The sequence below is a fragment of the Suncus etruscus genome, chromosome 1 (assembly GCF_024139225.1).
Source record: "Suncus etruscus isolate mSunEtr1 chromosome 1, mSunEtr1.pri.cur, whole genome shotgun sequence".
NCBI classification, from domain to species: Eukaryota; Metazoa; Chordata; class Mammalia; order Eulipotyphla; family Soricidae; genus Suncus; species Suncus etruscus.
In genome coordinates, this window is record NC_064848.1 from 207,600,982 (window position 1) to 207,737,150 (window position 136,169).

Below are 136,169 nucleotides of genomic sequence, written 5' to 3' on the forward strand. Positions count from 1 at the left end.
GGTGGTCTTGGGGAGCCTCTGGGGTGCTGGGATTGAACCAGGGTGGACTGTGTGCAAGACAAAACACCCTCCCTGGGGCCGGGTAGGTGGCGCTGGAGGTAAGGTGTCTGCCTTGCAAGCGCTAGCCAAGGAAGGACCGCGGTTCGATCCCCCGGCGTCCCATATGGTCCCCCCCAGCCAGGGGCGATTTCTGAGCACATAGCCAGGAGTAACCCCTGAGCGTCAAACGGGTGTGGCCCAAAAACCAAAAAAAAAAAAAAAAAAAAAAAAAAAAAAACCCTCCCTGCTGTGCCATCACTCGGCCTGCTGGGCTCCTTTGCTCCAGGCCACACCCAGTGGTGCTGAGTTGACAGACAGGCCAGGTCCAGCCTCCCTATGGCACCCAGAAGACACCTTGGCCCCTCTTCTACGGTGTGGGGAGGAGGCCCTGAGAGCTGAGACGGTGCTGAGTTGTGCTGACCCCAAGGAGGGACCCTCAGGGGTGCCTCCAGGCTCAGCCTCAGCACAGTGCTGCTGACGGAGGGTTCCAGTACCTGGTGGGGCTCCGACCCTGCACTGCACCTTCCCAGAGCTGCCAAGGGTCACCCCACAGGGAATGCCCAACCCTTCCCCGGAGGGAGGGGGCAAGGTAGGGACTCAGCCCCTCATAAACAAGCCTCGCCAGTGTCTCGCCTTCTGCCTTGGGATGGGGTCAGTGGTGCGGTAGAGGAGGCAGGTGAGTGATGGAACCAGGACCAGAGTGGCAGGGCAGCGGGGAGGGTGCTTGCCTTGAACAAAGCTGAGCCGGGTTTGATGCCCTGCCCTGCTAGGAATAACCCCTGTGGCCCAAAACTAACCAGACCAAACCCCAAACCATGAAATAACAAAATAGTATCTTTGGAGGTATCAGATGTCAAAAGGTGTGGGTTCTTTTTCTTGATTGATTTGTTTTTGACGGCTTACTCCTGGGACTGCACTCAGAGATCAATCACATTAGGTGGTGCTTGTGCTTGGAGGACCATATGGGGTGAAGAGGATAGAAACTGGATCAGCCTGCTGTGTTCCTCAAAGACTCTATTTTGGGGAGGCCACACCCAGCGGCACTCAGGGATTATCCTTGGCTCTGCGTTCAGGAATTCCTCCTGGCAGGCTCTGGGGACCCTATGGGATGCTGGGATCAAACATGGGTCAGTAATGTGCAAAGCAAACACCCTCCTGCGGTGGCATGTTCTCGGAAGATACCATTTTGGGGCTTCAGTCATAGCTGTACGACCTTCCCCTTAACCAGGCTCCAGAGCAGGCTGGAATCCAGTAGGAGGAAGGGCTGAGACCACTGAGTGCCAGGACGCACGGTCGGGTCGGGTCGGGTCGGGTCGGGGTGAGCTGGTCCACAGGAGTCCCCAGCCCTGCTGCGCCCCCTGCCGGCGGCTGCCTGTCAGTACGGCTCAGGGCAGGAGCAGAGGCCTGTGCCCGCCCATGCGCTTGCCCACCCCACCCACGCTCCGCTCCGGTGCCTGAAATCACGCTGGGGATCTGGTCCTGCCAAGACGGAGCGTCAAGAGTCAGCAGCAAAGGGCAGGGTGAAAAACAAAAAACAACCCAAAGAGATTAGTAGAAACAAAACAAAGTGAGCCGGAGCAATAGCACAGCGGTAAGGCGTTTGCCTTGCACGCGGCCAACAGATGGGGTTTTGAATGGGGGTTTGAATCCCAGCCTCCCATAGGGTCCCCAGAGCCTGCCAGGAGCGATTGCTGGGCGCAGAGCCAGGAATAACCCCTAAGCGCCGCCGGGTGTGGCCCCAAAACAAAACAAAACGAGAACCCAAGAATAACAAATACAGCTCCGGGAGGCAAGAAACGGGAAGCAGTTCCCCATTTCTGTCCGTCTGAGAAGGGGATGCCCCAGGGCTGCACAGTGCCCATGAGGATGTACTCTGAGCTGGAGGTGGAAGGGACAGCGGGAGGGTGAAGTGGTGGCTTCCTAAGTGGCCCGGAGGAGGGGTCTGCACACACCCGCAGTGTGGGTGTCAGGTGTCAAGTGTCAAGCGAGGCCTTGTTGAGCATGTCTGGGCAGGCCCCACTCAGCAGGCTTCCTTTTGGGGCCACACCCGGCCTGGTTCAATCCCAGGGGTCAGAGCCTGTGGCTGCAGGGTGTGCACCTCCTGCCCAGGCTGGCTGGAAGGACCCCAAAGGCCCAGACCTGCAGCTGCAGCTCAGGGCAGACTCCCTTTTCCCTCTCTGGCGGGGGTCATGGGCGGCTCTGAGCACCCTAGCTCTGCAGGAGGTGGGGAGTGCAGCCACCCTCGCCTCTCAGGACTCCACTTCTGCAGCCGACACCCCAGTTAGGCCTCCAAGCCCCGTCCCGGACCTGTAGGCCCTGCTGCCATCACCTGGAGAGACTCCTCACACATGTACTCACATGCATCTACTCACACACATATGTATACTCACATGCGCATAACCTTCCACACACATGGTCTCAGGTACACACACGAAACATACCCACATGTACTCCCCTACATGTGCACAAGAACCACATACATGCACTCTATGTGCATTTCCCACACGGACCCTTCCACAAATGCACGCATGTACATTCACAGTCGCTCTACATGTACGTGTACTCAAGTACTCCCCATGCACACGCATGTACCTTCACAGTGCACAGGCATGCATTCTCACATGCACACACTCGTGTACCCTCACGTGTGCACTCCGTGTCCTTGCAGTGTGCACGTTACCCTCACATGTACGCAGTCCTGTACACTCGACACCACATGCTCATACAACACCTTTCACACTCATGAAATACACACTTACATGTGCACCCACAACTCTCCAGAGTGTAGTGACATGGGCTCACGGAGAAGACAGGCCTGGCACTCCCCCCACTCCCGGTGGGGGGCATCTGAAATGGGGGGCCGCAAGGGGACACGACAGAGTCGGGGGAGTGGGCGGAGCTGTGTGAGTTTATTGTCCCGTGACACCAGTGGGGCCCAAGTTTCCTGCTGCTCCCGGTGCGGAGCCTGAGCAGAGCGGACACTTCGGGGCCCAGAGCCTCCAAAGGGGAGGCATGGGTTGAGGCCCAGACCCAGAGGGGCCCAGGAGCTGGCTGGGGCCCGGCTGGGTGCTCAGTCTTTCCGCTGAGAATAGGAGTCACCACGAGGCCTGAGGGGCCTGCTTGGGGCACCAATCCGTGTCGGGGTACAGGCGGCAGTGGACAGACTGGAACCTGGGGGGCACTGGGGTCAGCACCGGGGTCAGCCGGCTCCTCCCCACCCCCGCCCCGTCCCCTTACCTGGTGGGGTCCTGCTGCAGGCTGAAAGGACCTGACACGCTCACCACGTTCTGGGGGTTCTCGGGGCCCCCGTAGCTCAAGGTTACCTGCAGGGCAGAGGGGGCCTCCTGAGGACGGGGCACTTGGACCCCCAGGGCCGCCCCCACAGGGCAGGGCCTCACCTGGTGCAGCACCGAGTCGGGGTGCAGCAGCCGCAGGTTCTCCAGGTGTGAGTGGAAGAGGCGGCTGGGCCGCAGGCGCGCACCGAGCAGCCCCTCCACGATGTAGCCCACAGCGCAGTCGTCGGGCAGCCGCACCCGCTCGGCCGTGCTGATGAAGCCCCCCAGGCTGCGGGCACCGGCCACGCCAGAGCCCGGTCAGTGCCCAGGTCAGACTCCACACCCTGCCCCCCCCAGCTCCTGCTGCCCAGCACCCGCTCACCTGGCCCAGGGGCTCATCTTGAGCGCCAGGCCCCGGCTGAGGCAGAAGCCGGCGCCGCCTGTGGCGAACCAGAACTTGGCCGTGGTGACCTGGAGAACCGCAGGGGAGAGGAGGGGCCCCTTAGACCCAGCCGGAGAAGCAGCGTAGTGACCGGCCCTGCCCAGAGCATCTTCCCGGGACTCACGGAACTGCTGCCCGGGACCCTCTCGGTGGCCTCGATGGGGTGGTCGAGGCTGGGCCGGCCGAGGTAGACGTCCTGGCTGGGGGGGAAGGCGGCCAGCAGCTGGAGCAGCGCCGCGGGGTTCACGTAGTTGTCATCGTCCACATGGCAGAACCACCTGGGGGGCGGGGGGCCGTTGGGCGGCGGGCAGCACCGGGGCCGGGTGAGGCTGGCGGGCAGTGGGGGGGGGGTCCGTAAGGCCATACTTGCGCCCCGACTCCATGAACGTGTCGTACTCCACAGCCATCTTGCAGCACAGGGCCTGGCGGGAGCGGGCAGCCGAGCAGTTGGTGTTGACCACGTGGCTGCCTGCGGGGCGAAGGGGGCCGCCAGGAGCCCTGGTCTGCACGCGCGGCGCAGTGCCGAGGCGGGCCGGAGCGAGGGGTGCCGGGACGGGGAGGGGACTGGCTTCCTTCCCTCCCTCCCTCCCTCCGTCCTCTCCGGGCCCCTCGCGGGCGCAGGCGGCCCAGCCCGGCCCGGCACTCACCCCCCTGGCCCCGGAGCCCCGGGTCGTCGCCGTCGGTGAAGATGAAGGTCTGCGGGAGACACGGCCGTGAGGCAGAGGCCGGGGTGCGGGGCGGGGGCGAAAGCTCCGACGGAGGGCCGGGCGGGCGGGCGTGCGGGGCCGGGGACGGGGCGCGGGGCGCGGGGCGCGAGGCACCTGCGGGCGGGCGCGGGAGATCCAGGTGCGCAGCAGCAGCCCGAGGCGCGGCCCGTGGTTCCTGCGGGTGGTCTTGACGGCGATGAAGACGTCGTCGGGGCGCAGGCCGGGGCCGCCGGGCCGCGCGGGGGTCGGGCCGGGCGCCCGGGGCAGCGGCAGCAGCAGCAGCGCCGCCAGGGCCGCGGCCAGCGCCACGCAGCCCCGGCACAGCGCGGCCCGCGCGCGGCCCATCGGCCCGGACAGCGACGGCTCCGCGGCCCCTTTAAGGCGCCCGGCCCGCCCCGGACGCGCGGCGCCCGCTGCCCCGGAAGCGATCGGCCGCCCGGCGGGCTGGCCAAGATGCCGCTGCCGGTTCAGGTGTTCAACCTGCAGGTAACGACCCGCGGCCCCAAGCCCCAAGCCCGCGCCCCGCGGCCCGGCGGCGCCTCCCCGGCCCCCGGCCCCGGCGCTCGGCTCCCCGGCCCGGCCCGGCCCCGGCGCGGCGCCCTCGGCCCTGCCCGCCCGGCCCGGCCCGGCCCGCCGCGGCTCAACGCTCTCCCGGCCCCGCAGCCAGCGAGCGCTGTCAGGGGCGGCGCGGAGGGTCAGGCGGGCTCGGCCTGCTCGCTGCTCTACGAGGTCCTTCGGGCGCGGGGCCCCGGAGCGGCGAGCGGGCGCGGGACGGGCCGCCCCGCCTGGACGCCGCCGCTCGCCGCCCGCCGGACCTGAGCGCTCGCTCGGAGGCGGCGGGGCTCGGGCGCTGCGGGCCGCCGGCCCGGCGGGGGCTGCCACGGTGCCGTGCGTTGCAGGGGACGGTGGAGCCCATGCAGATCGACGTGGACCCGCAGGAGGACCCGCAGAACGCGCCCGATGTCAGCTACGTGGTGGAGAACCCGACGCTGGTAGGCAGAGGGGCGCGGGCGAGGCCCCCCCACGTCCCCCTCCCCCGGGAAGGCTCCCACCGACCCGACCCGGCCCGGCCCGCCCCGCCCCGCAGGACCTGGAGCAGTACGCGGCCAGCTACAGCGGCCTGATGCGCATCGAGCGGCTGCACTTCATCGCCGACCACTGCCCGCCGCTGCGCGTGGAGGCGCTGAAGATGGCCCTGACGTTCGTGCAGCGCACCTTCAACGTGGACATGTACGAGGAAATCCACCGCAAGCTCGCCGAGGCCAGCAGGTGCGGCCCGCGGTGCCCGCGCCCGGTTGTGTGCGTGTCTGGGAGGGCTGCCCTCGCGACTCCTGGCCACCCCTCTCCGATCTCCTCTCCGCAGGGAGCTGCCACACGCGCCAGATGCCGTCCCTGAGGGTGGGGTGGAGCCGCCACCCCTGGACACGGCGTGGGCCGAGGCCACGCGCAAGAAGGCGCTGCTGAAGCTGGAGAAGCTGGACACAGACCTGAAGAACTACAAGGGCAACTCCATCAAGGAGAGCATCCGGCGGGGCCACGACGACCTGGGCGACCACTACCTGGACTGCGGCGACCTCAGCAACGCGCTCAAGTGCTACTCCCGAGCCCGTGACTACTGCACCAGCGCCAAGCACGTCATCAACATGTGCCTCAACGTCATCAAGGTGCGCGGGGTGGGGCTGCCTCAGGCAGGTTCGGGGTCCCTCGGGGCCCAGCTGAGCCTCCTGCTCCCTCAGGTCAGTGTGTACCTGCAGAACTGGTCCCATGTCCTGAGCTACGTCAGCAAGGCCGAGTCCACCCCGGAGATCGCCGAGGTATGTGGAGCCCCCAGAACCCTCCTTAGCCCCCCTTAGGTCACTGCATAGGGCCAGCTCACAGGTGCCACCTTGTTCTGCAGCAGCGAGGGGAGCGTGACAGCCAGACCCAGGCCATCCTCACCAAGCTCAAGTGTGCGGCAGGTGAGTGTGACCCATTCAGTGGAGTGTTCGTGTGGGGGATCAGGTGAGGCCTCGGCAGCTGCTACCCCCACTCACCCCTCTCGTCTCCTCCGCCCAGGGCTGGCTGAGCTGGCCGCTCGCAAATACAAGCAGGCTGCCAAGTGCTTCCTGCTGGCCTCCTTCGACCACTGTGACTTCCCTGAGGTGAGCTGTGCAGGGGGGTGCTGAGGGCTTTACCACAAAGGTCCCAACGACCACTGACTGGCTCTCTGTCCTCGCCCCCGTCCAGCTCTTGTCTCCCAGCAACGTGGCTGTGTATGGCGGCCTGTGTGCTCTGGCCACTTTCGACCGGCAGGAGCTACAACGCAACGTCATCTCCAGCAGGTGGGCTGGATTGGGGCTGACGGGCTGACAGGCTGCACCTTTGTGGGCAGCCACCTGGCCCTGACTACCTTGCCCTGCCCACCACAGCTCCTTCAAGCTCTTCTTGGAGCTGGAGCCTCAGGTCCGGGACATCATTTTCAAGTTCTATGAGTCCAAATATGCATCGTGCCTGAAGATGCTGGACGAGATGAAGGTGAGGCCGGGCCTGGTAAGCTAGGGCTGTGCAGGGTTCCTGAGTGGCCGTGACTGGCCCCTGACCCTCCCTGTTTGCAGGATAACCTGCTCCTGGACATGTATCTGGCGCCACACGTCAGGACCCTGTACACCCAGATCCGCAACCGGGCCCTCATCCAGGTGAGCGAATGGTGCCCAGCACAGTGGTGGTGGTGGTGGTGGTAGTGGGGTCCAGCCCGCTCAGCCCAGCCCAGGCCGCAGCGCCACCATGTTTGCCACACAGTATTTCAGCCCCTATGTGTCAGCCGATATGCGCAAGATGGCCACGGCCTTCAACACCACGGTGGCAGCGCTGGAGGACGAGCTGACACAGCTCATCCTGGAGGGGCTCATCAACGCACGCATCGACTCGCACAGCAAGGTGGGGCTGGCCGGGGCCAAGGAGGAACTCAGGGGACATGGGGGTGGGGTGGGGGGACAGTGGCAGGGGCTGAGTGCTGGGTGGCCTCCTCAGATTCTGTACGCCCGCGATGTGGATCAGCGCAGCACCACCTTCGAGAAGTCGCTGCTGATGGGCAAAGAGTTCCAGCGCCGTGCCAAGGCCATGATCCTGCGTGCCGCTGTGCTGCGGAACCAGGTGCATGTCAAGGTGAGGCCGCCAGGGGCAGGGCTGGCAGGTGCAGGTGGTGCCTGTGGGGCCCGGGGCTGACCAACACTTCTGTCCCCACAGTCCCCCCCCAGAGAAGGCAGTCAGGGGGAGATGACCCCGGCCAACAGCCAGTCCCGGATGAGCACCAACATGTGAGCTGAAGACCTGGGCGGTGCCCCCTGTCGTCCCCCAACTCTGCCCCCAAGGCCTGGCGCCCAACCCCCCTTCTGTGTGTCCATTAAAGGGCAGCCTGACAATTTGTGTCTGTCCTGCTCCTTTGCTCAGAGGCTGGGCTTGTTGGGGGGGGGGGGGGCTCAGCTGCAAAGTCTAGCCCAGCACACGCATCTTTCAAACCATTTATTGTTCTTCCACACACACATACAGTGGGGCGGGGCAGTCGGGGTCGTTGGTTACTCCCGCGGAGCAGCAGTTTCCCTGAGTGAAAAGGCTTCAGCCGAGTCCAGGCGGCTGTGGGCTGTGTCAGCCTCAGACCAAAGCACCGCCCGCCATGGCCAAACTGCCTGGCTTGCCCATTTCTGCAGGCGGAGGTTCCTGCCAGGCCAAAGACTTCTCCAGTTTGGTTTTGAAAAGCAACCCGTGACCTGGTGAGAGCAGAGGGGGAAGTGTGGCTGAGATGCTGCTGCCCAAAAGCGGGGACTGGCAGGGGCCCCCATGTGGCACCCACCTGGGCAGTCGGCTGTTTCCCTGAAGGCGCGTTTCTTGCAGCAGGCCCGGCACAGCTCAAACACACACTTGCTGCCCTGTGGAACAGTGGGCCAGGGTGGTGGTGATGCACTTGGTTGGGGGCCCCCACCCAAAGCCAACCCTCGTCCTGTCACCCACCTTGGGGTTTCCGCACTGCTCGCACTTGGCATATTTTGCTGGGAAAAGAGCAGGTGGGCATGAGGGGAGTCAAGGGCCTCATGTGGTCCCCCACCCAGAACTTCTGGCCATGGGGAGCAGCTCACGCTTCAGTGAGGGGTCGAAGGTCTTGTGGGGGTTCCGCAGACGCTTCTTCTGCTTGTTCTTGGAAAGCACTTCTGGGCCGCCTTCCTCTTCCTCCTCTAGAGCCCGCTTGCTCCGGGCGCCCCTGCTTGGCTGGCTCCCCTCCTTGGGCCTGGGAGAGGGACAAGGCAACTTAGCCGGGCTGCCCACGCTCTTCCCTGGCACAGGGCAGGGCGGGCCCCAAGCAAGCAGGTACTCACTCAGGCCGGAAGTAGGGCTGGCAGATCCAGTGGGACAGGGAGACGTCACCTGCAGGCCTGTCCCCCATGTCCTGTCTGGACATATCCTCCTGCAGGACCCCAGGACGGTCATCCCAAGTGCAGGTCGCACTGCGGCCCCACCCCACCCTGCCCCTTGGCACCTGCCTGGCAGCGCAGCCTCAGCTCGCGGCTCACGGCGGCCACCCCGTCCAGGCTCTTGGCTTTGGCCAGCTCCTCCCGCAGCTGCCGGTGCACCTGCAGCCTGAGCAGTGCCCTCAGAGCCCGTCACAGGGTAGGGTGTCCGCCCCACGCCCTCCCTAGCCCCGCACCCACACTCACGTGTGGTGCCACAGCTTGAAGAGATGGGCGCGCACATAGGACAGTGGGCAGGGGTGCTGACGCACCAGCTCCAGATACTCCTCCGCCAGCTCCCACACGGCCGGGCTCCGGCCTTCGAACAGCGCGGGGTTGTGCAGGTTCCCCTCTGTGGGGGCCGTGCTGAGCGCCAGGTCCGGAACGTCCCGTCCCACAGCCCTCGCAGCCCCCTCGCCCCACTCACCAGCACTCATGACGCCCTGCACGCCCGTGTCCTGCAGGCAGCGTTCCACGTCCCGCAAGCTCTGGATGTTCCCATTGGCAAACACGGGGATGGCCACGGCCTTCCTGCCGCGGGGGACACGGACGCGTGCTGGGCATGCCGGCCCGGCCCGCCACCCAAACTCCTTCCTGGGAAGCCACTGGCCCGACCCGGACGTCCTGACCGCTCACCTCACGGCCTTGATGTGCTCCCAGGAGGCCGTGCCCGTCAGGGGCCCCTTCTGCTCCTTGGTGCGCCCGTGCACGGTCAGCAGCTGGGACACAGGGGACGGTCAGCCTTGGGGCGCACAGCACACCTGGCCGGCAGGGGGCAGCGCTCGCTCACCTGGCAGCCGGCCTTCTCCAGCATCTGCGCGTAGCGCACCGTCTTGTCGATCTCCGGGAAGACTCGGATCTTGCAGGTGACGGGGACGGAGAGCTTCTCGTGCGCCAGCAGGACTGCGGGGACGGGACGGGACGGGGCGACGGTGGCGCGGGCTGTCCCTCCGGCGGGCGTGCCGCGCCGCGCCGCGCCGCGCCGCCCTGGGCCTCCGGAAACTCACCCATGCGCTGGAGCAGGTCCCAGTCCTCCTGCAGGAAGGCGCCGTAGTGGCCTGCGGGCGGGGACACGGGCAGCGCGGGCGGGTTGGTCCGGAGGGGCCAGGCCGGCCCGGGGCCCCCCGCCCCGCCGCCCCGCGCGCGCGCGCACCCCTCTTGGCGATCATCTGCGGGCAGCCCAGGTTCAGGTCGATGGCGTCGCAGTGGTCCTGGGCCAGCAGCGCCGCCTGCACGAACACGTCCGGGTCGTTGGCGCAGAACTGCGGCGGGAGGGGAGGGAGGCGAGGGAGGCGAGATGAGCCGCGGGGAGCGGAGGGGAGGCGAGGCGAGGCGAGGCGAGGCGAGAGGAGCCGCGGGGAGCGGAGGGGAGGCGAGGGAGGCGAGAGGAGCCGCGGGGAGCGGAGGGGAGGCGAGGCGAGGCGAGGGAGGCGAGAGGAGCCGCGGGGAGCGGAGGGGAGGCGAGGCGAGGCGAGGCGAGGCGAGGCGAGGCGAGGCGAGGCGAGGCGAGGCGAGGCGAGGCGAGGCGAGGCGAGGCGAGATGAGCCGCGGGCCGCGAGCGGGGCCGGGCGGGCGGGCGGGCCGGGGCGGCGGCGGCGGCGCACCTGCACGATGAGCGGCCGGTCCTCGGGGCTCACGGCGCCGTAGAGGTTGTCGCGGCGGTAGTTGGCGTCGCGCACGAAGACCTGCGCGTGCAGCATGGGCGTGTAGCAGAGGTGCGCGCCGTGGCGCCGGCTCAGCAGCCGCCAGGCCAGCTCGCTCTGGTCCACCATGGGCGCCACCACGTGCCGCGCGCCCCGCAGCGTCCGGCGCCAGAACTCGAAGCCCTGCAGCTTGGCCATGGCCGCGGCCCGCGCTCCGGCGGCCGACGCCCCGCGACGCTCGGCGGCCCAGGCCGTGGCCGGGCCCGCGCCCCGCTCGGCGCCGGCGGCGGAAGGTGCAGCGCCGGGCGCTCCGGCCGGGCCTCGGTGCGGCGCGGAAACGCGTCCCCGGGAAACCGCCGCCGGCCGCCGAGAGGCCCGCGGGCGCCGAGGGCCGGGCCGGCGGGAGTCGCCCCCGAGCGTCGCTGCCGCGCGGCCCCCGTCACCCGGCTCGGCTCGGGCCCGGCACGCGCGGGGGTGTCCGGCGGCGCCCGGTGGCGCGGAGCCCGCGCAGCCCCGTGTGCGCCCGGGCCCGAGCCGCCCAGGCCGGGCGGCAGGAAGGACCGTGGGCGGCGTCTTCGGCCCCGGGGCCCGGCGCGAACGCGGCCGATGGGGGCGAACCCGGGCGGGCGTCGCGGCCCTCGGCGCTTCCCGGGTTTCTGCTCCCCACGCAGTCGGCTGCCCTTCCCTGGGTGGAGCCTCAGTTTCTCCGTCGGCGCCGAGCTCCAGGCTGCCCTTCCCCGAGTCGGGGGTTTCCCTTCGCCGCAGACACGGCCGGTCCGTTCGGGCCAGGCCCCCGTGGCCGCTGGCAGGGACGGAGGGGACATTGCGGACCGACTCCCAGAGCCCTGCAGCTGGGCAGGCCCCCAGCCAGAAGTAAAGGAGAAACGAGACCAAAGGGGCCGCGAAGGTTCTGAGAGGTTCTGAAAGCACGCGGGGACTGGAGACGCCAGTTCAGAGGTCCAGGACCGGGGCGACAGCGCGGCCGGGAGGGCTTGCCGACCCGGTTCGATCCCCGGCCTTCAAGCCAGAAAACAAACAAAACCGACACAGGGAGCACCCTGGGAGCCAGGCAAAAGGCTCTAGCAGAGGATGCAGAGCGGAGATTCCCCGAGGCTGCTGACCCTCCACAGGAGCTTTCCCTCCACAGGGAGTCCAGACAAGGCTTTGAGCTCTCAGTCGCTGAGAGCTCTCCTGAGGGCAAGAAGGAAACGAAACGGGGCATGGATGCTCAGGGCTGGGCTGGCAGAGGAGGCCCGTGGGTGCGCAGGGAGAGGGAGAGGGCGGCGGATGCGATGGGCGGGCAGGAGGGGAGTGGATGAGCGGCAGAGGCCCGGCCGGGCTGGTCGCCCGCCCCAGGAGAACCGAGCAGCGATTCTTCTCGTGGGAAACGGGCTGGGCCGGGCGGGCGAGGTTAGCGTGGGCCCAGCTGATTCTGGGCCCTTGCCCAGTGCTGGCACCGGCCACCGGGAGTGGCCCAAAAGTGAAGAATTGAGAAGAGAAGAAAGAAAAGCGAACAGTCACGAGACTGAAGGGCAAAGGCTGTTTCAGTCCCGGGAGGGAAAAAGAACAGTCAGAGGTGGCGGAGCTACTGCCCCACGCTGAGGTCTCAGGTACAGGACGTGACTTTGGAGGCGAGGAGGGAGGTCTGCACGGGAATAAATAGAAACTGGGGAACTGCAGCGGAAACTGTTGTTTTTCGTGGCCAGAGTAGGGGATTGGGACTCCCCAAGCCCCGGGAGTTCACTGAACTCATTTAAAAGGAAGGTGATCCAAAATGGGACTAGAATAGGGATCCTTAAAGCATTTCATGCAAAGGCAGAAGGCGGGAATGGAGCCCATGAGGGGCAAGTTCCTGCTGATCTGAGTGGTCCCAGTGCAGAGGCTGTGACAGAGACAGAAGCCTTCTGTGGAAAAACAAAACTACCAAGAAATCACAAAACAAGCAAAATAGACAAAATGCAGGTACAAATCTAGAATGGACAATCGCATTAAAACACTCCACAGGAAGGCAAGGAATCTGAGAGGTTTTATTCTATTTTAATTTAAAAAATTATTTTTGGTTTTTAGGCCACATCCAGCAGCACTCAGGGGTTACTCCTGGCAGGCTCAGGCTGGGGACCATATATGATGCTGGGGATTGAACCCGGGTCTATCCTGGGTTATCTGCTTTTAAAAACACTCAGGGACTAGACATTCCTAAGCCAAGGGTAAATGAATGCTGGGTACAGCTCCCCAAATTATTTATCTTTGTATTTGTATATAATGCAATTGTTAGATAGACAATAGTTGTTGTCAACAACCTGTTCAGGGGCTGACTTGCAACAAATAGTTTGTATATAATTCACACCCAAACTTATCACCTTGTCCGGGCATTAAACTCTTTCTCCTGGGGCTAGAGCATTATTAGTACAGTTCCTCCCTTGTGTGAGGAGACCTGGGTTTATTCCCCGGAATTTTGCTACTCATCCTCAGCACTCCAAGGAGTAATTCCTGAGTTCGGAGCCAGGAGTGATCCCTGAGCACTGCCTGATGGGGCCCAGAAACAAAACAGAATTTCCCTCCTCCATCTGTGGCTTTTCCTCTGCAGTTTTGTTTTTTTTTTTTTGGTGGTGGGGGGGGGGGTGTCACACCAAGTGCAGTGCTGGTCAGGTGTGGCTACTTCTGACTGTGCTCAGGAATCACTCCTGGCAGTGCTCGTGGAGATTTATGGAAGCTGGGGATTGACCCCAGGTTGCCCAGGTTGAAGGCAAGAGCCCCACCCCATGGGACACTCCAGCCCATCCATCTCCTTGCTTTGTGGGAGCCACACTGGCTGTATTTGAGGGTTCGATGTGAGTCTCAACAAGACGTGTTCTCCTGCCCTGCTCTTGTGACGGGGAAGCACAGCCACGAACACATGGTGCATGTCCAAGTTGTGCCTGTGAGGATGCACACGTGCAAATGCAGTATGTAGTCCTGTAGTGCGTTTTATGCAGCTGAGAATGTCTTGGGCATGTGCCTGTTCTGCATGTGAACATGCAAGCATGGTCGTGTTTGTGTGCAAGCCCTTTGGAGTGCTGAGCCTGTAGTGTGGGATCTGTATCGAAGCTATGTCCCCCACTTTTTCTTGCTCCCCCAGACATGGCCTCTTCCTCTCTAACTTCCCTCCATCTAGCTTGCTTTGCTTTCCTTTGTGACTGTGCTGTAGCTGGCTCATGTATCATCTGTCCCCAGCTCAACCCTACATGTGTCCCTGCACAAATCCCACTGGCCCCTCACCCCTTTGCAGAGCCAGGTAAAAGCCAGAAGCCAGATTCTCCTCATGGGTGCTTATGGGCTTGGTCTGTTTGGTGCCAGGACTGCAACTGGGTCTGTGGGCTCTGCTGGCGTATCACTGTGCTCTGGGACATTCACTGTAAGGGTTTTCCTTAGAGCTGGTCAACTGTCTACTCAGAGCGGTCTCTGTACCCACTGAGGTGGCCTTCTGTGGCATCTGGCAACATTTTTTTTGGGGGGGGGAGAAACACCTGGCTGTGCTGAGGGATCACTCCTGCCTCGGCACACAGGGATCAAGTTTAGGGGATGCTGAGGTGATCAAACCCTCTCTTGTGAGCCATTTATAAGGCAAACATCCTCCCTGCTGTGCCATGTCTGGGGCCCCAGAAGAGGCTACACGGGGGGTGCCTGTGTTGAGAAGCCTGCAATGCACTTCCCCCCAGTGCTCAGGGTCCAGCAGGTGAGGCCACAAGCATGGCAAGGCCCGAGCTCCGTCCAGCCCCACCCTGCAGTGCTTTCCTGGAGGGGAACCCCACCCGCTGCTGAGTCCGTGCTCGGTGGCTACAGCTCTGGTGCCTGCCCAGCAGAAGTGCACCGAGGGCAGAGCAGAGAGCCTGACTGCGGTTGTGAGGCACAGGCCCCTCTGCTTGAGCAGTTGTGGGCGTGAGACCAAATGGGGCCCAGACACAAATACACGTGCAGTCTGAGCAGCGATCAGAGTCTTGTTTCGTGAAAAATGATACAGAAACGGAGTGGGGGGGCCACGCCGCACCCTCTGCCTGCCCTCCCGGGGGGCCCGGCGGGCCTGGCCGAGAGGGGCTCTGGCTGTCACAGGGCGGTGAGGACCCGGCGTCTCCCTGACGACGCAATAAATAGGAGGGTTCCAGCGGGAGCTGCGGCCGACGCTTCACAGACCCACAGGTCTCCGGTCGGCCGGGTTTGAGGGCTCTGCCTAAACCAGGGCAAGGGGCGCCACTAGCCCTCCCGGACACTGACGCGCGGCTCGGCCAGGGAGCTGTGGATGATGCTGAGGATGGACTCGAGGCCGCTGCCCTCCAGCAGCGTGCGGTGGTCGCCCTCGATGACGTGAACCGAAACTTTGCCGTCGCACACCTGCGACAGGTTGTAGTCGGCGCCCAAGTGGTCCCCATAGGCGCCGCCCATTTTGGCGCGCAGCAGCGTCACGTTGCCGTGGTAGGTGACGCGGGGCGAGTACTGCTCAGCCGCCCGCAGCTTGTGGTAGAAGGAGATGGCGGCAAAGCTTAGCTCCTGGCGGTCCAGGGCCGGGTGTGTCCGGGTGATCAGGTCCACGGCGGCCACCACGCGGGCCTCCAGGTCAGCGAGAGGCAGCAGCAGCTCCAGCACCTGCGGGCCGGGCACTGTGAGCCTGAGGAGGCCCCAGCCCGCCCGCCCTGCCGCCCACCCAGCCCTGTGCTTACCTTGCTGTGCTCCGCGTCAGTGAACTGTTGCACGAAGAAGCACAGCGCCTCTGCCTCTGCCTCTGCCTCACGGCCGGAGGTCATCCGCGCCCGGTGGCCCTGTGAGGACAGACAGAGCAGTAGAGCCCACCAGGGTCCCAGAGCCAGGCCCCCCCTCCCCCCTCACGCCTGTCCCCACAGCGGTCGCATACCTGGGTGTAGGCCAGCACGTAGGCGTGTGAACCGTCAAACAGGAAGAGACTGTTGTGCGCAGGCACAGGGCCCTGCTGTGCTTGCAGCTGTGAGCACATCTCGAAGGCCACACAGGCGCCATAGGAGTAGCCAGCGATGCGGTACGGGCCCTCGGGCTGTACCTGGCGGATGCAGTCGATGTAGTAGGCGGCCAGGCTCTGGATGCTGTCCAGGGGGGCGGCTGTGTGTGTGGAGACGATAGGTGCAGGCATGAGAAAGGCGGCCTGAGATGTGGCCCCCCACACCTGGCCGCCCACCCGGCCGGCCCCCCACACGCACCCCGGGTGCACTGCAGGCCGTAGGTGGGGACACTGAGCCTGGCAGCCAGGTTGTGGAAGACGGTGGTGGAGCCTTCGATGGGATGTACCAAGAAGAGGGGCCGCTCCGAGCTCTGCACAGAGTTGAGGCGCGTCAGGGTGGGGCCCTCGGGGTTCACCAGCAACGTGCTAAGGTTCAGCGCGGCATCCAGCTGCGTCGGGCCCTCCTTGGGCGTGGGCGCCGCCGCTGGCTCTGCGGCAGAGAGCGGGCAGGTGAGTGTGTGGCCGGCTCCCGGGAAGGGTGGGGGAGTCTGCGCCCTGGCCGACCAGCCCTGTGCACACCTTGCTGGCCGCCGGCTTGGGTCAGTTCCTGCAGCTTGCGAAGTGTGAGCTGCCGGACATCCCGCATGGATAACACCAGGTCGTGCTCCCGCTCCAGCGTTTGCCGCACCTCCACGCCCATGAGCGAGTCCAGGCCCAGGTCGGCCAGAGAGCTGTCGGGGTTCACGGCGCTCAGGTCACGGATGCCTGCAGTGGCAGAGGAGGAGGGAGGAAGGCAGTGGCTCCAGCGGGTGGCGGGGGAAGCCCCTGAAACAGACCACCCCCCGCTGCAGCCCCACACACATACCCAGGATGTGGGCCACAACTTTCACCAGATCGCGCTTTCCCTCGCCTTCACCCTGGGCGACAGTATTCTTCTCAGCCAGCACGAAGCTGCTAAGCACGGCGTGAGGCTGCTGCAGGAACGTGTCCAGCACCTCCAGGCAGGACACAATGCGCTGTGGCAGGGTCCCACCGATGACCGTGTCGTTGGTGCCCATGGCCTCCAGCACGATGCCCACGTCCCCGATGGCTCCCCATTGCACGGCCATGCCTGTGAGCAGGTCAGCATGTGAGACTGAGCAGGGGAGGGGAGGGGAGGGCAGGGCAGGAGAGGGGAGGGCAGGCTGAGTGCAGGCGTACCTGGGAGGCCGTCGTGGCGTCGCTTCTCACAGACGCGCTCCATGGTGGAGTTGGCAAAGCCGTAGTTGGTCTGGCCGGCGTTCCCGCGCCCACAGCTCACGGAGGAGAAGGCCACAAAGTAGTCGAGCTCTGGACAAGCCTCGCGGGTGACTCTGGAGATGGAGATGGAGACGTAGACGGTCACACGCCTGGAGCCAGCAGCCCAGGGGCGTCGGTTTCCACAGCGCCCCTTACCTGTCCAGATTGACGGTGCCACTATACTTGGGCTGGTTCACATCCTGGAAGAGCTCAGGGGTCTGATTCTCCAGCATGGCATCGCGCAGCACCTGGGACCACAGGGGATGATGGGTAAGACAGGCAGACACTTAGGCTCTGCCTGGGTACGTGGGGGGCCCTGAGGGAGGACCCCGGTATTCACCATGGCCAGATTGAAGACTCCACCCACAGGTCCAAGCTTGGTGGCCTCGGCGATGAGGGCACGGGCCCCGACCAGGGAGCTGATGTCACGGGTAGACACAAGCACTTGGACGCCCATACACTGCCACTCATGCACCTTCTTGGCCTGGTAACCTGCGGGGGGTGCAGGGGAAAGGAGGTGAAGGCAGGGTGGGAGGAGAGACAAGGTGCGGGACAGGCAAAATGGGGTGAAGGCCGAGAACGGAGGACGGGGGGCATGGGACACATGTGGCTCAACGCCACCTAGCCCTTACCCGTGCGGATCCCAGAACGGGACGTCAGAACCAGCTTCTGGGCCCCTCGCAACACTAGCCACTGGGCCAGCTCCAGGCCGAAGCCACCCAGGCCCCCGGCTATCACGTAGCTCTTGTGTGCGGGGCAGAAGGTCTTGGACATGGCGGTCAGCAGAGCCTGGCTAGTTCCATTCTGGGCCTTGGCATCCTCACGCACCTGCATTGGGGCAGAGTGCAATCCAGTCCGTTCAGGGCCCAGTCGTAGGGGTCCCAGGGGCCGGGCCGTAGGCTGGGGTGTGTGGGCTGGGCTGTGGGCGGGGCCGCACCTGCACCACCACTTTGCCGATGTGCTTGCCCTGGGCCATGTAGCGGAAGGCGTCCTCCACCTGGTCCTTGGGGAACACGGTGCATTTGAGGGGCTGTACCACGCCGGACTGGATCCCAGTTCGCAGCAGGGCTGCCACCTCCTGCCAGACGTCGTTGGCCTCGTCGAAGAGCGCGTCGAGCAGGATGCCATGAAAGGTGACGTTCTTCAGAAATACGGCCATACCTGCGCGGCGTGGCGAGGCAAGGGGCTCACTCAGTTACTAGGCACCCACAACCTCCCCTCCCCACAGCCCCACCGCCATTGGGCCCCGCCTCACCTAGCGGGTTGTTGTTGGACAGGTCAAACTTGCCAATCTCCAGGAAGCGACCATGCTGTGCCAGACACCGCACACTGGCCTGCAGCTTCTCCTCCGCCAGCGAGTTCAGCACCAAGTCCACACCTGCACCAACAGGCCACATGGTCACTGAGGGGCCCGAGTGGGGGTGTGGACAGGGACGCGTGTAGGTGTTGGAAGGGGGACACACGCGGGGGCGGAGGGAAGGGACACGCACCCTTGCCGGCAGTGTGCCTCAGCACGTGCTGCTCGAAGCTCGTGTCCCGGGAGTTGGCAAAGCTGCTGGCCGAAAGCTGGGGGAAGCGTTTCTGTAGATACGCCCGCTTCTCGGCAGACCCTGTGGGGAGTAGGTGTTGGTGGGTGAGTGGGTGGGCATGAGGGAAGGCAGACGTGTGAGTCCCCAGCCAGCAGACTCACCCACGGTGGTAAAAACACGACAGCCCAGGCTGAGGGCAATGGTGATGGCAGCCTGGCCCACCCCGCCGGAGCCCGAATGGATCAGCACCGACTCCCCGGGTTGGATGCGACCACGCACCACCAGTGCGTAGTAGGCAGTGGAATAGACCACGGGCACCGACGCTGCCTCTTCTAGGGTCCTGTGGGCACGGAGGGGGGGGGGGGTCACATGGGACGGGATGGGCTGGAGGGCACCGCAGTTGTGGGTGCTCCCACCTGCCCACACACTCACCAGCTGGGGGGCACGTCCCACAAGAAGTCCCGGGTCAGCTGGACGGAGGTGGCCAGGCCTTCAGCGGCCACCAGCCCCATCACACGTTTACCGCTGGCGTCCCGGCCCGAGAACTCCATGCCCAGCATACAGTCCCGCATGGCCCACTTCCCTGCAGGGAGAGCAGGTGAGCGGGGCCTGTGGGACGGCACCGGGCTGGGATGGGGAAGACCACATGTCTGCTGGCCGCATACCTGGGATGGCGTCAGGTGACAGCTTGCCCGTGGCCAGCATGATGTCCCGGAAGTTGAGGGAGGCATAGTAAATGGTGCAGAGCTCAGTGCCAGGGCTGGTGGCTGGCGTGTAGTGCAGCGGGGAGCAGACCCAGCGCATGGATGACAGATCTCCTCGCGTGAGGACGTTGACGAAGGCGTGTTCTGTCGGCTGCTCAGGTCGCTCTGCGGGATGGGGAAGATGGGCCATGGCTTGGGGTCCCTGTTGCCCACTGGGGCCCCACCCCGGCACAGCCCTGTGGTGCTCACCCTGCTCCAATGGGAAGTGGCGGAAGGCACCCCAGACCCCGTCCCGGAAGACATTCATCACCAGGTCCCCCTGTAGCACCGGCTGCAGCTCCATAGAGCTCGGCTCCAGCTGAGGCGCGGGGGACGCGCTGCTGAGGTTGGACACGAGGACACACCTGCAGAAGGGACGGACGGCAGGAAGTGAGGGAGTGTGGGGAACAAGGACGGGGGTGGGGCAGGGCAGGGATGGGGTCAGCAGGCCTCACCGGATACGGTGCCCGCCGGGCTCTTTGCGCAGACAGTTCACCAGGCCCACGACTCCCGACGTACCACAGCTCCCAGCCGTGAGCCACACGGGCTGGGCGGAGTCAGTGGCCAGGATGTCCTGAGGGGGGTGTGGGCAAGTTAGTTGGGCCCGCGGGACGGGCAGAGGAGCAGGGGTGGGGGCAGAGACCGACCTTGAGTGAGTCCACCCAGCGGAAACTGCTATCGTCCACGGGTAGGAGCACGGGGCTGTCTGTCGGGGCCAGGCGGCGGCAGAGGAAGAGGGCAGCGCCGTAGAAGGAAGTTTTTCGGGCGACCAGGTGGAGGGATGCCCCCACCAGCAGCTTCTCCCACTCTTCCTGTGGGCGGGTGAGGGGGTCATCACAGTGACAATCCCCCAGCCCAGCACCCTACATCCCGCTGCCACCCCCAGGCCATACCTGGCTCAGGAGGTGCTGGCTGCCTGGCTGGGGCTCAGGACAGGTGAGGAAGGCCACAGTGTCGCTCAGCGGGTGTCCGCGGAGCAGAGTGTGTAGCAGCAGGAAGCCGCCGTCCTTGAGTGCGGCTGCCATGTGCCCCAGGGCCGCAGCTGGCTCGCCCAGGCTAGACACAGCACAGTTGCACACCACGAGGTCGGCGGGGCCCAGGCTACTGGGTGCGGGGCTCATGGGGTCCCACTGGGCCTGGGCCACCCCGTGCTGTGAGACTGGGGCCTGGGCCTGCCGGTCAGTTGCTGTGTAGTCCAGCTGCAACATGGGCTGTGTGCCCAGCAGCTGCGGGATGCGGGAGTAGAGGCGACCCTCGTTGGCCAGCACCTGTGTCATGGGGCAGGGCCAGCAGGAGGTCAGAGATCAGGATGTCCCCCCATCCCACGGCCACCCCCGCAGCTCTCCATACGCACCTCCACCACCTTCATCTTCTGGCCACTTGTGTTCTCCAGGGCTGTATCCACACAGGCCTTGAAAGCCGGGCCATCCAGCAGGCCGCTGAGCAGGGGGTCGGAGGCCAGCAGGGCCCCCTCCCGTGCCAGCAGCTGGCTCAGCTCCAGCTGCAGGTTCCCGTTAAGCTGTAACTGGCAGGCAGCTGCCAGGAGCTGTGCCAGGCCCTGCTGAGGGGGGTCCCGTGGAACCTGGGCACCGTCCAGTCCCGGCACCAGCATCTTCAAGCCCTGCTGGGCAACCTTGGTCTGCAGCTGCCGCGCCAGCCCTGCAGGAGAGGATGAATGATGAGATGAGGCACTGAAGAGTTCTGGGATACGGGAGCACGAGAAGGCAGTGCAGGGTTTTGGAACACAGGAGTATGATAAGTGGACACAGGATGGGCAGTGTGGGGTTTCGGGGCACGCTCACCCCGACAGCGCTGCAGCTCCTCCTGCAGGCTGATGTTGGTGGCCAGGCAGTTGTCCTCCATGTGCGGTGTGAACAGGTACTTCTCCAGGACGGGCGCCAGAGCCTGCTCTTGCTTCCGCGGGGCAACCGAGGCATGCATGTGCATGATAAGGGCTCCACCCGCCATCGTAGTGTCCAGGCGGTTGTCGACCAGTACGTCGGCCACTGTGGGGACCGTGGGTGAGACAGGAGGCCTAGGGCATGGGGCTGTGGGAGCCCCAGGTCCCCGGGGAGCCCGTACCTTGTGTGCCGTCCTGCAGGGTGCGCAACCTCTGGCGGTGGATGCCGGGGTGGATGCGGATGGTCGTGACTCGGGTTGGCACACGCAGGCCTGGCTGGGAACTGCTCAGGATGGACGCCTGCAGCATGGTGTCCAGGAAGGTCACCCAGTTGTCCTTCCACAGCAGCTGGCCGGCTGACCCTGTGAGGAAGGCGTGGAGGGCCACAGTCAGCCATGTCCTGCATGTCCTGGCGGGCCGAGCACAGGGACCTGGGGGTGTGGAGTGGGGGGACGGCACCTTCCAAGTTGGCCTTGAGGACGCCCTGGAAGTGGGGGCCGTAGTCATAACCGCGCAGGCGCAGCTCCTTGTACACGTCACCCTGGGTCAGGCAGGAGCCAGTGGAGGATTCTGCAGGGGGCTGGTCCCCCAGACAGTCAAAGAGCTTGAGGTCGGGGTCCTCCCAATGGAAAACTTTTCCTGGGGGGGAGAAAGGGCCTCAGTGAGGCGGGCACAGGTGGAGACCCCAGCACTGGCACTGGCCCTGGCCGGCCCTGCCGCTCACCACTGACGATGAGGGTCCCCCCGTCAGACACCTCGAAGTTGTGAGAAGCCTCCAGCAGCCGCACCTCCAGGGCCACAGCCCCTGTGGATTGGGGACAAAGATCACACACAGTCAAGGTTGGGGCTCTCAGAGGTCACGTCCTCCGCCATCCCCATCCCCACCGGATGCCAAGACCTCACCAGTCTTGGGCAGGATGGTGGCCTGGTGCAGGTAGACGTCCTCAAACACCACCGGTGTCTGCTCCATGTCCTGGCCCAGACTGCGTGCCAATGTCCGCCACACCAGACACAGGTAGCCGGTGGCCGGGAAGAGGACGCGGCCGTCGATGCAGTGGTCCACCAGGTAGTGGTCGGGGGAATCGGGGCTGGCGTCTGCAGGGACATGCCTGAGCCAGGTGCCCCGAGGCCCCGCCCCCGCGCAATGCTGCTCCCAGACCTGGGGCCCTGCCACAGCCACTCACCGATGTTGTAGATGGCGGCTGAAGAGGAGCCGGAGCCGCTGGGAAAGTGCTCAGCGGCCGGCACGTCCCAGGTCTGGCTATGGTCCCACTGAATGTGTGGGGAGATGAGGGGTGTGCCCCGCGGGGCGGGAAACTCCACGGGCGGGAACAGCTGGTCAGGGTTGATGGTGATGCTGCGGAGAGGCAGACAGAGGAGGATGAGAGCGGCCCTGGGCGGGGCACCGCTACCCTGCCCTACCATCCCATCACTGTCCCCCACACCCGAGGCCCGGCCGGCACCCACCCTGCCAAGTGCAGCTTGGCCACGTTGCTGAGGAAAAACTCGAGGTTGTCCTTGTGGTCCTTCTTCATCAGGGGGATGACGGTGCAGCCTGTCTTCAGGCCCCGCTTCAGGACGGCCTGGGGATGCACACAGCTGGTCCCGCAGCCACCCAGACCCTCGCCATCCCGTGCCACTCGCCCCCAGTGCCTCCCGGCCCATGGGGGACACCCCAAGCCCAGCAGGCCTCACCTGCAGAAGGGCATGCGGTGCGATCTCCAACACCACGGCATTGGCCGGCACGTGCCGCAGAGCCTCCTGGAAGAGCACGGGGCTCACCAGGTTGTTGACATTGTACTCGGCCGACGAGGTGCGCGCCAGCTCGCCCTGCCACTGTGCCTCGGGGATGGAGGTGCTGAGCCAGCGGGCAGAGCGGGGCCGTGGGTGCTGCATGACCTGCGGGAAGGTGGGCAGGTCAGGGGTCAGGGTTCAGGGTGACGGGCTGAGTGCCCGGCCCCACCTGGCCCAAGGCCCACCTTTTTGAGCGCCTGCAGCAGCGTGGGAGCAATGGACTCCATGTAGGGCGAATGGAAAGCCATCCCTCCTGTGCGCACTTCCTTGGCAAACACACCCTCCTGCTTCAGCTGCTCCACGAAGCCAGACACGGCTGCCTGTGGGCATACGGGGGACTGGCTTAGGGCCACTCAGGCCTCCCCTCACCCTGCCCCCCACCCTGGTTGCTGTGTCTGTCCCCCCTACTGCACCTGCGGCCCTGAGATGGTCACGGTGTCCTCAGAGTTGTGGCAAGCGGGCACCACGCCGGCAGGACAGCGCTTTTTGCACTCAGCCCAGGACAAGCCTGTGGGCAAGAGGGGCTTAGGGCACATGGCAGGGCCCCTAATGACAGGCCCTAATGACAGCCGCCAACAGGGCGCGCTTTGATCTGAGCTGGAGGCGGCAGAAGGGCCAGTCTGGCCCACAGCTCAGTCCCACGGGCGGGGGAATGTCCTGCAGCTCCCATACGCCTGGCCCATCCCCTCTCTCCAGGAAGACCCCACACCCACCCGCCCCTGCTTACCCACAGCGGCCATGGCGCCTGGCGGGATGCGCGCCTCCTTAATGCACTGGCCCCTCCAATAGGCGGCCAGAACAGCCTCCTCCTGGGTCATGCAGCCGTCAGCATAGCCACAGGCCACCTCCCCCAGCGAGTGGCCCACGATGCCGTTGGGGGTCAGGCCCATGGCAGTGAGCAGGTCGATGAGGGCGATCTGGGGGACACACAGGTGGTCAGGCCAGCAGGGTGAGTTGGGGATGAGGGGCTGCCCACCCCCACCCAGGCCACACCCGCTACTGCACCTGGATGGCTGTGAGGCACACGAAGGCAGGGACAATGTCATCAAAGGTGCTCTCGTCCGAGTTCAGTAGCAGCTCCGATACCTTCAGCCCGTGGGGCTTCACCGCCACGTCCGAGCGCAGGATGGAGGCCCGGAAGAGGTCCAGCCGCATGAGGCTGCGGCCCATCCCGCACCACTGGGCGCCCATGCCTGTCAGGAGAGGGCGCGGTTCCTCAGCTGCGGGTGCTTGGCCACAGCCACCACAGCAGTGAACCCAGGGAGGATGGAACCCAAGACTCACCAGAGCAGATGAACCAGAGCGGACGGTCGCCAGAGGCCACCTGCTGAACTTCACTGCTGCCTGCCTGGCCACCCAGCATGGCCCAGCCCCGGAAAGGCATAGCAGTGATGGGTGCAGGGGCGATAGCGTTGAGCATGCTCACGAAAGCCAGGTCCTGGGCATGCTGCTGGCCCTGGGCGAGCAGGCCCTGCACAGCCTCCGTGGTGCGCCCACTGGCTAGCACCAGCCGGGGCAGGGCGACATGAGGGGCTTGGGTCGGGCGGGGCCGCGTGTTGGGCTGAAGGATGACGTGGACGTTGGAGCCGCCAAAGCCAAAGGAGTTGATACCCACGTTGCCCCCGCGGATGGGCCGGGGCTGGTCCACCACCTGCAGTCGCCCATCCTGCAGGGCAGGGATGTTGGGGTTGGGGCTATGGAAGTGCAGGTTGGGAGGCCATACACCGTGCTCCAAGGACAGCAGCACCTGTGGGGGAACGACTGGTGTCAGGGGGCACGAGCACCACGTGGACCTCGTGGACCGCACCCCTAGCCCCTGGAGCCGGACCCACCTTAACCAGCGCCGCGAGACCTGAGGCCGGTTCGGGGTGGCCCATGTTGGATTTGGTGGAGCCGATGAGCAGGGGCTCCTTGCGGGTGGCACACAGTGCTCGGACAATGCCATTCAGCTCCTGGGGGTCACCAACCTGCGGAGAGCAAGGGCAGGAGGTCAGGGGTCACAGGACAGAGTTAAGGGTCGGGGGAGGAGCAGTGGGCCCAGGGGAGTCACCTTGGTGCCTGTGCCGTGCGCCTCAATGTACTCTAGGGACTCAGGGGCCACCCCGGCTGGCGCATACAGGGACTTCATGAGCTCTTCCTGTACCTCTCCAGAGGGGAACGTCACACCTGCGGGGAAGCAGCCTCAGCACCCGCACCCCAGTTCTCACCCCACCCCACTCCCACCCCTACCCTGGTGTCCAGCAACCCCACCTTGTTCCTTGTTCCCATCCGTGTTGGTGCCAGCGTTGAGGATGGTGGCGTACACCCTCGGGGCCAGGGACTTCTTGGTCAGCAGCACTGCCACCACAGCCTCGGCACGACAGTAACCATTCCCTGAGGGAGAATTGTGAAAGGCCTCAGCCTTAGCCTCAGTCCCGGCCCAGTCCAGCCCAGCCTTGCCACCCTCGGATCTCCTCCTGGCTCTCCGGACCCTCACCCTCGGAGTCGAAAGCTTTGCAGGCGCCATCAGGGCTGAGCATGCCCAGCTTCATGAACTGTACGGACGTGTTGGGCTTCAGCAGCACGTTGATGCCCCCCACGATGGCCGCGGGGCACTCGCCACTGCGGATGGCGTGGTAGGCGTTCTGCAGGGCCAGCAGGCTGGACGAGCAGGCTGTATCCAGGGCGATACTGGGCCCTGTGGGAAGACGGGTGGCGGTGGCACTGAGAGGCCCCGTCCCAACAAGACACCCCCCCCCCAGTGTGGGCGAGCACCCACCTTTGAAGTCGAAAAAGAAGGAGAGGCGGTTGGCCATCATGGCGCGCTGGCAGCCCACCATGCTGTAGCCCACGAGGGTCTCGGGGTCCCGGCTCAGTGCCTCGGCGGCCTCGGAGCCACTCACACCCACCCAGACGCCCGTGTGTGTCCCTCGGAGCGAGGCCGGGTTGATGCCTGTGGGGGTGCGGCTGTCAGTCGCCACAGGGACAAACCCAGACCCGGCCACCCGGGATGACGCCTGGGGGCTGGAGAGGCTCAGCCAGGCCCTGGCAAGCCCCAGGGCTCGCTGGATGAGGAGACACAGGGACAAAGGCCCACTGTTCCACAGGCTGCAGGAGGCAGCGGGAGGTCGGGGGACCCCATCCGGCAGAGCAGGGGCCCTGGGGTGGTGAGGGGCCTGCCCTGTCGGCGCTGCAGTTGTTACGTAGGCAACCAGGGGCTGGTGCAGCAGGACAAGGGTGCCCCGGGCCCCAGAAGGGAGCAAATTCGGGGGCGTCCTGACGCACCCGAATCCAGTATAGCCTCGTAGGTGACTTCCAGGAGCATGCGCAGCTGAGGGTCCATGGTGTGCGCCTGCTTGGGGTGGACCCCAAAGAAGGCCGCGTCGAACTTGGACAGATCCTTCAGCTTGCCGGAGCGCCGGGGCAGGCCGTACAGTCCTGCGGGGGGACACGGGGTAGGGGCGAGCTGCGGCCCTCAGCAGGCTCTGGACGGACGGACGGACGGACGAGTGGACAGCGCCGCCCCCTGCTGCCCCGCCGAGGTGCGCCAGCGCGCAGTGACTCAGAGTGGCAGATCAGGTGGAGCGGGTCTGGAGGGACCGGCTGGCTGGCGCGAGGAGCCAAACCAGCTCCCTGGAGCGCGGGAGCCAGTAGCCGGGCCCCTGGCCCCGGTCCCGGCCTCGGTCTCCCCATCCCGATCCCGATCCCGACCCCTGCCTGGATCCTCCACCTCCCACAGCACAGCGGCCGAGGCCACTCACCGGCCTTCCAGCGCCGGTCATCGTCTGTCACCATGTCCACGCCGCCCACCAGGTTCTCCCAGAACTCCTGCAGGTTTTCCGACTCGGGCAGCTTCCCGGACATGCCGGCGATGACCACCTCCTCCATGGCTGCTGTCTGCGGGCCGGGGTCGGCTCAGCTCCGGCCCTCGTCCACCAGGCCCACCCCCACCTCGTCCCACCAAGTCCCGGGCCGACCGGAAAGCGCCGGGTCCCCCCAACCCTCCGCTCAAGGGCCGCCTGGAGCGGGAAGGGTCGCTAGCTTGGGGCACAGACGCGAGGACGGGGGGGGGGTCGCTGCCTGTCCGCTGGGGCCGAGCGCTCCGAGAGCGGCTCCAGGCCCCGTCGTCCCTGCGCCACGACCCCCGGGCCGGGCCTCCCGGTGTCCGAGCAACGGCGCGGGGCAGCCCCGGCCCGGCCCGGCCGCCGACCCCCTCCCCCAGCCCGGCGCGCCGGGGACAAACAGCCTCGGCGGCCCAGCGCCACTTGCTATGCGCGCCGAGTGCCTGCCGGGTGGGGACCCCGCGGTGCGCCCGCCCGCCCGCCACGTGATGAGCAGCCGGCGCTCGCTCGGCGGCGCTCGGGGCCCAGGCCGGGCGGACCGCGTGGCCTCCCGGGCTCCTTCCGGCCGGGCGGGGGGTCTCGGCGGCCTCCGCGCAGCCAAACGGCCGATGGCGCGGCGCGGCCCGCGGGAGGCGGCCTGCCTTGGCGCGCGGGCCGCGAGGGGCCCGGAGCGCGGAGCCCAGCCCGGAGGAGGCGGCGAGGCGGCGCGGCGCGGCCCGGGATCCCGGCCGCCCGGTTACCTGGTGGGCGCGGGCAGGGGCGCGGGGCGCGGAGCGGGCGAGTCGGGGCCGCGGCGTCTCTCTGGCTCCCTCTAGGCCGGCGCGACTCTATTTAACCGCGGCCGTCCCCGCGCGGACACGCCACATGGGCTGACAGCTTGGCGGCGCCGCCCAGGCCAATGAGCGTCGGGGCTGCGCCCGGGACCCGGCGCGCCGCCGCCGATGGGGTGATGCCGCGCGCGCACGCGCCGGGCGCGCGCCGGGCTGCCTGAGCCCGGGCCGCCCGCCCGCCCGCCCGCCCGCCCCGCCCCGCCCCGAGTGGCGGGCTTCCCGGCCGCCCCGGACCCCGCGCACGTGCGGCCGGCCCGCACCGGCCCCGGCCCCGGCCCCGGCCCCGGCCCCGCGGGCGGCGGGCGGGAGGCGGCCGGGCTGGACTGGACCGGGCCGGGCCGGGCCGGGCCGGGCCGCCCGCTCAGGCTCGGGGCGCGCGCGCGCGGGGCTCGGAGGGGCGGCAGCCCCGCGGCGGGCGCGTGCGAGCCGGGACCCTCGGCCACCGGACGGGGCGGCGGGGGCGTGGCTTGGGCGCGGCCGGCCAATGGCGGGCGGGGGCGTGGCCGGCGGCGGCGCGCGAGGGGGCGTCGCCCGGCGATAGGGTGATGGGCCGGGCGGCCCGCGGGCAGCGCGCGCGGTCGTTGACCCCGGCCCGGGGCGCCCCGAGCGGGGTTACTGCCGGTCACCCGCGCGCCCCGCGTCGTGGCCGCCGCCGCGGGAGGGTCGGGCCGGCGGGCGCGCCGGGCGGCCCCGGAGGCGGCGGCGGCGGCGGCGGAGGGGACGCCGCGTGGGGGGCGAGCGCGGCGCGGCCGCCCTCGGTGGGACCCGCGGAACAAAGGAGCCGCGGCCCGGCCTCCTCGCAGCCGCGCGCTGGGCGCCCACGTGGCCACGCGCATCCACGGGCGCGCACTCCCGCGGCCCAGACGCCGCCACTCGCGGGCCCGGGTGCAGGCAGGCCCCCGGGATGCCCCGCCAGCCGCTGACTCCGGTGTCCACCAGCAGAGCGCGAGACCTTGCTAGAAGCCTCGTGTCCCCACCGGGAGCCGCGGCCGTGCCGGGCTCGCTCCGGGCCTGAATTGGGGCGGGCAGAGGACAGGGCCCGAGCCAGCTGTCTCCCACCCCTGGGCTGCTGGGTCTGTCCCCCAAGCAGGCGCACGTGCCGCTGGGCAGTGCTGCCAGGCAGCACCCAGGGCAGGAGGGGACGTGACCCGCCGCCGCCTGCACCTCCTGGGACGCCCCTCACGTCCATTGGGGGGCCCCGTGGCGCCTGGCCCTGCTTCCAGGCCTCGAGACTGCCTGCCCGCCCGCCCGAGGGAGGCCGAGGACTTGGTGTCCTCTCCAGCACGCGGCCAGTGAGGCGTGGGCAGCCGCACCCCGGCTCTGTCGGGGACGCGGGCCGTGGGCCCCGGGCGGTGACGTCGCCCAAACGGGACGGGGGCGGCCGCCCGGGCCCGGACACACTCGAGAGCACACACAGCGTGGAGAGCAAAGCACACGTTGGGGCACGGCCGGGCGGCGCGGGAGAGGGGCTGCCCCACTCAGTCCTTGCAGTTGTAGTTGCGGATCTTGGGGGGCCGCAGGCAGCTCTGAGGACGCTGCGGGGGCCGGAGCGGGCCGGTGGGCCTGGCCTTGGCCTGCGGGTCCATCTTCACGCCCTGCAGCGAGAAGGCCACTTGGCGGAGATGCAGGGGGCTCCCGGTGGGCGCGGCCGGCCCAGGCTCTGTGGGGAGAGACCAGAGCGGGAGAGTCTGGCAGCCGGGGCGTGTGCAGACGGCCGGCCGGCTCCCGGCACTCGCCCCAGCGTCCCCCCGGGGCCCGGGCCCGGACCCCAGGGGCTCAGACGGTTCTCTCACTCGCCCCTCCCCCGGGTTCATGGAACTCCAAAACCCAGCAGCGGGCCGCGGACCCCGGAACCGCCCGGAGGCTGGGAGTGTGGGATGGGCCCAGCTCGCCCCGCCGGAGGGAAGGAGGGAGGCGGGGCTTCCGGCGGGGAGGGGGGGGAGGGCAGCCCTCCCCTCCCCCGCGCCGGCACCCGGACGTGGCCCCAGGCACCTGCCCGCCTCCCGCCCCCAGGCCCCTAAGCGGGGCGCCCGTCTGGGTGGGGGAGGGCCCAGGTGTGGCCCCCAAGAGGACAGGCCCCTGGACAGAAGCAGGGCTGGGGCAGGCGCGGACACACTCGGCCAGGGAGGTTGCGGAGCAAAGGGACTTAAGGCTGGCAAAGTCAAATGCTCCAGCACAGGACACCCAAGGGCTCCGGGCTGAAGGCAGAGCAGGCGTGTGGCCCCCACGCCCCACCCAGCCTCCTGGGCCTGGAACCCAACGAGCACCGGACTGCCCTGCGGGTCAGGGTGCGGGTGAGGGTGCGTGCGGGCAGGAGAGGGGCGCGCCTCGCCCCTCAAAGCCTAGGAAGGGCACAGAAGCGACCCCTGTGACTGCCCAGACCGCCCACAGCCTGCAGGGAGGACAGGACCGAGGTGCCAGCAAACGCCACTGGGCCTGGCTGGCTCCGCTCCCCTCCCCCACCTTTCCTGCTGCTTCCCTGTCCAGTCGGCCCTTCCCCTGCTCTCTCCTCCTTCCTCCCCTTCCTCTCCCTCCTCCCCCTAGAATCCAGAGCCTCACACAAGCCAGTCGTGTTCTCTTTCTGACCCAAATCTCTATCCCCTCTGGAACTCCCGGAGAAAGCACGTTTTCGTCTGTTTTAGTTTTCATCTGGGGCCACGCCTGATGGTGCCCAGGGGTTGCTCCTTGCTCTGCATTCAGGAATCACTTCTGCGGGTGCTTGGGGGAACCACATGGGAGGCAGGGACGGAACCCAGGTCAGCTGCGCAAGGCAAACAATGACAATGCCCTTCCCGGCCCTCCCAGCTCCGCTATCTGTGCTCAGGCCCCCGAGAAAGCACAAGGAAGATTTCGTCCTCAGATAGTTCCAGCTTAGGGAGAAGAGGCAAAGACGAGTCCAAGTAGAACCGGCCAGGCTGGAGTCCCAGAAGCAGGCCTCAGGCTGTGCCCGTCTCGGAGGGTGACCCTCAGTCCTCCCTCCTGCTCCTTGCCTGGAGCCTCAGTCATGGGGCGCTGGGGAGGCCAAGCAGGAGAGAGGTGGCTGCGGCAAAGACTGGCACCGGTTCCGGATCTGGCAACTAGGCACATCCCCAGCATCCCACAGTCCCCCAGCACCACCCGTGTGGCCCCCGAATCAAAATCAAGAAAGTGGAGCAGGGAGATGAGGGGCAGAGACGGCCACTGCCCTACCCGGGAGGGCCTCGAGCACAGCTCTCCTGACAAAGTCGGGTGTCAAGGGGCAGGAACTGAGCTGCTAATGGCCTCCCCTAGGAGCACCTGGGGAGGCTAATCACTGTCCCAGTGAGAGTGTGTGGCGCCACGGGAGGATGTGTGAGCCAGGGACAAGGTGTGGGGACACTCGAAATGTGTGAGTGTGACGATGGGGGACAATATGTGATGGGAGTGAATGGATGTGTGACACAGAATAAGTGGCCACGTGTGTGAGATGCTGCGTGAGTGCGACAAAGTGCGTGACACCGAGAATTCAGAGTGAGTACCACAATGAGAGAATGCGAGTGACTGTGTGTGTAGGTAACTGAGTGTGAAGCAACACTCGAATGGATGTGATTCATTCACCGTGGGAACGTGAGGGACAATGATGACAATGCATTAGTGACACGTGCGAGCAGGTGATCGAGTGCGGGAATGTGAAAGCGTGTGAAAAGGTGGGCATGTACGTGAGAATATGGAACATGTGTGACGATGTGGCTGTGTGAGGTGATGACGTGTGACAATGTGTGAGTGCAACACTGAGGGAGCTTCCAGAAAGGTGGACGGCCAGCCTGTGACCTGCCCTAGCACCCGTCCGTCTATCCGTCCATCCGGTGGTGCCCGGAGGCCTTTTTACTGGCTGCCCTGCTCCTGGGACACCGTCCACTCAGGGACTGCCTGCTCCCTGGGCTGCTTCCAGTGAAGGTCGGGGGTCCTTCTAAGGAGGGATGGCTGCTGTGGCCGTCACCCAGGCCTGGTACAGGAGTCTCTGTACTCACTGGTGGCCGCTTGCCAGTGCAACAGGCTGAGCACCTGCGCTGGGCTGCCCCTGGCCTTCCGAGAAGGGTCTTCTCTGCAGTCCCCAGTCTGGACTGGGAGACTCAGCAGATCCACCGCAAACTTGTCGGCTTGATGTGGGCCTTGCGGAAATATGTCCTGCAGGTCCCTATGTCGCCATCACTCCGCCTCTTCCTGTTCCCTGTCCCCGTTTTGGGCTGGTTGTTTGGTTGTTGGGCAGGTGGAGCCGGTCTGGCCCTGCTCCGCTCCAGGTGCTCTCAAAGTGCCGGCCTGCGATGTGCTCGGGAGCAGGACTGAGTAGTGGGCCAACCCCACACAGTGCTCTGCGCCCTCCTCAGCCCCGGCCTCTCCCACAGCAGGCACCCATCCACACGCACCGTCCAGTGTTTCTTGAGCTGCAGGTACACTGGTGTCTCTCTGCCTCCTTTTTCTCTTTTCAGTGCTGTAAGCCACAGGCCACCGTGGCTGCAGGGCCCTGCACCCAGGGCACTTCCAGCGGCACTCTCTGCCAGGCCTTCTGCGATTCTGTGTGTTAATCTCAGTCCATGTTCTTTTCCTCTTGTCTGGACATCAGTCTCCTGCCATGCTGCACATAACATAAGTGGTCCACATCTCTGATACTTGTATTTCCCTTCTTTTCTGGGCTGGAGGGCGGCTTAGGCCACAGCTGGCAGTGCTCAGGTCTTACTCCTGGATTCGTGCTCAGGGATCAGTCCTGGTAGGGCTCGGGGGACTGTAGAATTGCCAGAGAGGGAACCCAGATGGACTGCGCCCTCATCGTCCTGTCTCTCGGTCTCTGCCTGCCTTGCCTCCCCCTTTTACTTCAGTTTTATGGGATTCCCTCCAGACCCTTTTTGTGTTTGTTTTTTGGGCGATGCTCCGAGGTTACTCCCGGCTCTGTGTTCAGGAATCGCTCCTGGCAGTGCTCAAGGGGTCACAGAGGATGCTGGGGATGGAACCCCGGTCAGCCACATGCAAGGCAAGTACTCTACCTGCTGTATTATCTTTCCAGCCTCGTATCTTTTTTAAATTGTATTTATTTGGAGGCTTGGGGCTACACCCAGAAATGTTCAGGGATCATTCCTGGCTGTACTCGAGAGGCCCAGGGGGTACTGTGGATTGAACATGGGCCAGCTACGTGCAAGGCAAGCACCTTCCCCAGGGTACAGCCTCTCTAGCTCGATTATTATTATTATTTTTGTGTGTGTGTGTGGTTTTTCAGTCACACCCAGCAGTGCTCAGGGGTTATTCCTGGCTCCAGGCTCAGAAATTGCTCCTGGCAGGCACAGGGGACCATATGGGGCACCGGGATTTGAACCGATGACCTCCTGCGTGAAAGGCAAACGCCCTACCTCCATGCTATCTCTCCGGCCCCCGATTATTATTATTATTATTATTTTGGTTCAATTATTTTTTATGGGGTCACACCTGGCAGCGCTCAGGGGTTCCTCCTGGCTCTATGCTCAGAAGTCGCTCCTGGCAGGCTCAGGAGACCATATGGGATGCCGGGATTTGAACCACTGTCTTTCTGCATGCAAGGCAAATGCCCTACCTCCATGCTATCACTCTGGTCCTGGTTTCAATTTTTTTTTTAATTTTTATTTTGACCAAAGTGGATTACAAATCTTTCACAGTGATTTTCTGTCTGGTTCAATTATTTTTGAAAATTTGTTTTAAGAGGGTACAGCAGGAAAGGTGTTGGCCTCACACGTGCCTGATTTGAGTTCGATCTCTAGCAACTTACATGGCCCCATGAGAACTGCCAGAGTGATTCCTGCGCACCTCCAGGTGTGGCTTCTCCCAAAGAAAAAATGTTTTGAGGGCCAGAGAGGGAACACAGGGGTTCAGGCACTTGCTTGGTATGTGGCTCACCCTGGTTCATCCCCGGCACTACTGGTGCCAGATGGGCTACTGGAGCTGGTGTCTCTGAAGTGGTGCCCGGCTCTGCCTCCACCCCATGTGGCACTGCCCCAGGGGGTCTGCAGGGCACCACAGTCGTGACCCCCTCGGTACTACTTCTACCCTCCTGCCAGCTGAGAAGCTGAGTCCTGGGCCAGGCGAACAGGGTCTGGGGCTCCCCATGCCAGCACTCAGAACATCCCTCCTCCACCTCCCTCCCGGCATCCGCTGGGCTCACACCTCACAGCACACAGGGCCAGGACAGTCCTGGCGGAAGGAAGAGAGCCTCGGGCTGCACCCAAACAACCGGCTCTTTGGAAACTTCTTTCAACACTTGCCCTAAGAGGCAGCGAATTTCATCACAACAGTTTCAAGGAAAAAGCTAACAAAGATCTATTTGACCATCTGTTTCGCAAAACACGTCCCAATCTCGGTCGTGGAGTCAAGAAAGACAGGGCAGATGCCTCCACACCCAGACCTCTGAGGCCTGCATGCCCCCCCCCCCATGGAGCTCCTAGAGGCCCCCAGACCCTTGGCTGTGTGTCAGGTCTGGGCCTGGGTCCCTCCACAGTGGCTGATGTGGTGCCGCACCCTTGGGCCCTGCCATGCGGGGACCGCCATGGCCACCCCGCGGTACCTGAGGCACCCTGAACATGGTGACGGAGGGACCCAGGGCTCCTGGCTGTGACCAGCGCACAGCCCTGTCTGTTCGGCAGGATTGGCAAGGATGAGAAACGGGAGAAGCCAGTAGAGTGGATCCCTATCCGCCCGCACCCCCTCCTCCACCCCAGCCTGTCTCAGCGGTAGACCCTGGTCTCCTCCTGGCTGGCTAGTGTGAGGGGCTGCCCCTGCCCAGCTTGGCTGTTCCTGTGATTCTCTGGTGCCCAAGCCCGGCTGCCACTCTCTGAGTGCCAGCCTGAAGATGGCAGGACCCACAGGGCTGCAGTGTCTCCCCGGGGCCCTATTCTGGACTAAGCTTGTCTTCCCAGAGCCAGAATGACGACACAGTGGGGAGAGCATCTGCCTTACAGCTGACCCAGGTTTGATCCTCAGGACTAATGCAGGCCATGGCGAGTGACTCAGAGCTGGGCTGGTGTCACGCAGGCCTCAGGGGCCGATGTCAGGTCCCCAGGGCACAGCGGGGTGAGGGAGTGTCCCCCTCTACTCTGATGGAACCCTAGAAAGATCAGAGCTAGTGGTGCTGAGCCTTGACACGTGAGGCTGATGGCACCTCGCAGTGGAGGGCGTGAGGACAGACCAACGTGACTGCAGGGGACACCGGGACAGAGCGCCTGGCTCTAGCGGCCTGCAGTGACTCCAGGTATGGGCTCTCCCTGGCGAGTCCTCCTTGATGCTCCTCCACTGTCACCCTGCTGGTGGGGTGCAGCCCACGAGAGCCGTGACTGCCAACCTATGTGGGACTTGGGACTGGTTGTGAACATTCCACATAAACGCCACATAAACAGAGGCTTCCTGAGCTAAGGCTAGCACAGGGACTCATAGCGGCACCCGGCAGCCTCAGGTCACCAGTTTGAGGCTCCAGGGCCCCCACATGCACTGAGCACGAGCCTGGCCACTCATTGGTCCATGACCCCCCAGCAAGGCCAGCATGTCTGGCCACACCACAGTCAGGCTCCCCAGAGGGCAGCGATGACTGGTAGTGGCAACAACTAAAGGTAGAGCAAGGAGCCAGGAAGGATGCCCCTGGGTGAGCATTGCATGTGATATGTGTGAAAACTTCAGCCGAGACTGTCCAAGTTCAAAGTGTGTGCCTGCCCCAGACAAACGACATGCAGACTGCAGGGGCACTGCAGCCAGCCAGAGCGGGTCCAGCCAGGTGCACGCACCACGCCTGATACACCACTGAGCCACACAGGGCAGCGAGGAGAGGGAGAAAGACTGAGAGGAAGAGGTTGACTCTACGAGGCTGGCTCAGTGCTGGGGCTCGGGGCCAGCGATCATGCCCACGGCCTCCCGAGGGCCGGGTCTGACTGTGCCGCTGGGCCCTGCCTGCCTGGCTGGTGGCCGCTGCCCTTCAGCCCGACTGCCCTTGCCAGCTGGCCAACTGCTGCGGTACCACCGTCTGACTGGTGGCAGAGGAAAGGCCTCAGGGCCTGGTCCTCTGATGGGGCAAGCTACAGAGCAACTGTGATCTGGGGCACGGTTGCTCGTGACCCAGAGCCAGGGGGGTGAGGGGCCCAGGGCATGGAGCACACACCCCCAAGCACCCCACATGCACAGATGCCGACAAATGCATGTACAGCCCAGGATTGTCCTCTGCCCAACCCCTCGTGCACTGAAAATTAGGACCTTGAACGTGGTCTTCCTCACGAGCCCAACCAGCCCTCTGGGGCTCCCTTAGAGGATTTCTCCTAGAGGTGCTGAGAGGCCTCACCCAGAAGAAAATGGGGTGGGGGGCTTCTGTAAAACCAGGGGTCACGGAGGCCCTGCTGATGGTCTTCCCTTCCTCAGGTTCGGCTCACAGCCCTCCTCCCCCATGCTTCCTGTGGTAATCAGGCCTAGCCTTTCAGAACCCCAGAACACGGCTCAATTTCCTCACTGTCACCAGCTCCCACTCATGTGGGCGGGTGCTGGGCTCAGCCTTAAGGCTTCATGAACTGTCAGGGGTGCTATGGCTCCTTCGGCCCTTTCCCCAAGCCAGCCGGCCGGCTGCCTCACTCACCCCAAACAGCACCCTGTGCGGGGGCAGGGCTCGCCTGTCTCTCAGAAGCCGCAGATGCGGCCAGGCGGAAGTGCTGTGGCACCATCAGATTGGCACGGTGGAACCCATGATGCTGGTCACCGTCCAGTGCCACCCACAGCGACCGTACTGGGGCGACTGCGGGACGATGACCCGAGCTGGCTTTGTCCCCTGGTGGCGGGCATCATCTCGCAGCTGAGCCCTAGAGGATGCCACACACAGAAACGGGCAGCTGGGGCCGGAGAGATAGCATGGAGGTAAGGCGTTTGCCTTTCATGCAGAAGGTCATCGGTTCGAATCCTGGCGTCCTATATGGTCCCCCGAGCCTGCCAGGAGCGATTTCTGAGCATGAAGCCAGGAGTAACCCCTGAGCGCTGCCGGGTGTGACCCAAAAACAAAAAAAAAAAAAAAAAAGAAAAAGAAACGGGCAGCTGCTGAGGGTCATTCATGCTGATAGTGGCACGCAAAGTGGGCAGGGAAACAAGTTGACCCTTTGCCTAGATCCTGGGGATGACTTCCCTACAGGGCAGTGCTGATCCGACCTGCTGCCTTTGCCCCAGTGGGCACGCACCTGCTTTGGCACGGGTGTGCATGGCACCCAGGGGTTGAGAGATATGCTTGGATGGACCCAGGGTCTCCTGCCTTCAGGGTGGCCTCTCAGGGGGCAGCCGTGCCAGGGCAGCATCGACAGGTAGGGCTAAGGGCCTATCACTCAGACCTATGTCATCACATGCTCGGCCCAGCTGCACTCATGACCCCTGTGTGACCCGGATGCACAATCTGTCACATTGCTTAAGAATCATTTGAGGGGCCGGAGAGATAGCACAGCGGCATTTGCCTTGCAAGCAGCCGATCCAGAACCTAAGGTGGTTGGTTCGAATCCCGGCGTCCCATTTGGTTCCCCGAGCCTACTAGGGGCGATTTCTGAGTGAAGAGCCAGGAATAATCCCTGAACATAACTGAGTGTGGCCCAAAAACCAAAGAAACAAAAGAAATCTGGGCTGGAGGGATAGCAGAGTGGTATTTGCCGACCCAAGACCAATCCAGGTTCAATCCCCAGCATCCCATACGGTCCCCCAAGTGTGCCAGAAGAGATTCCTGAGCTCAGAGCCAGGAGTAACTCCTGAGTGTTGCTGGGTGTGGGACCCCCCCAATAAAAAAAATAGGTGATTTCTGGGGCTGGAGCCTATGGGGTAGAGGGGTGGCGCTTGCCCTGCATGCTGCCAACCCACATTCAATTCCCAGGATCTCATTTGTTCCTCCCTGAGCCCCACCAGGAGTGATTACTCAGTGAGTGACAGGAATCGAGAGAGAGTTCAGTGAGTGGTTGCTCCTCAGAGCCAGCAATTAAGCCCTGAACACTGCCAAAAAGCCAAAACCAAACAAAAGGAAAGCTCTGGTTTTCTGGACAATTACTTATACTCAGCCCTAAGTATATGTGTGTGTGTGTGTGTGTGTATGTATGTATGTATATATGTATGTATATATATATGTATGTATATATATATGTATATATAGGGTGCAGAAACACAAAGGGATGCTGGGGATCTAAGCCTGGTCAGCGGCTGTGTGCAAGACAAGCGCCCTCCCTACTGTGCTCTTACTTCCGGACCCTCTGTATTCGTTGTCACAGTGAGACTGCACCTAGAGGGGCTGATGCCAGCATGTTCCTACGCTGACGGCTCGGAGCCACACAAGCTGTGGCCCTCACGGGGCTGCGCAGACCCATCCCTCCTTCCTCCTGCCCCCTTCAGCCTCTCTGGAGTTTCGTAGGTAGGTCAGACCTCGGGGCACTAGGGCACTAGGACCAGGCATAGAAGCCAGTGGTGGAACAGAGCTTCAAGGAGGAGGCGGGCACTGAGGGAGGAAGTGGGGTGCCACTGAACGCTGACACCACCCACCTGCCTCCAGGCTTCATGCCTCCACTTGACGAGGCAGAGTGGGCAAGGTGAAGTCAGTGGCCCCCAGCTCCAGATGTCTGGCACAAGGGCATGGTGAGCCCCCAGTTGTGCCTGTGGGCAACCCCCTAGAGCCGACGGTGGCCTCCCACCTTTCCCACCAGGCCACCCAGTGGATCAGGACAGCCCCCGTGCCCGACAGTGCTGAGGGCCAGATGGCCTAGAGATCCAGGAAGCTTGCCCTGGTGGCGCCCAGAGGAGACCCAGAAGTGGAACCCCCGGAGCACACCGGGGATGGGCTGGCATAAGGCGGTGCTCACTCCCCTCACTCGGGGCCATGTTTTACCTGCCCCTGGCATCTTGGACATTACTGATTTAATTGTCAAAGTTACTGGGGAGGGGGCCGAAGCCTGCCAGGAGCTATTTCTTTTGTTGTTGTTGTTGTTGTTGTTTGTTTTTTTGGGTCACACCTAGCAGCGCTCAGGGGTTGCTCCTGGCTCTACGCTCAGAAATCGCTCCTAGCAGGCTCAGGGGACCATATGGAATGTCGGGATTCAAACCACCGTCCTTTTGCATGCAAGGCAAATGCCCTGCCTCCATGCTATCTCTCCAGCCCCATGCCAGGAGCTATTTCTGAACATAGAGCCAGGAGTAACCTTGAGCACTGCCAGGTGTGACCCAAAAAGTTACTGGGGATCTGTGGGTAACGCAACAGGCTGTGGTATTCCCACAGATGGTGGTGGTGCTCTCAGAGTCGATGCTGCTCCCACATTTGGTGGTGGTGTTCCCACCATTGGCGAGAATGCTCCCTTAGTCGTCAGCAGGTGTAGCTTCCAGCTGGTGAAGATGCCCTCACTGTTGACAGCAGAGCTCCATAGCTGGCTGTGCTGCTTTTGTGGTTGGTGCTGCTCCCAAAGCTGGTGGAGGAGCTCCTGCGATTGGTGGTGGTGCTCGCAGGCATGGTATTCCCACAGTAGCAATGCTCCCTGTTGGCGGTGTTGCATCACGCAAGGTTCCCCTCCTTTAATCTGCGGTCTCTGGACGTATGCGCTGACATTCGCTCTTGGTCAGGGTCTCTGCAGTGCTCACACACTAGGGCCCTTTGGAAGTCAGAGACCTACCAGAGGTTGAGTCGCTGGCCTTTGACTTGCTGGCAGGGGTTGTGGCCCGTTTTGTGGTATTTTCACACATGGGGTGAGTGTGGCTGGAAGCCAGCAGCATGCTGGGGGCAGCACACAGCAGAGTGGCTGGCAGGGAACATGGGGGACTCATGGGGACAGCTGATGGGACAGCTGGCGGGAAGGCACATATATGATACATGGGCCTGGTGTCCCACTATTCGGAGCTGCAGATATGAGGGTCCTACTACTCAATAAGGCGATGATTGGTGGAAAGTCATGGGCCCGCCCTTCATGAGGGACTCAGCCCAGCATACGTGTCCACGCGTGTCCCTGTATATCCCACAGCATCTGGCCTTTATTCTCTTCAGGCTCTGCACGTGTGTCTCTGTTTTAATGTTTCTTTCTCTACCATCCTCGTGTGAGCGTGACTGAAACGTCTCCAGTCCTTATGTAGCTGCTTGGTGCTTACGGTTCTCTTTGTTCCTCCTAAAACCACCAATCTGGGCCAACTGGGAGAAAGCACCTTCTCTGGGTATGAGGCTGTGAGGGGCCCCTGGCTGCAGGAAACTCTGTTCTCTGAGAGCACCTGGCCATGAAGTGTGGCCTCAGGGAGCATGGCCCAGCCCAGGATGAAGTGTAGCCCACAGAGCACTGCCAGCCCAGCTGTGTGTGAATGACTGCCTGAAACGGGGCAGCCAGGCTATTTTCTCACAGCCCAGTCCATGACCCTTGAGCTTGTATCTTTGAGAAGTGACACAAGGATCAAGTGAGTGACTGTTTGACCCTGGGCCTCCTTCGGGGCTGGTGCTCCAGACACAATTTGGTTACAACTGCCAGCTGGTGCTCAGAGCCAGAGCATCCCCAACCACCTGGGTCTTGGTGTGGACACTGCAGATGGACAGAACAATCCGCTGCCGCCTGCTGGGAGCCAGCCAGGGAGTGAGGCCAGGGCCCTGCATGCCCCCACCCCTCATCACCCCCACTGGGCAGGCCTAAACCCCTGAGGCTGAGGCCAAATCTCAGGCTCCCCATTCCCGCATCAGCCCACAGCGCCTCCGGGTTGTTCTCTCACCCTGTCTCATGGTTCTCGTCCTGCCGTCCCCTTCCCCGAGCTCCCTGGGCACAGGTTGGCAGAGGGTGTGGGCGGGGATGGGTCTAGACAGGACCGAGACTTCCTTGGACAGGTGCTTACATGGTACCAAGGGTCAGGAGGGGCTCAGAGTCTCCTATCAGAACTTCCACACAAAAAAAAGACTTTCAGGGTGACCACACGCCTTAGGAGAGCTAGACCCATGTATGACAGCTCTGAGGGATTTGAAAGAAAGGGGGGGAGGATCACCAAGGAGTAGCCGCCGGAACAACCCAAAGAGTCGGACGTGGTGTGGGTCATAGAGAACATAGGTACGTAGTGTATAGGGGATGGGTGTGAGGTGTGGGGTCTGTGGGGTACAGAGTGTGGGATGGGGCATGTGATGGGGATATAAATGTGGAGTGGGGTGTGGTGGGTATGTGGGGTGTATGAAATGTGGATGGAGTGAGGGGTGCGGGGGTGGGGCAGCAGGACCCACACTCCCACCGTCTGAGGGAAACACCTTCATCCGTGCTCCTGCTGTGACTTAGTGGGCGAAGATGTCAACCCTCAGCTGGCCTGGGGCCCCCAGGAGGTCCCCATATCCTCCACAGGAGGGACCAGAGGCACAAGGTATGTAGAGCCCCTGCTGCAGGCAGGCACAGGGGCTGCAGCTCAGACTAACCATCGGGGAGACTCTCAACTCCTTCCTGGACACAAGTGTCTCCCCAGTGACCACCTCAGGGGCATGGGATGGAGGAGTTGTGGCCCTGGGCTTCCTGGCTGTCCACACAGAAGGGATGTTTCCAGGACGTGGATCCCTCTGATTTTATTTTTCAGGGAAGGCCACATCAGTTTGGGGCCCTGTGCGGACGTTAAAGATAAAAGAGAACATTTGTATCTGATGCAGAGGTGGACATGGTGGTCAGGGCATGAGATGGTGCTGGGACAATTACAGGGCAGCTCAGAGGGCCCGAGCTAGACTGTACCAGAGACACAGCAGGAGGACCATGTGGTGGGAAGGGGCTGGGGGACACGGCCAAGGGAGGACACCGCTGGTTCTGCACTCACTCGCAACAGCAGGAAACTCTAGCCACAGAGTCACAGACACAAAGTCCCAACCATGGGTCCCAGGCACAGAGACCTGATCCATGGGGTCCAGACCATAGAGTCCCAGGAAGAATCAGGAAAATGATGGAACGGGGTGATCACCAAAGGAACTTATCTGGGAGCAACACCATGAAGGTCCTAAGAACACCACACCACACCATGAAAGGGAAGCACTAGCATGTACCATGAAGAGCCTCAAATCACAAAGGGTCCATGGCCATGTGAGCGGTACCACTGCAGCCTGCACCTGGCATACATGTGGCAGTGACCACTGTGAGGGGAGCATGATGTGTTCCCACATCCCACCCATAGCAGCTGCCAGCTAAGGTACAAGAGCTCCCGCTTTGCCCAGAGTAGAGGACGGCTCAGCCCAGGGCCAGGAAGGGCTGCACTACAGCCCACTGGCACCACTCCAGAAATACTTCCCCGAGATTCCCGAGCCCCTCCAGGGGCGACCAGAGCACCTGCCCCAGCAACAAGGCGGGAGATCTCCGAGGGCTCATGCTCTGAGTCAGGCCCATTTCCCACCTCACAGACCCCATGCCGAGTTGTGATGGTTGGGGGCTGTCAGATAGGTGCACACACTTCCCACACAACTGCCACAGGCACAGCAACACAGAGAAGCAACAAAGATCGGGGTGACGGCAGAACCAGAGTGGAGGGAGGGATGGAGAGAAGGCCTCTGGGTCAGCTTGTGAGGGCTGTGAGGGTCTCTCAGCCTGCGGAACCCAACAGCACCTCAGGATCCCAAATTCATACCCGTTTCCCTTAGCCTGACCAGTGGGGATCCCAGCCCCAGAGACCTGGGTGTGTGCAGTCCCAACATTGTGCGTGGCGGAGACGCCGTGTGCCGAGGCCTTGCCAGCTGGCACACAGCTCCTGCTGGAGGCACATGGAGACCTTTCCCCTGGCGTTGACTTGTGCTGGGCTCCCAACCGGATGACAGCAGCTGCCACCTGGATCTCCAGCGCCACACCCTCAGGGCCATCTCCCAGGGACCTGCTGGTCTAAGGGCGGGGACAGTGTGTACTGAGCCCCTCAGGCCCTGGGACACAGGGAGGACTCAGCCTGTTCCCACAGTGTGCAGAGGAGCAAGAGCCCAGAGCCCCCAGCCTGGCCTCAGGCTGGACAGACATCAGGAGCAGATACTGCCTGTGGCAGCCCGAAGCACACTGCAGGCCTGTGTCCCCACAGGACAGGGGGCACCCAAGATGGCTTACCCACCTACCTGGAGCCGAGTCGTGCTGGGAGGCAAAGTCTGAAGGGCTGGAGCCCAAGTCTAGAATGTTCCACACGTCCTGGAGGGGGCTGCCGGCCAGGGAGCAGGGCTGCTGGGAGGAGTGGCCCTTCTCAGGTAGAACTGGAGTGCCACTCTCTTTTTCTGGGGCACAGCGGTGTGGGCCGACAGTGGTGATGCAGTTTTCTTCCTGCCAGGCCGGAGGAGAAGGGCCATCATGAGGGCAGAGGCCAGAGCCACAGCAATACTTAGAGCCAGGACTGGACCCTGTGTGGGCAGTTGAGTTGCAGCACAGCAGGGAAGGTACTCGCTGGCACATGGCTGACCCAGATTCCATCCCCAGCATCACTTTGGGTGCTGAGCCCAGAGGAGGGAGCCCAAGAGGGCACTCAGAGCACCACAAGGAGTGGCTTCTAAGCCCCTGTGCCCCAGGACTGGCACTGGAGCTGCAGCCCCCACCTCCAACACACATAACGGCTCCCCCCGCACCTGGGCCACTGCTGCTCCATCCAGGCCTAGGGTCTGGTTCCAGGGTAGCCGTTGTGGGCCCAGGCTACAGACAGGATCTTTCTTGGCCATCTTCCAGTTCTGCTGTAGAAAAGGGAAATCAGGCCCGGAGAGATAGCACAGCGGCGTTTGCCTTGCAAGCTGCCGACCCAGGACCAAAGGTGGTTGGTTCGAATCCCAGTGTCCCTTAGGGTCCCCCGTGCCTGCCAGGAGCTATTTCTGAGCAGACAGTCAGGAGTAACCCCTGAGCACCGCCGGTGTGGCCCAAAAACAAAAAAAAAAAAAAAAAAAAAAAAAAGAAAAGAAAAAGGAAATCCCTGTCATGTGCATTGGTGAGGAAGAGGTGCCTCAACTCCACATTTGAGTCATGGACTTGGGGTGAGTTGAAACGGAGGCTAGTGGCCGTCTAGCACTGGAACATGTGTGCTGCGGTCAGTCCTGGGAGAGTGCTTACCTGGAGGGCCCGGAACCACACCAGCCAGGGTGCCTACAGGCCCTTGCAGGCTATACAGACCCTAGAAAGGGCAGCAATAGCCCCTATGGCTGGGCCCAGAGTGAAGAGACTGGATACCAGCCCATAGCCCTGCTCAGGGCTGAGCCCACACAGACATGCAGAGCCACACAATTCGGCTCAGGACAAGGCCAAGTGAAGTGTCCCAGCTCTATGAGGGGCCAGAGGAGGCTCTGGGGTCCCTCTCTCAGGAGCACTGCTGACTGAGTGCCGGCCGTGATGAGCACAGTCCACAGAAGAACAGTGGCAGAACAAAACGCACCCAGTGACGAGGGAGGCAAAGTCCTCGGGGCTCTGGGAGACCGGAAAGCTGAGGTCAAGTGTGAGACAACACTCAGGCCATGAGTCTGACAGTGGCATGTGAGCAAACAGCCGACGGACACACCAGGACTCTGCTCCCCAAGAAGATGCGTGGCCAGAGAAGCATAGCATGGTGTCCTGGTCTCTACCCACATCTGGTGTGGTCTTGTAGGACACCACAAGCCTCCACAGCACTGAACCCTCAGGTACATGCAACCACCAACCTGGTGGGATGAGAACTGCTGGAAGTGGTCCCAGATCCCCACATCTGTCCCAGGTTGAAGCCCAGCCACAGCATAGCAGGTAGGGAGGATGCTTGCCTTGCATGTGGCCAACCCAGATTCAATTCCTGGCATCCCTGTGCACTACCAGGAGTGATCCCTGAACACAGAGCCCGGGAAGAACCCCTGAGCACCACCGGGTGTGGCCCCAAAACCAAATAAAACCAAAACAAAAAAAACTAGTAATACCAGGTAGGTAACATGCGAGCGAACGATTGTACTTGAGACCAGGCGGCCTGTGACTCCCGTGGGGCTGCTGACAACTAACTGGCTGGGGCAGGATCAGCTTTCAGGCTACCCTGAAATCCTTGTGAGGGCAATGGAGCATCCCGGACACAGCATTACCTGAGTGGCACAGCTGGCCCGGTCCTTAGCAGGGCCGCAGTCCAGAGGGGCTGAGCCTGTCTCTCCTGGTTTTGGGGTCCCGGGGCTGAGGCAGATGGGGTGGCACGGTGTCCCTGGAATGAGACGGAGCATGACTGGGTTTCCCGGGCACTGCACTCTGGGCCGTTCCATCCTCCTGTCCTGACACGGGGGCTGGGGCAGGTGAAGGTGACTGGGTCCCACATGCAGGCACAGCCGAGCTTTGCAGCCTAAGATACTCGGGTCCCCTGGAGCCCATGTGGGAGGAACAGCCCCGTCCGTGTTGGAGACCTCACAGACACAGAGCCTGAAGATGAGGGGCACATGGGGTCCTGTGGGTGGAAGCAGCTCCCGGAGGCTGATGGGCCCCTTGTTTGGGGGCTGGTGGAAGCACTGGTTCACATGTGGGCAATGAGAGTGACACCAAGACATGGTTGGCTGCCGGGGGGAGGGGTGGGGTGCCCAGTCATGTGTCCCCCTTGTCCAGGCAGCGGAAGGATGGCGCGTGCCCAGGTGATACACCATCCTTCCTTGCATCACTAGGCCGAGCACTTATTCTGGGGTTAGCAGAGCCATGTGCAAGACAAGGCAGGACTGGCCACTTGAGTGGCCCTGGCAGGGCGGTAGGACGTCTTGGTGTCCTGTGGTGGTAGTGACAACTGTCACACACACAGAAGTTGAGGTTTCAAGAGCTGTGGAAGGTGCTGGGTCTAGACAGGTCTCTTTCTGTTCACTGGAAACAGATTTCTGCTTCCCTGGGAACAAAGCCTGTGTCCTGCCAGAATAACCTCCTGTTTTTATTGGGGTGAGGGAAGTCCCTCAAGAATTGCTCAAGGTGGGTGGCACAGTGATGGAGCAGCAGTAAGGCATTTGCCTTGCATGTGGCTGACCCAGGATGAGCAGTGGTTTGATCCCCCAGCATCCCATATGGTCCTCCAAGCCAGGAGCAATTTCTGAGCGTATAGCCAGGAGTAACCCTGAGCATCACCGGGTGTGGCCCAAAAACCATTAACGACAACAACAAAAATACAAGAATTGCTCAGGGAGCCTAAGGGTCCCCTCCCCATGCTCCACAAGCACAAGGACCAAGGGGGGCAGTGTTGCCCCGGCCCTATAGCGTCAGGTACCTGGGCCACCCCCGTCGGCCTCAAGAAAAGCAAGTACTGAAGATGCTATGAAGCCCGGGGCTTGTGTACGCCCACACATACCCACACATGTTTACACACACTCACACTCAGCTACACAGTGACTGGGAAGTGCAGGGTCTCAGAATTGTGCCTGGCACACAGGGACACTGGGGATTAGAACTTGGAACTGCAGGCCTCAAAGGCAGCTGCTTGAATTCCTTCCAGGTTTGCACTTTAGGACTGAAGGAGACAAAGGTCATATTCAGCTGTCCCCTCTGTGGGGTTTCAACAGCTTATCTGACTTGCGAATGGGCAGACATATCCGGAGTTTCAGGCCCTGATCTTATCTCAGGGGCCATTGCTGTGAAAAGTTTTGCTTTTCCCCTTCTCAAAAGTGACCCTACATGTTAAAAATAATTAAGCCTTCGGGATGTCTGCTCTCCCAGAGGAACACAGGAAGATCATCCTGATCACAAGGAAGCAGGTGTGAGGGGGTCGGCCCAGGGCTGCTTCTGCTCTGACCACTCAGGTGGCCGCCCTGGTCATGGAACAGCAGGAGGGCAACCCTGGTGCCCCAACAAGATGGGGAGGGATAAATTCTAGTGTGCAGTGGGAGGAAGGCCCCAGGGGTCCAGTGGTGCTGGGCAGCATCGGTTCTGGTGAGCTGTGCCCCAGAAAGTTCCCATTGGGGCCCCCAGTTCCCTGGGCTCCCAGACCCTGGTGGCAAAACATCTGAGGGGAGGAAGGCCCTGCCCTGCCCTGAGGGTGCTGCCCAAGGGCCTTACTCTGACCCTTGCTCACTTCTAGAAACCAGAGCCAGTCACTCTCAAGGTTCCTCAAATAGTGGGGCGCGCCCCCCCAGGGGGGGTGCGAGGATCCGTAAAGGGGGACACATTGCATTTGACCTTGGCAAACACTGTCATAACAAGCTAAACCCCGTGTTTATGTCTCTGTCTCTGGAGCTGAGAGTTGCTGTGTCCTGCTTCCAACCCTTTGAAAAGTCATGCATTGCAAAATGTGCTCATTGTAGCCATTAATCCAGACATCACCTCTGATTAAAAAATCAACTCAGGGCCGGAGAGATAGCATGGAGGTAAGGCATTTGCCTTTCATGCAGAAGGTCGGTGGTTCGAATCCCAACACCCCATATGGTCCCCTGTGCCTGCCAGGGGCGATTTCTGAGCCTAGAGCCAGGAGTAACCCCTGAGCACTACTGGGTGTGACCCAAAAAACATTAAAAAAAATTTTGAGCTGATTTTTTTGTTTGTTTGTTTGTTTTTGTAACACTCAGGGGTTACTCCTGGTAATGCTCAGGGGTTACTCCTGGCTATGCGCTCAGAAGTCACTCCAGGCTTGAGAGTCTATATGGGATGCTGGGGGATCGAACTGAGGTCCGTCCTAGGCTAGTGCTGGCAAGGCAAACACCTTACCTCTAGCGCCACCATGCCGGCCCCAGCTCAAATTATTTTATATATTTTTGTTTTGCAGGTTAAAGTTTTTTTTATATAAAGATACTATTTATCGTCATGCGGGGGGCACGAAAAATGTTTTCTTCATCCTAGGGGGGCATGACAGAAAATAATTGAGAAGCACTGCTCTAGACTCACCAACAGCACACAGGACCTGACTGCACCTTCTGAGGGTCTCTCACAATTGTCAGGGAATCTCTGTCACCTGACTCAGACCTGTCCCAGGACAGTAGAGAAGCTCCCAAGACAAGCCGGAGTGGTGGCCGTAAGGCTGCTGCCTTGCCCTCGCTAGCCTAGGACAACCCTTGGTTTGATCCCCTGGTATCCCATATGGTCCCCCAAGCCAGGAGGGATTTCTGAGCACGTAGCCAGGAGTAACCCAAGCGTCACCAGGTGGGGCCCAAAAACCAAAAAAGAACAAAATAAAAAGAACAGAGACTAGGGCCCTCAAGATGGAAAAAGCCAGAAGAGTGCGTCTAGAATACAGTAGAAGCACTTCCCAGATAAACCAGGCTGCCTTTCTCTTTTCTCCTACTTCCTCTACATTGCCAGAAAATTCAAGGTCAGGGCCAGAGATGTTTTTTTTTTTTGTTTTTTTTTGTTTTTTTTGGGCCACACCCGGTGACACTCAGAGGTTACTCCTGGCTATGCGCTCAGAAGTCGCTCCTGGCTTGGGGGACCATATGGGACACCGGGGGATCGAACCGCGGTCCGTCCAAGGCTAGCGCAGGTAAGGCAGGCACCTTACCTCCAGCGCCACCGCCCGGCCCCCAGGGCCAGAGATGTAAGACTGCAGGAAGGGCACTTGCCTTGTATATGGCCGACTTGGAATTCATCCCTGACACACCCCTGAGCACACCCAGGAGTCACTCGTAAGCACAGAACCAGGAATAAGTCCTGAGTACTGCTGGGTGTAGCCCCCAAATAAAAACAAATTAGGGGGCAGAGTGATATAGCACTGCGTGCAGGTGGGGGGCATTTGCCTTGCACGTGGCCGACCCAGCTTTGTTTCCGGCATCCGATAGGGTTCCTGGAGCCTGCCAGGAGTGATTCCTGAGGGGGCTGAGTGTGGCCCCCAAACAAAACCCAAAATCAACCAAATGGAAGAAAAAAATAATCAAAGCTGGGCCTGGAGAGATAGCACAGCGGCATTTGCCTTGCAAGCAGCCGATCCAGGACCCAAGGTGGTTGGTTCGAATCCCGGTGTCCCATAGGGTCCCCCGTGCCTGCCGGGAGCTGTTTCTGAGCAGACAGCCAGGAGGAACCCCTGAGCACCGCCGGGTGTGGCCCAAAAACCAAAACCAAAAAAAAAAAAAAATCAAAGCTACCAAATGTATGAAAGGACACGGGGCTGAGACCCATGGGGCACTGTGGGGCAAGGTGAGGGAACACAGCTGTCCCCAAAGTGCGAGTGGATGGGTAGCCAGGAAAGGATCCTGGGCAAAAGCCACAGGGCAGTGGTTGCACCTGCCAACCCTGGATTTGATCCCCAGTTTCTCACATGGTCCCGAGAACCCACCGCACACTACTGGGCGCAGCTAAAAACCCAAACTAAATATATAAAAGGAAGAACACAGTCAATATTAGCACCAAACACATTGAGAATTGCCGTTTTACATGTGAAAAATTCCACTTCCGGGCCTGGAGAGATAGCACAGCGGCGTTTGCCTTTCGTGCAAAAGGTCGGTGGTTCGAATCCCGGCATCCCATATGGTCCCCCGAGCCTGCCAGGAGCGATTTCTGAGCACAGAGCCTGGAAGAACCTTGAGCGCTGCCGGGTGTGGACCCCCCCCCCCCAAAAAAAAAGCAGTTACTGAGCAACAGAGAAGCACAGTGAATGTTGAAGGCCCAGGAAAAGATCAAACAGACCCAGGAGGGGCCAGAGAAAGCACAGTGGGGAAGGTGTTTGCCTTGCATGTGGACAACCCTCATTCAGTCCCCAACATTCCACAGCCTGCCAGGACTGATTTCTTTTTTCTTTCCTTTTTATCTTTTTTTTTTTTTTTGGGTGGGGGGGGTCACACTCGGCAGCACTCAGGGGTTACTCCTGGCTCTATGCTCAGAAATCGTCCCTGGCAGGCTCAGGGGACCATATGGGATGCCAGGATTCGAACCACCAACCTTCTGCATGCAAGGAAATGCCTTACTTCCATGCTATCTCTCTGGCCCCTTCTCTTTTCTTTTCTTTCCCTTCCCCTTCCTTCCCTCCTCCCTCCTCCCTCCTTCCCTTCCTTCCTTCCTTCCTTCCTTCCTTCCTTCCTTCCTTCCTTCCTTCCTTCCTTCCTTCCTTCCTTCCTTCCTTCCATCCTTCCTATTTTTGGGTCACACCCAGCAGTGCTCTGGGGTTACTACTGTTGTGCATTCAGAAATCACTCCTGCTAGGTTTGGGGACCATATGGGATGCCGGGAATCAAACCACCAGGGTAGGCCGTGTGCAAGGCAAATGCTCTTCCACTGTGCCATCTCTCCAGGCCCTCCAGGAATGATTTCAGAGCCAGGAGTAAGTCCTGAGTACCCAGATGTGGGGACCCCAGTCCCTCAAAATAAACAAACAGGTCCAGAAATGGAAGAGATACTTCTAGTAAAATTACAGAATCTACTTCTTCTCTCAATGAATCCTTATACACACACTCCTTGGAAGAAGCAGTTTCTCTTCTCTCTCTCTCTCTCTCTCTCTCTCTCTCTCTCTCTCTCTCTCTCTCTCTCTCTCTCTCTCTCTCTCTCTCTCTCTCTCTCCCTCCCTCCCCCCCACATGCTTCAGAAAGAAAATAGCCTTGGAAACAGCTTTGGAAGGAACAACATGAAACTTACACAATGGGAAACACACCAAGCACAAGAAATATCGATATGGATTGGGCCACAGATAGCTCAGCACATGGGGCCCTGTCCTGACCCTCGGTTCCAACCCTGGGACCCCAAAGAGTCCCCTGAGCTCCATGAGTGATCTCTGAGTGTGAAACCAGGAATAAGCCCTGAGCACTACTGAGCTTGATCCTCCCTCAAAAAAATAAAGTAAGAATGAATCCCTAATGCCAGTATAGAGCCCGACCCCAAGCCCTTTCTGGCTAAGCTGATGTGTGGAGACCGGGTGACCCCTGAGCAGGAGTGACTGTCCACAGCACCTCCACCCTGGGGAAGCAGGAGCCCTTAGCAGGGCTGGACGGTCCGTGGCCACTGGGAGTAAGGGGGAGCAAGAGCACTGTAGGGGTGTTGTGAAGGGAACAGCAGGTGGAATCTCACACTTCATAGATGCGCAGGGCCAAAGCCTCAGGCAGGACTGGCCGCGCTGCATTCTTGGAGACAGGGCCAGCTGGCAGGGGCAGCACTCACAGGTGTCTGAGCCGCCTGCACCTGCCACCTCCGCAATGTGGCCCAGCTGCCTGCTGGGTGCAGGTGGTGGTCCTGGAGAGGGGGTGGGAGAGCCTCAGGATCAGCTCTGCTCTTCAGCCAGTCTGCTTGATGGTAGGCACACTCGACTCAGTCATGATCTGCTTTTTTGAGTTATTTTTGGCCACACCCAGTGGTGCTCAGAAATCCTCCTGGCCAGCTTGGGGGACCTTATGGGATGCTAAGGATCAAACTAGGACAGCCACAATCAAAGCAAATGCCCTACCCCTGTGCTAAAGATTTAGCCTCATAATACTGATGATTTGGGGGGCAGTTGGGCCACACCAAGGGTACTCAGGGGTTACTCCTGGCTGTGCACTCAGAAGTGACTCCTGGCAGGCTCCGGGAACCCTATGGGATGCCAGGGATTGAACCTTGGTCCACTGCATGCAAGGCAAACGCCCTTCCTGCTATGCAATCACTCTGGAACCTGACATGATTTCTTCCAAGGACCCTGACATCGAGAATTGCCTGCCATTTTAAAATTTTTCTTTTTACTATTAGATAAGAACTTACTTGTATGTATGGTATTTTCCATTTTAATGTGCCCATGCAAACAAGGAATAATGCCACCTGCGTTATCAGTGCATTTCTTCTTTATCATCAGTCCCTGCAGGAGGCTGACCCCACAGTGCTCAGGCCTCTGCTGTCCTATCTTATACACGACCCACTCAACCACTGAACTTTAGTGGGCCCCAAAGAGCTTGTGTTTAGGAGCTGGAGAGGAGGTTGGCTCCTTCAGTAGGGAGGGCTCGAACCCCAGCATCCCACAAAGTCCCCCGAGTTCCAGTCACAGTGAAGTGATCCCTGAGTGCAGAGCCAAGACTGAGTCCTGAGTATTGCTGGGTGTGGCCCAAACCACTGACAAAGATAAGAAAATACTCATATTTAAAAGACAATGTTGGGGGCCGGTGAGGTGGTGCTAGAGGTAAGGTGTCTGCCTTGCCAGCACTAGCCAAAGAAGGACCACGGTTCAATCCCCCAGCATCCCATAGGGTCCCCCCAAGCCAGGGCGATTTCTGAGCGCTTAGCCAGGAGTAACCCCTGAGCATCAAAAGGGTGTGGCCCAAAAACTAAAACAAACAAACAAAAGACAATGTTTCAGGGCCGGAGACACAGCATGGAGGTAAGGCATTTGCCTTTCATGCAGAAGGTCATTGGTTCGAATCCTGGCATCCTATATGGTTCCCCGAGCCTGCCAGGAGCGATTTCTGAGCATGGAGCCAGGAGTAACCCCTGAGCGCTGCCAGGTGAGACCCAAAAACCAAAATCAAAAAACAAAACAAAATAAAAAAAAAAGGACAATATTTCAGGCTTACAATAAAAATTAGAGGCAGCGGTCAGAGCAGTGGTGCAAGTGGTAGGGCGGTTTGCCTTGCATGCACTAACCTAGGACAGACTGCAGTTTGATCCCCCAGCATCCCGTATGGTCCCCTAAGTCAGAAGTGATTTCTGAGCGCATAGCCAGGAATAACCCCTGAGCATCATTGGGTGTGACCAAAAGAAGAGAGGCAGGCAGAGGTTTCCCACCTTCTGCCCTTCCCTATGGACACTGACCAGACAATCACAGGCTCCCAAATCTGTCCACACATGCTCCTGATCAGGTGTGCTGTGGTTGGGACAGTCTGAGGACACAATGACGACAGTGTGTCTGAGCAGGTTCCCTGCCGAAGTGGCTGCCACTGCCAGCGCCTCTGGCTCCTCAGCAGCCACACACATTCAAGGCTCATGGAAGAGAGGAAAGTCAGCTAAAAGCTGGCCATCTGCAAGGGGAGAGAGTGGGATGTGCTTCCTGCTCATGCGTCTGGCCTTCAGCAGCTGCAGACAGAGGCCCTGAGGATTCTGGCCTCTCTGACATGGGACATACGGGGCAGGCCCAGGAGAGGCAGTGAGATCAGGGCAGAGCAAGGTGGGAGCAGCAGAAGTCAGGAGGTCTCTGCAGCTGGCAGAGCACCTGCTCAGACAGGAAACTCGATGGATGGTGGAGAGGAAGATGATTGGGGAAGGACAGGAGGGCTGAACAGTTGGGCGGATGTATACATGGGGGGGATGATGGATGGGGAGAGGACAGAAGGTCAGGGAATGGATACACAGATGATGGATAGAGATGGATGGGTGGGTGAGTGGGTAAGTGGATAGATGGGTCAATGGACAGATGATGGGTGGATGGATGAATGGGTAGACAGAGAGATGGATGAATGGAGAGATGATGGATGATGGGAGATGGACGGATGATGGATGATGGGTCATGATGGATGGATCATGGGTGTGATGGGGGCAATGAACTGGTGGGTGGATAGATGAATAAGTGAGTGGGTGAATGACTGGCTGAACTATTTGCTCTGAGGTCAGGCTGCACCCTGGAAGCCACCGTGGTCGGGAGCCGAGTTCTCTGAAAGGTCAGGGTGGCTCAGATACAATGGGAGAAAAATCGGGCTGTGTTCAGACCGGGGAGAGCGCTAGACGCTGATGGGATGGGATGGGATGGCAGGAGGCAGCGTCGTGAAGGCAGCCCCAGGGCTGGGAGCCGAGACAGAGGGAAGGGGCAGGCCTCTGACCAGACTGTCTCCCAGCAGGCCTGCGCTGTCGATGACCTATGTCCAGGGTCAAGCAGTGTCCCTCCACCTGTATCAAGCATGCTGTGGCCCTGACTGTAAATTCACAGCCCTGACGTAAGCAGGTCCTAGAAGCCCACTGGGGCAGCGCCCCATCATCCTTCCAGGGCAGGATTTGCCATCAGACAAAGCCTCCAAGGCCGGGTCACTTGGGGCTATTCCCAGGAACCAGCTGCTGCCCCCACAGCGGGATTTTCGGCTGATCTGTCCCCCTGCCCCCACTGAGCTCTGTTCGCAAGCAACTTAGCCCTCCTTTCCCTGCCTGCTGGGGGCCAGCGCAGGGCAGCACACCTGAGAGGATGTAAGTGAGGCTTGGCCCCGAGCTCTCCTGGGCACCCTGCCCTGCCTCCTGCTCTCAGGTGCCCAGACCTGCTGCCTGCTAAGTAGGTCGGCAGGGAGGGGTCCAGGCAAGGAGCAGGAAGAGGGGCGAGTGGCTCAGTGGTCACACCTGGTCCTGGACCCTGGTGCTGGAGCTCATCAGAGCAGGCATCTGGGGCCCACTGGAAGCGGGCCTTCAACCCTGCAGCAGTTGCCTGCAGGGACAGTTCCCGTGGGACCCTCGGCCTGTGCCCAGCGGGACTCTGGGCGGCCCCTGGCGGAGGAGGCTGCAGTGTCTGGATCCCGGGGACACTGCTTCTTTATCTCCGAGGCCCAGCCAGCGCATGGGAACACGCAGCCTCTGCTGCCCCACAAAGCTGCAGAGAAAGGCGCAGGCTGGCCAACCTGCGGCGTTTCTCTCACAAACTCGGCCAGGGGGCGGGCCCGGCGCGGATAAGGCCGGTCTGTACCCGTGACTCCGGGCTGGCCGCGTACAACAGAGGCTCTGTTCTCTGTTCTCCTGCAGGGACCCCACCCGCACCCCTGCAGCTGCCCTAGCCCGCTGACCCTGGGGGGGGGGGCGAGCAAGAGAGAGTGAGAGAAAGGGGGCCAGGCTCGCTCACCTGCGGGGGACCCCCGCTGCGCACGGAGTTTGTTCCCCAGTTCAAGCAGCTGCTCCTTCTCCAGGCGCAGCCGCTGGATCCTCCGGGCGGCCTCCTTCAGCCTCTGCTGCAAACGCAGCATCCCTGAGGGCGGCTGGGCCTGCTCTTCAGATGGGTCCTGCAGGGGCGAGGATGCCAGGGATCATGCCAGGCTCTCCCACCCCTCCCCTGCCCCGTCTCAAGTCTCCAGTGTGGAAAAAGGGACCAGCCGAATGCCCCCCACCCCCGGCCATGGACACTTCCCATAGGACCTGCCAGGCTGGGGGGCCCACAGTCACTGTGGGCACTGTGGGAGCTGCCCTCTGGGCACAAGTCTCAGCACCCTCTGGCCCTTGCGTCCAGGCCGCCAACCACCTCTGGGCTCTGTGCCCTCAGTCCTGTCCAGGGCTGGAGCCTCCCTCCGTACTCCACTTCCTTCCTTCCTCCTTTCTTCCCTCCCTCCCCTTCCAATTCCACCCTCCCTCTTCCATTTCCTCCTTCACTTCCTCCTCTACTCCTTCCCTTTCTTTCCTCCCTCACTTCCTCCTTTACTTCCTTCTTTCCATTTATTGGGGGGGGGGTGGCGGGTGGGACCACACCTGGCAGTGCTCAGGGCTTACTCCTGGCTCTGAGCTCAAGGGTCATTCCTGGTGGTGCCAGATAGAACCAGGGCTGGCTGTGTGCAAGGCCAGTGTCTCCAATGAACTAGCTTGGACCAGCCCCTTCTTTCTCTTTCCCTTTCTCTAGACTTCAGCCCCCACTCCCTAGACTTGCTGCCTGGACTCCCCTTCAGCTGGCCATGGACCCCAGGTTCCCATCACCCTGCCAGCTTTCAGAAAGTGGGAGGCCCAGGGGTGGGGACAGCACAGATGAGGAATAACCTAGACCCTCACCCCAGAGTGGACATCCAGTCCTGAGGGTCATCTGCAGGGGGGCCAGGGTGTGGGGAGCAGGGAGAGGAAAGGGAAGAACAGAACGTGGGGCTCAGTGTGAGGTGGGGGGAAGCGGGTGTCCTACTTAGACTACTCCTGGGACGCCTGTGAAAAGCCACCCTTGCCCTATTCTGGCCACCTGAGTTGGCGCCAGGACAAGGAACCAGCCAGGACCCAGAACACTCCAGAACGCCCTGTCCCAGCTCATTTCCTGGTGAGCCTCTTCAGGGCTGGCAGGTGCCCTGACTCCAGAGCTCTGCCCTGCTGGCACAGGAGCCCCTAGCTGGGCCTGGTACTTGGGCACTTGCCACCCTGGGTGGATAGGGGACAGGGAGAGATGGTCCTGTGGCACCTTTCCTGCAGGAGAGAGGCAGGCTCAGCCCCATCCCACACTCCAGGGACTTTCCAGGCCTGCAGCCCAGTGGAGCTCAGCAGGGCAGGGCGGGTGGGGCAGATGGGGTGCTACAGGGGTCCCCTGTGATTCTGTAAAGGCAGAAACGCAAGCGAAATTACTCCCGAGCAGCCCTGTGGGGCTGAGTGACAGTGAGTGACGCTGAGACACCCAGCTGCCAATGCCAGACCCTATGGGCACCCTGGATGCTGCCCTAGCCGTCCCCCGGGGGTCACCTGAGAGGGGTGAGCCGAGGGCAGATGCACAGCCCTCAGGGTCGGCCAAGCCAAAGGGGCCGAGGGTACGGAGAAGGGGTGCAGGTAGGAGGGGTGGGAGGGTGAGGAGGGGAGCAAGTTCTCCCCACTGGCCTTCAGCACAGGCTGAGTGCTCACCTCTTGCTGCTGTCTGCAGGGAACGCCAGGGCCTTCCTCGCTGCTCGGACCCCGAATACAGGCTGGGGCGCTGACCTCTTGCTGTTGCCCGCAGGGAATGCTGTGGCTTCCCTTGCTGCTGGTCTCAAGGTGCTTCTCCAGCTCAGCCACCTGTCCCTGCAGCTCCCGCACCTCCAGGTGCACCTGATCCACCTGGCAGGGCAGCTCACAGCGGATGGTGTCCAGGTCCAGGGGTTTCTGCATCACCTGGGGGGACCCAGCCAGTGCATGGCTCGGAGTGCAACCCCGGCTGGGGTGGGCAGCCCCGCTTAACTGTGGCTGGTAGGGAAGGTGACAGCGGGAAGGGGCCCTTTGAAAGCAAGGGTCACGTACCCTCGTCTCAGTCCTCACCGAACCTCCTGCACCCTGACCACCCTCCTGTCAAGTCCCAGGAGCAGGGAGTCTTCTGGGTGGAAGGACACAGGAGCTACTCAAGGAAATTTTTCCCAACTGGTTGGCTTGTGAGGCAGAGGCAGAGGAAGGGAGAGTCTGTTGGAAGCTGTCTTCCGGGTGATGGCATGTGCCCTAGTGTGAATGTGAGTGAGCGAGAAGGTATGTCAGTGTGTGGGTATGAATGTGTGTGCACAAGAGCATGTCAGTCAATGGCAGCATGAAGGGTTGTGTGAGTGTGAAGATGTGAGTGCACCAACATGTACGAGTGCATGTCAGAGTGTCAGGTGGAGAGTGTGTGTGAACGTGTGAGTGTGCGTCAGTGTCTCCCTTTGAGTAGAATGCTGTGAACGTGTATGTTGTGTATGTCAGCGTGTTAGGTGGAGAGCATGAATATGCAAGTGTGTGTGAGTATGTCAGTGTGTCCGTTTGATGGTGGATGAGTGAATGTGCATTGAACATGTGTCAGTGTGTTAGGTTAAGAGTGCGAGAGTGTGTGTACGAGCACCTGTGGTAAGGCCCACAGATGGAGAGCTCCCTTGCCTGCGCATATTCAGAACCTGAGAGAAGGGCCCTGGGTTCAATTCCTGAACAAAGCAGCAAAAACAAACAACTGGGACTAGAGCCGTGGCACAAGCAGTAGGACGACTGCCTTGCATGTGTTAACCTAGAACGGACCGCGGTTCAATCCCCCGGCATCCCATATGGTCACCCAAGCCAGGAGCGATTTCTGAGCGCATAGCCAGGAGTGACCCGAGTGTCACCAGGTGTTGCCCCAAAACCAACCAACCAACCAAAGAAACAAACAAAAAACAACAGAGAAAAGTGACCCAGCTCCCAGAACCAGGAGCAGGGAAGGGAGGGAGTCCAGGTGGCAGGTTGCTGGGGACAGCTATGCCCCCACAGGACAGGCTGTCTTCAGAGACTGTGGCTCCTGTGTGCAGACTTAAAGGGTCAAGCGACAGGCCTCATTTAGGGTGACTCTTGAGAAAGCTGCCCAAAGGCAGCCTTATAGACCGGGCCAGAGGAAAAGGCTGGCAGGGCCTCCTCAGTCCCACCACTACCACCAACACTGGCCACAGGCAGGGCTTGCTTGGGCCAGATGCAGAAAATGGGGCAAGTGCTGGAGTCTCCAGGGATGACTGTGGTGGCCAAGGGGCCTCAAGGGACTACGGGGCAGTGTCCACATGGAAACCCTGTCAGGCCTCTGTAGGCTTTGAGTCCACCATGCCCTTCAGGCAGAAAGGTACAGGAAAATGGGGTGAGTGTGCGAGACAGTGGGAAGAGGGAGGTTGCCTTTCTCAAAGCAGTGGGCTTTCTCCAGCACCGTATGATCCTTTCTCATGCGCCCTTTACGGCCAGCCTGCCAGGAATCATGAGAACAGAGTAAGCCTGAGCAAAAATAAAACAGGAGGGCTGGAGCAGTGGCAAAAGAGGTAAGGTGTCTGCTTTGCCTGCGCTAGCCTAGGACGGAGCTCGGTTTCATCCCCCAGCATCCCATATGATCCCCCAAGCCAGGAGCGATTTCTGAGCACATATCCAGGAGTAGCTCCTGAGCACCACCAGGTGTGGCCCCCCCTCAAAAAAAAATGTGGGAAGTTGTGGAAAGTTCCCCCCGCCCCCGTCCTGGAGAGGCTTCCAGAAAGAGTCCCAGGGCAGATAGTAGGGAACACACACACACACACACACACACACACACACACACACACACACACCACACCATACACCACACACACACCTCCAGCAGATCTGACATTCCACATCATTTCTCATGACTCAGGGCCATGAACTACTCTCATTTTGGGGGCTGTTGAGAGTAGCACACTCAGCAGTGCTCAGGGGTTCTTCCTGGCTCTGAATTAGGGATCATTCTGGCGGTGCTCAGGGGCCATATGGGATGCCAGGGTCACCTTTGTTTGGCTGTGTGCAAAGCAAGTGCTCTCCCATTGCACTGTGGCTTCTGTGGCAAGGAGGATACCTCCTGGGCCAGGAGCCACCCAGGCCTCACACTGCCTGAGGAGGGAGGAGAGGAGAGAAAGAGGAAGCCCGGCCCCAACTAGCTGGGAGGGCACAGGGGAGGGGCAGGAACCCCCATGTTGGCTCCATTCTTTTAGGTTTTGGGCTACACCTGGGGGTGCTCAGGGCCTGGCTCTGCGCCCAGCGATCATTCCTAGCGAGCCCAAGGGATCATTGGGGCAGCAGGGATCAAATCCAGGTTGGCCCTCTGCTGTGCTATGGCTCCCGTCCCAAAGCAGGCTCTGATCTGGGTGAAGAGGAGGTTCTGGAGAAGGCAGGGCTTGGGGCTGCTAATATGAAGACTCTGATGTCGTTGACTATCCAGTCCTACCCGATAGACACCACGGTGGGACTGTTCTGATGTCGCTAGATGATGCAGGAGCAGCAGTGTGTGTGGCCACGGGCAGCTCTGCAGACCCAGTGCATAGTTCCCACAACCGGGGAGGAGGTTGAGACACGGTAGGGAGAGGGTCACCAGGCACCCAGAGTCCCAGCCACACCTTGATGCCAGGGAAGGGGTCCTCACTGCTCACTGTCCAGGCTTCCTGGAAAGCCAGATCGGCTGAGGTCCTACTGCGCCACCCAGAGCCAAGATGGCATGACCCCCAACTTGGGACAGCCTGACCCCAACCTGAGTCTGTCTGACCCCTACTTGGGCCTGTCTGATACTTGTATGCCTGGACCTGCCTTCCGACCCGCCTGGACCTACCTTCTGTCTCAGCTGGGCCACCAAAAAGCTCAGGAGTTGCATCCTGTCACCCAGGCTCCTCAGCGCTAGTCCCATGGCGCCACCAGCAGGTAAGGCTCCTGCAGAGAAAATCTGTCAGCTCTGGGATACAGGTCCTAGTCTGCCTCTGCTCTCCTCGGACAAGAACTGGGTGCTGAAAGGTGGGAAAGTGTTATGCAGGCTACCGCTTCAGGAACAGTAGTGCAAACCACAGTGTCTAAAAGGAAAAAGGAGGGGGTGTACAGGGCCAAGATTGCTCAGAGACAGAGCACAGGCCCCACCTCCATCCCATACCACCCAGGGAAGGAAAAGAGGAAGAGGAGCACGGTGTGGTGAGGGGATGGTGGAAACGTGTGAGAGCCACAAGGCGTCATCACAACAAGACAGACAAACTAAGAGAGAAAGATAGATTCAATAATGAGCACCCTGGGGACGGAGCAGTGGCGCAAGGGTTAGTAAGGCGTTTGCCTTGCTCGCGCTAGCCTAGAACAGACCATATTCGATCCCCTGGCATCCCATATAGTGCCCCAAGCCAGGAGTAACCCCTGAGTATTACTGGGTGTGACCCCAAAAAAACAAAAAACAATAACAAAATAATGAGCACACGGTGCATGGAAAGTATGTGTCCAGTACATGATCCAGTACAAGGCATACAGTACAAGGGAGAAGACACAGTCCAGTACAGAGGACATGGTACACAGGAGAGAACATGGTCTAGTACAGAGTACACAGTACATGGGGAAGCAAACGGTCCAATACAGAGCACAAGGTACACAGGAAAACACACAGTCCAGGAGAAACTAGCACGGGACATGGTGGGGCAGAGCAATGGACTGGGCCTGAGCTGTGTCCCCACAGTCAGGTGGAAGTGGACTTCAAATGAAGCCATTTGGGGTCGGGGAGATAGCACAATGGTAGGGCATTTTCACGCAGCCGACCCAGATGGATGGCGGTTCAAATCCCGCCATCCCATATGGTCCCCCGAGCCTGCCAGGAGCGATTTTTGAGTGCAGAGCTAGGAATAACCCCTGAGTGCTGCCGGTGTGACCCAAAAACAAAACAAACAAACAAACAAAAAAAGAGGGACACAGGAGTGGTGGCGAAATTGGTAAGGTGTCTGCCTTGCCTATGCTAATCTAGGACAGACCACGGTTTGGTCCCCCACCCCAGGAGTGATTTCTAAGCACATAGCCAGGAGTAACCTGAGTGTCCCCTGGTGTGGCCCAAAAACTAAAAAAACAAACAAACAAAAACAAAACCCCCCCACAGATGAAGCCATTTGCTGAGGGTTTGGGGTCTGCCCCAGGCACTGGTTTCTTCCCAAGAGAAGGTCCCAGGACACAGAGGCCCATGAAAATGGGGGGGGGGGGGGGCATGGGCATCTGTGAGTGCAGAGGAGCTCTTGGAGATGAAGGTAATGTCCTTCATGCTACCAAAACAGCGAAGTCACTGTAAGGACCAGTCATATCCAAGTGGGCCCCACAGAGGGTGCCCAAGGTCATCGCATAACTGGGCATCTATGGGCAGAGGAAGAGAGTGGGACAGCAGGGTAAGGCTCCCCTGCTCAGAACCATCCACTTTTCCTACCTAGCAGGGCCAGGCGAGCCAGCCCTTAGCTCACCAGCACAGTCCTTCGTGGGGACACAGGCCAGCGACGTCTTGGAAGCATCCAACATGTCTTTCAGCTGTTCCTCTAGGCTCTTAAATTTATGCTTCAGGCTTTGTATTTCTGTCTCCAGGCCCAGAACAGAATCTACAGCAAGCACAAGAGTAAGCTCTAGGTCCAGGTACATTCTTATGTGTTCACTGCCTGTCTCTGCCTGCGGCCTCCAGGACACCCCAGCAGCCCTACTAGGCACATCCAGAGCCATCCGCCCTCACCCCGCAGGGGCCAGTCGTGGTACCACATGCCAATGCCCACCGCAGAGCACCGAGTGGCCCTCCCTCCCCTCCCTGCGCCCAGCTCACCGGGAGGGCATGTGGTTGTCTGGGCTGTCGAGGGGACCTGTGTCCCCACATGGCAGCTCAGCGCCTCCATCTCCTTCCTCATCTGGGTGATGGCACAGCGCAGGTTGGTGTTGTGCTGCTGCAGCCTCAGGATCTCAGAAGAGGGGAAGCCGCCAACTGCTGCCTCCTCCTGGAGCCCGAACAGTATCTGAGGATCGGCCCGGGGAAGAGGCCCGCCCTGCACCTGCTCAAACCCTCCTATCTGTCCAGCCCAACGGCTCAGAAATCCCCTTATCCACAAAGACAAGACTGAGAGCAGGTGCCAGGGAGACAGACCAGCACAGAAGGACCCTGGTACCCCACATGGTCCCCTGAGCCTATGAAGAGTGGTTCCTGCAGGGGCCAGAGTGATAGCACAGCAGGGAGGGCATTTGCCTTGCATAAGGCCAACCTAGATTGCATACTGGTATCCCAGCCTGCCAAGGGTCCCCGAGTCTGCCAAGGGTGATTCCTGAGCACAGAGCCAGGATTAAGCCCTGAGCATCATCGATGTGGCCTCAAAACAAAAGACTGAAAACTGGGGGACCTTTTTCCTTTCAGTCCCACTGGAGTGGCTGTAGTTGAGAGAAGCAGGGTGCAGGGATGACCCCCAATGCTGTGAGTGACACAGGTAGCCAGGGAGTGGCAACACAGGGAAGCTACAGGAACTAACTTGTGCTTTGCAAAGTCTGTGTTCCTAGGGTTCCCCCAGGGAAGGAACATGCCAGGGTCACACAAGGTGGGCACTAGGACACAGTCCAGACCCAGGACAGTGCCAGTGTGGGAGACAGGCAGGGGGCCAGGCAGTGGGCTCTGACCCAAGTAGCACAGAAGAGGTGGTTCCTCTAGGGGATGGAAATGGGATTTAATAAGCCAGAGCAACAAGGACAGCAGGCAGGCCTCTTGCCTTGCACAGGGCCAATTTAGGTTTGATTGTCCCCATTCTATAGAGTCCCCCCAGCCTGTCAGGAGTGAGCCCCTGAGTGCAGAGCCAGGAGGAATCCCTGAGCACCGTCCAGTGTGCCCCCCAAAATAAACAACTAAAAAACGAAAGGGTCTAGAGCGATAGCACAGCGGGGAAGGTATCTGCCTTGCATGTAGTTGACCCAGGTTTAATTCTTGACATCCCTTATGAGCCTCTGAGCCTACTGGGAGTAACTTCTAAGCACAGAGCCAGGAGCAAACCCTGAGCGCTGTCAGGTGTGGCCCCAACATAAAAAAGATGGGGAGGAGGGGGCCGGGCGGTGGCGCTGGAGGTAAGGTGCCTGCCTTACCTGCGCTAGCCTTGGAAGGACCGCGGTTCGATCCCCCGGCATCCCATATGGTCCCCCAAGCCAGGAGCGACTTCTGAGCGCATAGCCAGGAGTAAACCCTGAGCGTCACCGGGTGTGGCCCAAAAACAAAAACAAAACAAAAAACAAAAAAGATGGGGAGGACACCTTGGGTTATCAATCAGTGGGCAGTGCTGACACTGGGGGTGGGTGGACCGGACACTGAGTGCCCTAAAAGCCTGAAACTGTTTATCAACAGCTTAAGTCAAAATCAAACAAAACCCTGACAGCTAAGAGATGCATACTTTCCAAAGTGAGTTCTGCAGAGTGAGCTCACCTCCATCTTTCAAAGGGCTGGCTTGTGCCCCTCCACAAATGTGAGAGCAGGGAACATGTCTCCCAGCACGTGGTCTCATCCTACATGTCCAACCCCTGGACGATCTGTCTGGGTCAGTCATGATTGCCCCCTCCAGCTGCGAGGGCCCTTTCCTATGCACACTGTGTCCTGGATAGTGGGCACCGAAGCGAGGCTGGTGTGCGTCATGGGCCAGGTGAAACACCTGAGGGGAGAGGTACCTGACCGCTCTGACCACACTAGGTGGATAAAATGAAACTCAGAGCTTGGTCCTCGGTGCACTGCCCCGGGATCTGCCAATGCCCCCAACGACCCTGTCCAGGGCCAGGTGGTACAAGAAGGGCTGTTGGTTCTGGTCCTTTATGGGGCGCTTGACCATACCAGGGGTTCTGGGAAGCATGTGGCAGCAGTCTAGAGCCCTGGGCCTCTTGATGCTGTACCCCCAGCCCCAGTACTGACGTCACTGGTGAACACAATAACCAGACCTCCACGCCCTAGGCCCTCCTCACTGCTGCCTCTGCCTCACACTCCAGCAGAGAGCTCTAGGAGAGAGGAGAGACAGGAAAAGGAATGGAGAGGAGTGAGGGGAAGAAAGGAGAGAGAGGATGGGAGGTTTCTGGCCACACCAAAGGGTGCTCAGGCTTACCCCTGGCTCTATGCTCGTGTTACCTCTTTTTTTTGTTGTTGTTGGTTTTTTTGTTTTGTTTTGTTTTGTTTTTGGGTCACTCCCAGCAGTGCTCAAGGGCTACTCCTGGCTCTATGCTCAGAAATTGTCCCCAGCAGGCTCAGGGGACCATATGAGATGCCAGGATTCGAACCACCATCCTTCTGCATGCAAGGCAAACGTCCTACCACTGTGCTATCTCTCCGGTCCCCCGTGTTACTTCTATTTTTGTTTTTGTTTTGGGTCACACCTGGTAGCACCCAGGGGCTACTCCAGGCTCTAGGCTTAGAAATCGCCCCTGGCGGCTCAGGGGACCATATGAGATGCCGGGATTCGAACCACTGTCCTCTTGCATGCAAGGCAAATGCCATACTACTGTGCTATCTCTTCGGCCCTCCGTATTACTTCTGACTCTACTCAGAAACTACTTCTGGCAGGGTTCAGGGGAGCATATGGGGTACCAGGGAGCTAACCCAGGTCAACTGTATGCGAGGCAAGTGTGGGGTCTAATGCCAAGGGGCCCTCTGAAAGGACTAGGGGAAGAATGGGGAGTCTGCAGCTTGTCCAGGGGTCAAGGGACCTGCTCACCTGTGTGTCCTCCTTCTCCGGGAAAGAGGTGCAGCTCTGTATCTTCAGTGCCTCCACGGCTTTGTCTCTCTCCAGGCTCACGGCCTTCACCACAGCCTCTCGCTCACACAGCAGCCGCTCTGCCTCCTGCAGCCGGGCAGCCTCCTGGGGAGCAGGAGGGAGGGAGACTATCACCTATGAGAGACACTTTGGGAGCTGTGGAACCCGTGGGTGCCTACAGCCACCTTTGCAGGCTGGTGGGCAGGTGGGCTGTGGCTGTGCCCTGACTTGCCTGGAGACACACTGAACCCCCAGGTGCATTTTTATTGGGTCAGAGTGTGCTACGGGTTAGACAGTGGGGTGGGGTTGGGCTTGCTGTTGGGTCAGGCCATGGGGTTGGGTCAGGCCATGAGGCTGGGTTAGGCCGTGGGGTGGATCAGAGTTGGGCGGTGGGGATGGATTGGGCATTGAGGCTGGGTTGGGTCGTGGGATGGGTCGGGCTGTATGGTTGGATTAGGTCATGGGTTAGGTCAGGCCATGGAGTTGGGTCAGGCTGTGGGGTAGGATCTGATCATGGAGTTGGGTCGGGCCATGGGGGTATTTGGGCTGTGGAGTGGGTTGGGTCACCAGGTTGGGTCAGTCCATATTACCGGCTGTGTGGTTGGTGAGGACTGGCTGCAGCACATACCTGCTCCCTGGCTGAGGTCAGCTCCTGCACCAGGTTCTCTGTCCGTCTGTGCAGCTCTGTTTCCACATCGTCACAGCGTCGCTGCCAGTCCAGCTCCACCTGCACCTTTTCCCGCTGCAGGTTCTGCTCCCTGCACATCGACTGAGCCAGCTGCTGTCGGTACCTGAGGATACAGCCCACAATCATCTTCCCAAGGCCCTTTGGAGCAGGTGCCATGGGGTGCCAGGGCTGCCACACTCTCCATTCATCTCCCACCTACACCCATGACACCCCAGGATGGTGAGCAAGCAGCCAGGACCCCAGCACCGGGAAGAGATAAAGCACTCAAGGAAGGGGTCCTGTTTATAAGGGGGGAGTACCCTTACAGAGAGCCTGGCCAGAGAGCAAGGACTTCAAGCATGGGTCAGCCCAGGCCCAGCTGCTGAGAGTCCCAGAATTGGCCCTAGGCTCCCAAGAACTGCCTGCGTAGCTTCCCCAGGGAAGAGTGAAAGATTGCTGGGCTCAGGACAGTCCCACTAGACATCTAAGGGTACACAGGACTGGGAGGAGCTGCAGAGCAAGGCACAACAAGCCCAGCGTCCATCCAGTGAGGCTGCAAGCAGAAAAGAGATGGAGAGACCAGGGAACAGGAGAGGGACATGTCATAGGCCCGAGGGGGCATGACTCCCCCCTCGAGATGTCTGGCCATCTACACAGGCTGGGGCTTCTGGGGGACTTGAGTGCAGCTGAGCAGTGCAGGAAGCAGTGGGGAGCATGGAGCATGTGACCTGGGGGCATGAGGTCACCCCTGCCCTTGAGTTTGTGGGAAGACCCCCATATAGGATCATGCTGAGGAAGCTGAAATATGGAGTGTGAAGGCCATACAGAGACCCTCTGAGTCAGTCTATGTGTGGCCCAGAGAACCAGCCTCACTGGTGTGGCGTGAAGATTCTCCAGAAGCTGCCCCGGAGAGGATCTGGGTTGGCCCTGTGGGGTACTCGTAACCCCAAGGGAGGCCCACAGGGAGGAAATACAGCCTCTTGGGTGTTGGCAGAGGCCTGTTAGCCCCTCAGGATGCATGTACCCTGACCCTAGGCACAGCTCATGACCCCAACTGACATGATAGTTAGCTGGCGAGAATGGAGAAACCAGAAATGGCGACCCAGGGTTATAGCAGAAATATGGAGCACCTTGTAGCCACCATGACCCTGCCCCTTTGCAGGCTCCAAGCTCTGACAGCAAGAACCACAAGCCTTACCCAGGTACCTCAACAAATTAGCCCATCCTGCCCAGCCTCTCCCTGCAGAGGCCTCAGCAGCTACTACGGAAAGCAGAGATATAGGCATTGGTGAAAGCAGGTCAGTGTGGGGTCTAATGCTGAGCGGTGTCCCTCCAGGGTACAGGACCCCTCACACTCCATGTTAGGACATGCAGGGAACCAAGAAAGACCAGGAGACCCAAGACTGTGAGGCTCAGGCCCAAGGAACCAGCAGGCCCGGAGGCCCCCCATCTGGGGGGAGCAGAGCTAAATGGATCCAGTGGAGAGGTGCCCCTATGGAAGCTGAGACTAGCTGGGATGTCAGGATTTCTCTGAGGCTGAGACCCCAGAAGGGAGCCACCTGGAAAGTATCTCACAAACAGTCCTGGGAAGGCAGGGGAGGTGGTGGCCTGGAGCAGATAAGAAACAGTGAGCCAACAGAACCATCGGGGAGAGTGGGGCACGTAATGGTGTGTGCCAACAAAAGCCAGACCAGGGCCTGGGGAGATAGCACAGCGGTGTTTGCCTTGCAAGCAGCCTATCCAGGACCTAAGGTGGTTGGTCTGAATCCCGGTGTCCCATATGGTCCCCCGTGCCTACCAGGAGCTATTTCTGAGCAGACAGCCAGCAGTAACACAGAGCACCGCCTGGTGTGGCCCAAAAACCAAAAAAAAAAAAAAAAAAAAAAGCCAGACCAGGCAGGAAGGATGAGTCCCACCATCAGCAGTGCTGCACCCACCACCCGAACTATAGGCCATGGGAAGGTCAGCCCAGGCACAGAGCAGAGAGGAGGCGGCAACCAACAGGGGAAGATTCCTGGGCTGCACTGCATAAAAGTGGGTACAGCACTCACTACACAGATCGAGTAGACCCTTTATTATTTCCTTATCTGGGGAGGGCACACCTGGCTGTGGGCAACTCATTCCTGTTGGGGCTCTGGGAACCATTTCGGGTGTTGGGGACTGAATCCAGGTCGCCCGGTGCCAGGCCAATGCCCTCCCTCCCATTGCTCAATCTCCGAGCCCTGAAGGGTCCCCTGTGGTGACCACAGAACACCCCTTCACTACAGTCTTCCTGTATTCTAAGGACAAGCAAGGAGATACAAAAACCAGACTCAGACAGTGAGGAGGCTGCACCTGCCCTGGTCTCCTGGCCGGCATGCCCAGAGTGGCGGGGAGCTGCTCACCTGTCCACGTCCCGCTGACTCCCTGCCAGTTGTGCCTTGAACTTTGCCTCCTGCTCCTGCAGAGCCTGAAGCTGAAGGTCTTTGGCCACTGCCTCCTGGGTCAGCTGAGCCATCTGGGTATCCAAGCTCAGTTTCAGGGTGGCAGCTTCCTCACGGAGCCTGGGTGAGGGGGCAATGGGCAGCGTGTGGTGAGCACCACCACAGCCCCTGGGGGGGGGTGCCCCCCAAGAGCCTTAATAGCAACGTGGACTCATCTGGCCTCGGGGCAGCCCACCCAAGTCCCCTGTGAGCAGCAGACCACCCAGGCCTGCCCTCGCAGCCGGTCCCCTGAGCTCCCATCTGTCCCAGAGGACACACACAGGACGTAGGACATCAGCTCTAATTCCAGACAGACTCAGCTCATCCCAGAGTCACCGGCAGCCTCCATCCCAGACATTTGGGGTTCCTGACGGAGAGGCAGGGCAGAACTACCCCAGTCCCCCGAAATGCTGCTGCCCTGTGCACCCTAGATGCAAGAGAGCAGCCTGATGGGAACCGCATGCCACTGTGAGAGGACACGTGGGCACGGGGAGGTGCAGGGTCTGGGACTGAGGGTTCGAGCTGGTCCCAAACCCTGCCCTGGGGTGTGATAACACCAAGAGGGAAACTCCTCCTGAGCAGAGCCAGAGAACATCTGTGACCACCACTGGCTCCAACATCAGGGTTGTCTCAAAGAATGTGGTACTTCTTGAGCCCATTCTGAGGTTGCCCAGGAACTGCGACAGGGACATCACCCAGAGTCCGGGGGACACACACACAGTGGGCAAGAGGATGTGAACAGGCCTAGGCAAGGCAGAGGGGCACTGGTGTGTGGGCCTCATCAGCCTCTCACAGGCCGGCCCCGCACAGTCCTAGGTGCAATGACAGGGCAAGCAGGAGAAGTTGGTGGCCTCTGAGACAGGGCCGGCAGGAGTGGTAAATAGTGACACAATTCTGTACCGACCATGGCCACGCCAGCAAGAGAGCACATGTGAGATAGAGGGGACAGGGCGGGCAGCTCAGTACAGGGCCCAGCATTGAACAAGGGCTGTGGCCTCCTTGAAGCTGCCAGAGGCAGGATGAACGTGAGGCTGGACCCCCAGGGTCCTCAGTGAGTCAGGACGCAGGCCCAAGCAGTGCCCAACAGCCAGCCCTTCAGCCCTCTCGCCTGTCACGAGAGGTGGGCATTCCTCGCCTGCTGCAATGATTCTAGAACCACCTAGAACTCACTTTACACAGGGACTGGTTCAAAGTCAAGGATGTGGGGACCTACAGGACAAGTAGCTGGGGACATGAGGAGAAGCACCCATCTGGCCCCATGACAGCTGCCTCTGCCCCCATGTCTCAGTCCAGTAGTCCGTCTTCCAGGGTCAGGTTCAGCAGACAACAACGGGTCCTGAAGGCTGCTCTGTACTCACTGGGTAGCAGTGCCCAGGCCCCAGGATGAGGTGCCATCCAGGCCTTTTTGGTTTTCTTCCTGGTTTGTTTTGGGGCCGCACTGGGACACACCCAGTGATGCTCAGGGCTTACCCCCAGCTCTGCACTCAGATCACGCCTGGTGCTGCTCAGAAAACTATAATGGGGCACTGGGATCGAACCTGGGTGGGCCATGTGCAGGGTAGGAACCCTCCCCACTGTAGTAGAGCTACATCTGGTTATCTGGGTCTTCTGGCCCCAGTTCCTGAGGCAGCCCCAAATCCCTAGGCCAATGTTGCAGTCCCCAGCACTGAGAGAAGAGGCTGCACACTAGAAGCACGTGCTTCAGATCCCCTCCCCAGGGCAGCAGGATGGTATGGAACCATGGTTCCTGGGGACTTGGCTGCTCTGGAGAGCCACCTCCATGACATGCTGCTGAGCACACATCCAGGCAGAGCAGAGCTGAGGCTTTAACACAGCACCCCAAAACCCAAACAGCACCAGCTAGATTTGGTTTGGGGCTCCAGCCAGTGTATCCAGGGGTATTGAGGACCATTGAGGACCTGTGTCAGGCAGCACGCTCTTGTCTCCAGCACCCATTCCCGGTAGGTCACCTTGCCCATCTTCCTATCCTGCGGCAATGGCTCACTACCCACTACTGTGCTCTCATGCTGTCACAACTCAAGGCCTTGGCCCCTCCTTCCCACATTTGAACAAGGTCTAAGGGAAGAGGCCAGGACCTTCCAAGAGGCAGGGCTGAGCAGGTCTCAGGCCTGGGCAGGGAAGCACCATCTCCAGCCCCCAATGTCCTGTGGTGACTGTCACCTGTCACAGGCTGCCATCTCCAGACATCCAGCCCCCATTTTTAGGTACTTCCAAAAGCCTGTGCACATGACAAAAGACACTTCTGTCACTGCCTCACTTAGGAAATACCAACACACACACACACACACACACACACACACACACACACACACACACACATATGGGTGGAAAGGGGAGGGGCGCTGGGTGATCTGATGAGTTAATTGGCCTTTTCATATCGCCCCCAGAAAGGCAGTCAGAATAAAGTCTGAAACGGTGGGGGGTGGATGGGGAACAGGAATCATGTGAGAGGGAGTCCCTGGGCATTGACCTCCTCTTTGACCCCTCACCTGGACACAAGCAGAGGTCAGGGAAATACTGGACTCACTCACAGCATGGCATGGCACGTGTAGCCAGAGAACAAAGAGAAGCTGAGGGCACAGGGAAATGCTAGGTCAGAGCATCAAGAGGCAGCCCATGACTCCCCATGACAGACAGCAGAGATGTCCCAGCAGGGGACACGGGGTCTAACCACAAACTCGAAGAGCTGTCCAGTGGACAGAGGCCAGGGACTGACCTGGTCTTCTGCAGTGGACAGTGAAAGATAAAAACAGGTCCCTGTACAAGGGCTCAAAGGCACCAAAGTGTACGGTGAAGAGAGGGCCTAGGAGCCAAGAGATGGGACAGCAGGAAGGGCATTTGCCTTGCACAAGGCCAATTCAGGTTTGATTCCTAGCACTCCATATAGTGCATTGTCAGGAGTAAGACCTGAACAATGCTAGGTGTAGCCAAAAAATAAAAAGGGAGAGGGAGGCTGGAGTGATAGCACCACAGGTAGGGCATTTGCCTTGCACGCAGCTGGCCCAGGGTTTGATTCCCGACATCCCATATGGCCCCCCAAGCCTTCCAAGAGTGATTTCTGAGTGCAGAGCCAGGAACCCCTGAGCACTGCTGGGTGTAGCCCCCCACGAAAAACAAAATGAGACAAAGGGAGAGAGAGTGGCCTGCATGCCAGGGAAGAACCTAGAACAACTTTTTTTGTTTGTTTATTTTTGTTTTGGGGCCACACCCGGTGACGCTCAGGGGTTACTCCTGGCTATGCTCTCAGAAATCACTCCTGGCTTGGCGGACCATATGGGATTCCGGGGACAGAACTCAGGTCTGTCCTGTCAGGCACGTGCAAGGCAAACGCCCTACCACTGTGCTATCTCTCCAGCCCCTAGAACAACCTATTGGAGCTGTACAACAAATCATCTTCATGTGCAGCAGATCTGGATCAAATCTTTTCCAGGGGTCCTCAAACTTTTTAAACAGGGGGCCAGTTCACTGTCCCTCAGACCATTGGAGGGTCTGACTATAGTAAAAACAAAACTTATGGGGCCGGAGAGATAGCATGGAGGTAAAGTGTTTGCCTTTCATGCATAAGGTCATCAGTTCAAATCCCGGTGTCCCATATGGTCCCCCGAGCCTGCCAGAAGTGATTTCTGATCGTGGAGCCAGGAGTAACTCCTGAGCACTGCCGGGTGTGACCCAAAAACTAAAAAAAAAAAAACAAAAAAAAAAAAACAAAACTTATGAACGAATTCTTATGCACACTGCATATATCTTATTTTGCAGTGAAGAAACAAAACAGATACAAATACAATATGTGGCCTGCGGGCCATAGTTTGAGGACCAATTCTTAAGGACCCACTCGGAAATTCAAACCTTTCACACTGACACTGCTCACCCCCCCACTCTCTCACACACACATATAAACTCACACACATTCACATATGCTCACATTCAGTCTCATACTCACACTCATTGACAAGACTCACACACAGACACACGTGCTCACATACATATATATTCACACAGGTCAAATCACACTGACAGTCACACACATACACATCACACTCACAGATTTATATACTCATACACTCATGTTGACAGTCTCACACACTCTGCCGCGGGCACACGCACACTTACTTGTCAATGAGCGCATCCTTCTCCTGGACTGTGTCCTCCCACTTCCACTCAGCCCGGCGCAGCTGCCGCTCGAGCATCTGGCACTGTGCCTCGAGCTCCCGGATCCGGGCCTCCAGCCCCCGCAGCTGCTCCATGTGGGCATCCTTCACCGACACCAGCGCTGCGTCCTTCTCCCGGGCCACACGGTCCAGCTCCTCGTGCCTAAAACGGGAAGCCCAGGTGACAGTGGGATACCTCTCGTACCTGCCCAGCCCTCACACGTCAGCACTGCCTGAGAATTCAGACTCCAGCTCAATGATCTTCCATGGGCTCAGTCCTAGGGAGGCAGACAGGGGGAATCACCAGCACCCCACAGCCCAAAGTGAGCGTGAGGCCAGATGCCCTGGTAGCCGAGCAGTCCCACAGCCTCTTCTCCATCTGCTGAGTCCCCCTAGGGCCCCGGATTCCGAGAAGCTAGCTGCATACTATAGGGTCCAGTCACCAACAGCCCTTTGTCTTGGCTCCTTCACTGCCCGCCGGGCACAGCACAGGGGCTTTCTGTGCTGTGCCTTGCAGGAGCAAGTACAAAGCGCCAGGAAGAATGGTCTGATTTCCTCAGACGCAGTCAGCATTTCAGATGAGGTCCTAGTGTACCCAGCCACTGTAGCCTACGGCCTCTCCACAGGCCCTGCTGATTCCTAGTGCCCTAAGAGATTCAGCAAGAAGACTTAGGAGAAGAAGGCAGGATGGAGAGGGCAGAGATGGGCTAGATGCAGTGCAGCTGAAGGAGGCTGCTTAAAAAGTTAGCTTAGTAGGGCCCGGAGAGATAGCACAGCGGCATTTGCCTTGCAAGCAGCCGATCCAGGACCAAAGGTGGTTGGTTCGAATCCCGGTGTCCCATATGGTCCCCCGTGCCTGCCAGGAGCTATTTCTGAGCAGACAGCCAGGAGTAACCCCTGAGCACTGCCGGGTGTGGCCCAAAAACCAAAAAAAAAAAAAAAAAAAAAAAGTTAGCTTAGTAGCCATGTAAGATACACACATGGTTGTTAGAGCCTAGTAATAAAGTTGAAGTCTCCTGAAACTTAAAAGACTGCTGCGGATCATTTCTTCGCCATTACCCTGAACCCTCAGACCCACCAAGCCAAAGAAGGTGCAGGCGCCTGGGCAGACAGAGAAAGGCCTCACCATCCATCCACCCATCCACCATCATCCACCACCATCAAGGACTCTTTGTTTGTTTGTTTGTTTTGGGGTCACACCCAGCAGCGCTCAGGGGTTACTTCTGGCTCTACACTCAGAAATTGCTCCTGGCAGGCTCAAAGGACCATGTGGGATGCTGGGATTCGAAACACCATCCTTCTGCATGAAAGGCAAACACCCTACCTCCATGCTATCTCACCTGCCCCAAGGACTCTTACTAATTTAATTAATTCTACAGTGCCCCACCAATGTTTCATTTGCTTTTGTGGTTTGGTGGCCACACCCAGCTACGCTCAGAGGTTACTCCTAGCTCTGTGCTTAGGAATCATTCCTGGCAGGCTTGGGTGACCATTTGGGATGCCAGGGATTGAACCTCAGCTGGCTGTGTGTAAGACAAACACCTCTCCACTATGTTTTCACTCTGGTCCCAGACCACTACCATTTCCTTTAAGAGGGGCCACACCCAGCCACTGGCCCAGTAGACAGTTGGGGCTCAGGCCCTGTAGGGTGGAACTGGAACCCTGGCAGTGCCTGGTCGGGGAAAGGGCCTTGTGGCACAGGGTTTGAACTCAACCCAGGATTCATGGGCCCCTCTGCATGGCAGTCTCAGCCCTGGACACATAGGGGCATGCCAGAGGATGGCACTGCAAGACGTGTCCTGCTCCAGTCACATGCTGCTCCAGGTCACATCTCAGCACTGAGTGGCCTTGGGTGGAGGCTTCTGGTGGTCTTTTCAAGGCTGGGCATGGAAAAGTACTGGATCCTGGAGTTCCCAGCCAGGCCACGGTGCCTCCAGTGGGAGAGTGCACTCAGACTTTCAAGGAGTAGGTACCCTGCTGGCACATCCAGAAGGGCCTTGGCCTTGTGCCAACTGGCAAACATACTCAGCTCACACCAGTTGGGTAAGCTGAAGGGACTTAGGGAGAGGCAGTTAATTTCCCAAAGACTGTTGGCACTGAGAAAAGTCCAGGGCAGACAGCAGGTCCAGGGTAAGCGGGATGAAGGGTTGGAGCAACAGCATAGTGGGGAAGGCATTCGCCTTACATGTAAATTTGCCTTACCTTGTGTTCAGTTCCTGGCATCCCATATGGTCCCCCCAAGTCTACCAGGAGTAATTTATGAGTACAGAAATAGGAATAACCCCTAAGCACTGCTGGGTGTGGCACCAAAAGAAAAAAAATTAAAGTGAGGGGTGGCAGCCGAAGAGATATTATGGAGGTAGGGCGTTTGCTTTCCATGCAGAAGGGCAGTGGTTCAAATCCCGGCATCCCATATGGTCCCCCATGCCTTCCAGGGGCAATTTCTGAGCACCGAGCCAGGAGTAACCCCTGAGCATTGCCCGGTGTGACCAAAAACAAACAAACAAAAACAAACTGTCACCCCACTTCCATCTTCCTATGTAACCTTACCTGATGGTAAGACCTGCCCATTTCTGGGAGGGGTCTTTGGGAGGTATCAAGAGGATTACCTCAGGGACAGGAAGAAGATTTGGAGGATGGATTGAGGGAGATATAGGAAGGAAGAGGCAGCAGGAGGAGTGCTGGAAGGATAGAGTTGGGACAGACAAGGTTGAATGCAGGGCTGATTAGGATCCAGCGTCAAAGGTTTTAAACCTGGGGCCGGAGAGATAGCATGGAGGTAAGGTGTTTACCTTTCATGCAGGAGGTCATCTGTTCTCCCGGTCCCTTGTGCCTGCCAGGAGCAATTTCTGAGCCTGGAGCCAGGAATAACCCCTGAGCACTGCCGGGTGTGACCCAAAAACCACACACACACAAAAAAGAAAAAGGTTTTAAACCTTTAAACACATGTTGGCCAGGGCCTGAATAAAGCTGATGTCTCCTGAAACCTGTCTGTGGATCATTTCCTAGATGCTGTCCTGAACCCTCAGACCTGCTGGGTGAAGGGGGTGGAGATGCGTGGCCTGGGCTGGAGGAGACAGGCCTAGCCCTCCACCCATATCACCATCATCTACCTCCATTCAACACTCAATAATTCATCTGATTTACTACACAAATAAACAAACAAAAAAAGTGAGGAGTGGATGGAGAGAAAATACAATGTGGTAGGGAGCTCGCTTCACAGGTGACTAATCCATGTTCAATCCCAATGTCTTATTGTCCCTTGAGTACTACCAGCAATGATTCCTGAGTGTAGAGCCAGGAGTAAGCCCTGAGCATTGCCACATATGACTCAAATCAAACACGCACACACGCACACACACACACACACCAAAAACAAACAATAAAACAATACCCTAAACCCAAAAGTAAGTGGGAGACAAGAGAGACAGAGATTATTGCACCTGTGCTGACTATGGCCCTTGGGGACCCTGAAGACCCAGAGCAGCCCCCCCCGCCAGGAAGCACCTCCTCAGACCTTTGGTTGAACTGTCAGTGTGGTTGTCCACGAGACTCTGGATGGGCTCCTGAGCACCACAAAAGGCAACTGGGCAGGCAAGACACCCCTGGGGAGTGGGAATGGTCCCCTCCAGAGCCAGACCAACTCACTTCCTCTGAAAAGCCTCCTCCTCTTTCTTCCTGCTGAGCTGCACAGTGTGAAGCTGGTCCTCAAGGTCTTTGATCCTGGAGAGAGAATCCATCAGTGTGAGGGCAGACCTGAGGCCAGCTGACCCTGGACCCCTGTCCCTGGGAGCCCAGGCCGCACCGGGCATCCTTGACAGCAGTGACATCCTGAATGGCCCATTCCTTGCGCTGCAGCTCGTCCTGCAACTCCATGCGCTCTGCCTCCACGTCCCTCAGTGACTCTGTGGCCCGCAGACCTGCGGCCTTCAAGGTGTCCAACTCCTGGCTCAGCACCCGCATCTGCAGAAGACAGGCGTGAGGGCACATAAGGGGTTGTGAGAGCGTTGAGGGCGTGTGAAGGTGCGTGAGGCATGTGACAGTGCAAGGGTGTGTGAGGAGTGTGAAGTTGCGTGAAGGCACATGAGGTGCATGAGGGCAGGTGAGACACATGAGGGCACCTGAGGTACGTAAGGGCTACCAGGAAAATGTCCCATATGAGCGTCAGGACAAAGACAGGAAGAGGCCACAGCCAGCATCCCCAACCCTGCTTCACATTAGCCCAAACCAGAGTCAGCCAGAACCTCATGGCTCTGCTCCCCAAGGGCTCCCACCACACACGGTTCTCCAAGGCACCTCTGTCCTGCTCCCTGTCAGCTGTCAAACTGGGGCCATGCCACAGCCCCGCCCCTCACCTACACTGTCCATACTCAAGAAAGACCCCCAGACTCCAGAGGTCTCACAGGATCACCACAGGACAATCTCAGCCCCAAGTCAGCAGAGGGGTGTGGCTTCAGGACTCAAGTTGGGAGACTCACAGAGGGACTGGTGGGACAGATGGGACAGGGTCTGCCATGCACCCCTTTTCTCAGGGCAGTATTTCCCTCTTACTAAGGAGCCTATGTCTAGGGGAGACCACTCCGCTTCCCTTTGTCCCTGCTGACAGCCCTGGTCATAGGGTTCAAGACTGAGCACAGTCTACAGCCATCCCACCCTGATCATGTCTGATCTCAGGAAGCTGAGCAGGGTCGGGCCTGGTTAGTACTTGGATGGGAGACCACCTGGGAATAGTGGGTGCTGTAGGCTTAAAAAAAAAAAGACTGAGCACAGGCTCCCCTCGTGGGCCTTCAAAGAGGAGTACAGGGAGGACATGTGTGAGACCCCAGAGAAAGCCCCCTTCTGGGCCATCCTAGGGCTTGACCCTCAGCCAATCTTGGAGAGACCTTAGGAGCTCATTTGTTATCCCTCCCCAAGGCTAAATGCTAATCTTACTTGATGGTCAGACCAGCCCACAGATGGGAGGGGTCTGTAGTTGATAATTAAAGTGGCCTGGGGGGTAAGAGGGGGTGCAGGAAGAAGTAGGATGCAGCATGGAGATGAGAGACAGGATAGATGCAGGAGCTGGAAAGAGGCTGCTTAGCTTAGAAGCCACACTTGGTGGTTAGAGCCTTATAATAAAGCTTCATGTTTCCTGACTTCTACTGACTGGCTGTGGGTCATTTTGTCGCCGTCATCCTGATACCTTCAGACCCGCTTGCTAAAGGGGCATCAGGCTCCAGTGCGACTCCATGCACCATAAAGGACAATATAACTCATATTTAATTCAACACTCATTGGCTGGCTCCCTGGATGGCCTGGCCTGGATCATGCCCTACCTTGAGCTCATTGGCCAGGACTATCTGGCTCATGCTGTCGGCCTTCAGGCGGAACTCATGCTCCCTCCTCTGCAGCTCAGACTTGAAGTCTATCATCAGTTCCTGCAACAGAGATGCAAGTGAGGACCAGGCATGTTGGGGCGGCAGGGCTCTTCACACCACAATCTTGGGGGAGGAGCAGGTACAGGGTGGGGAGTGGCAGCCCAGACAAGGAGAAGCTGGGTCCCAGCCTGCAGGCTCTAGTAAGAGCCTGCAAGAATAGCAGAATCAGGGCGGAGAGATAGCATGGAGGTAAGGCGTTTGCCTTTCATGCAGAAGGTCATCGGTTCGAATCCCGGTGTCCCATATGGTCCCCCACCCCCACCCCCGTGCCTGCCAGGAGCAATTTCTGAGCATGGAGCCAGGAGTAACCCCCGAGCACTGCAAACCACACACACACACACACACACACACACACACACACACACACAAGAATAGCAGAATCTCTGGGCCTGAGAGATAACAGCGATAAGGCGGGCCTGGAGAGATAGCACAGCAGCGTTTGCCTTGCAAGCAGCCGATCCAGGACCAAAGGTGGTTGGTTCGAATCCCTGTGTCCCATATGGTCCCCCGTGCCTGCCAGGAGCTATTTCTGAGCAGACAGCCAGGAGTAATCCCTGAGCACCACCAGGTGTGACCCAAAAACCAAAAAAAAAAAAAAAAAAAACATAGCGATAAGGGGCCAATACAAGATTGTCCCTGGTTAGAATCCTGGCATCCCATATGGTCCCCCGAGCCTACCCAGAGCAACTTCTGAGCGCAGAGCCAGGTATAACCCCTGAGCCCACCAGGTGCGGCCCAAAAATCAACCCCCCCACAAAAAATAATTATAGCAGGATCTCCAGGACAGAGTTGACCCTGGAAACAGATTGAGAGTGACCCCGGGACATAGTGACAACAGAGAGACCACCAGGACAGGCCCCCCCCCAGCCTTGATGAGGGTAATTTTAAGCAGCTGGATCTCAACATCACTCCTTAGTCTTGCAACAGTCTCCTGATTCTCAGCTGGGATCTAGCACCCAGAACTGCCCCCCAGTGACTGACCCACCTCCCTGACCATTGGCCTGGAACTATGTCACAGTTAGGAATGTCAGCACCCCACAGCTGCAACTCCTAGCTCCAGGTTTCTAGACCATGATACGCCAAGTCCCGTCTTCAGTCCTCTGAGGGTCGCAGTCAGTGTCCCCCCAATCCTGGTTCCTAGTCCTCTTCAGCCCTCATTCAGCTGCTCAGCACCACTGGCAACCTGCCTTTGTGCCTACAGAGCTGACACCACCTGACCCTGGAACATGAAAAAGCCAGTGTTACCATTGTCCAGTTGTCCTACATCCACAAGGAACAGATCTCTGAGACAAGATAAAGCCATGGAGCTGAGGGGTCTAAGCAGCCGACACGTTGGGAATCTCCAGCTCAACACTGGACACACCACAAAGCTCTTCGATCCTCAAAGCCCCAAAGAAACCATCTGAGGATCTTGGCGGGAGATCCCAGAGGCAGCCTGCAGGGGACAGCAGGCAAGAGTAAGCCCAGGTTTGCCTCTGCAATTGCACAGTCTAGTCCTATCGCTGGCAGAGTACCGTCAGGCTTCGTCCCTCAGCTGCCCCATCTCAGTGCCAACACCATGCTGCAGGCCAGCGAGACAAGTCGCACCCCAGTCTACCTTGTCTGGTACCCTCACAGCTATAGGCAGGCTCAAGCCGACCAGGCCTAAAAACAGGGGCTCTTCAGGACAGACCGTGGCATCGCCCACCTTGACGCCACGTAAGCAAGGATGTGAACACCTACATGGAGCTGGGACGCTGGTAGAGGGCGCATGAGTCATGGGATCAGGGCTCACAGGCAGCAGGCTCACGGCAGGTGCCCTCAGCCCTGTAGGCCTCACTCCCAGCTCACCTGCCAGATGCAAACCAGACCAGAGTCCCCTGTGAGGATGGACCAGCCTCTCAGAACAGGCCAGTGACTTCCCCTGTGAGGGTGAGCCAGCCCCTTGGACCAAGGCTTCTCAAAGTATTTTCCATAGTCTGGCCAAGAGTGAGTCCAAGAGGGGCCCAGACCTGAGTCCCACACAGGTGAGTCCCACCTACAGCTGCATACAAGTGAGCCCTGTGCCTACACCCGCACACAGGTGAACCACACGTAGACACACACACAGGTGGACCCCACACCTACACTACACTGCACACAGATGAACCCCGCACTCAGATGGCCCTGTAATGGCACATGATGACCTCGGACAGACAGAAACCCCAGTGCCTGTGGCCCCATGTACACAGAGGGTGGCCCTGGTGTAGCCCAGCACAAGTTTGGTCCCTTTGGCACACACACAGAGCACTGTCGCCCAGATCCCAGAGCAGCTGGGACTTGGGGAACAGGCTGCCTATCAATGGCTAGAAGAGAAATGGTGGCACCATGTGGGTGGCACCTGAGTTCATGTGGCCACCCTTCAAAGGACAATCTCTGGGATAGCTGCAGCATGTGGCGTCCCCACTTTCCTACTTCTACAGATAATAACGCACATCTGTGCTTCCCGGAGCTTCCCCGAAAGCAACAAGGAAGCAAATGTTTGTCATTTGCAGGAAAACACAACAGCGGCAGCACTATCACAAACTCGCTCCCCATCTCATGGCCCACACAGAGGGAATCTGGCTGAGGACCCCCCATGGCACCCTATAGAGACAGGGAACCACCTGCTTCTGGAGTGCCAGCTCACTGTCCAGCTCCTGCAGCTTCTTCTCCAGCTTCCACTTCAGCCTGGCATATTGTTCACGCTGCTGGTCGATCTCTCCGTTCCTGTCACTGGTGGAGAACAGCCCCAAGACACAGAGGGAGTAAGTGACAACCAAGGAGCAACTGGTCTGCTTCTCCTAGAGGAACATGTAAGAGGCCTCGGGGATCCTAGTCCGCACTAGAGGAATGCAGGGCTGATCCCGGCAGCCCAGAAACAGCTCTGTGATGGGGTGGGTGAGTAGTGGACAACACTAGAGGCAATCCCTGCCACCAACTGGCCTCAGTATAGCCCTGGCCCCCAAGTGTTATCAGGAAAAACGCCTCAAATATATACAGAGCCAGATGACTATTCAGTAGCAAAAGCATCTGCCTGTTGGTCAGCCTGAGGTCACACTATGACCCCTGGTGCTGCCCAGTACTGGCACCTCAAGCTTTGTCTGCTGCCAGAGGTCCATGGGGCTCAGCTGAAGTCAGCAAGGCCTGTGGCTGGGGCGATAGCACAGCTAGGAGGGTGTTTGCCTTCCACATGGCAGCTGACCCAGGTCTGATCGCCGGCACCCCACATGGTCTCCCGAGCCTTATCAGGAGTAATTCTTTTTTTTTTTTTTTTTTTTTTTGGTTTTTGGGCCACACCCAGTAACGCTCAGGGGTTACTCCTGGCTATGTGCTCAGAAGTCGCTCCTGGCTTGGGGGACCATATGGGACACCGGGGGATCGAACCTCGGTCCGTCCAAGGCTAGCGCAGGCAAGGCAGCCACCTTACCTTTAGCGCCACCGCCCGGCCCCAGGAGTAATTCTTGAGTGCAGAGGCAGGAGAAAACCCCTGAATATAGCAGGAGTGGCCTCAAAACCAAACCAAACCAAACCAAACGGCAATCAGATCAGAAGGCAGGGCTGGGGCTCAGCCCATCAGCCAGTGGTGATAGCGGGCAGTAGTGCTCGCCTCCTTCTGAGCCCCGGAAGGAAGAGCATTAGATTTGGGAAGATCATTCCGGAGCAGGGCATGAAGAACCAGGCATTGTCAGGTGTGGCACCCCCAAAAAACAAATAAAGAGAATGATACAGACTTACAATTCAGGGAGAAATTCCAAAGATGTGAAGCAACTTCCAGTATTCCCTGATGTTGGAAGCCCAAGAACAGAGGGTGTGTCTGGACCTCTGCCCGTGAGCACCACACCATGCTCCCTGGCCTGCCTACCTGTGCAGCCGGTCCAGCTGCAGCCGGTGCTCCTTCCACGTCCGTTGCTGCTGCTGCTGCAACTCCTCCACCTTTTGGGTCTCCCGCGTTAGCGCCTGCCGCAGCTTGGCCACCTGGATCTTGAGCTCGCTCAACTCGACCTGCCGCACTCCCTCCAGCTGGCGAGCCTGGGCGAAGGCAGTGTCATAGCGGTCCAGCTCATGGTCCCGCTCCTCCAGCAGCTCCAGATTGTATACAAAGTCTTCCCGCAGGTGACACAGCTCGCTCTGTGCTTCCCGCAGCCGTTCCTGCGCATCCTGCAGTGCGGCCTCCTTCAGCTGGCTCTGCTGGGCCTGCAGGGCTCGCCACTCCTCCTCCTTGCGCGCCACAAGCTCACTCAGGGCCGGTTCCAAAGGCAGCGGCATGGTGGCCCTGCAACCCAAGGATGGCAGGCATCAGGGTCCCCTTCCCTACTGCCCACCTCACGCCCACCGATGGAGGCCACTGGAGGAGGCCCAGCCAGTTCTCGCCTTCTAGGTACAACACAGATCTGGCAAAGGCTAGACTGTCCCTGGGGTCACGTGGCCTCAGCCTAGGCTCTGACCGTAGCATGGCCCTCGGCGAAAGAACAGTGTGGGAAATTAGGGTCCTGGAGGGACAGAGGAAGGATAGAAGGTCTGATCACCACAAAGCCAGAGTATTAAAGAGCTTTGGAGCCTGCCTGCCTGTCATGGGAGTGTGGTAGTCCCCTTTCCCCAGGAAACACCTTCCTACCAGGGCACTGCTTCCTTAGTGCTTCTGGAAAACCTTTAGGAACAGTTAGGGGAAAGGGAAATAAGAGGGCTGGAGAGATAGCACAGCGGGTCAGGCACTTGTCTTGTCAACCCGACCTGGGCTTGATCCCTGGCATCCCATGTGGTCCCCAGAACACAGCCGGTGTGACCAAGAAACTAAAGAAAGGAAATGAGAAAGAGTGAGAAAGGAGAGTCATAAAACCCAGATGGATTTCATTTTTCATAGTACCGGGTGGGAAGCCAGGTGAAGTGCTCCAGCAAGAGCCACGCACATCAGCCTGGAAAGCTGGGAGCTGGCAAGCAGGGAGCACTGCACTGAAAGGTTGCTTGGCTAACAAGCTGCTTACCGTGTGTCTGCCCAGGTGGCCACGCAGGGCAGGGCTGGCGGCTGCTCTTCCGGGGCAAGTTAGACATGTCCCCATCCGGGTCGCACCACCTGGCAAGGGAGACTCTAATTCACACAACCCTGAGTGCGCAGGGTGCCAAGGATAGATGGAACCCAAGCAAGGCAGGCCCGAGCCCGAGCTCTGGGGATCCCCAGAGCACCACCAGAAGTGAAGTCTGAGGACCTCTGGGTGTGGCCTCCACATGCTATGTGCATAGCTAGAGGCCTGACTTTGTAGGCACCAAGGTCACAGGGCTGAGGCTGAGGCTACAGCCCCTCCCAGAGCATTTTTGGGGCAGCCTAGGTCCGGGTGACCTCCATAAACATGTAGGTATCAACCCAAAGCCCAAGGCAGGTGGCTCAAAGGGTTCGCACACAGGCTTCGCCAGGAGGGATCCCAGCACCATTGGAAACGCTCAACCCTCAGCACCACCAAGTTTACCCAAAATCACACACCAAAAAAGGGGAGAATTTCATTTTCCATCCTTTTGTTAAGGAGAAAATGATTCCATCATCTCAGGTCACCTCTGCTCACTGGTCAACATACATTTATGGAGAACCATCTAGAACTGAGGATGTTTGCTGAATAATAAATAGTTCAGGAGGCCACAAAAGCACCCAAAGGTTTATGACAGAATGACCAGACATCACTGTGAGATGGTGCTGGCAGGTCCCTGCCTCAATCACCATTTACAGGTCCTCACTAGAGCTTCCACACTCAATCTGAGCTCATAGAACAGCAATTGCTCAGTATCAGCAGACATGAGTTTTTTTGCGGAGGGTTGGGCCACACCTGGTGGTTCTAAGGAGTCACTCTTGGCTCTGTTCTCGGGGGTCATTCCTGGCAGTGCTCAAACCTTATGGGATGCTGGAGATCGAACCTGGGTTAGTGGTGTGCAAGGTAAACAACCTACCTGCTGTGCTATGGCTCCAGCCCCAGCACCTTACCTTTTAAAAACAAATTTTGCTTTTTTTCACTTGGAATTCGTACTACTAAAGCTGGTAGTAAAGAACTCAGCAGCAGGCAGGGAGGAGAGTGCAGGGGTGAGAGCGTGTGCCTTGCTCACAGTGAAATGTTACAACTGACCCTGTTGGATTCCCTGCCCCAGGAAAGCACTGCTGGATGTGGCCCCAGAGGCCATTGAGCATTGCACCCCCACCCCATAGGTGCAAGGCAACCAGACTCGAGATGGTGAATGGAAACAAAAAGAGGCAGGGTTCAGTGACAGACAGCTGGCACCAGGCACATCCTCAGTGCCAGGGACTGTGTCCTTGAGACAGGATGTCATCTGATTAGAAGAGGCACAGAGCAGAACCCAGTAGCCACAGAAAGAAAAGGGGTGACGTGAGGTGTTGCCTGCGTGGGCATGCAGATCCTCTCTAGGCAGGGGTCCGAGGACTTTCCTGGCCTGCTCAGGCTCTTCTGACAGCAGGTTCCATGGTCACCTTCAGGAGTGACTTCCTACTAAGGAAATCCTCTTTCGGACCCCTGCTAGCTAGCCTCTTGGCACCAGAACCCCTGAGTGGGACCTGGCCCTTGTGCCCACTACAAGCCCTTCTGATGGCCCAGTGCTATGTGGGGATAGCCCAGTCCTGGTGGTCAGTACCACAGACTCCAAATCTGGAAAAGCCCCTGGTTTTCATGAGGGATGGGAGAGAACTTCTGGGAAGCTAAGGCAACTGTAGAACTCTCCAGAGACGAGAAACCCATGCCACTTCAAGTCTTCAGTTCATGGGCTCAGGAGTTGGCAGCCCCAACCTGGGGTGGACCAAAGCACTGAGATGGCGCACGGTCTCAATCTGTGTACCCTTTGAGGCTGCCATGAATTTCTGTGTCAGACTGGAAAATCTCTAGAGATCTCAGAAAGCATGAGGAATCCCCTGCACACAGCCTGATTTCCCATACTGGAAAGATTCCACGCAGAGCTCCGTGGAAACAGTCTTCATTCAATCTGATCACACCCCTGGGTCAGATAACCAACAAGTCAACTCAGGGAGAGGGAATAATCTACAGCTCGCTGCCTGGAGAGGAAAGGGAGCATCTGGGAGGTAGGTATGTCCATCAATGTGAGACACCCCGGAACCATGTCCCCCCTTCCACCCCAGACAAGGGGAAGCAGTGAGGACCCACAAACCCAGTTCACAGAAGGGCTGCCAATGCCCCAGTCCAGGAGACCTTGGATGTGACTGTGCCATAGTGCACAGTCTGGGGTGAGCATCTCACCTTGAGCACGACAAGACACGGCCTGCCACCAAAAAAGAGGTCACAAATAGGATCATAGGTGCTGGGGCAGGGGGACACTCTGGATGTCCTCCCTTGTGGGGGGCTTGGCCCCCACATCCAGCACTCTGAAGGTAAACCCGACTTGATCACAGACCCTGTCCTGGGTGAGGGTCACAGGCAGGGAGGGGGCCTTTGACTGGAGAAGGTGCAAGGTTCGGTTCTGGGATCACAAGGACCCGCTGCTGCCCCCACTCGACCACATTTGACTGTGGCATGCATGGCTGGGTGAGTCCTGGAACCCACTAAGATCACTTGCTCAAAGGGGACCAACAATGCCCTCATAGCGCGCGCGCGCGCGCACACACACACACACACACACACTTATGGCAGCAAAACACATCTGGGGTGCTGGAGGGGGCGGAGCTAGTACAGCAGGGTGAGCACTTGCCTTGCACTCAGCCAACCAAGGTTTGATTCCTGGCACCCCACGGGTCCCCTAAGTCAGCCAGGAATGACTCCTGAGTGTGAAGTCAAGAAAGCCCGAGGGGGAGGGGGCCCGGAGAGATAGCACAGCGGCGTTTGCCTTGCAGCAGCCGATCCAGGACCCAAGGTGGTTGGTTCGAATCCCGGCGTCCCATAGGGTCCCCCGTGCCTGCCAGGAGCTATTTCTGAGCAGACAGCCAGGAGTGACCCCTGAGCACCGCCGGGGGTGGCCCAAAAACCAAAAAAAAAAAAAAAGTTTACATACACAACAGCCCTGACCATTGAACGTGGCCCCAAACAAAGCACACGAGGGGACCGCTGTCTGTGCCCGACGCCAGCCCACAGGTCTTCTCAGAAACAGCCGGGAACAGGCCACCGACCACCTCTCCCACTGCGCCCCAAGAGTTCCGCAGACCCGCACCCGTCGGCGGGCTTTCGCTCGGGGTCCTTCTGGGGGGCTGAACCCGGGGTGGCCTGTAGGCCTGAGCAGCACCGGGGCTCACGCCCGCCTCGGTCCTTCCCGGCACCCGCCCGCTCGCTCCCCTCGGCGGTGGCACCTCGGGCAGGCGCCCCTCGGCCTCGGTTCCCCTCAGCCACCCCGCGCCCCCTCGCCCCTTCCCGGACCCTCGCCGCAGCCCTCGCCGCACCCCGCCTCCGACTCTGGCCACGCCCTCGTCCCTCGCCCAGCCACGCCCCTCGGCTCTCACCCTTCCGGACCCTGACCACCCTCAGTCACTCCGCGCCCCGACTTTAGCCCCGCCCTCGCCCAGCCCCGCCCCTCGGCTCTCACTCTTCCGGACCCTCGCCACCCTTTCAGTCACTCCACGCCTCAGGCTCTTGACCGCGCCCCTCAGCCACACCCCGCCCCCGACTTTAGCCACGCCCTCGCCCCTCGCCCAGCCACGCCCCTCGGCTCTCACCCCTTCCGGGCTCTTACCACACCCCGCCCCGACTTTAGCACCGCCCTCGCCCCTCGCCCCAGCCCCGCCCCTCGGCTCTCACTCTTCCGGACCCTCGCCACCCTCTCAGTCACTCCACGCCCCTCACTCTTGACCACGCCCTCAGCCACACCCCGCCCCACTTTGGCCCCGCCCCTCGGCTCCCCCCCCTTCCGCACCACACAGCTTGCCACCCTCTCAGTCACTCCGCGCCCCTCGGCTCCCACCACGTCCCCCGCGCCCGCCAGCCTCCGGCTCCGAGCTCTCCCGCCCCGCCGCCGCGGCCGGGACCAGAGCGACCGGCCCGGCCCGACTCACCGGAGCGCCAGCCCCCGCGGACTCCCGGCCCGCCCGCCGCGTTGCCCTGGCGACCGGGCCCGCCGACGCCGCGCCGCGCCGCGCCGCGCCGCGCCGCGCCGCCCTCCGAGCCGCGTCGCGTCCGCCGGAAACGCGAGCCCGCGCGCGGGGTTCCGGCCTCCTCGGGGCCCCAGCCCGGGGTCTGATCGTCCCACTGCCGGAGCCGCGGGCCACCAGGCGCCCCCGACTTGGTCTCCGGGGACCCCGGCGGAGGCCAGGAGGCCGGGCCTGGACGGTGCAGCGTGTGTCTTGGGGGCGGCCTGGCCACCCCCGGCGGCGCTCAGGGCTGCCCCTGGCCCCGCGCTCAGGAACCGCGCCGGTGGGGCGCGCCAGGCCAGCGCCTTCCCCGCCTCTCCCCCGCCCCTCGGCGGCGCCGTTGGAGACCAGCGAAACGCAGGACCAGGGCACGTTTCTAATGGACGGATGTCAGGGTGGGCTGGGCGCGGATGCAGTCTCCCTCCGCCAAGGGGAGACGCCCCGGTCGGCCCGTCTGTGGCCCCCGGGCCCCTGCAGATCCTAGCAGGGCCCGCGGGCGCGATCTGTCCTGAAAAGCACCTGGTCCCCCGAGCGCCCCCCCAAGACACTGCACTGCGCTCGGGCGCGGTCCGAGTCTGGAGTAAGGCGAGAGCTGTTCCTGCAGTGCGGCAGCGAACTCGCCGACTAAGTCATTTCTTTCCGAACGAATTTCTCAGAGCGGAAGCCGCAGACACCTCTGCTGAGCCCGAGAGGCAGGTCTGGAGACAGAAGCCCTGAGCACCCTGATCCTGCCAGCGGCCTGACCCACACCATGAGTGATCCGAAGGCCACATCTATCGCCACGCTCTGCCCGAAGGCAGGAACCACACTCACCCAGACGGCCTCGGCTGCTGCGAGCATCTTTCTGCCTGGTGACAGCTTCCAACTTGGATCAGCCGCCTGAGAAGTTCTGCTTTTGGGGTGCTGTGTGGGAACAGCTCCTCTGGAGGTGGTTGTCCAATTCACCTCACCACACCAAGGATGAGCATTTGGCTCAGGCATCCTCAAACAGTGACCCACGTGCTCAGGAACTATCTGGTGTGTGTGTCTGGTGTGTGTGTGTGTGTGTGTGTGTGTGTGTCCTGACCTCTACCCAGTCACTTCTCCCCATCACTTCTCTGATGAATGAAGGGCCAAGGAAAAGGGCGAGAAAAGGGGCCATGCATTCTCTGTCAGGGTCCTGGTAAAGGGGGACTATGGAAAGGGCTCAAAGGGTAATAATACCTTTCACCCCCAGATGTGCCAGCCCCCCAGGAACTGAGTAACAGCCCTGTCACCCCATCCCCCGGGGCCACCCAGTGACCACACACACACACACACTCACACTCACTCTGCAGACACTCCGGAGGCCGGGGGCAATGGCCTTGAAGGGGAGGGACAAGGAGCTCTGGGCTGGCAGATGAGTCAGGACCGGGACCACCATCAGCTGTTCTGTGCCCCTCTCTGCCCCCCGCCACTTCCCCTTGAGCGCAGGGCTGGGGTGATGTTAGCCTGCGGGGAGAGCAAAAGTGACACCAGCCCTGGGCATAACCCAAATCCCAGTGGCTCTGTCCCTGGCTAGGCTGGCAGTGGGCCGCATAGCAATAAACTAATAAGAGTCCTGGATGGTGTTGGATGATGGTGGGTCCTTTCTTGGCTGGACCAGGCCCGGCGCCTGCAACCCCTTTCAGCTGGAGGGTCTGCGGGTTCAGGGTAGCGGTGAGGAAATGATCCGCAGCAGTCAGATTCGGGAGACATCAGCTTTATTAAAGGTCCTAGCCACCATGTGTGGCCTCTATGCTAAGCAGCCTCTCTGCACCCAACCAGTTCCTCATCTCCCCCTCCTGCCTCTTGCAGAATCCCTTTTAGACTTCCCTCAATCTCCTCCTCTGCCCCTTTATTAGCAACCACAGATCCTTCCCATCCAGGTGAGCTAGAGGAAGTTGGGGCAGGGGTAACAGGCAGTTTGCTGGGTAAGGGGCAAGTGGAGGGGGCAGAAGAGAGTGGGCCTGGCTGTTCCCTACAGCTCCCGGAACACCACCCCGGGCAGAGCCAGGAGAAGTGTTGGGTGGGGGTAAGGGGACGCTCAGATCCCATGGCCACAGGGCTGCGCAAAGCTGCCAGACCTTGGCGGGGAGAGAGGGGAGCGTGTGGGTGAATGACCCCTTAACTGCATTCAAGAAAGCGAGGGGAATAAGAAGCCAAGAGGTTGTTGTAAAGCCACTCAAGGGCCTCTTGTCATCAGGATGTGGGGAAACAGGCCTCTGCCCACACAGGGAGCTGGGCCGGCAGTTCCACAAACATCAAGCCACCTTGCCGGCCCAGCCTGGGAACGGGAGAAAGGAGGATCCGCAGGGAGCAGCACGAGTGGCGCCAAGGGACCAAGCCCAGAGCGGCTTGCAGGGCCAGCAGGGTCCTTGTCTGAGACCCCTGGCAGGCCGGTCCCGGTTCTGCACAGCACAGGGGCGGGCAGCAGGGGGCGCCGGCACACAGTTGCTCCAGGCATGGGCTTCGGGTTCCACTGGCTGTCGGTCAGCCCACACTGACAGCTCACCCTGCATTGGTCTCGGGTGAAGCGCTGACCCCAGCACAGAGGTCACACAGACCCGCTGAGACCCGTAATGGGCAGGGGTCCATCGTGGAGCTGAGTCGGGGTGTGTGTGTGTGTGCAAGACCAGTGACACTGGCCACAAGGAGGCTTGGGGTGGCCTCTGGGATGCCAGGGAGGGCACAGGTGCTGCTGGGTGGGACCTTGGGGTCTTTGTGCACTGGTCCACTCCCGGCCCTCTCCAATGAAGACTGTGTTCAGGGGCAGCGTTTCGGGGAGGCCCTCGCTGACATCCCCTCTGGACAGCGAGGTCCTGCCTTGGCGGGAGCCGAGCCATAGGGTTCAGCGCAGGGCCTCTGTTCTTGAGACTCCACACATCACCCCTCGCTGCCTTCCTTGCTCTCACTTGCACTGGGCAGGGTTAAAGTGGAGGCAGGAGAAAAGGGCAGCCCTTCCCACAAGAGGGGGGCTTGCAAGAGGCAGAGCAGGCACCCCTCGAACACATATGGGGGCTCGAGTGGGTATTTAAGTAGTCGAGGGAGAGGTGGTGTGTGTCCCCTCCCCCCTCATGCCACTGAGCTGCTGGAGCCTTAAAGGCACAGGCGGGAGACTCCTTAGCCGGGCCCGGGGAAGGCACCCGGGGGTAGGTATACTGGGCGAGTGGCAGCAGGGGGCTGCAGCAGGAGGTATGGGCGCTGGAGGATGTGGGGGGCTCCTGTGCGGATGTCAGGGCACCCCGTTACGGACAGAGGCTGTCAGCGGATCCCGAAAGGAGAGTGACGAATCGGTCCCGGGGATACCAGGGATCTGGGGAAGGTGGTTCTGCCCCACGTTGAGTAGGGCTGCCCAACTGGCAAAAGGGGCAGTGGCAGGCAGCATGAAGGAGACTGTGCTGCCAGCTCCAGAGAATCCAGAATCGCCTCGGACCAGGCGGCATGTAGGCCCGGCCACCTCGAGGGGCCAGAGCACACTCGCACCCTTCCCTTGCTCCCACTCCCAGGCCTACAGGCCATCTGGGGCACAGTGAAGTCCTGCCAGACACACCTTCGTGCCTGTGGGGAAGCGGTTCCGGAAGGAACCGCCAGGGGCGCCCTGGCCCAGAGCCCCTACAGCCCTACAGCTTGGACAGGTGGGGCATCTCTGGGTCACCCTCTTCCCAAGTGCCCAGCGGCTGGACCGGGGATGAGTAGAGGTCGCAGTGTGTGTCCAGGGGCCTGTGTGCTGGACAACCCCCGGCCCCCATGCGAGAGTTCAAGGTGACCGCTAAGTCATGGGTTTTGCGTTCCAGGTTAGTGACCATCCCGGGCAGTGAGGGCTCTCCAGACAATAAGGCACTCCTGGGCGCACCGAGTGGGCCAGTGGATGGAGCCGGCTCTGGACTGCTGGCCCCGCAGGGCCAAGGTGCAGGGCTGCTGGCCTGGCCCTGGCCCTCCTGCTCTGGAATGGGGCTCTGGGCCGCCCGTGTTGTGGTGTGATGGGGCAGGAGGAGCAGCCGGGCCCTGCAGGCTGGGCAGACAAGTGGGTGGAGGGTCCACACCCAGCATCCCGCCCTCGTTCCCAGACTGGCACCCGGGTCTGGTACTATCCGAAGTTCCAGCCTGTACCTGGCTCACTCACGCTATGCACTTGGCTACACAGCCCCTCCCTGGAACCTGTAGGAGAGGGCAGGGTGGGAGCTAGTGGAGCACCTCGGGAAGCCTCAGCACTTGGCTGGGACTCAGGCCCACTGCCCACTGGGGAGGCACAAGGGATCTTCCACGTGTGGGGCTGAGCCTCGCACCCTCCTTAGCCCTGCACTGGGGAGCAGGAGCACCCAAGAACCAGGTGACACCAGCCAGCCCAGTGTGATGGTCCTGGGGGGTTTGGGACCAGATGAGTTGGGGCTGGAGGAGAGCATAGCAGGGAGGGCATTTGCCTTGCACACCGCCCACCGGGGTTCGATCCCGGCATTCCACAGTGTCCCCGGAGCCTGCCGAGAGTAACCCCTGTGCACTGCCAGATGTGGCCAAAAACAAAAACAAACCAAAAATGTGGGGGGCTAGGTGCAGCTGGACAGGCAGAAAGAAGGGCTGCCCTAGCAGACAGACCCACATCAGCACTCTTCCTCCCCAGGTGCAGGGGACCGCACCCCTGTCCCTGCTGAAACAGCTTGTCCCCGAGTACAGATGGGCTGGTGCTGGCATCACCCAGGGTGGACGTTGAAGACGGCAGTGCCATGGAAAGGCAAAGTGCCTCAGACAGGCTCATCCTGGAGTTTGAAAAGGGGAAAGTGGGGCAGAAAAACAGCACAGTGGGGAGGATACTGGCCTTGCACATAGCTGACCCAGGTTTAATCCCTAGCATCTCACGTGGTCCTCCAAGCCCACCAGGAGCGATTCCTGAGTGCAGAGCCAGGAGTGAGCCTCAAGCATTGACAGACAAGCATGGTCTCCAAAAATGAACTAATTCAACAGTAAAAGGGGATGTGGGGGTCCTGGATGCTTTCGTGTGGGCGCTGCGGCCCAGCCTGCCAGCCTGCTTGTCTTCCTCAGGGATGCAAAAGGATGCAGCTCCCCTGGTCACAGGAGGCGTTGCAGTGGATGAGGCCCGCCTGGGGTCCCAGCCCTGCTTGGGAACTGTGGCTGTGCTGTGCTCTGGGATGTTTGGTCATCACCGGCTTCTCCTACACCTTCCCCAAGGTGGTCAGCGTAGTTCGGCGCTGGCGACAGCAACACAACCTGGATCTCCTCCACTCTGCTGGCCATATTCTAGGGGGCAGGTGAGTGCCACAACACTTTGTGGCTGAAGCTGCTGGAAAGAGGTGTAGGGGACCCCCTTCCCTGCACACCTGGCCTGGTGCACATCTCAGCCCCACACATCCCCAGCGCGTGTGTGAACTGCTTCAGCTGCTGGACCATCATGCTGCTGGGTGGGCTCCTGGCATCCCTGGGCACGGGGCAGAAGTGCCCTGCAGCTCTACCTCACCATGGTCCTGACCAGTGAGTGGCGCCACCTGCAGAGGAAGCTGGGTACCCTACTCTGCCCCTTGTGCAGGTGGGCGCCGGCCTCGACCTGGTCCCTCCTCAGGCCTGGGGCTCGCACTCACCTTCCAGCCTGTGCTCATCATGCTCAACCACTACTGCAGCAAGCGCTGGCCCTGGGAATGGGCTGGCAGCGGCAGGTAGCCCCGTGTTCCTGTGCGCCCAGTCCCTACTGGGCCAGTTGCTGCAAGGCCGGTCCTGCTGGCGCGGGGTCTTTCTGGTCCTGGGTGGCTTCCTACTTGACTGCTGCATGTGTGCCACATTCACGTGGTCCCTGGACGCCACCACCCGGGGCTCCAGGCCAGATGCCCGTGCAAATGGCTGCTAGACCCAAGCATCTTCAGGGATCGTGGCTTCATGGTCTACACTGTGGCCGTCTGTCACGATGTTCAGCTCTTTGTGCCGCCTGTGGTCACGGTGAAGTATGCTAAGGACATGGGACGCCCAACACCCAGATCGCTTTCCTGCTCACCATGCTTGGCTGCACTGACGTCTTGGCACAGCCATTGGCTGGCCTGGTGGCGGTGCAGCCCTGGCTTCGGCCCTTTGTCATCTACCTCTTGAGCTTTGACATGTTCTTCAACAGCTTCGTCAACCTCCCCGGCTCCACAGCCCGTGACTATGCCAACCCGGTGGTCTTCAGCATCTCCTAGGCATGGTGGGGGTCCTGCAATTTGAGATGCTCAAGGCAGTAATGGACACACCCACAAGTTCCCAGTGCCCTTGGGCTGGTGCTGCTGGTCGAGGCCGTGGCTTTGCTCATCGGGCCCCATCAGGAGGTGAGTTCAGGCAACGGCGGTACCTCCCCATCTCTGCAGCCAGCCCAGCTGGCCAGGGGCGGCAATGTGGGACACACTTGCTCTGCGGCCTGCAGTGAGGAAGGCTGAGAGAGCAGCCCAGCTGGGTTCAGTGCCCACCACCCTGACCTGGCCTGGCCTGAACCCAGGTTCTGTCTGGTGTGTGCATTCCCCGACCTGCGGGGTGGGGTAAGGATCTGGAGGCCCTTCTCTGGCTGACTGCTGACTGCTGCTGGATGCCACTGGCATGTACTAGAATGTGTTCCTGCTGGTGGGAGCTGCAGCGGGAGCTGAAGTGACGGCCTCGTCCCCAGTACTGATGCTGGGCAGCTACTTCTATGTTGCGGAAGCCAGAGCCCCAGGAGGATGCAAGGGTGGACGAATGGGAGGTGCAGCGCTTTCTGAAGGCTGAGCCCAGGGCAAAAGGGGAGGTGGCCTCAGCCCTGCAAGACAAATGTGTGAGGGGCAGTTGGCAGCCCAGGGGGCAGGTCTGCACCCCTGGTGTTTTCAGAGGCCACATGGGAACGACAGGAACTGTGGTTCCAAAGCATATCTGTGACGGAACTCAAGGTCAAGGTCACTTCCACCCCTGCTAACCCCCCTCTCCCAGTAGCCGGCGCCCCACTAGGCTGGTTCAAGGATCTAGGCCACGCTTGGAGACAACACGGCTTTAATCAGAGGTGGAGCCCAGCCTACACCTGCATCCTAGGATACCTGCCTAGGTACTTGTCTACGCCTGGAGAACCCCCGGTACCCGAGCTGGCCTGAGTGTCCCACCCAGGGTGGGGATAATCTGCCTGCAGCTCTCTGCCCGGTCACTTCACAAGGGCCATCCACGACTGGCTGTGGCCCTGCCCGGTCCTCAGACCAGCACTGGAGCAGCCCAAATCGTGTGCGCCTGTGGGTCATGTCTGTTTAAAGTAAACCATCCTCTGCCTCCATTTATTTGCCCTGTTGGCTGAAGCCACCATCCATGGTCGCTGGTGGCAGCATCGCATCTGCTCCTGTCCTCCTCGTCCAGCCCTGGGCCTTGCCTGTCCGTCACACCCACCTGCCCTGTGGCAGGCGCCTGTCAGAGGCCGCTGGTGGTGCGTCGAGGGCGCTGGGGACGGCAGCGGGTCCCCTGGCGGGCTGTGTGCAGCCGGAAAGATGCCGCATCCCTGCTCCTCTGCAACGAAAAGCGAGCAAGAGCTGATGAGGGCCCTGCCACTCTCCTGCCTGCCCGCCTCTCTCTGGCCCGCCCGCCTCACCCAGTCAGGGCCTGGGAAAGCTGAGCCAACAGGCTCCTCACAGGCTGTTCCTGCCACTCCAGGGCACAGGCTCTGAATAGTCACCCTAAACTGCCTCAGCCTGCGGGGTTGGTTGGTTGGTTGATTTTGGGGCCATACCCAGTGGAGTCTGGGTGACTCCTGACTCTACACTCAGGGATCAACCCCGGTGGGGTTAGGAACCACGAGGTGTAGGGTTAGAATCCAGGTGACCCGTGCAGCAATCACTCATACCCTCCCTCCAATGTCTCCCTGTGATGGCCACTCCCTGTGAGAATGGTGTGGGCAGACATTGCGGCAGGACTCCTCCCCAAAGATTCATCAGGGCTCCCCCAGCAGCTGCATCAAATCAGGATGCTCCCTGGGAAGTTTCACACCTAGCCCTAGCTGAGGTCCATAGTGTAGGGGCCATTGTAAAGGTAGGCCTGGGCCCGGAGAGATAGCACAGCGGCGTTTGCCTTGCAAGCAGCCGATCCAGGACCAAAGGTGGTTGGTTCGAACCCCGATGTCCCATAGGGTCCCCCGTGCCTGCCAGGAGCTATTTCTGAGCAGATAGCCAGGAGTAACCCCTGAGCAATGCCGGGTGTGGCCCAAAAACAAAAACAAAAAAACAAAACAAAAAAAAGAAAAGGTAGGCCTGCATGGCAGAGGTGCTCAGCAGCGCCCACTCTACTGGGACGGGGCAGGCAGGGTCCCAGACCACCCAGCTCTGAGGGCCCAGGGGTCCTGAGCTCTGCCTCAAGCCAAAAACAGCTCCAAAAAACAGTGGTCTTGGGGTACCAGTACCCCAGGGACTGTGTAGGGAAGCTTGGCGGACCTGGGGGGTGGGTCTCCTCCACACCCCTCAGGCCTGGTGCCCTGGGCTGGGGCTTGCCAATGTTGGGCAAGGACAGATCCAATCTCCTGTGTGCAGAGTCCGTGGGCACCAGGGTGTCTCGGGATGGCAAGGTGCTGGGCAGACCTTCCCTGGTGCCCAGGACATACAGCTGCTCTGAGCAGGCGCAGGTAATAAAGAGCATGAGGGGGTGCGGCGCAGGTGAGTCTTACAAGTTTATTATTTACACGATAGGAGGACACAGGCTCAATGGGCACAGGATAGCCCAGACACGGGCCCGACCACACCAAGGGGTCACACAGCGTCTGGTGGCAGCGGCACCACTGCGGTGACTGTGGCCACCTGGCAGGAAGCTTTGCTCAGGGGCCAAGTCACAGTAAGGCCCCACAAGGCCGTGACCACCGGGTCTATGTCTAGGGACACAGTCCTGTCCACTCCCAGGAGCACGTGGGCAGTCAGTTCAGGGCTGGGTACAGAGCAGGAGTCCTGGGCTGGCACTTCCAGCCAACACCCCGTGTCTACGGAGTTGGCTCTGTGGGATGAAGGTGTCTACACATGGTCATGACCTTTCCCGTCATCATCCACCATCTCCACTGGAGACGTCCTTGATGCACAGCTGCCGACAGACAGACGGATGGATGCCCTCATTGCCCTCGATGCTGCTCTTCAGTCTGGCCACTCCCCCAAAATGCAAGGCCAAGGCAACCACCACAGCAGTCTGGTCTCCTCAGTGGCCCTGCTGTGATGGTTGGATCCGAGACGCCAAGGGGCTCCAAGGTGGTGACAGGAGCGCGACAGCCAAGACTAGACAGTGGGTCATCACACGCGCACGCACGCACACACGCGCACACACACACACACACACACACACACACACGTGTACTAGACGTCAGGTGAGAAAACCCTTCTCCACAGGGACCACAGGACAAAACAGAAGCACAGAATGCAGAAAAGCAAAGCCCGGCCCTCTCCCGCCTCTCGCCGTCTGCACAGAAACTCCACTGACATCTTGGTTTCAGGATTACTTAAATTGAACATCTCTCAAGACCGCAAAACAGACAAGAAAGAAACAATAAAAAGACAGGTTTCTTTACACAGATTTAAGCCAGTAATTTTTAGCAAAATGATACAAAACTGTCTTAACCAAGTGGAAGTCGGAGGTTACCGCAGACTCGTCGGGAGTGGAGTGCCGCCACCACCGTCAGGCTGCCGGACTGCAGGGCTGTCGTGGGGACAACACTCCAACGTCCCAGCCCGTGAGGCCGAGTCTGTGGGGCCTGGGTGGCAGCGCTTGGAGTCTGTCCGGTTTAGTTTGTGTCTGTTCCCCCAGGGGTGTCGCTCGCTGGGTGGGTGGCTGGAGAGTCCCGGCGTTAACATGGGTCCTAGACCGGGGACGTGCCACTAGGAAGCCACTGTAACAGAGGAGCTCAGCCATGCATGTCTGCCTCACGGCACAGCAGCTCTCACCGGGGCGCGGCAGACTGAAGACCACTGGAAGCCACCCGACCGGGAATCTGTCGGAGCCAAAGCACAGGAGAAGGTCAGGGGGAGGCTGGGTGGGCCGGGCGGCAGGTGACTGAGGCCGCAGAGGTCCCTGTGGTCAGGATGTGTGCTCAGCAGAACGAGGAGCAGGAAGACAGGAAGAGACATGCAGGCGAGGAGCCAAGAAGCTTAAGAATAACCAGAACAGAGTCCAAAGCAGGGCAGACACTTGATCCCAGCCCTGCCTTGAAAGGGACCTGGCATGGCCACCAGGGGTCTAGGGATGCCCCTGTCGGGAAGATGTAAAGGCAGACAGGGCAGGCCACTGCCCAAGGAGCTGCAGAGGTGGCGACAAGAGGGAGCCAGTGGCCCCCAGCATGCGCCGATGGACGATGGAGCAGGGGCTGTGGCGGCTGGACAGACGGCAGCTGTAGGCACGCAACGCGGCAGAGACCGACGTCAAAGTAAAGCAAACAAGGACAGAAACCAGTGACGGGAAGAGCGAAGCCGGGATGGGACGCTGGGATGCAGAGACGCAAAGACGCAGAGCCCCCTGGAGGCGCGCAACTGAGCACACACACACTCGCCCACAGCCCGGCTTCCCAGGCCTGTGGCCCTGCCAGGGCAGAGGGAGGCGGCTGGACAGCACCTGGCATGCGGGCAGTGGACAGCGGCTGTGAAGCCCTCCCCGCAGTGCTGGCCCCGAGCACTCACCCGGTGCTGCCTTCCAGCGGGGCCGCGCAGCTACTTGCCGAGGTGCTCGAAGGGAATGCTATTCTGAGGTGGGAAAGAGCTGTGTGAGGGCCGGCCCAGGGTGGTGCTTCTCACCTGCTTGACCAGGAAGGTGCAGAGACGGCACAAGACCCTGGCACCCCTCCAAGGCTGCCCATGGAGGTACTCCTGAGGAGTCCGTGAGAGGGCCTGGTGCCGAGACAGGGAGTCCTGCTCCTCAGTGGGCAGAGATGACCTCGGGAACACCAGGGGGCAGGATGCAGGTCATGCTCAGAGGGACGTGGGCAGATGTGATCAAATGAGCGAACTGATGGAAAGTGGATGCCAGAATCCCTCTTGTGAATGCTCCCACATGGAGGCCCTTCGCCTCACAAAGACCGAGACACAGGACAGAGGGACAGCACAGTGAGGAGGGAGGGCATTTGCTTTGAATGCTGCCGACCTGAGTTCTATCCCTGGCAACCCAGTATCCCCTGAGCACCGCCAGGAGTGACTCCTGAGCAGAGAGCCAGGAGAAAGCCCTGAGCGTCTCCAGTTGTGGTCCCCAAAACAAAAACAAAGAGATGCCACAGCCCCACCCAATATGAAGCTCTTTAGCTCCCGCTGTCCCATGAGTGCCAGGGCATATCAAGTCAGGACAGGGGTGCAAGGGCAGCCCTGGACTCTGCTTCAGTCCCGCTCTCTGGGAGAGGCCTTCAGGCAAAGACTAGAGCTGAGTGCTTTGGCAGGAGACACTCCAGAAGACACTCAAAGACCTGAGCCCTGCTTCTACTCGAGTTCACCTAGCGTCTCTTTACGGACAGCTGGGAGAGTGGAGAATGACCCTTCCAGTAGGAGCCTGTCTGGCAGAGCTCCTCAGAGTACCATGGACCAGGCACACTGGCTCTTTACCACCTGGCAGTCTGTGTCTCCTAGCTCCGCTCACACTGACAGTCTCAAGTGGTCCAGTGCTCACAGGCCTGAGTGGGCCATAACCTGGGCTCATGGGGAGCTGGGTGAAGTGGCCACATCAACATGCGCTCCAGCAGAAACATGAGCAGGCAGGAGCGCCAAGTGCTGCCCAGGGGAGACCAGAGCAGCAGCCACACCGGCTCTGACTCAGCAGCAGCAGAGCCGCCCACACACGCAGATGTGCCCTCGCCTGCCTGGCAGACAACAGATCCAGACCCCGACAAGCTGGCCGAGAGAGGGACCGGCAGAGCACACGGAGGGAGCAGCATGTGCATGAAGATGTGCTCCCCACGAATGAGCAGTGGAAGCCAGAAGGACGACAGGCCAGAGGGGAGGAGGCAGCACAGAGCCATGCCCCTGGATGCAGAAGAGGAGACCCTGAGGTGCGCAGGCTCCACCAGAGCCCAGGCCAGCAGTAGCGCCATGAGGGGCATCCGCTCACAAGAACAGGAGCGAAGTGCCTACCACGAGTGGGGGTAGGCACAAGAGGAGCCATGGCTCTGCGGGTATGAGGTCCACAGCGGGTGTGCATGGGAGGATGGGCATACAGCCCTCACCCGCGGGCCGCATACCTGTGAGGTGGACATGCGGGAGGTATCTTGTCGGCCCGTGAGGTCGGACGAGGAGATGTTGACAGGGGCACCACGGTGCAGCCGCATACTCACTTTCCGCTCTCTTTCCATGCCAGACACAGGCCGAGGAGAGGTGTTCGCTGGAGGGAGACAGGCGAGGCTGGAGCGCACAGGGCCTGCGGAGGGGACTGGGGCGGTCGTGCAGGGCGGGGACGGGAGCCGAGGGGAAACATGGCTACAAGAAAACGCCGCCTCGAGAAGAGCGCGCAAGTGCACAGACCACAAGGTGCGGCTGTATGGCAGCCGCCTGCCCGGCTCAACTGAGGCCCACATGCCATACACCGGGGGATCACTCACCGGTGTGTGAGGTAGGGGTGAGGGGGGTGGGAGCAACCACTTCCTGTGTCCCCCTGAGCCGGCCTGAGGCCGTGGAAGGGAGCCCGCGGGTCGCGGGGTTCCGGGAGTGTCTCAAGCGCTCCTCGCGGTCCCGACGCTCCCGCTCGGCGTCATCGGCAGCCCGGCTGGCTCCCTGAGGAGAGAGGACGAGACCAGGCTAAAACAGCACGGCGCTGTAGGGCGATACCTCTCCCTCCAGGGCACCAGCCAGCCGTGGCCCGGCCTCTCCTCTGTCCTGTACTCCTGAGCCCAAATGTGGTCTTGCAGGCCGAGCAGCGCCCGCAGTGGCGGAAGTCCCAGGAGACTATGGGGAGGTGAAGCAAGAGCAGCAGCAGCACTGGGGGTGCTGTGGGACACGAAGAGCCTTGACCCCCACCCAGGGCACAGGGTGTGCTGAAACGAGCCACCTATGTAGCAACTGGCTATGTCTGCAGGGGGCAGCAGAGCATCTCGGGGTCACTTCCAGGGACCCTGGCACAGTGAGGCCCACCATGTGGCAAGACCCGGGCAGGTCCCCTTCTTCTGACCACTGCAGAGCTGGGGCTGCCCCAGCAGAGGCTAGCGCCCAGGAAAGCTTGAGTGTCAAGTTCTACAAAAGGGAAGTGAAGAGGTTGTGAACATCGTGGGTAAGGGACAAGCCCTTCCAGTGTGCACACACTCATGCACACCCACAATAGCATCTGAAGACAGCAATAAACTCCACAGTTAGAAGGACAAGCCGAGGGCTGGAGTGGTGATGCAAGTGGTAGGATGTTGCCTGGCACGCGCTAACCTAGGACGAACTGCAGTTTGATCTCCCAGTGTCCCTTATGGTCCCCCAAGCCAGGAACGATTTCTGAGCGCGTAGCCAGGAGTAACCCCTGAGCGTCACCAGGTGTGGTCCAAAAAGTGAATAATTATTTTAATTTAGGGGGCCGGAGAGCATGGAGGTAAGGCATTTGCCTTGCATGCAGGTCGGTGGTTCGAATCCCAGCGTCCCATATGGTCCCCCGAGTGCTGCCAGGTATGACCGAAAACCAAAAAAAAAAATTTTTTTTTATTTAATTTAAAAAATGGGGCCGGAAATAAAAAATACACACACACACACACACACACACACACACACACGGGGCTGGAGCGGTGGCACTAGAGGTAAGGCGTTTGCCTTGCAATCGCTAGCCTAGGACTGACCGCGGTTCGATCCTCCAGCATCCCATATGGTCCCCCCAAGCCAGGAGTGTTTCTGAGTGCATAGCCAGGAGTAACTCCTGAGCGTCAAAACAGATGTGGCCCCAAAAAACAAAACAAAAACAAACAAAAAGACAAACCGAGACCAGAGCAATATTACAACGGGAGGGTGTTTGCCTTGTATGCAGCGGACCAGGGTCTCATCCCTGGCAGCCCATGGGGTCCCTCAAGCACCACCAAGAATGATTCTTGAGTGCAGCTCCAGGAGAAAGCCCTTAGCATCGCCAGATGTGGCCCCAAACCCAAAAAAAAAAAAAAAAAAAAGAGAGAAAAGACAAAGCTCTTCCAAGCACTCACGCATATACAGATGTACACACACCCATGTACGCACACAGCTGCAATGGTGTCTGAAAAGGGTGTGAACGTCGCAGATTAGAAGGTACAAGTTGGGGCTGAAGCGGTGGCACAGTGGTAGGGCGTTTGCCTTGCACGAGGCTGACCAAGGATGGACCACAGTTCGATCCCCCGGTGTCCCCAAGCCAGGAGTGATTTCAGAGTGCAGAGCCAGGAGTAACTCCTGAACGTCACTGGGTATGGCTCAAAAACAAAAAACAAAACAAAAAAAAGTTGAACCATACAACCAGGGATGTGACTTAAAAAAAAAAAAAAAAAAAAAAAAGAAAGTAAAAAGTTGGGTTCGGGGGTCCGGGAAGGTGGCGCTAGAGGTAAGGTGTCTGCCTTGCAAGCGCTAGTGTAGGATGGATCGATCCCCTGGCGTCCCATATGGTCCCCCCAAGCCAGGGGCGATTTCTGAGCGCATAGCCAGGAGTAACCCCTGAGTATCAAACGGGTGTGGCCCCCCCAAAAAAAAAAAAAAAGTTGGGGCTGGAGTAGTGGTGCAGCGATAGGGTGTTTACCCTGCACGTAGCTGACCAAGGACAGATCATGGTTCGTTCCCCCGGCATCCCATATGGTACCCCAAGCCAGGAATGACCCCTGCGTGTCACCGGGTGTGGCCCAAAAATAAAATAAAAATAATAATAAAAAAAAAAAGGCAAAGTTCAGGGCCAGAGTAACAGCACAGCGGTAACGTAGGGTATTTGCCTTACACAATACTGACCCAGAACACATCTGGGCTTGATCCCCAGCATCCCAAATAGACCCTTGAGCTTGACAGAAGTGATTTCTGAGCCAGGAGTAGCCCCTGAGTGACACTAGGTGTGACCCAGACACCAACACACACACACACACGCACGCACGCACGCACGCACACACACACATGCAGACCCTCCTGTCTACCTTCTCACTCCATGTCCACACACTTCCTCAACTAGTGACAGAGACAGCGACAAGAGTCCTCTGCATAGGAGCCCAGAGCCCTATTCTTGGCCCCACCCCAGCCTTTATCTCCTCTGCTCCCAGCTACAGGTTCCTGGCCTGGGGCCACTGTCCTCAGCCAGTCCCGGGCAAGACCCACCCAGGAGAGAGAAGCGGTCACACATGAGCACTTACAAACTTGAGCATGTTCCAGTCGAACACATAGTCGTAGGAGAAGCCCTGGCGATGGAACAGGTTCCTGAAGAGCTGTCTCAGGTATGAGTAGTCGGGCTTGTCGTCAAAGCGCAGAGAGCGGCAGAAGTTCAGGTACGTGGCAAACTCAGCTGGAAAACAATAAGTCCACACTTACTAGCTGCACCTCGCCTCACCTGCAGCCGGGGCTGCTGCTGGGCGCCACTGTCCCTGCACAGGGCTGCGGATACTCACAGGGGTAGCCTTTACAGAGCACCTCGATGGGCGTCGACATCTTCTTCTCACTGATCCTCTCGTACTTCTGCCGCTTGGTGGCAGCCTTCAGCCCCTGCCAGGGCAGGGAGCCCAGGTTGAAGTACATGAGCACGTAGCCCAGGGACTCTAGGTCGTCCCTCCGAGACTGTTCTGGGGGGAGAGAGAGAGAGAGAGAGAGAGAGAGAGAGAGAGAGAGAGAGAGAGAGAGAGAGAGAGAGAGAGAGAGAGAGAGAGTCAGAGTACAGGCCCAGGCCACACGTACCACCTGAGAAGCCCAGTCCCCACCCTTGAAGCCTGGCAGACGGGTGGATTGGCCACAAGGCTCACCGATGCCAAGATGCGTATTGATGGAGGCATAGCGCGCTGTGCCCGTGAGGTTCTTGTTTTCACGGTAGGGGATGTGCTGGTGTGTGCGGGCGTCCCGGTACTTCTTGGCCAGTCCGAAGTCAATGATGTACACGAGGTTGCCTTTCTTCCCCAAGCCCATGAGAAAGTTGTCTGGCTTCACGTCTCGGTGGATGAAGTTCTTCGAGTGGATATATTCGATCCGACTAATCTGGGGGCAGAGGAGCAATGACCGGGTCACGCCAGGCAGCGGTCTTGGGAAGATGGAGGATGCAGCCTGCCCCAAGGGTTAGGCTTCCTGCCCGCTCCCCCGCCATGGGTGCCCTAGCAGGAGGCCTCACCATCTGGTCGGCCAGGAGCAGGACGGTCTTGAGGCTGAACTTCCTGGAGCAGAAGTTAAAGAGATCCTCCAGGCTGGGCCCCAGCAGCTCCATCACCATGACGTTGTAGTCACCCTCCGCCCCGCACCACCGGATGGTGGGGATGCCCACTGCGGGCAAGAGCAGCTCTCAGGACAGGGCGGGCCCCAGACATACCCACGCCCCATCCCCCGGCAGCTGACAGTGGCACCCAAACATTCCTTTGGTTGGTTCCCTGAGCCACAGGGCCCACAGGCCCCTGGACTCCAGTCCTGGGAGAGAAGTGAGGGCAGATGGGTGGTGAGGCCACCCCACCATGGAGACACGTGCACTACATGGGGAGAAAGGGGTGTGGGGACATCGGGGCGGTGTCCTGCCTGCCCACATCAGTGTTGCGCCTATCCTGGGCTCTCAGGGGACCTGTGTCCAGCGCACAGGGGCAGACTGCAGTGTGCCCCCAAGGTGAGCACATCCACCTCTACCCGTGCAGGCTACGGACGACCAATTCAGCTATGGTAGCCCAATAGTCTCCACCTTCCTGAACCTGTGAATTGGTGGCTACTAAGGCAGAAAATAAAAACATTTATTGTCAGCAATGGCCATTTTGTGTTTGTCTTTTTCATGATCAACCCAGTAGTGCCCAGAGGACCCCACGCTACCACAGATGGAACGGGGGTTCAGAAGGCAAGGTTGCACTCCACCCACACCCAGCACCTGCCCTGTGCGTTCTTAAGGGCAGGGGTTGCGGCTATATCAGTGATGCTCAGGCTCACTCCTAGCAAGCTTGGGAGACCATAGGGCATGCCGGGGATGGGACCAGGATGGGACCTGAAAGAGAACCACCCTGGCCCTCTCGAACTAACATTCGTTGCAGACGGGCAGATGCAGCAATGAGCCTATGTTTCCCAGCTCAGCTGCCTGACAGGCCATGGCCATTCCAAACTCTGTGCTACACTGACCTCCACCCAGCTTCTGACAGCTTTTGGTCTCCTCTGACAGGACCAAAGACACCTCTTCTCTCCAAAAGGGAGATAAAATCAACCAGTGATGGGGCTGCAGATAGAACAGCAGGTAAGGCATTTGCCCTGCATGAGGCTGGGTTCAATCACATCTGGTCTCCAGAGGCCTCAGGAGGGATCCCTGCACACAGCCAGGTGTGGCTCCAAAACAAATAAAAGTGTATTTGCCCAGCAGATTGTCTTTCTCTGTGAGAGCCAGCGAGACACTTCGTAGACTGCAGGTGCCAACACCATCAGGTTTTCTTGGGAGGGTCACATGTGCATGAGCTGACCTCTTCTACCAAGGGAATTTGAACTCAGGGCTGGCAGGTCCTCCCTCACTAGGGTTTAGAGCCAATGCCCCAGAATACTGACTCTACTCAAATTTTGCTTTGCTGTTGACACCAGCAGCCAAACGGAATCTTTGGAAAGAGGAAACATGTCTCCATCTTCCTCTTGCCTGGACCAACCCAAAAGTGTCTGAAGGCAGAATCACCTTTCTCCTCCTTCAGCCCAAGTCACCCCCTTTCTGTAGGCAGTTGCCTTGGGCTGCTCTGGCAGTTCTCATATCAAGTACTTGCCAAGCTCAAGTAGGGTGGTATGGCAGGTCCTCAGGGAGCCCACAGACCAACTGGGGACCCAGCAAGTATCCTCGGTCCCGGTCAATGTCCCTTCCACATGATTCGTGGACTCAGAAGCAGTGAAGTGTCTTAGGTGCTCTGGTCTGGCCTGCTGCGGCTCTTGTATGTCCCTATGGACCTTTGCTCTCAGATACCAGAGGGTAGGTGGGGCCTGGTCCCTGGAGCTGTCCATCGTGTATGCAGGCAGCTAGGCTAGGTACTAGCATCCCATAGGCTCTGCCTCGCCTGGGCGGACCGGGACGGATGGACATGTGTGCGCGCACGCGCGCGCACACACACACACACACACACACACACACACACACACACGTTGGTTAGTGCTCAAGGGCACAAGGATGTGAGCACTGCTCACTGCCGCTCAGGTGGGAGGGTCTGCCTGAATCCAGGTCAGGCCGTAGCCCACTTGTCCCGACTGGGACCAGTGAGCTAAGTGTCTTTGTGCAGGAAGTGGGGTCTGGAAGCCAGGTGGGGGAGGAGCCAAGTCACTGAGAGCTAATATGCAAATCCTAGAAAGTCATGTCAACGTGATCACAAAAAGAGCAGACATGCAAAGTTAACTCTACCTTTACGATCGGACTCCAAAACTCTGTTTATCTTGAACTTATGGTTTGGCCCTCTGCCCCAGTGCCCAAACACTACCTAGTAGCAGAGTGCAGCTGCCCTGCTGGCTTACCAAACACTTCCCTCCCTACCAGCAACACGCAGCACACCACCAGATACCAGCCAACAGACCTAAAACTCAGTTTATAGAGGCTCACTCGTGGAGCTGGTGTCACAGTGCAGCAGGTAGGTGCTGGGCTTACCCACAGCAGCCAACCCGGTTAGATCCCAGGCATTGTATAAGGTCCCATGAGCATGCCAGGAGTAATTCCTGAATGCAGAGTCTAGTAACCCCTGAGCCCCATTGGGTATAACCAAAGATAGAGGCTCATTGGTACTTGGGAGAAAGAAGTAGTTTGTAAGTAATTGTTGGGGTGATAAAACGAATCTGCTCTCTACCCTGATGCGGAGCTAACCTGCTCTAGCCAGTGCACCCTCCAGGCCATGTGGGACAAAGGTCACATGTTCTGAGGTTCCCAGCTTCCTTTCCCACCCCAGCTTCTGTGTAGGGGCCAGCAGAAGCAGGCCCGTGCTTTGCCACACTGAGCACCTGTTCCACAGGCGTGGCCACGCACTCACCTGCAACCCAGAATGCAAACCACATCATGAGCGGCACAAGTCATGGCCCAGAGCATGAGGGAGGCACCATCCCTCAAAGGAAGATGCTAAAAGCCAACCTGGGATGACCCTTAACAACAAACAGGTTAGGAGAGGGCTGAGGCGGAGCAAATACATGCCAGGCACATGAGGTCCGGGATTAGAGCCTGAACACCAAATGGCATCCTGAGCACCACATGGGAGTCTCCCTCACTCACCCCAAAGAAAACAAGCAGGGCCCGGAGAGAGAGCACAACGGCGTTTGCCTTGCAAACAGCGGATCCAGGACCAAAGGTGGTTGGTTCGAATCCCCGTGTCCCATAGGGTCCCCCGTGCCTGCCAGGAGCTATTTCTGAGCAGACAGCCAGGAGTAACCCCTGAGCACCGCCGGGTGTGGCCCAAAAACCAAAAAAAGAAAACAAGCAGAAGACACAATGGACACAGGTCCAAAAGACTCTCAGAGAGCTGCCAAAACTAACACAAGAACTTGAAGAAGGCAGAAGCTGCTCCAAGCAGGCCTGTTCGCTTGGACAGGGTCGGCAATGGCCCTCCTTCCTTGGGCAATCAGAAGCCTCCCTGCTTGGCAGACGCAGATGCACCACCGACAAGCATCTGGGAAGGGCGGCCTGGCATGCGTGCTGCCCTAGAGCAGTCAAGCCACCTGGGGCTAGCAGGGTCAAGACCTGGAGTGGGCACTGGGTAGGGCAGGCAACGGGGCAGCACCTGGCTGCATGGACACGTGAGTAGCACCAGCAGCCTCGGTGACCCTTAGGATGAGCAAGGGGCTGCCCGAAGCATTCGGGTAGTTCTAACACTTGACACGCTTTCCCTCCCCGAGTTAAAAGGCACCACACAAGGCAGGGGCAGACTGGGGCCAGGACCACCACGTACAAGCAGCCCACCGAGACCTGTAAGATATCATGACCCCAGTATGGGGACTCTGCAGTAACCCACAAACAAAAAACTTCAGCACTTCAACCTTAAGACAGTTGCAAATAAAACTGCCCGATGTTTCTAGATATTGCCCTAAGTTGTTTCAAGTTAGGCAGCCGAACTGTTTAGATGACCCCAATTTTCTGGAAAACATCCAAGGCCTCCTAAACCAATGGAAATGGACGCTTGCCTCTCCTCTCTCGTCAGGCTGCACCTAGGCCAGTTCCTTCACAGCTTGCTGCATCGGGGGTGCTGTGAGCAAACTCGCGGCCTTCTCGACCGGCTTCCTGGAGGGCACAGTGGCCACGCTGGTCGCTCTAGAGCCACTGTCCCCGCAAATGGGTCTTTGGGTTCTGCCAAATCCTTTGCCAACATCGTTGCTCACTCTCTTTGGTTCCTGCTATTCAGACTTCTTCCTGCAGTGTGACCCAGTAATATTCAAGTTCAGCCTATGTCCTGGCAAGAACCTGCAGGCGCCAATGCACAGCACTCTGTGGCAAGGAGCACGCCCAAGTGTGTGATGCTGTGTCATACCAAAGTATCCTGCACACCCACACTTCCCTGGGCAGCTCAAATGTGTGTGCCACATTCCCCCCTTTTTATGAAAAGACACCCCCTCAGGTGACCCCCTAACTCAGCTGCACCTCCGTGGACAGGATCGCCCACAGGCACCCCATGGTCTGGGGATGAGATGGTGGCTTTGGGGAGGAGACTCCAGTCCTTTCCCTGCTAGTCCAACCCCCTCAAGTGGGCTCACACTCTGCCAGGACATGCACTCTGCTTTCCTGGAAGAAAGGCTTCTGAGGGCTGGTGGGAAGGAGGCTGTTAGCTCAGCAGGAGGGCACCTGCCTTGCATGTGTGAAGTCCTAAGTTCCATCTCCGCCCCCAACGAACACTTTCAAAGAGGTATTTACGGGGTTGGAGAGTAGGTACAGGGTTAACACACTTCCCTTGCATGTGGCCAGCCCTGATTCAATCCCTGAATTCTACCTACCAGGAGCAGCCCGAGCATCACGGATGAGACCCCGCACTCTAGAGTAGTGAGCTACACAAGGTCGCTGCATCCTGGCAGTAACCAAGTGCATGCTGGGGGCAGCAGCAGAGCCTGTCACACTGGTGCTGGTGGGCGAGCAGGTGGGGGCCGTTTCTCGGAACCTGGTGGGTTTCCAGTCTCTAAAGCAGGAATCTGGGCAAGTCCGAGGAAACAGATCCTTGCTCACATTTTAGCACTGGGCTGAGAGCTCAAAGAACTGGCATCATGTATAGGAGAGTCTGGGTTGGTCCCCACACCCACGCACAGGGCCCCAGCACTCCGGAAGTGACTCCTGGGCACAGCAGGACTTCAGCCAAACAGAGCAGTGGGGCTAGGAGCCTGTGCCAGTCTGTTGACCCCAGGAGCCCCGCTCCTCCAGGGTAACCCTCCTGGCTCCAGGCACTTCTGCTCCGGACAGGAGTGGAAGACATGTTGCTCCTTCAGCCTCAACAAGGCTTTAAACTCAGATCTGACTCCACCACCCCAGGCTTCTCCCCATCAAGCCACACCGAGGTCCCTACAGACCCCATTGCTGTAGGCACCTGCTTTATAGCGGCAAGTCCACGGGCTGTCCAGGGACAAATAGGGACAAGTGTTCATTTCACTGTGTTAGTCAGGAGCCTACGGCTCTGGCTCTAGGAACAAGAACTGAAGCATGGGACACCCTTACAGTGGCCATCAGTGCTGCTGTGACACTGTCACCAACGTAGAAAGCAACCCAGATGCAGCACACGAACTCGCTTTTGTGGAGAAAAGACAGTCCAGTGACCAGTTGGCCCAGACAGGGCAAAGCCCAACTCCTCTACCACAGTAGTGAGCTGCACATCCAAATAAGGCAGCCAGAGCCTTACTGGGGGCTCCAAAAAGGGTACAGTCCACCACACTCCTGCAAGCCCAAAGCACCCTGGGCTCCTCAGAGAGCAGCACAGACATGACCCTTCTGTGTCTTCCCTTGGGGGGTTCCGATAAAATCTTCTCCTGCTCACACACACTGTCTACTCCAGTTCAGGGTAGTCTAAAACTCAGGGTCGAAGCTTCTGTGCTCACTGAGCATTTGGTCTTGCACACGTGGCCAGGGAACCAGGACAGCAAGTGAAGTGATGGGCAACAGAGGTCAGGGAGCTCAAACCTTTGCCTCCCTCAGGAGACTGATCGTACTCGGGCATATGCGCTGGGGCGCGCGCACACACACAGAAGACCGATGGGATCCACATTCAAGTGCGCGAGCGCGCGCACACACGCACACGCGCACACACACACACACAAAACTGGGAGCAAAGGGTATGATTGGGCATACAGAGAAGGCCAACAGCAAAGAGCTAGAGAAATCAGAGCGAGTCCCGGGTGTGAGGGCAGGCCTGGGGCAGGGGAACCTGTGTGAGGGAGAGCGTAGGACCCTACCCCTGGCCGGAGGCCCCGCCCCCTTCCCCGAGCAAAGGCTCTACCTCCTCCCTGCATCATCTTGTAGATCTTGCTCTCGATGTGGAGCTGCGGGTGTTTGGTTTTGACACATTCAAGTTTGATGGCCACTTCGTCTTCTGCAATAATGTCCGTACCTTGGCAAAGAAAGAAATCACGAAAGTTAATCGTGGAGGAACAAAGACCAGCCAAGCCCTGGAGAGGGAGTGAGGAGCAGCAGAGGTTCTCTGCTCGCCTAGAGATGCTGCCAGGCCCTAGAGATGGACAGTAACCCTGAGGCTCCCTTTGCAGACAGGAAGTGTGCAGTGTGTAGAAATGTCTACTTTTCCCCGTCACCCGTGTGTCTATGTCCTTATGCTGACCCTATGCTGCAGGTCTGAGCAGGGCAGGGCTCATATGACAGCTGGGCCCTCCTCAGTGTATGTAGGAGGAGGCCTTGCCCACACAGCAGTCAGACAGCTCTGTGACTGGGTGCCCACGGCCTGGAACTATGGTGGTCCATCAGGCCCCAAAGGGGCTGTGCTAGCTCTCCTGGGGACAGAGATGACTGTGCTGCTCTCTCTGTCCCGTGGCTGGTCCCACTCCCTTATTTTTTTCTTTTGTTTTTGGGCCACACCAGGCAGCACTCAGGGATTACTCCTGGCTCTGCGCTGAGAAATCGCTCCTGGCAGGCTCGGGGGACCGTATGGGATGCCGGGGATTGAACCCAGGTCCATCCTGGTCAGTAGTGTGCAAGGCAAAGGCCATACCGCTGTGCTATCACTCCGGCCCCACCTTTCATTAGTTTTGTGCTAAAACTAGCGATATATCTGCTACTGCCTCTTGTTTACCAACCTGTGAGTTTTCTGTTTGCTTGTTTGTTTGGGGGTCGCACCTGGGCTTACTCATGGCTCTGTAATGCAGGGTAACTTATGATGAACTGGGGGACCCTACGCAGTCCTTTGGACTCAAACCCAGACCATCCGCATGCAAGCTAGTGCATTCCCCACTGTACTATCTTTCCAGTCCCCAACCTGTAAGTTGGAAGATAAAATAAGAGCTGTAGCAATGCGGTAACAGATCTGCTTCCTGCAATAAGGAACTGTGGCCGACCAGCCCCCATGCTTCCAAGCTTCTCTCTCTCCCTCCTCTCCTCTCCTCTCCTCTCTCCCTTCTCCCCTCTCCCCCCCTCTCTGTCCCACCCTACACCGGCACTTGACTGGGTCACAGGGAGCCACAGTTCCGGTACAGATTTCCGGACGAGAGAAAGGTAAGCAACTGTGCGAGCCACTGGTCTACTTTTGCCAGGTGACCATTCAAGGACAGAGGGGCTGAAGAATAGGACAGCTAGGCGTGTACTTGCCTTGCATGTGGCCAACCCCAGTTCAACCCCCAGCACCCTGCCAGGAGTGATTCCTGAGCGCAGAGCCAGGAAAAACCCCTGAGCATTACCAGTGTCACCCACAAAAAAAGGAAACAAAAAAAGAAAACAAGCCCTTTCAGTCCCCAGGGTTGGGGAGCATGTCGAGCGGGCCTGGCTCAGCCCTGGTGGTAAGAAACACCCGTCTGACCATAGCTGTGGCCCAGGGCCTCGGAGCAGCAACCTCACCCCCAAAGTGGCCCTCAGACCCAAACTCCAAGCCAGCCTGGGACACGACTTCTGGCCTCATCACCCGAACGCTGGCCGGGGGGGGGGGGGGGGGGGGGGGGGCCCCAGTGACAGCAGGCAGAGCCCCCCCCACCCGCTGGCCCAGCACAGTCCACTTGGTGGGAACCAGTCCTCATCCTGCTCTGTGACCTGACAGTCACCCCTGAAACACAGACAGTGAGACCTACGACAACAGGCAACGCTCAGCGTGTTTCTGGGCTTTTGTGGGAGCCCCGCTTCCAAACACAGCAGGATGGGACCAGGGGGGCCAGAGACAGTTCCCAGACCTGGAGCACAGATGCAGGCAGGAGCCTGGGCTGAATTCCCAGGAGCACGCGCTCCCCTGAGCACTGTCAAGAGTGACTCCTGAGCACCAAGTTGAGAAAAGTCCCCAGCAGAAAGCCCAGCCCACACCAGAAGAGGAGATCTCTGCAGGCTCAGTCAGGAAGGTCCCCCCCAGTCTGCCTGACACGGAGCAGCAACCGGTCTGCCTCAAAGAGACAAGGAATCTGTGGCCAGCACCTCATGCCTCGGGGCAGAATGGTGAGCGGGGCTCCGATTCTCCCATGGCAACCACCAGCAGCGCCCAGGCCGGTCACACAGGGCCAGCAGCACGGGCCATCGCCGCCACATCTCACAGGGCCCGGCTGGGGTCCCACACTCAGTGCTCCCTGAGCTCCGAGGCCCACGAGCCTCAGAAACAGTATTATCCTGCGGCAGGTCGAAAAAAGAGACCCAGACCTCACAGCAAACCCAAACTCTTTCCTAAGAGGGCCAAGTATGAAAGATGCCACCGGACTCGGGGCTCCCCATTCCGGACAGCAAAACCAAGCAGCAAGCAAATGCTCACTACCGCCTCTCGGTCAGGCCTCATCTGCCCCAACTACGACCTCATCTCCACAACAAACAACGTCCACCCAGGGCCTCATCTCCCCCCACAAAGCATCCTGCCCGGGTCATCATCTCATCCGACAAACTACGTCCATCGAGCCTGGCCGGCCACGTGAGCTCCTGCAAACAAAGTCCCGCAGAGCAGCTGGTGAGTCAGCTCGCCCAGCCTGATCAACAGAGACCGAGGGCCTGTCAGGAGGGCAAAGGCCACTCTGGGGACTGGCAGGAGGCCGGGATCGGGGGAAGGGCCCCAGCGCCACTCCCTAGTGTGCAGGAACCTGGGAAGACACGGGAGGGCACAGGGCATGCCTGGGGTGCCGGGGGCACGGACACCTGTGGCTCGCGAGCCAGGCGCAGTGGCCAGGCCCCTTGCGAGGGTGGGCTGAGCTCTCGATCTGGCCTGGGACGCGAGCCGAGGGCAGGCCTATCCTTGGGGCCGGTCGTGCGCGTGACGCTCCGTCACCCGGGGTGCCCGACGGAGGGTCCGGCCTGGGTGAGCGGGGCCGGGCACCACCTGGGGCACCGCAGGGTGTGGCCCAACGGCAAAATGGACGGTGCAGGGAAGCCGGGCAAGTTTGGGGGGCCTCGGCCCTCGGCTAACACCTGCCGCCGCCGGCCCCGAAGCCGGGCCGGGAGCCTGTGCTGCGTGGGGACGAGGAGCCCTCGGGGCCCCAACGCCCAGGACCCGCGGGGCTTGGCCGGCCCCGCAGCCGCCGCCGCGACGCGACGCGACGCGACGCGCTCGCAAGCTCGGCCCGACGTGGAGGCGCCGCGGGCCCGTGAACGCCCGGCCCGGCCCTGTCCGTCGGGCCTTCGGGCCAGCAAGTGCCGGCGCCCAGCTGCGAGCGCCGCGCCGCGCCGCGCCCCGCCTTTGTGTGCGGCGGTCCCCGGCAGGTGCGGCGGCGGGGTCGCGCTCGGTACCGGCGGCGGGCGGGGGGCCGGGCCGGGGCGACGTGCGGGCCTCACCGAGATAGATGTCTCCGAAGGAGCCGCTGCCGATCTTGCGGCCCAGCCGGAACCGGTTCCCGATTCGGAGCTCCATGGCGGCGGCGGCGGCGCGGCGCGGCGCGGTGCGGCCCGGCCCGGCTCGGCTCGGCTCGCTGCGACCCTCCCGGCCGCTTCCTGGCTCTGGGCTCCGGGAGGCGGCGCCGCTGCTGCCGCTACTGCGGGTCGGGCTGCCGGCTCCGCCCCCCCTCACGGCCCCGCTTTCACCATCGCTTTCCGGGCGTGCCGCCGCCCCCAGCGCCTCAATACGCGGCGGATGGGACAGTCCGAGCGCCGCCGCCGCTGCTCCGGCCCGCGCCGGGCCCGCTCGCCCTCTCCCCGCCGCGGATGGACTCGGATCTCCCGGGCCTCGATCCCCCTTCAGCGGCCCGAAGGAGCAGCCGCCATGGCGCTGTGACGTCACTTCCCTGGCGACGGGGGCGGGGCTCGAGGCGGGGTCTGTTGCGGGGCGGGGCCTCGCGGCGGCGGGGCGGGGCGGGGCGGGGCGGGCGCGCTCGGGGGTCCTCGGGCCGGGCGCGACCCCCGCCCCGGGCGCCTGCCTGCCTGCCTGCCTACGTGCGGCCCGGCCGGTCGGGGTGCGCAGAGGCAGGCCCGGCCGCCCGGAGCGAGGGCCGGGCCTGGGCTGGTGCAGACACCGCCGGGGCGCCCGGGCCCTCCCGGGGTGCCCGGGCCCCCCTGCGGTGCCCGCGCCCACCACCCTCCCGCCTGCCCCGGAGAAAGTCCTCAGGCCGGGCTGACGTGGCGGGCGCGGCCCGGCCCGGCCCTGCCCGCCTGCCTGCCTGCCGTCGGCCCCGGCGGTGCCCAGTGTTCCTCCTGGCAGAAAGTGTTGCGGAAGAGCGACCGGGGCCAGATTCAAGGGCTGACTCGGGGCTCAGGTGCCCGCTGGGCCGGCCTGCCAGTCCCCCGTTCCCCGCGAGGCGGCCGTGGCTAGATGTGCAGCCTCGGGGTGATGGCCGGGGTCAGCCCGGCTTGGGGAACCGGGGTTGGGACTGGCCAAGGAGATAACAACAGTTGCCAGAACCAGGCGCCCTCGCTGATCCCAAGTGCCACGAGGGCCTGCCAGGAACACCCATCCAGATCTGTGTCCTGGGTGCACCCCACCCTGCCCAGGCGCCAGGTCGTGCCTGCTTGTTTGGGAACTGGTCTGCACAAGCGGTCACCGGAGACCAAAGGCCTGGCTCCTCTTTCCTTCGAGGCTGAAACCTTAGCCTGTTGGAGAGGCCTCCCCTGAGACCAACCGGCCCGATGTGCCTCAGTTTCCCCCCGGGAACACGCCCACCATGGGCCACTGCCTGGCCTGAGCAACTGAAAGCAGCTGTCTCAGCCCAGAGGCTCCTTCTGGCCAGGCAACAGAGTTCAGGGGAGCCACTGCCCTCGTCTCCCTTGAGCTTTGCCCTGTCTGGCCCAAGGAAGGTGCTCAGGGGGACACCAGCATCCCAGCTCATGGCCTGGAGACCCAGAAGCGCTGTAGTCCTGAAGCTACCTGAAGAGCTGCCAGGTAAATGCGTCTCCAGGCTCCCCTCACCACCCCCCACTGTAGCCATGCCCGGCCAGCCCGCTCCTCCTCTGTTCACCCCTGCTGGTGCTCTAGGCCAGACACAACAGAAGGGCATGGAAGTGGGGCTGGAGCCCACCCATGGGGAACATGCCCTTGGACTAGGAATACGCTGGAATTGAACATGGTGACTGGGCTTGTGGCGCTCTGGGCCCTGTAGGCTGGGTTCATTGTATTTTGGGGGAGGGGGGTGGAGAGTGTTGGGCCGTGCTCTGGAGCTATTCCTGACCATATGTGGTGTTGGAGAATGCGGCCAAGTCAGCGGCGCGGCCAGGGGCAGTCGGGTGCCTTTAGTCCTGACCTCCCTGCCTGTGGTCTCCACCTTTGAGGCACGGCTTGGGGTTGAGGCCAGGATCCGTCACCCGGCCTCACCGTGCCACTGCCTTCGGGCCTGTGAACAGGGAGCATCTGAGTCTTGAGTCTTGGTGCAGCAGGGTTCAGGGCAGGGGCGAGCCAGTGCTGGGCTTTGGGGCCTCTCCAGGGCTGCCTCAAGGCCGGTCGAAGGGGTGGCTGTCTGGGAGGAAGTCTGAGGATGGCAGCACTTGCGCTTCTTTCAGTGCCCGCCAAAGATGGCACCAGCATCATAGTGAGGGGCACACAGCCCCTAGTGGAGCCTTCCAGGTGTGAGGATGGAATCCCAGCCAACCAAGGATCAGTGTGGCATTAAAGTTATGAGAAATACTTAAAAACCCCAAACGGGCTGGAGACAGCTCCGAGGCCTGGAGCATGCACCTCTCCCTGGCACGACACTCTGAAACTTGTCCCCAGCATTGAGTGCTGCTGCGATGCCCCCAAGGACCACCCCCAATGGCCACAGAGCTGCATTGCCAGGAAGGGCCCAGCTTCCCTCGGCCCACTGTAACTGGAGACACCTCTTTTAGGTTTAAAAAAAGAGGGGCTGGAGAGATAGCATGGAGGTAAGGCGTTTACCTTTCATGCAGAAGGTCATCGGTTCAAATCCCAGCGTCCCATATGGTCCCCCGTGCCTGCCAGGAGCAATTTCTGAGCACGGAGCCAGGAAAAACCCCTGAGCACTGCTGGGTGTGACCCAAAAACCACAAAAAAAAAAAAAAAAAAAAAAAAAAAAAAAAAAAATAAAAAAAGAAATGCCGGGCTGGAGCGATGGCGCAGCAGTAGGGCATTTGCCTTGCATGCGGCTGACCCAGGATGGACCAGGTTTGATCCCAAAGTCCCATATGGTCCCTCAAGCTAGAAGCTATTTCTGAGCACAGAGCCAAGAGTAACCCCTGAGTGTCACTGGGTGTGGCCCAAAACCCCCCAAAAAGAAAAAAGAAATGCTACAAATGGAAACATTGTGGAGCTGGAGTGATAGCACATCAGCAGGGCGTTTGCCTTGCATTCGCAGACCTGGGATGGACCCAGGTTCAGTTTCCAGCATCCCATATGGTCCTCTGAGCCTGCCGGGAGCAACTTCTGAGCGCAGTGGCAGCAGTAAACCAAGTGCCTCCGGTGTGGCCCAAAAAACAAACAAACAAAAAACATATGGAAACATTGTGATTTAAAATACACAAATAGTAGCCGAGAGATAACAGAGCTGTAAGGCGTTTGCTTTGCAAGTAGCCAATCCAGGATGGACAGTGGTTGGGTGGTTCAAATCCTGGCATCCCATATGGTCCCAATGCCTGCCAGGAGCAATTTCTAAATGCAGAGCCAGGAGTAACCCTGAGCACCATAGGGTGAGACTCAAAAACAAAGACAAAACAAAAATAAAATACACAAAAAGGGCCCACATGTTCCCGGTGTAACAAAAAAAAAAAAAAAAATGCACCAATTGGACTGTTTCTAAACATCCGGAAAGAGCTGGGAAGGATGAGACAGGGGCAGGAATTCTCGTGGAAGATCTCTATCTAGGACCTAGTCCTAAAGCCTTCCTCACTCACTGCCCTCCGGGGCCACAACCCTGCCTGTCCCTCCCTTGGAGCTTGAGCACAGGAGTCTTCGCCCTTGCCTGCTTCTCCATGGACAGAGTGGAGGGCATCAACCCCTCATCACGCGGGAGGCAGATGCTCTTGGGCTCACTGCAGGCCCAGCCCTGTTTGTTTCTTTTTCCCTTTTGACACTGGAGAGAGAGCAGGTGTGGTGGGTGAGTCTGAGCTGCCAAAGGCCTGCACTCGTCCCTTAGGGAAGCATATTTATTTTTTAAAATATATTTATGACCCAAAAACCAAAATAAATTTTTTTTAATTATTTAGGTTTTGGGGCACACCCGGCGGTGCTCAGAAATATCTCAGGCAGGGCCCGGAGAGATAGCACAGCTGCCTTTGCCTTGCAAGCAGCCGATCCAGGACCAAAGGTGGCTGGTTCGAATCCCGGTGTCCCACATGGTCCCCCATGCCTGCCAGGAGCTATTTCTGAGCAGACAGCCAGGAGTAACCCCTGAGTGTTTGGGTGTGACCCAAAAACTAAAAAAAAAAAAAAAAGAAAGAAATATCTCAGGCAGTCTCAGGGGATCATATGGCATGCCAGGATTCAAACCCAGGGCTGTCCCGGGTCGGCCACATCCAAGACAAATGCCCTGCCGCAGTGCTATCGCTCTGGACCCAGAGAAGCATATTTAGCCGAAAGACTGCAGGACCTCAACTAACCCCATCATTCAGTTAAACATGTTTTGGAACGGGGAAATTACTCCCGGAGGTGCTCAGAAATCACTCCTGGCAGGCTCGGGGGACCATACAGAATGCCTACTAGGCTGGACCAGGGTCTGCTACAAGCAAGGCAAGCACCGTACCCGGTTCCCTCTGTACTATCTCACCAGTTAAGCATTTCCAAGGGGACCACTTCGCTCATGCTGAGAATTCAGGGCTCAGCGCCACCAGGGCCACACCTGGTGAGGCCTGGGAGGAAAGGAGAGCTTGGTGGCCACGGGGATCTAAGCGGGCTTTGCATGCCCTGCCCGTGCTGGGCCCAGATCTTTCCCATCAGGGCCGCACTGCGGAGCCCCACACAGCCTGCGCTCGCCAGGGACAACAGCACGGGGTGAAGGGCGCCTGCAGACCCGTTCTTTGGCCGAGGGGAGCAACTGAACGGTGTTTTCTCCACTTCCTGCGCGGCACGAAGTGGTCAGGGCCTTCCAGGGCCACGCAGGTCCCAGGACCCGCTCTCCCGGGTCACTCGGTCGCGACCGGCCGGCAGGACGCCAGACCCAAGAGTGACAGACGATATCATCCCGGAGGAGAACAGGGAGATGCGAGGCTTCCAGGGTTGGGCCCCGCCCGGCGCGCTTCTGCTCCGCCTTAAATACGTGCCGCAACTCTCTTATTGGCGCTTCGCTGACACGTGTCCGTCCACGCTAGCCAATCGCTGAGACTGAGCGCTGTGATTGGTCCGTTCCGTTCTATTTCCGGGCGGGGCGGGACCAGGGGAAGCTACAGCAGCCGAGCGGGGTCCAGCGGCGTCGGGGACTTGGGACGCGCTCTGTTCCTCTCCCGCGGCTCTGCCCGGTCTGTCCGCCCGCTCGCCGGGCCAGGGCGTGTATCCGTGGGCGTCCGCCTGTCCGCCTCGGGAGCCGGGGAGCCGCGGGGAGACGCCGGCCAGGCCTCGCCTGAGCGGAGAGCAGCCGCCCCCGCTGGCCCCGGCTCCACCTGCGCGCCTGTCTGGGCCCTCGGTTGCCGGCTCTTCTCGGGAAGGAGTCTGCGCCCCTCGGCCCTGTGCCCTGCACCCTCGCGGGGCCTTTGCCTCTTGGCTTTGCTGGTGGGCACTGACCGGGCAGGACACGACTTTTTCTCTGCTTTTGTTTCATTGTTACCATTTCTTGTTTAGTTTTTGTTTTGTTTTGGTTTGGTTTTGGTTTTGGTTTTTGGGCCACCCCCGGCGGTGCTCAGGGGTTCCTCCTGGCTGTCTGCTCAGAAATAGCTCCTGGCAGGCACGGGGACCATATGGGACACGGGGATTCGAACCAACCACCTTTGGTCCTGGATCGGCTTCTTGCAAGGCAAATGCCGCTGTGCTATCTCTCCGGGCCCTCTTGTTTAGTTTTTTAAGCACACCCGACAGCGCTCAGGGGCCCCTCTTGGCTCTAGGCTCAGAAATCGCCCCTGGCAGGCTCTGGGGACCCTATGGGACGCCGCATGCAAGGCTCTCCGGCCCCTCGTTATTACCCTGGCAGTGCCCAAGGGTTCCTCCTGCCTCTGGCTCAGAAATCACTCTTGGTAGGCCCAGAGGACCCTCCAGGATGGCAGGTATCCAATCCTGATCAGCTGTGCGAGGCAAACGCTCTCCCCACTGTGCTGTCGCTCCGGCTCTTTTCTCTTTTCAATTCCCTTTCTTTTGGTGGGTGGGGCCCACAGCGTACTCCTGGTTCTGAACTCGGGGTTGCTCCTGACGGTGCTCCGTGTACAGTATGGGGTGCACAGACTGAACTCTGATGTACTGTGTGCAAGAAAAAGCCCTTCCTGCTGTGTGATATCTCTGGCCCCAACAAAGCACTTTCTTTTTTTATTTTTTATATTTTTGGGGGTCACACCCGGCAGCACTCAGGGGTTACTCCTGGCTCTATGCTCAGAAATCGCTCCTGGCAGGCACAGGGGACCTATGGGATGCCGGGATTCGAACCACCGTCCTTCTGCATGAAAAGCAAACACCTTACCTCCATGCTGTCTCTCCAGCACCGCAAAGCTCTTTCTTTAGGGATGAATCTTATTTTTTAATTGCTTTTATTAAATCACCTTGAGATACAGAGTGAAGTCTTTGACAGTTGAGTTTCACCCCTGCAATGTTCCAACACCTATCCCTTCTGTATTTTCTCCAGTGTTTCCAGTTTGCCTGCTGAAACCCTGCCTCTATGGCAGATACTTTTCTTCTTTCCTCTCTCTGTCTCTTTGTCTCTCTCACTTTATTTTCTTTCAGCTCTCAGTTTTTCCATAGCTCTGACCCAATTCCAAATATTATATTTTGTTTTTTTTTTGGGGGGGGGCCCACACCCAGTCACCCTCAGGATTTACTTCTGGCTATGCGCTCAGAAATCACTCCTGGCTTGGGGGACCATATGGGACACCGGGGTTCGTCCTAGGCTAGTTCCAGCAAGGCAGATGCCCTACTGCTCCGAACCACCACTCCGACCCCCATTTCCAAATATTCTTGTGGGTTGAATCTTTTGTGCACTTATTGGTTTGATGAAAACCCTTTCCCTCGGGGCCGGGAAGGTGGCGCTAGAGTTAAGGTGTCTGCCTTGCAAGCGCTAGCGTAGGACGGACCGCGGTTCGATCCCCCGGCGTCCCATATGGTCCCCCAAGCCAGGGCGATTTCTGAGCGCATAGCCAGGAGTAACCCCTGAGCGTCAAACGGGTGTGGCCCAAAAACCAAAAAAAAAAACCCTTTCCCTCAAGTTTCATTAGAATTACCTGCCAGTCGTACTTTGCAAGCCTTTTGAATGCCTGTGGAAAAGGAATTTTGAAATATCCAGCTCTGGGTGTGGCCTTTTCTCAGTTGGAAGCTCCTGAGTCCTGCATGACAGACATGTTTGAGGAAGGTGAAGCTCCTCCTAACTCAATTGTCCCCTCTCTCTGCCAGAGACTTTTTTTTTTTTTTTTTTTTTTTTTTTTTTTTTTTTTTGGTTTTTGGGCCACACCCTGTGACGCTCAGGGGTTACTCCTGGCTATGAGCTCAGAAGTTGCTCCTGGCTTCTTGGGGGACCATATGGGACGCCGGGGGATCGAACCGCGGTCCGTCCTAGGCTAGCGCAGGCAAGGCAGGCACCTTACCTCCAGCGCCACCGCCCGGCCCCTGCCAGAGACTTTTGTTTTGTTTGTGGGTCACCTCCGATGGTATTCTGGGCTTACTCCTGGCTCTGTGCTCAGGGCTCATTCCTGGTGGGCTCAGCTTGATGGTGGAGCTGGGGTCTCCCTTGCAGGACCCACGTGTGTGAGAGGCTTGGGTGACCCTGTCTGTCCCCAGGAGGGTCCTGAACTGGCACCTTCAGGCCTGTGTGGGGAGCCTGAAGACCTGAGGGGCTCCACCTCAGGTGAAGCTTCTGCCACTAGAGGGCAGCAGTGCCCAGGAGGGAGGGAGGAAGGCCTGGAACAGGGGACCCCTGGCACCTCTGGAACAGACCCAGACTTCTTGGGGGCTAGGGTCACGGAGGAGTCAGAGCAGAAATCAGGGCGGGGGTCACAGTGGAAGTCAGAGCGGAGGTCAGAGCGAGCCTGAGACAAGGGCCCCCAGCCCCAAGCTCACCCACCAGGTCGGGCTGTGGTTTGTTTTCACAGAAGCAGCGCCTGAGAAAGGCAGGGTGTGGCTTCCTGCCCATCAGCACCCAAAAAACCAAACTGCAGCATGCAGGGAGCAAGGTCCCAAGGCACTGCCCGGCTCAGAAGACACCCGGGTCCAGGGGAGCATGACCCCTGTCTGTACCCGGGGAGTGAGAGAAGGGCGGCCATGGGCCCAATCAGCGCAGCCACAGACAGCACCTCCTGGCGTGTCATCCAGGCCCGACTGCAGGTCTCCCGGCCCAGTTCCATGGCTGATCTGTCCACCGTGGCCTTCCATGCTCAGGGCCCTCTGGCCTCTGGGCAGCTCTGGGAATTGGGCGGAGCCTTCGTGGGGGTTGGGGGCTGAGGATTGAGAAGCCCAGACAGGGCGCCCCCTCCAAGCAAACACGTAGCTGGACCACCTCCCTGCTCCAGGGGCCAGGACCAGGTCGACCTGCTGACTGCCCAGGTGGGGTCCCGGGACGCCTGTGCTCTCTGAGGGGCAGCTGTAGCCCTGGGAGTGTGTGGAGCCTCTCCCAGGAGCAGGAGACCCTACAAGCTGGGCAGGGACCTGGGCCGCACCTGAGGCATCTCAGCTGCTGGGCTGCAGGGACGGGGCCTCCCTCAGGACCCCCAGTTCTGTTTCAGGCCATGGGGGAGGGGAGACGCGGTGAAGGTGTGAGAATTCGGCGGTATATCTGGGCCCCTTTCTGCACCATAGCCGCCTCAGCTCCATCGCAGACACTTGAGGTTTGACTTTTGAGCTGACATTTGAGGGATGTCCCAGGGCAGGGCCTGCCTGCCTTGGGTGTGTGTGTCTGTCTGTGTGTGGTGAAGTGACCCTGTCCCAGGCAGGACTCCGAGCCTATGGACTCACCAGTGTGCACCTGGGCTGAAGGCGGGGTCCCCACTTCTCACCCCAAGCTGAATGGGGGCACCTTGCTCATTCAGCCCCTCTTGTGAGCCCTCCCGCACGCATGCCATGGTGGAGACACTTTTGCCGCTGCCCTGGTGCTGTGGGAGGTCTGAGAGTTCAGGGGCTTTATTTCCAAGGAGCTGTGTAGGGTGCGGGTCTGTGGGACTGAGGCTTTGGAAAGGCACATGAGGACCTGGAGGGCTTTCTGGAGGAGGCTGCTCCCGGGGCTGGTAGTAGTTAGAGCTCGTAGTGATTGGGGGTGGACATGGTGCTGCGGCGGCTGTAGGACATGTCCTCGTAGACCACACTTGGGGAAGGCTCAGCCCTGGGCCAGCAGGCAGCCTGGATCTGAGACAGACACAGCCCTGTGGTCTCAGTGCACAGGCTCCAGGAGGTGGGACCCACAGGACCCACCCACCACACACACTCCAATACAACACTCCCACACACAGACACTCCCACACACTCGCAAGCTCACAGTCAACAGGCATGTCCCTTCCTCTCCCCGCAGCCCGCAAAAAAGTGCACACATGAGCTCACAATGCACACTGACAACAGTGTGCTCACACGCACACTTGCACAGGAGGAGTGCTCACGTGTGCGTAACACGGTGCCCATGTGTACACAAGGCTCGCACATGCATGTTCCTGGCACGTGTGTGCTGCTAGTCCAATGAGCACTCTCACATACGCACACACCTCACACAGCAGAACACACATGCTCACTGCCCGTGCACACACCTGCACCTGCACATATGATCACACACATGTTCACACTTACAGCATTCACACTCATATGGCTCATACGGCGCTCACACTCATTCACATGTGGTCACACGCAGACACACACACACCGACTTCCTGTCACACTGGCACACACTGGCTTTCGGCACCACCCTCTCCTCCGGACCCCAACAGGAACGGGGGAAGAAAGGGGTCCTGGGGTCTCCATGCTCTAGCTTCTGGCTTCTGCCTTCCTCCCGCCTTCTCTCCTTAGGGGCACAGGGGACTCTGGGACTCACACTCACCTTTGACCTTTGAAGCACACACGCGGCTCCCAGCCCCAGTCCCAGTAGAAATAAGCCCACTGCCAGGGCCACGGAGAGGGAGAGGTTTGCCAGCCAGGTCTTGCTGCACACATGGGCTGCGGGGTCTGGATCCAGGGCTTCTGTGGGGACAGAAGGGCAGGAGAATCCATGAGAGCCTGAGGGTGCGGATCCGGCCCAGAGGAGCACTAGTATGTGTGTGTCGGGAGGCAATCTGTGTGCCTTCCTGGAGGAAGTGTGCTTGAAAGAGCAACTTCGGCGACTGTGACGGACAGTTGCAGCAGGGCAGGTTCCTACCTGTGACCATGAGCAGGGTCCCAGCGCCCAAGAGCTCCTTGTCTGAGGTGACGGCCACACAGGCATAGAGGCCGCTGTGGGCAGGCCGCAGATTGTGCAGGGTGATGGTCAGGTTGTCCATGGGCCCCGCGAAGGACACGCGGCCCCTGAAGTGCCTGTCCACAGTGGGCTCCTGCCCGTCCTCGAAGTACACGGTGGAGCTGCTGTTGGGCCACTTCTGCTTCAGGTAGAGCCCGAGCAGGCCTGGGCTGTGGCAGGAGATGCTGGCAGAGCCACCTGCCTGAGCACTGGAGAGTGGGGGCCACTGCTGCACACCTGCGAGAGGGAGGACGGAGGGAGGACACAGGCCCCAGATCCCACTTTGCCATGGGGTAGCACAGACAGCAGCTTGTTGGCAAACAAAACCACGGCACCTCCGGGGGCCCTGCACGGTGCCCAGAGCTTTGCACAAGTGCTTGCTGGTTGGTTTGGTTGTGTTGGGCTTTAGGTTCAAGGTCAGGACTGGCTCCTGCTCTGTACTCAGGGATCACTCCCAGCAGGCCACGGGGACCATCTGGGGTGCTAGGGATTGAATTCAGGTTTGTTGTGTGCGAGGCAAATGTTCTCCCTGCTATGCTATCTTAGTTCTTTTAAAAATGATTAGTTTGGGGCCGGAGAGATAGCATGGAGGTAAGGTGTTTGCCTTTCATGCAGAAGGTCATCGGTTCGAATCCCGGCGTCCCATATGGTCCCCTGTGCCTGCCAGGAGCAATTTCTGAGCATGGAGCCAGGAATAACCCCTGAGCACTGCCGGGTGTGACCCAAAAAAAAATAAAAATAAAAATGATTAGTTCTTTTAAAAATGATCATTTCGGGGCCGGAGAGATAGCACAGCGGCGTTTGCCTTGCAAGCAGCCAATTAAGGACCTAAGGTGGTTGGTTTGTGTTGGAGACAGTATCCTGTCAGAGGATCAATTTTTCTGTCTTCTGTCTTTTATGCAGCCTTTTACCTAAGGCTGCCCACCTGCTGACTTTGCTGTAAGCTGTTGGACTAACAGGAAAGGTATTTCACAGCTGAAGGAGATTTTTCTTTGAAGCCAAAGAGAATGGTGAACACCCCCAATGCTAGTTCCAGATCTAGACCACACCCCTTAGCTTCTTTCCGGAGTTAACAGCTAACTTCAAAAACCTGCCCCTTCACAAACTGATGTTAACCCAGATAAGCAGGCTGCAAATCCCACTTTGGAGACATAAGGTCTCCCTCCTTTCTGAATATTTTACTGCCTTTGTTCTAAAACCTTCACGCCAAAAAATATGATTGACATGTCCTCTTTTCCTGCCCATTTCTCCTCCTCTATATAAGAGATGCTGGATCAATAAATTTCGCCTCTGATCGGAAACTTCGCCTGGGGTCTTCTTTACTAACCTCTCTCAGATTTTTTACAGGTGTGGTTGTTCTTTTAACCCAGCCAAATAAGAGTGCGGAAGTCCAAAAGCCTCCCAGCCGTTTCCCCGCTGGCCGGGCCCCTCCGGGGGGTTTTAGGACCCCGCAGGTTTGAATCCCGGTGTCCTGCCAGGAGTGACCCCTGAGCGTCACCCCCAAAACAAACAAAAAGTCATTTCAGGATCCAGAGTGATAGCACAGCAATAGAGCATTTGCCTTGCACGAAGCCTATCTGCCTGTGGTTTGATTCCTGGCATTCTCATATGATCCCCCGAGCCTGCCAGGAGTGATTTTTGAGCACAGAGCCAAGAGTAACCCCTGAGCCAGGTTTGCCCCCCCCCCAAAATGTCATTTCAAGGGATGAGCAATAGCACAGGAGGGAGACTATCTTTGCCTTGCATGTGGTGACCTGGGTTCAATCCTCAGCATTCCATAGAGTCCCCGAGCCTGTCTGGAGTAATTTCTGAGCACAGAGCCAGGAAAAATGACTGATTTTTTGGGCCACTGGATGAGGCTCAAAAACAAAATTAAAAAAAAAGGTCATTTGGGGGGCTAGACTCAGTTTCAATTACTGCCACCCCACATGGTCCCTGAACCTCCCAGGAATGGTATCTGAGTACAGAGCTGTGAGGTGTTGTGTATGTAAATATTTTGGGGGATTACTATGTTACTCACCCTAAACTGATTGGTGATTGTGCCCTACCCTAGGGTGTGACCTGGCATTCTGCCCCCACCCTAGGGTTGGACCTGATTCTGCTTCCACCATTGGTTGGTATCTGATCCCACCATTGGGTGGTACCTGACTCTGGGGGATAAAAACAAGGGTCTGTGGAAAGCCGGGGCTTTTTGGCTGGAACGGAAGCTGAGTCTTTGGACTTCAGTTTTGTCCTCCGAATAAAGCGAATATTTCCACGAGCCTGACTGTCTGCGAGCCTGACTGTCTGCGAGCTGTTTACCCGCCGTTTCACCTCAGAACCGTGGGCTAGACAGGGTGGCAGACGAGTGCTCCGAGCTGGAAGAAAAAGGCCTCATCCTCCATCCCTCCATCAGTCAACCTCTTCAGGGGCTGACTTGCTACAGTGAGGTATATAGAGGACTTCTTTTTTTTTTTTTACATTTTGGGTCACACCCAGCGGTGCTCAGGGGTTACTCCTGGCTGTCTGCTCAGAAATAGCTCCTGGCAGGCACGGGGGACCATTATAGAGGACTTCTTATCATCCTCTTTTCTTTTCCTTTTTTTCTCTTTTTTCTTTTCTTCTCTCTTTTTATTTATTCTGGACCCACCTGACTTCAGTATAACCTGGATAGAAACCATTCACGAGCAGGCCAGGAGGTTGTGTTGGTGCAGAGTACAAGTCTGCAGGAAAAAGTCACCAGGGATGGGGATGGGGCCGGAGAGGTAGCATGGAGGTAAAGCATTTGCCTTTCTTTCTTTCTTTTTTTTTTTTTTTTTTGGTTTTTCAGGCCACACCCGTTTGATGCTCAGGGGGTTACTCCTGGCTAAGGCTCAGAAATTGCCCCTGGCCTGGGGGGACCATATGGGACGCCAGGGATCGAACCGGGTCCTTCCTAGCTAGCGCTTGCAAGGTAGACACCTCTAGTGCCACCTCACCAGCCCGGCATTTGCCTTTTATGCAAAAGGTCGGTGGTTCGAATCCCGGCATCCCATATGGTCCCCCGAGCGTGCCAGGAGTGATTTCTGAGTGTAGTGTCAGGAGTAACCCCTGAGCACTGTCTGGTGTGACCCCTCCCAAAAAAAGTTACCAGGGGCTTAACATGCGTTCTGTGGAGAGAGAAAAGAAGGGAGAAGAGAGGGAGAGTGGGAGAAAGAAGGAGATGGAGGGAGGGAGAGAATTAGAGGAAGAGAGGAAGGAGAGAGGGGGAGGGAGAGACAGTAAGAGGGATAGAGGGCTAAAGAGAGGGAGAGGCAGGGAGGTGAGATAATGGGGGACAAGGTGGAGAGAGGGAGGAGAGGAAAGAGAGGGAGAAAGACAAGGTGAGAGAGAGTGTATCAGTCTTCTTTTTTTTTTTTTTTTTTTTTTGGTTTTTGGGCCACACCCGGTAACGCTCAGGGGTTACTCCTGGCTATGTGCTCAGAAGTTGCTCCTGGCTTGGGGGACCATATGGGACACCGGGGGATCGAACCGCGGTCCGTCCAAGGCTAGCGCAGGCAAGGCAGGCACCTTACCTTTAGCGCCACCGCCCGGCCCTGTATCAGTCTTCTTTGGTATCTATTCTGCCTGTGTAATTGTGGAATAACCAAACCTTAACCTATATCCAGAGCCAGGAGTTATTTTTGCGCACTGTCAGGTGTGGTCCCAAACAAAAACAAGCAAACAATGGTTATTTCTTCGGAGATGACATGGGGCAGGGATGTGGCATTTGGTGGTGGTGAGAACGGCAGGAAATTGGGCCCCCAAATTGTGAATGTCATCACCCAAAAACGCACAGCCTTATTTATGATCACATTTTAAAAACCAGTGCTGGAGCCACAGCAGAGCAGGGAGGGCGTTTGCCTCCCAGGCAGCAGACCAGGTTCAGTCCCCTATGTTACCCCTCCCTACAACTTCCTCCTATCTCACCTGGACACACAGGTGATCCTCCACATCTGGGAGGATCTATGGAAGGTAACAAAGGGGTTGCCTGCGGGGACTGAGGGAGATTCTGGGAGAAAGGCAGGAGCAGAAGCCAGAGCAGGAAGAAGCAGGATGAGATGAGAGACAGGTTGGGTGCAGAGAGGCTATTTAGCTCAGAAGCCACACACGGTGGCTAGGACCTTTAATAAAACTGCTTGTCTCGGGCTGGTGAGGTGGCGCTAGAGTTAAGGTGTCTGCCTTGCAAGCGCTAGCCAAGGAAGGACTGCAGTTCGATCCCCCAGTGTCCCATATGGTTCCCCCAAGCCAGGGGCAATTTCTGAGCACTTAGCCAGGAGTAACCCCTGATCATCAAACGGGTGTGGCCCCCCCCCCCAAAAAAAAAACTGCTTGTCTCCTGACTTCAACTGACTGCTTGTGGGTCATTTCCTCACTGCTACCCTGGACCCTTACACCTGCCGGCTGGAAGGGGGTGCAGGCACCTGGCGGAGAAAGGCCTCACCATCAATCCACCATCATCTACATCCATCCAGGACTTTTATTAATGTAATTAATACCTCACCCGACAACCTGTGCAGTGCCAGGAATGGCTCTGAGCATCATATCCTGGGCTGTGTCCCCCCCCAAACAAGCCAAATAACCAATGAAAATGTGCCTTCTTGGGCCAGAGTGATAGCACAGTGGTAAGGCATTTGTCTTGCACACGGCCAACACTTGATGGACCCCAGTTCAATTCCTGGCATCCTGTATGGTCCCCTGAGCCTGCCAGGAGTGATTTCTGAGCGCAGAGCCAGGAGTAACCCCTGACCACTGCTGGGTGTGACCCAAAAGCCCTCCAAAGAAAAAATAAAATGTGCCTTTTCAGGGGTCCCCACACAGTGCTTGGGGGACAGAAGGATCTCATCTGCCTGGGCTGAGGAGGTCCTGGGGCCCAAACCCTCCAGTGATGTGGGGTCCCAGGGCTGGGTAGTCCAGGCTGAGCCTAGAATAATTGAGCATACAGGGCGCTGGCCTTGCATGCAAGTGACCCGGGCTTGATCCCCACACCACACAGGGCCCCCGAGCTCTGGCAGGATGATTGCTGAGCACCCTGGGGTGGCCCTAAAATTAACAGCAGGACAAAGTTCTCTTGGTCAGGGCCTTGATCAAAGTGCCCAGCTGTGGACGGTGGAGGGAAGGGCGACATCCTCAAGGGCTCTGAAGCTGCATCTTGGAGTCATGTCAGGGACGGGCTCAGAACTGGCCACCCCTTGCCTGGGAAAGAAAGAGGGTTCAGGGGACAGGAGGAAGGGGCACTTACCTGGGGAGCCCAAAGCCTCAGTCAAGGAGCAAGAGAGCTGCAGGAGCAAGAGTAACGGAGGAAGCACCCAGGCCATGCTGGCTGCTACCCCCAACTTGCTGCACCCCTCTGCAGGCTGCAGGTGTTGTGCTGTGCTCATACCACACATGCGCACTGTGTGGGAGAGCAGGGGCGGTGCTTGAGGGAGGAAGTCCTGTGAGGTAGCCATCCTAGTGGGCTTCCTAGAGGCAATGTCAAGAGCAGGGAAAGGCACCATGGACCCTGCTGGGGCGGGTCATGAGGAAGGAAAGTAGATGACAAGGCTCAGGACCCCAGTGTGTGGGGGAGCAAGTAGCCTTTGTGTGTGTGTGTGTGTGTGTGTGTGTGTGTGTGTGTGTGTGTGTGTGTGTGCTTGTGAACAAGTAAACTTAATGTATGGTGCCGTGTGTGTTGTGTGAACAAGTAAGATTCGTGTTTGAGGCAATGGGGCTGAGTGTTTGCTGGAAGGGGACCTGGATTTTCCGATGAGCTGAGCTGGGGGGAAGACTCCAGATCTCCCATGGGTGAGCTGCAGAGACCCATCCCTGGATTCCCAGGTGTGTTGGATTAACCAGCTCCCTCTCTATATTCATGGGTTGGAAGCACCTTTTTTTGGTGGGGGGGCACACCTGGTGACACTCAGGAGTTACTCCTGGCTATGCGCTCAGAAATCACTCTTGGCTCGGGGGACCATATGGGATGTCAGGGGATCGAACCTCAGACTGTCCGAGGTTATCACATAGTAAGGCAAACACCCTACCGCTTGTGCCACCACTCTGCGCAAAGGTGGAAACACTATTTTTTTGTTGTTGTTGCTTGTTTTGATTTGGTTTTTAGGTCACACTCAGCAGCTCTCAGGGGTTACTCCTTGCTCTGAGTTCAGAAATTGCTCCTGGCAGGCTCAGAGATTATATGGGATGCTGGGGATTGAACCTGGGTCTGTCCCGGTTCAGCCGCATACAAGGCAAACACCCTACTGGTGTGTATCTCTCCAGTCCCCATTTGTTTTGTTCTTTTTGTTGTTGTTGTTGTTGTTTTATTTTTGGGGGCCACACCCAGTGACACTCAGGGTTACTCCTGGCTATGCACTCAGAAATCGCTCCTGACTTGGGGGACCATATGGGATACCAGGAGATCGAACCGAGGTCCATCCTAGACTAGCACTGGCAAGGCAGATAGATGCCTTACGGCTCTGCGCCACTGCTCTGGACCCTTTTTTTTATTCTTATAGAAGGTTCTGGGCTTCCAGCCCTGCTGGGCCTCTGGGGGCTTAGTAGGAGAAGCAGTTTTCCACCGCTGCTGTACTCCTAGAAGGTCCTTCCCAGCCCACGGAGATGGACACCTGGGTGCGGTGCTCTGGGTGCTGGGGTTCAGGCAGCGCCTTGGGCCTCAAACTGTCTCTGCTGCCCTCTGGTGGGCTCTGGGGAATGCCGCACTTCCATGAAGACATCCAGGGCATGTGTGCTTGTGCGTACTATACTGTATGTGGGTGCACCATCGGCTTGTGCGCACACAGGTCTGGATGTTCTTACGTGTCTGTGTACAAGTGTACCTGTGTGTGAATGTGTCTGTGTGAGCTTCCATGTGTACACACGTGGCATGTCTGTTTAATGTGCATGCGTCTATTCATCTTCGTCGTGACTGCACACGTTTTTGTGGATACATGTGTGTTGTGTGCATCTGTGTGTGACTGCACACGCATGTCTATGTGTACATGTGTGTGACATGTGTCCGTGGGCATCTGTGTAACGGCACGTGTGTGTCTATGTGCTGCGCATGCCTGTCTGCTTGAGGGGATGTTTTCAGAACTGTGCTGAGTCCTCAGTGGTAAGGCGTTTGCCTCTCCCGTGTCTGACCCGGGACAGGCCTAGGTTCAATTCCCGGCATCCCATATGGTCTCCTGCCAGGAGCAATTTCTGAGCACAGAGCCAGGAGTAACCCCTGAGTGCCACCAGGTGTGGTGCAAAAATAAATAAATAAAAATAGGGGCCGAGGGCCCGGAGAGATAGCACAGCGGCGTTTGCCTTGCAAGCAGCCAATCCAGGACCAAAGGTGGTTGGTTCAAATCCCGGTGTCCCATATGGTCCCCCGTGCCTTCCAGGAGCTGTTTCTGAGCAGACAGCCAGGAGTAACCCCTGAGCACTGCCGGTGTGGCCCAAAAACTAAAAAATAAAAAAAATAAAAAAAAAATAGGGGCCGGGAAGGTGGCGCTAGAGGTAAGGTGTCTGCCTTGCAAGCGCTAGCGTAGGAGGGACCATGGTTCGATCCCCCCCACCCCTCGCGTCCCATAGGGTCCCCCCAAGCCAGGGCGATTTCTGAGTGCATAGCCAGGAGTAACCCTGAGCGTCAAATGGGTGTGGCCCAAAAAACAAACAAAAGAATAAATAAAAGAAAATAAAATAAATTAAAAGAACCAGGTACAGAGTCTTACAGTTTCAAGACCTGGAGCACAGATTAATGAGGGGGAAGGTTCCTGACCTGGGTGTCCATAGGCCAAACCTGCCAGGCCACCCCAGTGAGTCTAGGTCCCCCAGAATGTCCTATCTGCAAATATACAGAAAGTACGAAATGAGTGCTCGCTTCGGCAGCACATATAGTAAAATTGGAACGATACAGAGAAGATTAGCATGGCCCCTGCGCAAGGATGACACGCAAATTCGTGAAGCATTCCATATTTAAAAAAAAGAAAAAAGAAAGTACGATATGATACGGTCCTCAGAGACGGAGGCAGGCAGAGGGAGGCAGGTCGTCCTGTTTGGGACTCGGAGCAGCATCTCTGCACCAGGTCCCGAGGGAAAAGAAGCACCAGGACAGGGAGGGTCCGCAGCCACACAGTCCCCGGAAACAGAGGCAGAAACTCAGCCATGAACAACATGGAAACTATCTCATGAGGATTTAATTAAAAACGATGTATTTTTTAAAATCCAGGAAATGCCTGTCAGGCGGAAATCGTCGAGCAGCACTCGGAGCTGGCAATGGCCGGGCCTAGGGCTGAAATGTGGACACCAGGCGGGCGTGGTCTGTCTCCTGTGTCTGTGTGAAGGTACGCATGTGTAAAAGATGTGCAAACGACATGTGCACATAGCTAGACACAGTGTATGACCCACACAGTGTCACACACTCAGATGTGTACACAGACACATGGACACACACATATACTCTTTACACAGACAGGCACACTCACACACACAAACACATGTTAAATCTCACGCTCAGTACTCACAGTTGCACTCACTCTTGGTTCGACAAGGCCCAGGGTTCAGGAAGGCCCGGACACCTCCCCACCCCACCACCCCATACTGCTTTGGGCTGAATCCGCCCAGGCCTCCCACAGCCTCGCCCACAGTGCAGGCTCCTACTGGAATCATCCAGATTTGCGGGGCTCCACGTCTCCTGTTCCACGCAATGCAGACCAGCACCAGGACGCAGAGCAGGATGGAGGTGATGCTCAGGATCATTGGGATTTTCTGACGTTCCTGGGGCACGGCCGGGGACGACTCTGCAAAAGGGCCCCAGCTGAGGGTGGAAGCCACAGCACCAGGGCTGCTCCGGGAGCAAACTCCACCCCCCAACCCCCCCACCGTGCATCGTGCACCCACCTACCTAACTTTTCTGCAGGCATGTGGAGGTCCCGGGGCTCTGTGGAGAGAAGAGAGGTCTTAGGATTCTGCCTGGAGATGTCTGGGCCAGGCTTCTCAGTCCCCAACTGTCCCTCAAGGTTAGGCACAATAACCTAATGACAATAGGGAGTAAGAACAGGAGTGTAAGGGCAGATGAGGGGGCAGGTGTGGGGGAGCAAGTGTGGGGCAGTGGGTGAGGGAGCAGGTATATAAGCAGGTGTTGGGAATAGTGTGGGGGAGCAGCTTGGGGCCCTAGGAAGAGTGGGGGCAGGGGAGAGTTCGGGGCTAGACCACCTAGCCCAGCGAAGCAGGAGGCAGAAGGGCCAAAGGGGTGGGGACCCTGCTCTCAGCTCTGAGGGCAGACAGGGATGGGGATCAGGACTGATGGCACAGTCAATCCTCGTGAGGCAGTTTGTGGGATCAGCCTCTGACCTGTCATGTTCAGGTTGATCTTTAGGACCCTTCGCTGTTGCCCCCGTAGCATCCAGATGTACTGTCCTGCCTGCTCGGGCCACACCTCGGTCACCCACAGCCGTGCCATGTGGCCCTGCACCTGCAGCTGCCACCTGTCTTGTGAGACTTCGCAGGGGGCCTCATTGTCAAACAGGACCCTGGAGTCTCTCCCAGGGGACTTGAGCGAGATGGTGACGTGGGTGAAGGCGTTGGAGATGTTGCAGGTCATCACTGCCCGCTGGCCCCGTGACACCGACAGGCCCGTTGTGCAGGTGGGGTTGTCCCAGACTGCGGACAATGGTGAGGCAGCAATTCTGAGCACACAGATGTGGGGATCTCCATGTCGGAGGCTGTCCTGCAGCCCCTCCCCCCCACCAGCATCACCTGTGCTCAGCAAGGGCAGAGGGACTCTCACCTTCATATTGAGCGCTCAGGGCTCCCACCTGGAGCAGGAGGATACAGAGCAACCCAGGAACACAACATGGTGGAGTTGGAGGATGCATGATGGACGTGTAGAACTGAACACGGCTCCTGGGGAGGACACGCTGGTCACTGAGGCCTGCCCACAGCTCACACTCCCTCTGACCAGAAACGCAGCAGGTACCTGAGCTCAGCAGGGCCTACTGACTCAGAACCTGGCCTGGCCTTGGCCTTGGGCTCCCAGTGTCCTGGTCAGGCCAGCCGCTTCCTAGCCAAGACAGCAGTGGAGTCCCTGCCTAGGAATGCAGATGACCAAATTCCACCCCTGCCACCTCATGTGGTCCCCAGAGCCCACCAGAGCACAGATCCAGGAGTCAACCTTGAGCAGTGCCTGTGTGTCCCCCACAAAGATAAATGACTTCCCGAGGCCGGCCTGCCCCAGCCCTAGTACTGACCCATCAGCTTTCGCCCTTTGGCCTTGGATGCTCCACACCCCAATATGGTCCAGCCTGAGGTGTCTTGTTCAGGGGGGCCTTCCCTCCTTCCTGGCTTCCAGAAGGTTCCTGCAGCCTTTGTCCAGCTTCAGGCCATGTCTGCTCTCCCACTTGCTACCTCCTCCACTTCCTGGAGGGAAGCAATCCTCCTGCCTGGCCCCAGGGACCCAGGGAGACTCTGTCTTCTCCCCAGTGCTTCTGTGAGGTGTCACAGCATCTGGGGTCTCCGAAAACACAGCTCAGGGTTCACCCATCAGACGCTCTGGCAGGGTAGAACAGACGAGGTTCCACACGGCCACCCCATGCTCCATGTCCCCGTGCACAGTCCTCTGCCCTGCCTTCTACTGCTTGACTCTGAGCTGTGGCCCTGGACCCCGCCCAGGGCATGGACTTCAGCGCTGGTCCAGGTCAGCCATCCACCTAGAGCCATCTAGACCTGAGGGCGGATTGCCTGATGGACTCAGGAGCTGCCCTGCAGGGTTCTGCTTGGCCCAGGACTTTGCACTTTCACTGGGTGACTCAGTTCTTGGTGGGGGCTAGGCGGACCCAGTGCACAGCTGTCCTAGCTCAGACCTGGGGCCACGTCATTTCCCTGCGCTGGGGACCCCTTTCAGAGCTCCCCTGTGAAATCAAGAACAGCCTTCAGGGACCAGAGTGAGCATGGCAGAGAGGGCACTTGTTTGCATGTGGCCAACCCGGGTTGGGTCCCCGCATCCCATATAGGCCCCCTGAGCACTGCCAAGGGTGATCCCTGAGTGCGGAGCCAGGTAGGAGTAGATCCTGAGTGCCGCCAGGCGTGGCCCCAAAACAAATATAAACAAAAGAAGGATCTTTTGTCAGCTGGTCTGCTCCGGTAAGGATTTTGGAATTGCAGCCGGGCTTGGATGCTGGAAACGCCTGCCCAGTCTGTACCCTGGACCGCAGGGGCCCCAGCTGGCCACTAGGCTGGGCAGACCGTCCCTCCAATCTTCACCACGGCTGAGAATCGGAGGAGTCCGGCAAGGTTGCTGCCAAGGCGTGAATGTGGCTCTGGCACCAGAGCAGCGCCCCAGGGAACTCGGGTCGGAGCAGAAACTAGAGGCAGCTGGCACCCTCCGAGGGGCATCTCTGCCCTGCCTTTCTGTTTCAGGGCATTCGTGAGTGTGTGCAGGTGTGAGCTGTGCAGATGTGTTGAGGTATGTGTGCAGGTGTGTGCATGTTTGGGTGTGCAGAGGTGTGTACAGGAGTCAGCTATAGAGTGTGTAGATGTGTGTGGATGTGAGTGTGTACAGGTGAGTGAGAGTGTGTGTAGGAGTGAGTGTGTGCGTGCAGGTGTGAGCATCTGCAGGTCTGAGTATGCGAGTGTGCAGCTTACGTTCAGGTGTGAAAGGTCTGAGTTGGCTGCAGGTGTCTAGTGTATGCGTGTGTGCTGTGCCTACGAGTGTGCGTGAGTGTGCACAGGTGTGTGTTTGCTGCATGTGTGCAGGAATTGAGTCCAGCGCCTGAAGGAGCCCCGAAACATGGCATCTGGCCCCCGGAGAAGAGGGCGTCGACGCAGCCAGCCCGTAGGCGTGACGCCCACTCTCTGCCCTCCGCGGGCCCAGCGGCGCTGCCAACGGGTGCCGCAGGACGACAGGTAGGCTGAGGCGGGAGCCCCCATCTGTGTGCACTGCACGCCCTCGCCCTCCCGCTCGCCCCTCGCACATCCCTCGCCTGCGCCCGCGCTCGCCACTCTCACCTGGCGCCTCCGAGGGCCGGGCCTGCCTGTCCCTGTCCCGGCTGCAGTCGCTCCCGGCGTGGGCGCAGGCTTCAGGCTGAGGCTCAGAGGACCGGGATAGGGACGGGGCCTGGAGGGCGGGGCCAAGCTGTGGGCGGGGCCGGACAGGAGGAGCGGGAGCTGCTGGGTGGCGGGGCATCACGTGCGGGGGCGGGCCTACAGTGAGGGGGCGTGATCTGCGTTCGTGGGCGTGGCCTCGGAGTGACAGGTGTCATTCCGGCCGGCCGTGCAGCTGGGACGGCACCGGCGCGCCCAGTTTTTGCTGGAAAGAAACGGATTCCGGGAAGCGGGTCGGGACTTTCCGGATCGCACAGGCTCTAAGGCTTCCTCCTTTCTCGGTTTCGATTTCTCTTCTTGGACGAGCTTCCTGGAAGCGCCTCCGGGACGCCAGCAGGCGACCCCAGGAGACACAGTATTCCCCTTCTGCTGGTTGGTTCCCTCCCGTCCTCGCCCCAGCGACCGACGGCGGGGCAGGGGGCAAGTGAGGGGTCAGAGGTGGTACCCCTGACCCTTCCGTGGCCCACCTTTCAAACAGGCTCTGTGCGGGGTCCTGGCCTACAGGGGAGCACACCCGGGGACGTCCAGGAGACGGTCACCGTCCCTCTCGGAACGCTGGGCAGGCACCGGGCTCCTACTCCCAGTGTCTCATGCGCTCCAGACCCTGCCCTGCCCTGCACAGCTGCGCTTGAGAGTTTTGCTCCCAGCTGTCTGCAAGAGCCCCGCCTGCCCGTCTGTGGAGCCGGAGCTCCCACCGGTCCACTCCACCCAGTAATCAAACCTGAGATCTTACAGCGGGGAAGGCGTTTGCCTTGTACACGACCCACCCGGGTTCGATATCCGGCATTCTGAATGGTGCCCTGAGCCTGCCAGGAGTGAGTCCTGAGTGCAGAGCCAGGACAGACCCCTGAGCACCGCTAGGTGTGGCCCAGAAACAAAACAGAACAAAAAGCAAACCGAACTCTGTGCCTCTGAGTAGGATTTCACCAAAGTGGGGGGTGCTTGAGAGACCAGGACACAGAACCAAATTCTGGGGCTCCCGGAGCCCCAGAGACTAAGCAGGACTGGACCCCACGGGACTTCCCAGTCACCACACAGGCATCTTCGAGGTGGCAGCAGCAGAGGGTAAGCAGGGCTTCTCTGAAGGGACCCCGTCAAGAATCCTCAGCTGCCAGAGGGTGGCTAGGTAGTTCCAGCTCAGATGTGTAGGCACGGGGCACAGAGGGGTCAGAGAGGGGCAAGGAGGGGACAGAGAAGAGCTAAGGGAAGCCTGAACATGGTAAATGTTGTCATACACCTGTAAAATCACTTTACGTTTTTCTTTCACCTTTTCTGAGCACCTTAATTATGTAAATCCTGACCCTCAGGTGATATATGTTAAAATTTGACTAATAGGGGCCAGAGAGAGAGCATGGAGGTAAAGCGTCTCGGTCCCCCGAGCCTGCCAGTAGTGATTTCTGAGCATAGAGCCAGGAGTAGCCCCTGAGCGCTGCCGGGTGTGACCCCCCCCAAAAAATTTTTTTTTGACTACTAAAAGTGGCAGAAAAAGCAGCAGATGAATAAAATTTTGGCTGACTCATAAGAACCAAGAAGTTGCTCAATACCCCTTGGCCCAAATGCACCTTTTCCCAGGACTCTGATTTCCAAGTACAAAGTGAAGGACCACCCCACAGTTTTGGCGCCCAGAGATGTGAAAACTTCAAAACGGGCTAGAGCGATAGCACATTGGTGGGCATAGTTGCCTTGCACATGCCAACTTCAGACAAACCCCGGTTCAGTGACTTCCCATCTGGTCTTCTGAGCCTGCCAGGAGCCATTTTTCAGTGCAGAGCCAGGAGTAACCCCAACCCCTCCCCCCAAAAAAGAAAGAAAATTTCAAAATAGTGAGTGGAATAACACTAAATAGCGAAACGGGTGTAGCCCCCTCTTGCTGCACTGGATGTGCTACCCTCTACTGGAGTGTTAGCTTGCATAACACTCCTTCTGAGTCATCTCATACTGCTCACGAGTATTTACCAACATCTTTCAAGATAAACTTTTTTTCGTTTTTTGTTTCGGTTTCTTTTTGGTTTTTGGGTCCCACCCGGCAGCGCTCAGGGGCCACTCCTGGCTCCACGCTCAGAAATCGCTCCTGGCAGGCTGGGGGACCTTATGGGATGCCGGGATTCGAACCACTGTCCTTCTGCATGCAAGGCAAATGCCTTATCTCCATGCTATCTCTCCAGCCCCTCAAGATAAACTTAATGTGGCATACCTGTTAAAAATTCTCCCATGCACATGCCCTAAGAAGGGAAGAGTGCTTTCACAGTAGTGATGAGTCCTTACTTGAAAGACTTTCCTAAGGTCAGTACTGGATCCAGCGGGATAAGCAAAATTGTGTTAAAGATATCTGATAAATGGGGGCCAGGGAGATAGCACAGCAATAGGGCATTTGCTTGCATGCGGATGACCTGGGACGGATCTGGGTTCCATTCCCGACATCCCTGAGCCTGCCCAGAGCAATTTCTGAGGGCAGAGCTAGGAGTAATCCCTGATCAGCAGCTGCAACACCCTGATTGCTCTTC

At 59.2% G+C, this 136,169-nt stretch overlaps 7 protein-coding genes and 1 non-coding gene across 10 annotated transcripts; 3 read left to right on the forward strand and 5 right to left on the reverse strand.

Moving 5' to 3' along the window:
• Positions 1-2,941: 2,941 nt before the first annotated feature.
• On the reverse strand, positions 2,942-4,808 carry RFNG (RFNG O-fucosylpeptide 3-beta-N-acetylglucosaminyltransferase). Its single transcript, XM_049776719.1, has 8 exons — positions 4,578-4,808; positions 4,404-4,452; positions 4,123-4,225; positions 3,881-4,034; positions 3,697-3,785; positions 3,438-3,603; positions 3,277-3,362; positions 2,942-3,210 (listed from the first exon to the last, which is right to left on the reverse strand). Exons 1-8 carry the CDS (start codon positions 4,806-4,808, stop codon positions 3,135-3,137), a joined length of 954 nt encoding a protein of 317 aa, XP_049632676.1. The 3' UTR covers positions 2,942-3,134.
• An 81-nt stretch (positions 4,809-4,889) lies between these two features.
• On the forward strand, positions 4,890-7,864 carry GPS1 (G protein pathway suppressor 1). Of its 2 annotated transcripts, none has more exons than XM_049776378.1 (13): positions 4,890-4,949; positions 5,363-5,455; positions 5,551-5,732; positions 5,827-6,127; positions 6,200-6,277; positions 6,361-6,421; positions 6,519-6,604; positions 6,690-6,784; positions 6,872-6,977; positions 7,058-7,138; positions 7,242-7,379; positions 7,473-7,607; positions 7,689-7,864. In XM_049776378.1, the coding sequence occupies exons 1-13, from the start codon at positions 4,917-4,919 to the stop codon at positions 7,761-7,763; spliced, it is 1,464 nt and encodes a 487-aa protein (XP_049632335.1). In that variant the 5' UTR covers positions 4,890-4,916; the 3' UTR covers positions 7,764-7,864. The 2 variants fall into 2 exon arrangements, with proteins under 2 accessions (XP_049632335.1, XP_049632342.1); XM_049776385.1 differs by having other exon boundaries at positions 6,364-6,421.
• A 99-nt stretch (positions 7,865-7,963) lies between these two features.
• Positions 7,964-10,813, reverse strand: DUS1L (dihydrouridine synthase 1 like). The gene is made up of 13 exons (XM_049777232.1): positions 10,549-10,813; positions 10,098-10,206; positions 9,952-10,002; positions 9,735-9,847; positions 9,581-9,663; positions 9,372-9,475; positions 9,152-9,296; positions 8,978-9,074; positions 8,813-8,901; positions 8,576-8,724; positions 8,451-8,488; positions 8,293-8,368; positions 7,964-8,209 (listed from the first exon to the last, which is right to left on the reverse strand). The coding sequence occupies exons 1-13, from the start codon at positions 10,783-10,785 to the stop codon at positions 8,094-8,096; spliced, it is 1,407 nt and encodes a 468-aa protein (XP_049633189.1). The 5' UTR covers positions 10,786-10,813; the 3' UTR covers positions 7,964-8,093.
• Positions 10,814-14,546: 3,733 nt separating this feature from the next.
• Positions 14,547-27,497, reverse strand: FASN (fatty acid synthase). Its single transcript, XM_049777113.1, has 42 exons — positions 27,338-27,497; positions 26,517-26,652; positions 26,041-26,193; positions 25,535-25,708; positions 25,253-25,453; positions 25,027-25,149; positions 24,827-24,942; positions 24,609-24,743; positions 24,061-24,523; positions 23,782-23,969; positions 23,504-23,693; positions 23,190-23,284; positions 22,962-23,096; positions 22,678-22,881; positions 22,450-22,565; positions 22,167-22,339; positions 21,886-22,077; positions 21,707-21,787; positions 21,442-21,621; positions 21,165-21,344; positions 20,885-21,088; positions 20,437-20,741; positions 19,976-20,350; positions 19,730-19,894; positions 19,538-19,656; positions 19,293-19,447; positions 19,005-19,208; positions 18,772-18,922; positions 18,501-18,679; positions 18,301-18,420; positions 18,066-18,188; positions 17,748-17,971; positions 17,443-17,638; positions 17,151-17,302; positions 16,967-17,058; positions 16,733-16,884; positions 16,398-16,643; positions 16,112-16,297; positions 15,792-16,022; positions 15,473-15,693; positions 15,282-15,380; positions 14,547-15,207 (listed from the first exon to the last, which is right to left on the reverse strand). The coding sequence occupies exons 2-42, from the start codon at positions 26,641-26,643 to the stop codon at positions 14,818-14,820; spliced, it is 7,515 nt and encodes a 2,504-aa protein (XP_049633070.1). The 5' UTR covers positions 26,644-26,652; positions 27,338-27,497; the 3' UTR covers positions 14,547-14,817.
• Positions 27,498-28,905: 1,408 nt separating this feature from the next.
• On the reverse strand, positions 28,906-81,565 carry CCDC57 (coiled-coil domain containing 57). The gene is made up of 19 exons (XM_049768783.1): positions 81,477-81,565; positions 80,357-80,767; positions 79,119-79,227; positions 76,393-76,494; positions 74,883-75,040; positions 74,726-74,800; positions 71,040-71,240; positions 66,831-66,989; positions 64,408-64,570; positions 63,741-63,884; positions 60,845-61,013; positions 60,498-60,629; positions 58,859-58,956; positions 55,705-55,950; positions 53,972-54,128; positions 44,415-44,527; positions 42,930-43,061; positions 42,462-42,660; positions 28,906-29,087 (listed from the first exon to the last, which is right to left on the reverse strand). The coding sequence occupies exons 2-19, from the start codon at positions 80,758-80,760 to the stop codon at positions 28,906-28,908; spliced, it is 2,943 nt and encodes a 980-aa protein (XP_049624740.1). The 5' UTR covers positions 80,761-80,767; positions 81,477-81,565.
• A 9,036-nt stretch (positions 81,566-90,601) lies between these two features.
• SLC16A3 (solute carrier family 16 member 3) lies at positions 90,602-92,643 on the forward strand. The gene is given in 12 exon segments (XM_049768794.1): positions 90,602-90,816; positions 90,923-90,991; positions 90,993-91,036; positions 91,125-91,194; positions 91,196-91,383; positions 91,386-91,517; positions 91,520-91,723; positions 91,726-91,793; positions 91,795-91,951; positions 92,103-92,217; positions 92,219-92,331; positions 92,489-92,643. Coding segments are annotated over 12 exon segments (1,530 nt in total).
• Positions 92,644-94,172: 1,529 nt separating this feature from the next.
• Positions 94,173-111,675, reverse strand: CSNK1D (casein kinase 1 delta). 2 transcript variants are annotated; one of them, XM_049776552.1, is made up of 10 exons: positions 111,473-111,645; positions 108,015-108,125; positions 101,750-101,898; positions 101,391-101,619; positions 101,043-101,213; positions 100,791-100,939; positions 98,073-98,244; positions 97,716-97,855; positions 96,175-96,237; positions 94,173-95,492 (listed from the first exon to the last, which is right to left on the reverse strand). In XM_049776552.1, the coding sequence occupies exons 1-9, from the start codon at positions 111,546-111,548 to the stop codon at positions 96,205-96,207; spliced, it is 1,230 nt and encodes a 409-aa protein (XP_049632509.1). In that variant the 5' UTR covers positions 111,549-111,645; the 3' UTR covers positions 94,173-95,492; positions 96,175-96,204. The 2 variants fall into 2 exon arrangements, with proteins under 2 accessions (XP_049632509.1, XP_049632517.1); XM_049776560.1 differs by lacking the exon at positions 96,175-96,237 and having other exon boundaries at positions 111,473-111,675.
• A 17,762-nt stretch (positions 111,676-129,437) lies between these two features.
• Positions 129,438-129,544, forward strand: LOC125996144 (U6 spliceosomal RNA). Its single transcript, XR_007491220.1, has one exon. It is a non-coding gene; the product is annotated as a U6 spliceosomal RNA (small nuclear RNA).
• The last annotated feature ends 6,625 nt before the right edge of the window (positions 129,545-136,169 follow it).

Excerpts from the sequence above, each read along its gene's own strand:
- RFNG (XM_049776719.1), bottom strand. The coding sequence starts at position 4,808 with ATGGGCCGCGCGCGGGCCGCGCTGTGCCGGGGCTGCGTGGCGCTGGCC. Across the intron at positions 4,453-4,577 it reads TCTCCCGCGCCCGCCCGCAG|ACCTTCATCTTCACCGACGG; the intron begins GTGCCTCGCGCC and ends TGTCTCCCGCAG. Across the intron at positions 4,035-4,122 it reads TTCATGGAGTCGGGGCGCAA|GTGGTTCTGCCATGTGGACG; the intron begins GTATGGCCTTAC and ends CCCGCCCCCCAG.
- GPS1 (XM_049776378.1), top strand. The coding sequence starts at position 4,917 with ATGCCGCTGCCGGTTCAGGTGTTCAACCTGCAG. Across the intron at positions 6,128-6,199 it reads TGTGCCTCAACGTCATCAAG|GTCAGTGTGTACCTGCAGAA; the intron begins GTGCGCGGGGTG and ends CTGCTCCCTCAG. Across the intron at positions 6,785-6,871 it reads CGCAACGTCATCTCCAGCAG|CTCCTTCAAGCTCTTCTTGG; the intron begins GTGGGCTGGATT and ends TGCCCACCACAG.
- DUS1L (XM_049777232.1), bottom strand. The coding sequence starts at position 10,785 with ATGGCCAAGCTGCAGGGCTTCGAGTTCTGGCGCCGGACGCTGCGGGGC. Across the intron at positions 9,075-9,151 it reads TTCAAGCTGTGGCACCACAC|GCTGCAGGTGCACCGGCAGC; the intron begins GTGAGTGTGGGT and ends GGCACTGCTCAG. Across the intron at positions 8,489-8,575 it reads CTTCGACCCCTCACTGAAGC|CAAAATATGCCAAGTGCGAG; the intron begins GTGAGCTGCTCC and ends CTCTTTTCCCAG.
- FASN (XM_049777113.1), bottom strand. The coding sequence starts at position 26,643 with ATGGAGGAGGTGGTCATCGCCGGCATGTCCGGGAAGCTGCCCGAGTCG. Across the intron at positions 18,680-18,771 it reads TGGGACGTGCCCCCCAGCTG|GACCCTAGAAGAGGCAGCGT; the intron begins GTGAGTGTGTGG and ends CCGTGCCCACAG. Across the intron at positions 15,694-15,791 it reads CGGCCTGCAGTGCACCCGGG|CCGCCCCCCTGGACAGCATC; the intron begins GTGCGTGTGGGG and ends CCACACACACAG.
- CCDC57 (XM_049768783.1), bottom strand. The coding sequence starts at position 80,760 with ATGCCGCTGCCTTTGGAACCGGCCCTGAGTGAGCTTGTGGCGCGCAAG. Across the intron at positions 75,041-76,392 it reads TCCTGGCCAATGAGCTCAAG|ATGCGGGTGCTGAGCCAGGA; the intron begins GTAGGGCATGAT and ends TGTCTTCTGCAG. Across the intron at positions 63,885-64,407 it reads TGACCTCAGCCAGGGAGCAG|GAGGCTGCCCGGCTGCAGGA; the intron begins GTATGTGCTGCA and ends CCTGCTCCCCAG.
- CSNK1D (XM_049776560.1), bottom strand. The coding sequence starts at position 111,548 with ATGGAGCTCCGAATCGGGAACCGGTTCCGGCTGGGCCGCAAGATCGGC. Across the intron at positions 108,126-111,472 it reads CTTCGGAGACATCTATCTCG|GTACGGACATTATTGCAGAA; the intron begins GTGAGGCCCGCA and ends TTCTTTGCCAAG. Across the intron at positions 101,214-101,390 it reads CAATACGCATCTTGGCATCG|AACAGTCTCGGAGGGACGAC; the intron begins GTGAGCCTTGTG and ends CTCTCCCCCCAG.